Here is a 144,179-nt window from a genome sequence, read left to right on the forward strand (position 1 = left end):
TACAGCCAAAACCCAATGGCATGTTACATCCAGACCTGTTTCACATGCAAGGATACACAAAGACTCAAAACAAAGGGATGGAGAAAGATTTACCAACCAAATGGAGAGCAAAAATAAATAAATGAATAAATAAAAAGCAGGAGTTGCAATTCTCGTATCTGATAAAATAGATCTTAAAGCAACAAAGATATAGTGGTAAAAGGATCAATGCAACAAGAAGAGCTAATGAACCAAACACCCAGATACATAAGACCTAAAAAGAGATTTAGACTCAACGAGACAGAAAATTAATAAGGATATCAAGGACTCGAACTCAGATCCGGAACAAGTAAACTTAATAAATAGTTATAAAGCTCTCCACTTTAAATACACAAAATATACATTCTTGTCAATACCACATCATACCTACTCATAGGTGTAAATGAAATATTGATTGGCCATTATTAATACCCATTTTTTTTAGAATAAAGCAACATTTCCCTTCTCTCTCCCTTTTTTTCTTTCTCTTTCTTCCTCTCCTTCACTCCTTTTTTTTCTTTTCTTCTCTCAAAAAAAGAAAAAAAAAGAAATCAACTTGTAGACCTCTAGATCCAGGTCAGCATTGTCTCTCTCATTGCCAAATTTCCTTCCTTCCCTTCTCTCCTCTCTCCCTCCCTCCCTCCCTCCCTCCCTCCCTCCCTCCCTCCCTCCCTCCCTCCCTCATTGGTAGCTTGATGGGGATAGCGTTGATTCTGTAAATTACTTTGGGCAGTATGGCCATTTTCATGATATTGTTTCTTCCTAACCATGAACATGGAATGTTTCTCCATCTGTTTGTGTCCTCTCTGATTTCGTTGAGCAGTGGTTTGTAGTTCTCCTTGAAGAGGTCCCTTACGTTCTTGTGAGTTGAATTCCAAGGTATTTTATTCTTTTTGTAGCAATTGTGAATGGCAGTTCGTTCTTGATTTGGCTCTCTTTCAGTCTGTTATTGGTGTAGGAATGCTTGTAATTTTTGCACATTGATTTTGTATCCTGAGACTTTGCTGAAGTTTCTTATCAGTTTCAGGAGTTTTTGAGCTGAGGCGATGGGGTCTTCTAGGTATACTATCATGTCGTCTGCAAATAGAGACAATTTGGCTTTCTCCTTTCCTATTTGAATACCCTTTATTTCTTTTTCTTGCCTGATTGCTCTGGCTAAAACTTCCAGTACTATATTGAATAGGAGTGGTGAGAGAGGGCATCCTTGTCTAATGGCTGATTTCAAAGGGAATGCTTCCAGTTTTTTCCCATTCAGTATAATATTGGCTGTTGGTTTTTCATAAAAAGCTTTTATTATTTTGAGATACATTACATCAATACCAAGTTTATTGAGGGTTTTTAGCATAAAGGGCTGTTGAATTTTGTCAAATGCCTTCTCTGCATCAATTGAGATAATTATGTGGTTTTTGTTTTTGTTTTTGTGAATTACATAATTCACCACATAAACAGCCTTGCATCCCTGGAATGAATCCTACTTGATCATGGTGGATAAGCTTTTTGATGTCTTGTTGCAATCGGCTTGCCAGTATTTTATTGAAGATTTTTGCATCTATGTTCATCATGGATATTGGCCTGAAGTGTTCTTTTCTTGTTGAGTCTCTGCTGGGTTTTGGTATCAGGATGACGTTGGTCTCATAAAAGGATTTTGGACAGATTCCCTCTTTTTGGATTATTTAGAATAGTTTTAGAAGGAATGGTAACAGTTCCTCTTTGTGTGTCTGGTGGAATTCGGCTGTGAACCCATCTGGACCTGGGCTTTTTTTGGGTGGTAGCCTTTTAATTGCTGCCTCCACTTCAGATCTTATTATTGGTGTATTCATAGTTTCGACTTCTTCCTGGTTTAGGCTTGGGAGGACATAAGTGTCCAGGAATTTATCCATTTCTTCTAAGTTTACTAGTTTATGTGCATAGAGTTGTTTGTAATATTCTCTGATTATGGTTTGAATTTCTGTGGAATCTGTGGTGATTTCCCCTTATTGTTTTTTTATTGCATCTATTTGGTTATTCTCTCTTTTCTTTTTTATTAATCTGGCTAGTGTTCTATTTTTTGATCTTTTTAAAAAGCGAGCTCTTGGATTCATTGATATTTTGAAGGGTTTTTGTGTCTCTATCTCCTTTAGTTCTGCTCTGATCTTAGTTATTTCTTGTCTTCTGCTGGGTTTTGAGTTTTTTTGATCTTGCTCCTCTAGCTCTTTCAATTTTGATGATAGGGTGTCAATTTTGGATCTCTCCACTCTTCTCATGTGGGCACTTATTGCTATATATTTTCCTCTAGAGACTGGTTTAAATGAATTCCAGAGATTCTGGCATGTTGTGTCTTCGTTCTCATTGGTTTCGAAGAACTTCTTTATTTCTGCCTTCATTTCATTGTTTATCCAGTCAACATTCAAGAGCCAGTTCTTCAGTGTTTAGGAAGCTGTGCGGTTCTTGGTTTGTTTCTGAATTCTGAGTTCTAACTTGATTGCATTGTGGTCTGAGAGACTGTTTGTTATGATTTCAGTTCTTTAGCATTTGCTGAGGAGTGATTTACTTTCAATTATTTGGTCAGTTTTTGAGTAGGTGTGATGTGATGCTTAGAAGAATGTATATTCTGTGGATTTGGGGTGAAGAGTTCTGTAAATGTCTATCAGGTTTGCTTGTTCCAGGTCTTAATTCAAGTCCTGGATATGCTTGTTAATTTTCTGTCTGATTGATCTGTCTAATATTGACAGTGGAGTGTTAAAATCTCCCACTATAATTTTGTGGTAGTCTAAGTCTCTTTGGAAGTCATTAAGAACTTGCCTTATATATCTGGGTGCTCCTGTATTGGGCCCATATATATTTAGGATTGTTAGCTCTTTTTGTTGTATCGATCCTTTTACCATTATGTAATGTCCTTCTTTGTCTCTTTTGATCTTTGTTGCTTTAATGTCTACTTTATCAGAGATGAAAATTGCCACTCTGCTTTTTTTTTTTCTCTCCATTTGCTTGGTAAATCTTCCTCCATCTTTTTATTTTGAGCCTTGTATATTCTTGCATGTTAGAAGGGTTTCCTGGGCACAGCACACTGATGGGTTTTGGCTTTTTATCCAATTTGCCAGTCTGTGTCTTTTGATTAGTGCATTTTGCCCATTTACATTTAGGGTTAATATTGTTATGTGTGAATTTGAAACTGCCATTTTTATGCTAGCTGGCTGTTTTGCTCATTAGTTGATGCAGATTCTTCATTTTGTTGATGCTATTTAGCATTTTTTATGTTTTTGGAGTGGCTGGTACTGGTTGTTTCTTTCTATGTGTAGTGCCTCTTTCAGGAGCTCTTGCAAAGCAGGCCTGGTGGTGACAAAATCTCTGAGTACTTGCTTGTTTGCAAAGGATTTTATTTTTCCTTCACTTATGAAGCTTAATTTGGCTGGATATGAAATTCTGGGTTGAAAGTTCTTTTTTTTTAAGGATGTTGAATATTGGACCCCACTCTCTTCTGGCTTCTAGGGTTTCTGCCCAGAGATCTACTGTGAGTCTGATGGGCTTCCCTTTGTGGGTGACCTGACCTTTCTCTCTGGCTGCCCTCAGCATATTCTCCTTCATTTCAACCCTGGTGTATCTGATGATTATGTGCCTTGGGGTTGCTCTTCTTGAGAAATATTTTTGTCGTGTTCTCTGTATTTCCTGGACTTGAATATTGGCCTGCCTTGCTAGGTTTGGGAAGTTTTCCAGATTATATCCTGAAGAGTATTTCCCAGCTTGGATTCATTCTCTTTGTCACATTCAGGTACACCTATCAAACATAGGTTAGGTCTCTTCACATAGTCCCACACTTTTTAGAGACTTTGTTTATTCCTTTATGCATTTTTTTTCTCTAATCTTGCATTTTCATTTTATATCATTGAGTTGATCTTTGACCTCTGATATCCTTTCTTCTGCCTGGTCAATTTGGCTGTTGAAACTTGTGCATATTTGTGAAGTTCTTGTGTAGTGTTTTTCAGCTCCATCAATTCACTCATATTCCTCTCTACATTGTCCATTCTTGTTATCATTTCCTCAAATATTTTTTAAGGTTCTTAGTTTCTTTGCATTGAGTTAGAACGTGTTCTTTTAGCTCGCAGAAGTTTCTCATTGCCCACTTTCTGAAGCCTGATTCTGTCATTTCATCACACTCATTCTCCATCCAGCTTTGTTCCCTTGCTGGTGGGGAGTGGTGATCCCTTGTAGAAGGAGAGGTGTTCTGGTTTTGGGTGTCTTCCCCCTGTTTGTGCAGGTTTCTTCCTATCTTTGTGGTTTTATCCACCTGCCGTCTGTTTAGTTTCTGATTTTCAGATTGGGTCTCTGCATGGACATACAGATTGTTGATGAAGTTATTTCTGTTTCTTAGTTTTCCTTCTAACAGTCTGGCTCCTCTACTTTAGGACTGCTGAGGTCCATTCCAGGCCCTGCTTCCTGGGGGTCGCCTGCAGCAGCTGCAGAACAGTAAGGGTTGCTACCAATTTCTTCTTCTGCTATCTTTGTCCCAGAATGATGCCCACCAAATGTCAGTCTGATCGGTCCTGTGTGAGGTGACTCTTTGGATATACGGGGGTCAGGGAGCTGCTTGAGGAGACTGTCTGTTCTTTATAGGAGCTCAAGTGCTGAGCTGTGAGCTCCATGGTTCACTCAGAGCTGCTAGGCAGGTACATTTAAGTCTGCTGCAGCAGAACTCATAAACCCTCTGTTTTCCCCCAGGGGCTTTGTCCTGGGGAGTTAGGGCTTTATTTATGAGTATTCGTTGCGTTGCTGCCTCTTTTTCCCCCCTCAGGGCTGTCCTGCCCAGCAAGGAGGCAGCCTAGTCATGGCCTGCAGAGGCTTTGCTGAGCTGCTCTGGGTTCCACCCTGCTGCTGGCTCCGTCCTGCTGCTGGGTGTATTTCCCTGCAGTCCTGTTTATATGGGTGTGGTTACAACTGCCTCAGCAATGTTGGCCCGCTTCTGTAATGGCAGACTCTCTTTGTTATGGTGGGCTGCCTCGGCTACAGCAGGTTTTCTTGGAGATGGCAGGCTGCATGAGCAATGGAAGACTACCTCCGTAGGGGGGGAGTGTCTCAGGAATGGTGGATGCCCCACCCCCTCAGAGTTGGGCCATCCCGGTTTTAGGTGTGCTTGCCATGAAACTCTCAAATCTGAGAGTTTTCAGTTGCTGTTTTTGTTTGTTTGTTTGTTTTTGTGAGCGTGGGACCTGCTGAGCCTGATCACCTGGCTCCCTGCCTCAGAGCCCTTTTTTTTTTTTCTAAGTTGAATGGTTAACTCTCTCCCAGGTGTTCCAGTTGTCTGCTGAAGGAGTGCTGGGATCTGTGTGATTTCCCGTGCAGCAACCCACTGTGCCGGCTGAAACAGTCCCATTTAATTCATCTGATTGATGAATGGGCTAATCTGCCTTCCTGGAACTCCAATTGCCAGTTTAACAGGGCAACCAGACCAGTATATTTTGTACAGAGAGCCGCTGCACTGCACTGCTGGCTGAAACAGTCGTGCCGGCCAAAACAGCCATGCTGGCAACCCATGAGGCTCCTCCACCTGGGAATCTCCTGGTGTGTGGGCAATAAAGATCCGTCTGGTAATGCGGTGTTCACTCACCCTCTGTGCTTTCACTGGTAGCTGCAATCCTGAGCTGCTCTTACAGTGCCATCTTCTTCTGCTCCTCCCTAGTTTTCTTAAAAAATATAGAGAGTGGATGTTATGTCTTCTTGCCAAAACAATAACTACATGAGGTAATGCATTTATTAATTAGCTAGACTTTCCTATTCCATAATGTGTATATAAACCTCAAAACAGCATGTTATGCATGATAAAACATAGTGTTATCCATCAACTTAAAAATAAGTTTAGGAGTTTTTTGCAGATTTCTTAGGTATATGATCATATCATCAGCAAACAGCGACAGCTTGACTTCCTCTTTACTCATTTGGATGCTCTTTCTTTCTTTCTCTTGTGTGATTGCTCTGGCTAGGACTTCGAGTACTAAGTTGAATAGAAGTGGTGAGTGTCTTGTGGCAGTCTTGTTTTTGTCTTTGTCTTGTGGCAGTTCTCAGGAGGAATGCTTTTATCTTTTCCTCATTTGATACAATGTTGGCTGTGGGTTTGTCATAGATGGCTTTTCTTTTATTACATTAAAGGATATCCTGTCTATGCAGATTTTGCTGAGGGCTTTAATCATAAGGGGATGCTGGATTTTGTCAAATATTGTGTGTGTATCTATTGAGATGATCATTGAGTTTTGTTTATAATTTGTTTAGTGGTATATCACATTTATTGACTTGCATATGTTAAACCATCCCTGAATCTTTGGTATGAAACCCACTTGATCCTGGTGGATTACCTTTTAGATATGCTATTGGACTTCGCAAGCTCATATTTTGTTAAGGATTTTTGCATCTATATTTGTCAGGGATGTTGGTCTGTAGTTTTCTTTTTTGTTATGTTCTTTCCTGGTTTTAGTATTAGGGTGATACTGGCTTCATAGAATGATTTATTCTGCAATCTTATTGCAGAATACTGTCAATAAGATTGATACCAATTCTTCTTTGAATGTCTGATATAATAGAATTCAGTTGTGAATCTGTCTCTTCCTGGACTTTCTTTTGTGATCAGTTTTTAAATTACCATGTCAATCTTGCTGCTTGTTATTGGTCTATTTAGGGTTTCTATTTCTTCCTGGTTTAATCTAGGAGGGTTGTATATTTCCAGGAATTTATTCATCTCCTCTAGGTTTTCTAGCTTATGTGTGTAAAGGTATTCATAGTAGCCTTGACTGATCTTTTGTATTTCTATAGTATGGATTATACTTATCTCCCAATTAGTTTCTAATTGAACTTATTTGGATCTTCTCTTTTCTTTTCTTGGTTAATCTCACTAATGGGCTATCAATCTTATTTATCTTTTCAAAGAGACTGCTTTTCGTTTTATTTATGTTTTGTATTTTTCTTGATTCATTTAATTCTTCTATAATCTTTGTCATTTCTTTTCTTTTGCTGGTTTAGGTTTGGTTTGTTCTTGTTTTTCTAGTTCCTTGAGGTGTAACCTTAGATTGTCTGTTTGTGCTCTTTCAGATTTTTTGCTGTACACATTTAGGGCTACAGACTTTCTTCTTAGCACCTTCTTTGCTATATCCCAGATATTTTGATAGGTTGTGTCACTATTATCATTCAGTTTGAAGAATTTTCAGATTTCCATCTTAATTTTATTCAGCAAAATTTCAGGATACAAAATTAATGTATACAAATAAGTAGCTCAAAACTGATATATGCAAATCAGTTATTTACCAACAGTGACCAAGCTAATAATCAAATCAAGAACTCAACCCCTATTACAATAACTGCAAAAAATAAAATACTTATGAATATACCTAACCAAGGAGATGAAAGATCTCTAGAATGAAAATTACAAAACACTGCTAAAAGAAATCATAGACAACATGAACAAATAGAAACACATCCCATGCCTATGGTTGGATAGAAACAATATTGTGAAAATGACCATATTGCCAAAGCAATCTAAAAACTAAAAGCAATTCCTGTCAAAATACCATCATCATTCTTCATAGAACTAGTAAAAACAACCCTAAAATACACATGGAACTAAAAAAGAACCTGCATAGCCAAAGAAAAACTAAGCAAAAAGACCAATCTGGAGGCTGTAGTCACCAAACCAGCATGGTACTGGTATAAAAATAGGCATGAAGACCAATAGAAGAGAATGGAGAACCCAGAAAGGAAGCCAAATACTTAACAGCCAGCTAATCTTTGACAAAGCAAACAAAAATATAATTTGGGGATGGGACACCCTATTCAACAAATGATGCTAGAATAATTAACAAGCCACATGCAGAAGATTAAAACTAGATCCTCATCCCCATCCCTCACCTTATACAAAAATCGACTGAAGATGAATTAAGCACTTAAATCTAAGACCTAAATCCATAAGAATTCTAGAAGATAACATCAGAAAAACCCCTTCTAGACATTGGCTTAGGTAAGGATTTGATGACCAAGAACCCAAAAACAAATGCAACAGAAACAAAGATGAATAAATGGGGACTTAATTAAATGAAATTAACCATGGCAAATTTTTCGTGCAAAATAGCACAGCAAAAGAAACAATCTGCAGGGTATACAGACAATCCACAAAGTGGGAGGAATCTTTGCAATCTATATATCTGACAAAGGACTTATATCCAGAATCTACAAGGAACTCATTCAAATCACTGAGAAAAAAATCCTATCAAGCAAAATCTCAGGATACAAAATCAATGTGCAAAAATTACAAGCATTCCTATATACGAATAACAGACTTAAAAAGAGACACATCAAGAATGAACTGCCATTCACAATTGCTACAAAGAGAATAAAATACTTGGGAATACAACTAACAAAGGATGGAAAGGACCTCTTCAAGGAGAACTACAAACCACTGCTCAATGAAATGAGAGAGGGCACAGACAGATAGAGAAACGTTCCATGTTCATGGTTAGGAAGAATCAATATCGTGAAAATGGCCATACTGCCCAAAGTAATTTACAGATTCAACACTATCCCCATCAAGCTATCAGTGACTTTCTTCACAGAACTAGTAAAAACCACCTTAAACTTCTTATGAAACCGAAAGAGAGCCCACGTAGCCAAGTCAATTCTAAGAAAAAAGAACAAAGCAGGAGGCATCACACTACCAGACTTCAAACTATACTATAAGGCTACAGTAATCAAAATAGCATGGTACTGGTACCAAAACAGAGATATAGTCCAATGGAACAGAACCGAGGCCTCGGAAGCAACACAACACATCTACAACCATCTGATCTTTGACAAACCTGACAAAAACAAGCAATGGGGAAAGGATTCCCTCTTTAATAAATGGTGTTGGAAAAACTGGCTAGCCATGTGCAGAAAACAGAAACTGGACCCCTTCCTGACACCTTACACTAAAATTAACTCCAGATAGATTAAAGACTTAAACATAAGATCTAACATCATAAAAACAGTAGAAGAAACCCTAGGCAAAACCATTCAGGACATAGGAGTAGGCAAGGACTTCATGAACAAAACACCAAAAGCATTTGGCAACAAAAGCCAAAATAGACAAATGGGACCTAATCAAACTCCACAGCTTCTGCACAGCAAAAGGAACAGTCATTAGAGTGAATCAGCAACCAACAAAGTAGGAAAACATTTTTGCAGTTTACCCATCTGACAAAGGGCTGATATTTAGAATCTACAAAGAACTAAGACAGATTTACAAGAAAAAAACAAGCCCATTCAAAAGTGGGCAAAGGACATGAACAGGCACTTTACAAACCAAGACATATATGAGGCCAACAAACATATAAAAAAATGCTCATAATCACTGGTCATTAGAGAAATGCAAATTAAAACTACATTGAGATACCACCTCACACCAGTTAGAATGGCGATCATTAAAAAATCTGGAGACAACAGATGCTGGAGAGGATGTGGAGAAATAGGAACACTTTTACACTGTTGGTGGGAGTGTAAATTAGTTCAACCATTGTGGAAGACAGTGTGGCGATGCCTCAAGGACCTAGAAATAGAATTTCTATTTGACCCAGCAATCCCATTACTGGGTATATATCCAAAGGATTATAAATTGTTCTACTATAAGGACACATGCACACAAATGTTCACTGCAGCACTGTTTACAATAGCAAAGACCTGGAACCAACCCAAATGCCCATCGATGATAGACTGGACAAGGTAAATGTGGCACATACAAACCATGGAATACTATGCACCATCAAAAATGATGAATTTGTGTCCTTTGTAGGGACATGGATGAATCTGGAGAACATCATTCTCAGCAAACTGACACAAGAACAGAAAATGAAATACCACATCTTCTCACTCATAGGCGGGTGTTGAGTAATGAGAAGACATGGACACAGGGAGGGTAGCATCAGACACTTGGGTCTGTGGTGGGTGGGAAATAGGGGAGGGACATCGGGGGATGGGGAGTTGGGGAGAGATAGCATGGGGAGAAGTGCCAGATATAGGTGATGGGGAGGAAGGCAGCACATCACACTGCCATGCATGCACCTATGCAACAATCTTACATGTTCTTCACATGTACCCCAAAACCTAAAATGCAATTAAAAAAAGATTAGTATATCTGAAAAAAAAAAGGTACTAACAGTTGCTCTAAGGTCAGTTTGTTTACACATGGGATGTAATCAGACTGGGTTTTCTTCACATCTTTCCACCTATTCATTGTATCGGTGTTGTTTTAATTTATTTATTTTTAACTGAAAATTTTACGGAGAAAACTAAAGATTCACATGGAGTTGTAAAACAAAAAAGAAAAAAAAACACAAAAATCCTATCAAAAAGTGGGCTAAGGCCATGAATAGCCATTTCTTAAAAGAAGATATGCAAATGGCCAACAAACATATGAAAAAATGTTCAATGTCACTAATGATCAGGAACATGAGAATCAAAAGTGTAATGTGATACCACCTTATTCCTGCAATAATGGCCATAATTTTTTTAAAAAGTAGTAATAGATGTTGGTGTGGATGTGGTGAAAAGGAAACACTTTTGACCTGGCTGGGAATGCAAACTAGTACAACCACTATGGAAAACAGTGTGGAGATTCCTTAAAGAACTAAAAGTAGAACTACCATTTGATTCAAGAATCCTGCTACTGGGTCTCTACCCAGAGGAAAAGAAGTCATTATATGAAAAAGATACTCACACACACATGTTTATTCAGCAGAATTCACAATTGCAAAAATATAGAACTAACCCAAATGTCTATCAATTAGTAAGTGGATAAATAAATTGTGGTAAATGTATACATACCATAGAATGTTACTCAGACATAAAAAGGAATGAAATAATGGCATTAGCAGTAACCTGGATGGAATTAGAGATTATTATTTTAAGTGAAGTAACTCAGGAATGGAAAACCAAACATTGTATGTTCTCACTTATAAGTGGGAGCTAAACTATGAAGATGCAAAGCCATAAGAATGATATGATGGACTTTGGGGAAAGGATGTGATGGGAGTGATGGATGAAAGACTACACATTGGGTACAGTGTACACTGCTAGGGTAATTAGTGCACCAAAATCTCAGATATCACCGCTGAAGAACATATTTATGTAACCAAACACCTACTCTTTCCCAAAAACCTATTGAAATAAAATAATAAATTTAGGAAAAAAGCTGCAGTGAAAGAACTCATAGAAAACTCTCTCATACCAAGCCCATGCTCTCATGGGTCTTATGTATCAGTGAGAAAACATAATAATAAAACAATATCAAGGAAAATTCAGCAGTGCATGAGGGGGTGCAATTGATAGGGAGTGCATTTTAGAAAGGTTGGTCAGAAATGGCTTCTCTGATAAGATGATTTTTGGCAGAGATTTTAATAAAGGATAGAAGAGCATCCAAATTTGATAAATTAAATAGTTTAACATTTTTTTTAAACTACTAAGATGACTCATCCTAAATGCAAATTTATTAATTAGAGTTCATTCATTGTCACAAGTTACAGAAAGGTATTTATTAAAAGCATATTGGAGCCTGTAATCCCAGCATTTTGGGAGGCTGAGGTGGGTGGATCACTTGAGGTCAGGAGTTCAAACCAACCCTGGCCAACATGATGAAACTGTCTCTACTAAAAATATAACAATTAGCTGAGCATGGTGGCAAGTGCCTGTAATCTCAGCTACTTGGGAGGCTGAGGCAGGAGAATCACTTGAACTGGGGAGACAGAGGTTGCAGTGAGCTGAGATCATGCCACTTGACTTCAGCCTGGGTGACAAGAGCAAAACTCTCTCCCAAAAAACAAAAAAAAACATATTTGATATTTCACAGATGCTCCAAGTGGGTAGAAAACTTGGGGGCGACTCACATGGACAGGAAAAGTGTTATGATGGAAAAACGCAGCCACTATTACCCCAAATGGGAATATCCACTGCTGGAACCCCTAACAAAGCTGAGCAGGGCTTCAGTTTGCAGGGACTGGTAGAGCCACCGCTGAACATTGTTTTCATCTCTACTTCTTTGCCATCTTTTTGCTAGTGAAAATTTAGGACCACCAAGTCTGAGTAGCAGAGCCTATGTCTTGTGCCAGGCCCTAATTACAAAGAATACAGGATGGTAAATGGTTGGCATTTTCAGCTTTCATGGCTGGGGAGATCCACAAACACAGGAAAGCCTTCAGTTGCTGGAGGGTTATAAAGAATGATAAATTCTAGAATAGCAGGAATCTCTTATGACTCAAACATTCCTTAACAGTAACAACTTTTTCTTATATTGTTTCTAAATTCAAAAATAGTTAATAACACTTTAGTATTTATAAAGGTGACTTATTTATTTAAAATAGGAACCAGAGTAGCCATTATATTTGCATACAGATCAGCACTCAAAAGATCTGGGACGTTTTGAAGCAGAAAAAGAATTTCACTTCAGCTAAGGAATTTAGATGATATATAAGAGGGTATATATCATTTACTCTGGAAATGGATTATTGAATTCTTGCTGAATAAATATGAGATGATAAATTGAAATCGATGCAGTTTGCATATGTAAATAAGTTAGATGTAACTGATTTCACTACCCTGTGAGAACATATATGATACAATTAACACTAACAGCTAAATCTCAATTGCGCCAATATCCAAACCATTTTGCATGGCTTCAGTCTACCCTCAAATGTTGTCTCCCCGGGTGATGTCAGACATCTCTAGCATGATGGAATCCCATGTGCCCTGGAATAAGACTTCTCATGTGCTCGTGACTATTTCTGACTTGTTGGCTTGGCTACCTGTGATATTGGAGTCTTCTGGGTGACAGGTATTTTCTGCTGTTCTCCCCTTTTAATTTTCCACTGGACCTCAAGGTAGCACTGTATAAGCCTAGAGCTTCATAACATTTTTGATGCTAAGTGTAAGTTTTTTCTTTACCCCTTCATTTTCAGAAGTTTAAAACTGATTAATCAGTTGAAGGAAGGGGCAGCACAACATCTATCCTTCCTAGTGCCTCTATGAATACTCTTTTTTACAACCATTATTGTCTTACTTGTACCATTACCACCAACAACAAAATGTCCCCTTTCTTCTTCAACTGGAAAATTAAAACCTCCTCATATCTGTAGACACAAACAGATAGGTGCACACGACACTCCACGAAAAGCAGTCTATTTGTGGTTTAGGCTTAGTGCAGCTACCCTGATACTCTTGCACTGGTGCTTAATAGAAAACAGACTTTATGATGGTGAGCTGTACAAACCGGGCAGTATTTGGTTTATACGTTTACTGGACTGTCTTTTACTCTAGTTAATGCAGAAGCTCAGGTGTTCAAATTACCCAAGCTCTCTGTTCCAGCAGTTATTTTCAAATCCAAATTGGGAAGTAATGGGTTCCTGATTTATTTAGATAAAATTTGTTCAAATGTGCTATTATCAACAGCAATGTTCTAGCCTGGCTCAGTTAGATCAGAAACAGATGAAAATGCAGAAAACTCTGCTGTTTCCTAACTGAGCTGCTTTTCTTAGCTGTTTTGGGGCAATTAGTAGCTTGAGGAAAAAGTGAATAACAAATTTACAACCATGTGTAATTGGATTTATGTGTGCAAGTTTCTCAAAGAAATCAAATTACATTTAAAAACGTTGTTTAATTTTTCTTCATGACAACCTATTATGGGGAAAAAGGTCCATACCTTTTGCCCATACCATGCACCAGTGCAAGAGTATCAGGGTAGCTGCACTAAGCCTATTTGGACTACTGTTTTCCAGACAAGAATTTTGACTTGCTGAGAGAAGATCACAAAATAAAAGATGAATAAACGACTTCTAGGCTGTAAGTCTCTGGCCTAACACTCTTACTGTCTACGTAATAATACAGTTTAAAATATGGATCTGTGGTCACTTCCTGTCACTGATGTGTTAATAATTTGATGACACCTTTTCTGTGTACTTTCTATCTTGATTTCTTAAGTTCTTTGAGACCTGTTTTTCCTTATCTAAATTTCTTATGCATATGAAACTTGAATTTAGTATTTTGTTTAACATGAAGGCACTTTGGGTTTCACAAGAGAACAAATTTATATAGTGTGGAATTTAATATAACAGCCCTGTCTTAGATTCTAAGAGTATCTTATTTTCAAAATTTCAGTGAGAATGTTGTAAATCTCTCCTTTCACATTGTCCCGGAGCCTGCCCTGTGCCAGCTTAATGGACAATTCCCTGTGAGCGTTGAACTAGAAGCAAAATCCCTTTATGCTCTGTGTTGAGTCGTCAGTTTGTATTTCAAGCTCCATTTCTAAAATCAACCGAGTGCTGGCATGTCATAGTATTTTTGGCTAATGAATATGATTTTGTCTTTCCCAGATAATTATACAAATAATTAATTGCTTCAGAGTCCACATAGCCATATTGAACAGGTTGTAAGGACACATTTTTCTTTGAGAAATGACAGGTTTGTATTGGTATTCTTTTCCCTCAGAATCCAACACTGCAAGGAGAGTAAAAACAAAAAAACCCCATATTTTCTTCCAGTATAAATATATTGCATGTCTCAGTCGGAGGAAGGAGCTCACCGTGCTTTAAATATATCATATTTTCACGACAATATTTCTGTGACGTGAGAAAAAGGTTTTCATCTTCTTTTTATTATAATCAACAAATATTGACTGAGATGGTTATTATTCTAGGGAAGTAGGAAACAAACATGTTTAAGGTTGTATAAGCCTCAAAGCCACTCATTTGCTAGCTGGAGTAAACATTTGCTAAAAGATAATACTGCAAAATTATAACATATATGTGTGTGTGTGTGTATATATATATATATATAGAGAGAGAGAGAGAGAGAGATAGATTTATTGATTGAAACTCATGCTACAAAAGTACTTCTACTTAGGACATTTTTAAAGTTGAAAATATTGTTGATATGAGCAATGCTGTCGGCCAAAGCAAAGCATGCCAACAACAAGACGGGTTGACGGTGTTTACTATAGGTCACTTTGACCTTACAAATAGATGGGATTTCAAACAGCTTTTCACATCCTAATGATTGTAAATATCTGTAAATAACAAAGGGACTCAGAATAAGACGGAAGCAGTCGGAGAATATGGGACATAAGATACACTTTAAAGAGTTAGCTATAGGCCGGGCACGGTGGCTCAAGCCTGTAATCCCAGCACTTTGGGAGGCCGAGGCGGGTGGATCACGAGGTCAGGATATCTAGACCATCCTGGTCAACATGGTGAAACTCCGTCTCTACTAAAGATACAAAAAATTAGCTGGGCATGGTGGCGCGTGCCTGTAATCCCAGCTACTCAGGAGACTGAGGCAGGAGAATTACCTGAACCCAGGAGGCGGAGGTTGCGGTAAGCCGAGGTCGCACCATTGCACTCCAGCCTGGGTAACAAGAGGGAAACTCCTCAAAAAAAAAAAAAAAAGAGTTAGATATATTAGCGGACAGCAGGAAAAGGGAATGAAGTGGGCATGGAAAGAAAAGTGGAAATATGAATGGCCATTTGGTGAATACTAGGGAGATATGGTAGGATTAAGAGTAGCTTTTTTTTTTTTTTAAAAAGATGTGTGGTGTCACATGTCAGGAGAGTTAGAAAGTAAATTGAAAGTTAACAAGTAGAAAGTAATGTATGCAAAAACTGTGTTAATGTGTAAGAACTTTTGCTGAGAAGCAGGCTGACATCAACAAAACCAGTTGGGAGATGAGGAAGGATAGGAACTAGATTTATTGAGCATCTGTTGTTATGTGCTGGTCCTTGCGGTATGTGCTTAGCATGTGATATTTCGTTTGACTTCAGAAACTGTCAGAGTATGTATAGGCAGGATGAAAACTCATGAGCAAAGTGTTAATGGCAATAGGAAGAAAGAAACAGTTTAAAATTAGACGAGATTTGAAGTCTGACTCTATGGAGCAAAATGGGAATAGGTCAAGAATATCGTAAAACCTAAAAGTAAAAAATTAAATTCAAGAAGAATATCGCAAAGTCTTTAAACTGAATTTCAGGCAGAAACATTCATGTGTAGGAAGGAGGAAGGAAAGTAGCAGAGATAACAAAAGATAAGGAGTTTGAACTGAAGAAGGAGAAATGAGAAGCACAGAGTTAGAGAGATCCAGGGATGGCACAGTTTTAATACAAAAAAGAGAAGCTTTCACCAGATAGCCCCTCTTATAATTCAGGTCCCGCAGCTTTCACTACTGTCAACTACCTAATTACTAATCTGGCCGTTGGTGTTTCAAATAAATCTTTTCCTGCTGCCTATAAATTGAGCTCCTTGGATGGAGAAACATAGTAGGGCATGACTGTTGGTTTTGGCAGCTGATAGATTCTGATTTCTTTAACTGAGAGTAAAAATTTGATAGAAAAAAATTATTAAGACATTCCTATAAAGCAAGAAAACATTACCAGTCATCATAACATCGTCTGCTGATGTTGTATTGGAACAACTTTATTTTTCTTTTCTTTTTTTTTTGTTTTGTTTTGTTTTTTGTTTTGAGACGGAGTCTCACTTCCTCTGTTGGCCAGACTGGAGTGTAGTGGGGCAGTCTCTGCTCACTGCAGTCTTTGCCTCTGGAGTTCTAGTGAATTCTTGTGCCTCAACCTTCTGAGTAGCTGGGGTTACGGGTGTGCACCACCACTCCTGTCTAATTATTGTATGTTTAGTAGAGATGGGTTTCATCATGTTAGTCACGCTGGTGTCGAATTCCTGGCTTCATACAATCTCCCCACCTCGACCTCGGGAAGTGCTGGGATTACAAGCATGAGTCACCCTGCTGGCCCCCAGAAGATCCTCCTTCTAACTCTTTTTTTAAAAATTTGCTTTATCTCTTGCTCTCAGTTTCCAGGAAACAACCAATGAAAAGCCAAGAAGGCAGACAGAAAACAAAACAAAACAAACAAAACCCAAATCAAACCCAAACCCCAAAAACCTCGTTATGTGTATAACACGAGATAGTGGTTTGTTGGTTACTGCCTGTTATATCCCCAGTTATGCCATTAGTACTCCAAAGTCACAAACTCCAATTGGTACACATGGAGAGAAGGGTGGAAAACAGAGTCACAAAATCTGAGGAATCTGAGGGTAATGACATCAGTGAGCCTTCACTGCAAATTGTGAAAATAACTTCTTTCTTAAATAGTAAGGAAGGTGCCTTTCGTGTTGAAACCTTATTCAAAGATGGGATACTATTGGTTAATGGCTTATATTGTCAGAGTTTTATTTAAGTTGATGAAAAAGACATCTTTATCTTTTTTCTTTCATCCAGTATAAATAAAAATAGGTGTAGTTTTTTCATTAATCAAATAGATATGAGCTAAAAATAATGAAAAATTTAATTAAAAGTAGAGATAACTGCATTCCTGAGTAGTTTCAGCATTAGGCTTGCTGTTTTCAGGGAGGGAATTAATTAAATGACTCCTTCAAAACATTTATGATATGATCTATTATAGAAAGGAGACCTTTCAAAAGTGAGACAGTGGGGGAAATTAAAGCTATATATATGTCATTAATGCAGCATTACATCACGTATTAAAATTCTTTGTTTATTAGCCATTGCCTTTTATATGTGCATATAAGTGGGTGAGAGCACTGTGCAGCTTGAAATGCATATTTAGTGTTGTAATTGCATGCCTATTTTAAGTGTGGTTTTCTGAATTTTTAGCTATGAAAGCAAAGCAACAAGTTTGGGGCGGAAATTTACCTGCAGTCTATCTTACCCAAGAGCTAGAGAAAGAATTTGTGGTAGGCAAACCAACTGTACACATTGAAAGTATATAATAATATGTATTAAAATGATTATTTTATGATTTTTATTCTGTGAAAATATTTGCTGTAAGTTTAATTTCCAAATAATATTGAAGAGAGATATTTCCATATTTGTTCAAAGAACACATTAATTAAAAGATGATGAGAAGCACTGCTGGGATAATATATTTTCTAGTATTTGTGACTCAGGCTTGTTTTGAGAACAATCCCTGGCATACAGTGAGCACTTCATAAATATTTATTTAATAATTGGGCTGGAAAATGACTTAATCTTACTGAATCTTGATTTTCAGTGATTAGTTTTTGTACTCCTCCACTGTATGTATTTTACCATTGTGATAGCATTGATTATGAAACCTGGAATGAAACATTGTAGAAAAATCTGAGGAAATATTTTGGGGGAGAAAGCTGTAGTTCATAATTTTTTTTCTTTTATTTTTTATTGCATTTTAGGTTTTGGGGTACATGTGAAGAACATGCAAGATTGTTGCATAGGTACACACATGGCAGTGTGATGTGCTGCCTTCCTCCCCATCACCTAAATCTGGCATTTCTCCCCATGCTATCTCTTCCCAACTCCCCACCCCCCACTGTCCCTCCACTCTTTCCCCGACAGACCCCAGTGTGTGATGCTCCTCTCCCTGTGTCTATGTGTTCTCATTGTTCAACACCCACCTGTGAGTGAGAACGTGCGGTGTTTGCTTTTCTGTTCTTGTGTCAGTTTGCTGAGAATGATGGTTTCCAGGTTCATTTATGTCCCTACAAAGGACACAAACTCATTGTTTTTGATGGCTGCATAATATTCCATGGTGTATATGTGCCACATTATCCCTGTCCAGTCTATCATCGATGGGCATTTGGGTTGGTTCCAAGTCTTTGCTATTGTAAACAGTGCTGCAATGAACATTCGTGTGCATGTGTCCTTATAGTAGAAAGATTAATTATCCTTTGGATATATACCCAGTAATGGGATTGCTGGTCAAATGGAATTTCTATTTCTAGGTCCTTGAGGAATCGCCACACTGTCTTCCACAATGGTTGAATAATTTACACTCCCACCAACAGTGTAAAAGTGTTCCTATTTCTCCACATCCTCTCCAGCATGTGTTGTCTCCAGATTTTTTAATGATCGCCATTCTAACTGGGGTGAGATGGTATCTCAATGTGGTTTTGATTTGCATTTCTCTAATGACCAGTGATGACGAGCATTTGTTCATATGTTTGTTGGCCTCATGTATGTCTTCTTTTGTAAAGTGTCTGTTCATATCCTTTGCCCACTTTTGAATGGGCTTGTTTGTTTTTTTCCTGTAAATCTGTTTGAGTTCTTTGTAAATTCTGGATATCAGCCCTTTGTCAGATGGGTAAACTGCAAAAATTTTTCCCATTCTGTTGGTTGCCGATTCACTCTAGTGACTGTTTCTTTTGCCGTGCAGAAGCTGTGGAGTTTCATTAGGTCCCATTTGTCTATTTTGGCTTTTGTTGCCAATGCTTTTGGTGTTTTGGTCATGAAGTCCTTGCCTACTTTTATGTTCTGAATGGCTTTGCCTAGATTTTCTTCTAGGGTTTTTATGGTGTTAGGTCTTATGTTTAAGTCTTTAATCCATCTGGAGTTAATTTTGGTGTAAGGTGTCAGGAAGGGGTCCAGTTTCTGCTTTCTGCACATGGCTGGCCAGTTTTCCCAACACCATTTATTAAAGAGGGAATCCTTTCCCCATTGCTTGTTTTTGTCAGGTTTGTCAAAGATCAGATGGTTGTAGATATGTTGTGTTGCCTCCAATGCCTCTGTTCTGTTCCATTGGTCTATATCTCTGTTTGGTACCAGTACTATGCTGTTTTGATTACTGTAACCTTATAGTATAGTTTGAAGTCTGGTAGTGTGATGCCTCCTGCTTTGTTCTTTTTGCTTAGAATTGACTTGGCTATGCGGGCTCTATTTTGGTTCCATAGGAAGTTTAAGGTGTTTTTTTCTGGTTCTGTAAAGAAGGGCATTGGTAGTTTGATGGGGATAGGGTTGAATCTGTAAATTACTTTGGGCAGTATGGCCATTTTCACGATACTGATTCTTCCTAACCATGAACATGGAATGTTTCCATCTGTTTGTGTCCTCTCTTACTTCATTGAGCAGTGGTTTGTAGTAGTTCTCCTTGAAGAGGTCCTTTATGTTCTTTGTTAGTTGTATTTCTAGGTATTTTATTCTCTTTGTAGCACTTGTGAATGGCAGTTCGTTCTTGATTTGGCTCTCTTTCAGTCTGTTATTGGTGTAGACGAATGCTTGTAATTTTTGCACATTGATTTTGTATTCTGAGACTTTGCTGAAGTTGCTTATCAGTTTCAGGATATTTTGGGCTGAGGCCATGGGGTCTGCTAGATATACAATCATGTCATCTGCAAATAGAGATAATTTGACTTCCTCCTTTCTTATTTGAATACCCTTTATTTCTTTTCTTGCCTGATTGATCTGGCTAAAACTTCCAGTACCATATTGAGTAGGAGTGGTGAGAGAAGGCATCCTTGTCTAGTGCCAGATTTTAAGGGGAATGCTTCCAGTTCTTGCCCATTCAGTATGATATTGGCTGTTGGTTTGTGGTAAGTAGCTTTTATTATTTTGAGATATGTTCCATCAATACCGAGTTTATTGAGGGTTTTTAGCATAAAGTGCTGCTGAATTTTGTCCAAAGCCTTCTCTGCATCAGTTGAGATAATCATGTGGTTTTTGTCTTTGGTTCTGTTTATGTGGTGAATTATGTTTATAGACTTGCGTATGTTCAACCAGCCTTGCATCTCTGGGATGAATATACTCGATCATGGTGGATAAGCTTTTGGATGTGCTGTTGCAATCGGCTTGCCAGTATTTTATTGAAGATTTTTGCATCAATGTTCATTATGGATATTGGCCTGAAGTTTTCTTTACTTGCTGAGTCTCTGCCTGGTTTTGGTATCAGGATGATGTTGGTCTCATAAAATGATTTGGGAAGGATTCCCTATTTTTGGATTATTTGGAATCATTTCAGAAGGAATGGTACCAGCTTCTCTTTGTATGTCTGGTAGAATTTGGCTGTGAGCCCATCTGGACCTGGGCTATTTTTTGGGTGGTTGACTCTTAATTGCTGCCTCAACTTCAGACCTTGTTATTGGTCTATTAAGGGCTTCAACTTCTTCCTGGTTTAGGCTTGGGAGGATGCAAGTGTCCAGGAATTTATCCATTACTTCCAGGTTTACTGGTTTATGTGCATAGAGTTTTTTGTAATAATCTCTGATGATGGTTTGAATTTCTGTGGAATCTGTGGTGATATCCCCTTTATCGATTTCATTGCATCTATTTGATTCTTCTCTCTTTTCTTTTTTATTAATCTGGCTAGTGGTCTGTCTATTTTATTGATCATTTCGAAAAACCAGCTCCTGGATTTGTTGATTTTATGAAGGATTTTTTGTGTCTCTATCTCCTTCAGTTCAGCTCTGATCTTAGTTATTTCTTGTCTTCTGCTAGGTTTTAGGTTTTTTTGATCATGCTCCTCTAGCTTTTTCAATTTTGATGATAAGGTGTCAATTTTAGTAGGTGTGATGTGCTTCTCTCCTTGCTTCTCACATGGGCATTTATTGCTATATATTTTCCTCTAGAGACTGCTTTAAATGTGTCCCAGAGATTCTGGTATGTTGTGTCTTCATTCTCGTTGGTTTTGAAGAACATCTTTATTTCTGCCTTCATTTCATTGTTTATCCAGTCAACATTCAAGAGTCAGTTGTGCAGTTTCCATGAGGCTGTGTGGTTCTGAGTTAATTTCTGAATTCTGAGTTCTAACTTGATTGCACTGTGGTCTGAGAGACTGTTTGTTGTCAGTTGTTTTGCATTTGCTGAGGAGTGATTTACTTCCAATTATGTCGTCAATTTTGAGTAGGTGTGATGTGGTGCTGAGAAGAATGTATATTCTGTGGATTTGGGGTGGAGAGTTCTGTAAATGTCTATTAGGTTTGCTTGGTCCAGGTCTGAGTTCAAGTCCTGAATATCCTTGTTAATTTTCTGTCTCGTTGATCTAATATTGACAATGGGGTGTTAAAGTCTCCCATTTTTGTTGTGAGGGAGTCTAAGTCTCTTTGAAGGTCATTAAGAACCTGCTTTATGTATCTGGGTGCTCCTGTATTGGGTGTGTATATATTTAGGATCATTAGCTCTTCTTGTTGCATTGATCCTTTTACCATTATGTAATGTCCTTCTTTGTCTCTTTTGATCTTTGTTGCTTTAAAGTATATTTTTTCAGAGATGAGAATTGCAACTTCTGCTTTTCTTTGCTCTCCATTTGCTTGGTAAATCTTCCTCCATCCGTTTATTTTGAGCCTTTGTGTATCCTTGCATGTGAGATGGGTTTCCTGGACAAAACACACTGATGGGTTTTGGCTTTCTATCCAATTTGCCAGTCTGTGTCTTTTGATTGGAGCCTTTTGCCCATTTACATTTAGGGTTAATATTGTTATGTGTGAATTTGATACTGCCATTTTGATGCTAGCTGGCTGTTTTGCCCATTAGTTGATGTAATTTCTTCATTGTGTTGATACTCATTACCATTTTGTATGTTTTTGGAGTGGCTGGTACTGGTTGTTCCTTTTATGTTTAGTGCCTCTTTCAGGAGCTTTTGTAAAGCAGGCCTGGTTATGATGCAATCTCTGAGTATTTGCTCAGAAGGATTTTATTTTTCCTTCATTTACGAAGCTTAGTTTGGCTGGATATGAAATTCTGGGTTGAAAGTTCTTCTCTTTAAGGATGTTGATTATTGGCCCCCACTCTCTTCTGGCTTGTAGGGTTTCTGCTGAGAGATCTGCTGTGAGTCTGATGGGCTTCCCTTTGTGGGTAACCTGACTTTTCTCTCTGGCTGACCTTCGCATTTTCTCCTTCATTTCTACCCTGGTGAATCTGCTGATTATGTGCCTTGTGGTTGCTCTTCTTGTGGAAAATCTTTGTGGTGTTCTCTGTATTTCCTGCATTTGAGTGTTGGCCTGTCTTGCTAGGTGGGGGAAATTTTCCTGGATGATGTCCTGAGGAGTATTTTCCAGCTTGGATTCATTCTTTTTGTCACATTCAGGTATACCTATCAAATGTAGATTAGGTCTTTTCACATAGTCCCATGTTTCTTGGAGGCTTTGTTCATTTCTTTTTACTCTTCTTTCTCTAATCTTGCCTTCTCATTTTATTTCATTGAATTGATCTTCAGCATCTGATATCCTTTCTTCCCCTTGGTCAATTCAGCTGTTGAAACTTGTGTGTGGTTCGTGAAGTTCTGATGTTGTGTTTTTCAGCTCCATCCATTCACTTATATTCCTCTCTATGTTGTTTATTCTTGTTAGCATTTTATCAAATCTTTTTTCAAGGTCCTCAGTTTCTTTGCTTGGGTTAGAACATGTTTTTTTAACTCACAGAAGTTTCTTATTGCCCACCTTCTGAAGCCTGATTCTGTCATTTCATTACACTCATTCTCTGTCCAGCTTTGTTTCCTTGCTGGTGAGGAGTTGTGATCCCTTGTAGGAGGTGAGGTGTTCTGGTTTCAGGTGTTTTCATCCTTTTTGCACTGGTTGCTTCCCAATCTTTGTGTGTTTATCCCCCTGTTGTCTTTATAGCTGTTGATTTTCAGATTGGGTCTCTGAGTGGATGTCCAGTTTGTTGATGATGAAGTTATTTCTTTCTGTTTCTTAGTTTTCCTTCTACCAGTCTGGCCCCTCTGCTGTATGACTGCAGAGGTCCACTCCAGGCCCTGCTTGCCTGGGGATCACCTGTAGCAGCTGCAGAACAGTAAGGGTTGCTGCCAGTTTCTTCTTCTGCTATCTATGTCCCAGAAGGATACTTTCCAGATGTCAGTCTGAGCTGTCCTTTATGAGGTGACTCTTTGGATATATGGGGGTCAGGCAGCTTCTTGAGGAGGCAGTCTGACCTTTATAGGAGCTCAAGTGCTAAGCTGTGAGCTCCATTGTTCATTCAGAGCTGCTGGGGAGGTACATTTAAGTCTGCTGCAGCAGGACTGATACCCCCCTCCATTTTTTCCCCTGATGCTCTGTCCTGGGGAGTTAGGGCTTTATATGTGAGTTTTTGTTGTGCTGCTGCCTTTTTTCAGGGCTGCCCTGTCCAGTGAGGAGGCAGCCTAGTCACTGTCTGCCTGCAGTGGCTTTGCTGAGTTGCTGTGGGGTCTGCCCATCTGCCCCATCAACTTCCCTGCCGTCCTGTTTTTACAGGTATAGTTAGAGGTGCTTCGGCAATGGTGGCACACCTTTATAATTGCAGACTCTCTCTGTATTGGCAGGCTGAGTCAGCAATGGCAGGCTTCTTCAGAAATGGCAAACTACCTCCGTAGTGGTGGACTGCCTTGGTAATGGCGGACACCCCTCCCTGACAGATCTGCACTATCCCAGGTTCAGCTGTGCTTGCTGTGAAACTCTTAATCTGGAGCATTTCTAATTGCCGATTTTTGCAGAGGTGGGACCAGCCGAGACTGATCACCTGGCTCCCTGCCTCTGAGTCTTTATTTTTTTTTTGGTTGAATGGTCGACTGTCTCCCAGGTGTTCGTGTTGCCCATTAAAAATGCATCGAGATCTGTGTGATTTCCCCTGCAGTGATGTACTGTGCCAGCTGAAATAATAGATTTGTGGTGCTTTTTTGCCTGGGAATCTCCTGGCCTGGCTTCCTGTTTCAGTCCCATTTTTAATCAGATGAATGGGTGACTATGCCTTCCTGGAGCTCCAATCGCCAGCTAAAACGGTGCCCAGACCCATGTATTTTGTACAGAGAACTGCTGCGCCGGGGCACCGGCAAAACAGCTGCACCAGCGAAAACAGCCGGGCTGGCCAAAAGAGCTACACCAGCCAAACCAGCCATGCTGGCGACCTGTGGGGCTCCTCTGCCTGGGAATCTTCTGGTCTGTGGGCAATAAAAATCTGTCTGGAAATGCGGCATCCACTCACCCTCTGTGCTTTCACTGGGAGCTGCAGTCCTGAGCTGCTCCTAATCAGCCATCTTGGATCCCTCCCTCTGTAGTTTATAATTTTATTTTAGCCTTTGCATTGAATTTTGAGGAAGACTATTTATAAAAGAATGGGTAGTGGCAAGCTTGGGAGCTACAGAGCCTATGAAAGCAATATTTGCAGTTAAATTTATGCGTTAGAGCAGTAGTTTTCAGACTTGTTCAGCTGTTGTTCTTCTGTAATACAAATGAAAGCTTTGTTTCTCTGGTTGGCTTGGGGCCAAGATGGCTTGGCATTATGTTTCCTGGTCACCCAACTTCTTTTATAACAGCCATGGTGGGGCTCTAAAGTGCAAAGTTTGAAAATGACTGCATTAGAGGTAAACTATGTGGGCTACATAAGAAGACAAATATTTGTTGACTGACTTGCTCATTGAATAAATGAAAGTATGAGTGGGTGAATAGACTCATCTATATGAGTAGATGAAGAAGCAGGAGCAGCAGCAGCTAGTGGAGGAGTGTGGGAAGGAGAAAGAGGGTGTGGTGGTAAAACACTGAGTGCTTTCTATGTGCTAGATATGGTTCTAAGCTATTATTTACTCCATGCTCACAATAAATCAAAATAAGGAAAGTACTGTTATCATTTTCATTTTACATATGTGAAAACTAATCATAGAGCGGTTAAGCAAATTACTCAAAAATCACATAGTGAATAAGTGGTCCTACTTCTGAATAAATCTTACTGATTACTATCAATATAATTAAAAATACATTAATTAAAATGATAAATGGAATTAAATAAGTGCTTGTCTTATTTATATACATATATTTATATATCTGTATCTACATCTGTATTTCTACCATGTGCCTGATAATATGTAAAGCATGTAGGAGAAATCAAATGAGGAACAAAATGATTTTCTTCCTTTGAAACACATGTAGTTTGTTAGAGAGAGGCATTTACATATAATATTTACCTATAACATTACATTAGATGCATTTACATGTTTATGTGTAGGTGGTTTGCTTAATTCAGAAAGTAAAGGAAGTGAGAAGTCAGGGCTTGCTGAGATCATTGTACCCTGAATGGTTATCAAAAGCTTTATTTAGAAGGTGAGACATATAAAAAATATAGGGTAGGTAAGGAGGATAAGATAATTTTCTAGATTGGTGGGAAGATGAGGACAAATATGATTATAAATACCGGACATGCAGATGCCGATATAGAGATAGATCTAATAATATGGTTTGTGTTGGGCAGCTGGAATGTTGGAATATTAGACAGTTTGTAGAGGTCATGAATACAGAGGATAAAGTTTGTGTTCTCTGTTGACGTCGATTGGGGATATTTTTGAGAAAACATCGTAGCACGTGGTAAGTAGTCTGACGGCAGCACTCAGTGCTATAATGGGATCAGCTGGCTGGTGGATACAAAACAAATTATGGCAGGGATTGTGTAGACTCTGAACTAACGAAATGTGTTAAAAAGATATTGCAGTAACTCAGGACTGGGTATTAAGGAGCACCCAAACTGGATCATGTTACTGGCAATACAGATGAAGACAGAGAAAATCGGAAATAATTTTCTTTTGGTGGAATTGAGTCACTTGCATTCTGCTATAAGTTACAAAACTCAGTGAAATTCTACCGACTGTTTTCTGAGTGCAAAACAACTTTGTTATTTGGTCATGAAATACGGTAGCTGCTTGCTTCAGATTGGTCATCTTGTCGCAGCTGTAAATTGTGATATAAAAACCTCACAACAGGAAATTTCCTGGGAGTCAGACACAGAGTATAAAATGAGCCAGAAGAGATCTGGTACTCTCAAAAAATAAATGTGAACCACTTAAGAGTAAGAAAATTTGACACAAAATTATTCAATGAAAATCAAACCATTCACCTGCATGGATCATCTACGCACATCTAATTACACTGCTACAAATTAACATCCACTTTGAAAAATGGAGCATAACATTTTGCATGAATCAGGGATAGATATCTCTTCAGTTTTATGGATTTTATACATGAAATCATTTTAAACGTTAGTGCAAATCTCTGTAATTAGAAAACTATGTTCCAATAAATTTTCACTAGGAAAAAAAAGGGTTATTGGTAATTTTGAGGTGCTATAATCATTCTGTTTTACCTGATATGATTATCGTAGGACCGCAGAAGGTGGCAAACTTTTCCAGGGGAAATATATCCTTATCCTGAAATGCATTGATGTTAAGTGTGCGCTACACATTTTTTTTTTTACTATAATATTGATCCAATGCCTTTACTGCCATCAGTACAGCACATTTTTCTTTTCTTTCTTTTTTTTTTTTTTTCTGCCGAGGCAGGGTCTTGCTCTGTCATCCAGGCTGGAGTTCAATAGCGTGATTTCAGCTCACTGCAACCTCCGCCTTTCGGATTCAAGTGATTCTCATGCCTCAGCCGGCTGAGTAGCTGGGATTGCAGGCAAGCATGCACCATCATGTCCAGCTAGTCTGAGTATTTTTAGTAGAGCTCGGGTTGCGCCATGTTAGCCAGTCTAGTCTCCAACTCGAGCTCAAGTGATCCGCCTGCCTTGGCCTCTCAAAATGCTGGGATTACAGGCATGAGTCACCGCACCCAGCTGACAGCACATTTTTCAACTCGACTAGTTTGGAATCCAAAGCAATGTAACTTCCGAATAGTTTATGCTGAAAATTAGGAATGACATTTGTTCCATAGGATAAGCTAATAGGAAAGAGGGTACTGATGTGTAATAAATCTGTGGAGCTGTGCGTCATTCAGCATCACATAATTTTTATCTCCATGCTTCTTGAACAGCTCTGGAGGACCACAAAGCCAACTGGTGAGGAATAAAAAGCAAGAGAGAGCTTCTCTATGATCTGTCCTAAAGAAAGATGAAAGGGTCAACAGATAAAGGGCTGCTTTTTATGCCCCAGTTAGAACTTTCTCTCAACCCTAGCATTCTGGAGTTTCAATACAGCTGGTTCCCAAGCTCTTCTCTCATTCTCTACCTTGCTTTATGCCTCCACACTCTTCAGAGTTGGAGGATGAGACCAAGGATCATTCTTTACTCTCTCTGTAGGAAGACAGCTAAGAGGAAAGAAAGAGGCAGGCCAACTCACAGCTGGATTGGGAAGGACACCAAGCCTGGCTTTGGCATTTTCTCACCAGTGGCTGTTTTTCTCTCGCTCCCTGTGTGTCTTCTTTCCAATTGTGATGAGCTTAATTGCATTCCCTCCAGATTCATATGTTGAAGCCTTAACCCCTAGTGACTCAGAATGTGACTGTTTTTGGAGATAAGGCACTAAAAAGGTGATTAAGTTAAAATGGGGCCTTTGGGGTAGATTCTAATCCAATTTGACTGATGTCTGACAATCCCACTCTGGGTATATATCCAAGAGAAAATAAATCCATATATCAAAGAGATATCTGCACTCACATATTTTTCGCAGCACTCTTTCTAATAGCCAAGATATGGAATCAACCTAAATGCCCATCATCATTAGGATGAATGGATAGTGAAAATGTGGTGTGTATACACAGTGGGATATTATTCAGCCATAATGAAGAATGAAATCCTGACATTTGCAGCAGCGTAGATGGAAATGGAGATATTAAGTGAAATAAGCCAAGCACAGAAAGACAAATATCATGTGTTCTCACTCCTATGTGGGAGCCTAAAAGAGTGAATCTCATGGAGGTGGAGGATAGAATGGTGATTACCAGAGGCTGGGAGAAGGAGGATGAGGAGGATGAAGAGAAGTTGGTTAAGGGGTACAAAAGACAGTTAATGAAAGGAATAGTTGAGGTTTTCAGTGGTGCAGTAGGAAAATTATAATTAACAATAATATATTGTATATTTCAAAATAGCCAGAAGAGAAAAATTGTCATGTCCTAACACAAACGAAACTGTTTGAGGTGATGGATATCCTCACCAACCTGACTAGATTATTATACATTGTGTAAGTCATAAAAATATCACACGTACCCCACAAATATGTACCACTATTATACATCAGTAAAAATATTAGAAAATGGGGGAAAAAAGAAACACCAGGAAGGTGTTTGTGTGTGAAGAGCAGCAAGAGAGAAGCCATCTGCATGCCCAGAGGAGAGAAGTCTTAGAGAAAGCCAACCCTGATAACACCTTGATCTTAGACTCTTAGCCTCTAGACTTGTGAAAAAATAAATTTCTGCTGTTTAAGCCACCCAGTATGTATTATTTTCTTATGCACTCTCTAGCAAACGAATATACAAATGTTTCTTGACTTATAATGAAGTTATGTCTTAATAAGCACTTAATACATCTAACCTACTGAATATCGTAACTTGACCTAGCCTACCCCAAATGTGCTTAGAATGCTTACTAGCCTACAGTCGAACAAAATCATCTAACACAAAGCCTACTTTAAAATAAAGTGCTGAATATCTCATGTAATTTATTGAATATTGTACTAAAAGTGAGCACAGAATGTTTATATGGGTACTAGAAGTATGGTTTCTACTGAATGTGTATCGCTTTTGTACCACTGCAGATCTTATTAAGCTAAGTGTGTCTGTGTTGGGCAAGCATTAGGAAATTTCCTAGAGATTCTGTATTCAAAGGGAAAAGTATTTTTCAGGACTTAATCCTAAACCCTGACTGATCCTCTGGTGCTTTGGTTTGTTTTGATAATGTATAAAAAAAAGTCATTTTTAAGCAGAAAGCATCATGAAATTCTTATTATTTTCTTGTATTATAGTTTAGGCTGAACTTTGAAACCCATTCTCTTTTATTTTATTTATTTTTTATTTTTTTAATTTTTTATTGGATTTTAGGTTTTGGGGTACATGAGCAGAGCATGCAAGACAGTTGCGTAGGAACACACATGGCAGTGTGCTTTTCTTTCCTTCTCCCCTTCACCCACATTTGGCATTTCTCCCCAGGCTATCCCTCCCCACCTCCCCCTCCCACTGGCCCTCCCCTTTTCCCCCCAATAGACCCCACTGTTTAGTACTCCCCTTTCTGTGTCCATGTGTTCTCATTTTTCATCACCCACCTATGAGTGAGAATATGCGATGTTTCATTTTCTGTTCTTGTGTCAGTTTGCTGAGGATGATGTTCTCCAGATTCATCCATGTCCCTACAAACGACACAAACTCATCATTTCTGATTGCTGCATAATATTCCATGGTGTATATGTGCCACATTTTTCCAATCCAGTCTATTATCAATGGGCACTTTGGTTGATTCCAGGTCTTTGCTATTGTAAACAGTGCTGCAATGAACATTCGTGTACATGTGTCCTTATAGTAGAACGATTTATAGTCTTTTGGATATATACCCAGTAATGGGATTGCTGGGTCAAATGGAATTTCTATTTCTAAGGCCTTGAGGAATAGCCACACCGTCTTCCACAATGGTTGAACTAATTTACACTCCCACCAACAGCGTAAAAGTGTTCCTTTTTCTCCACATCCTCTCCAGCATCTGTTGTCTCCACATTTTTTAATGATCACCATTCTAACTGGCGTGAGATGGTATCTCAATGTGGTTTTGATTTGCATCTCTCTGATGACCAGTGACGATGAGCATTTTTTCATATGATTGTTGGCCTCATATATGTCTTCTTTCGTAAAGTGTCTGTTCATATCCTTTGCCCACTTTTGAATGGGCTTGTTTGTTTTTTTTCCTGTAAATCTGTTTGAGTTCTTTGTAAATTCTGGATATCAGCCCTTTGTCAGATGGGCAAACTGCAAAAATTTTTTCCCATTCTGTTGGTTGCTGATTCACTCTAGTGACTGTTTCTTTTGCCGTGCAGAAGCTGTGGAGTTTGATTAGGTCCCATTTGTCTATTTTGGCTTTTGTTGCCAATGCTTTTGGTGTTTTGGTCATGAAGTCCTTGCCTACTCCTATGTCCTGGATAGTTTTGCCTAGATTTCCTTCTAGGGTTTTTATCGTACCAGGTCTTATGTTTAAGTCTTTAATCCATCTGGAGTTAATTTTAGTGTAAGGTGTCAGGAAGGGGTCCAGTTTCTGCTTTCTGCACATGGCAAGCCAGTTTTCCCAACAACATTTGTTAAACAGGGAATCCTTTCCCCATTGCTTGTTTTTGTCAGGTTTATCAAAGATTGTATAGTTGTAGATATGTTGTGTTGCCTCTGGTGCCTCTGTTTTGTTCCATTGGTCTATATCTCTGTTTTGGTACCAGTACCATGCTGATTTGATTACTGTAGCCTTGTAGTATAGTTTGAAATCCGGTAGTGTGATGCCCCCCGCTGTGTTCTTTTTGCTTAGAATTGACTTGGCTATGCGGGCTCTCTTTTGGTTCCATATGAAGTTCATGGTGGTTTTTTCCAGTTCTGTGAAGAAAGTCAATGGTAGCTTGATGGAGATAGCATTGATTCTGTAAATTACTTTAGGCAGTATAGCCATTTTCACGATGTTAATTCTTCCTAACCATGAACATGGAATGTTTCTCCATCTGTTTGTGTCCTCTCTGATTTCGTTGAGCAGTGGTTTGTAGTTCTCCTTGAAGAGGTCCCTTACGTTCCTTGTGAGTTGTATTCCAAGGTATTTTATTCTTTTTGTAGCAATTGTGAATGGCAGTTCGTTCTTGATTTGGCTTTCTTTAAGTCTGTTATTGGTGTAGACGAATGCTTTTGATTTTTGCACATTGATTTTGTATCCTGAGACTTTGCTGAAGTTGCTTATCAGTTTCAGGAGATTTTGGGCTGAGGCGATGGGGTCTTCTAGGTATACTATCATGTCGTCTGCAAACAGAGACAATTTGGCTTCCACCTTTCCTATTTGAATACCCTTTATTTCTTTTTCTTGCCTGATTGCTCTGGCTAGAACTTCCAGAACTATATTGAATAGGAGTGGTGAAAGAGGGCATCCTTGTCTAGTGCCAGATATCAAAGGGAATGCTTCCAGTTTTTGCCCATTCAGTATGATATTGGCTGTTGGTTTGTCATAAATAGCTTTTATTACTTTGAGATACGTTCCATCGATACCGAGTTTATTGAGGGTTTTTAGCATAAAGGGCTGTTGAATTTTGTCAAATGCCTTCTCTGCGTCAATTGAGATAATCATGTGGTTTTTGTTTTTGGTTCTGTTTATGTGGTGAATTACGTTGATAGACTTGCGTATGTTGAACCAGCCTTGCATCCCCGGGATGAATCCTACTTGATCATGGTGAATAAGTTTTTTGATTTGCTGTTGCATTCGGCTTGCCAATATTTATTGAAGATTTTTGCATCTATGTTCATCATGGATATTGGCCTGAAGTTTTCTTTTCTTGTTGGGTCTCTGCCGGGTTTTGGTATCAGGATGATGTTGGTCTCGTAAAATGATTTGGGAAGGATTCCCTCTTTTTGGATTGTTTGAAATAGTTTTAGAAGGAATGGTACCAGCTCCTCTTTGTGTGTCTGGTAGAATTCGGCTGTGAACCCATCTGGACCTGGGCTTTTTTTGTGTGGTAGGCTCTTAATTGCTGCCTCGACTTCTGACCTTGTTACTGGTCTATTCATAGTTTTGGCTTCCTCCTGGTTTAGGCTTGGGAGGACGCAGGAATCCAGGAATTTATCCATTTCTTCCAGGTTTACTAGTTTATGTGCATAGAGTTGTTTGTAATATTCTCTGATGATGGTTTGAATTTCTGTGGAATCTGTGGTGATTTCCCCTTTATCATTTTTTATTGCATCTATTTGGTTGTTCTCTCTTTTCTTTTAAATCAATCTGGCTAGTGGTCTGTCTATTTTGTTGATCTTTTCAAAAAACCAGCTCTTGGATTTATTGATTTTTTTGAAGGGTTTTTCGTGTCTCGATCTCCTTCAGTTCAGCTCTGATCTTAGTTATTTCTTGTCTTCTGCTGGGTTTTGAGTTTTTTTGATCTTGCTCCTCTAGCTCTTTCCATTTTGACGATAGGGTGTCAATTTTGGATCTCTCCATTCTCCTCATATGGACACTTATTGCTATATACTTTCCTCTAGAGACTGCTTTAAATGTGTCCCAGAGGTTCTGGCATGTTGTGTCTTCGTTCTCATTGGTTTCGAAGAACTTCTTTATTTCTGCCTTCATTTCGTTGTTTACCCAATCAACATTCAAGAGCCAGTTGTTCAGTTTCCATGAGGCTGTGCGGTTCTGGGTTGGTTTCTGTATTCTGAGTTCTAACTTGATTGCACTATGGTCTGAGAGGCTGTTTGTTATGATTTCAGTTGTTTTGCATTTGTTGAGCAGTGCTTTACTTCCAATTATGTGGTCATTTTTTGAGTAGGTGTGATGTGGTGCTGAGAAGAATGTATATTCTGTGGATTTGGGGTGGAGAGTTCTGTAAATGTCTATCAGGTTTGCTTGCTCCAGGTCTGAGTTCAAGCCCTGGATATCCTTGTTGATTTTCTGTCTGGTTGATCTGTCTAATATTGACAGTGGAGTGTTAAAGTCTCCCACTATTATTGTGTGGGAGTCTAAGTCTCTTTGTAAGTCTTTAAGAACTTGCCTTATGTATCTGGGTGCTCCTGCATTGGGTCCATATTTGTTTAGGATCGTTAGCTGTTCTTGTTGTATCGATCCTTTTACCATTATGTAATGGCCTTCTTTGTCTCTTTTGATCTTTGTTGCTTTAAAGTCTATTTTATCAGAGATGAGAATTGCAACTCCTGCTTTTTTTTGCTCTCCATTTGCTTGGTAAATCTTCCTCCATCCCTTTATTTTGAGCCTTTGTGTATCCTTGCATGTGAGATGTGTTTCCTGGATACAGCACACTGATGGGTTTTGGATTTTTATCCAATTTGCCAGTCTGTGTCTTTTGATTGGTGCATTTAGTCCATTTACATTTAGGGTTAATATTGTTATGTGTGAATTTGATACTGCCATTTTGATGCTGAGTGGCTGTTTTTCCTGTTAGTTGTTGTAGATTCTTCATTATGTTGATGCTCTTTAGCATTCAGTGTGATTTTGGAATGGCTGGTACTGGTTGTTCCTTTCTGTGTGTAGTGCCTCTTTTAGGAGCTCTTGTAAAGCAGGCCTGGTGGTGACAAAATCTCTGAGTACTTGCTTGTTCGCAAAGGATTTTATTTTTCCTTCACTTCTGAAGCTCAGTTTGGCTGGATATGAAATTCTGGCTGAAAGTTCTTTTCTTTAAGAATGTTGAATATTGGCCCCCACTCTCTTCTGGCTTGTAGTGTTTCTGCCGAGAGATCTGCTGTGAGTCTGATGGGCTTCCCTTTGTGGGTAACTCGACCTTTCTCTCTGGCTGCCCTTAGTATTTTCTCCTTTATTTCAACCTTGTTGAATCTGACGATTATGTGCCTTGGGGTTGCTCTTCTTGCAGAATATCTTTGTGGTGTTCTCTGTATTTCCTGCATTTGAGTGTTGGCCTGTCTTGCTAGGTGGGGGAAGTTTTCCTGGATGATGTCCTGAAGAGTATTTTCCAGCTTGGATTCATTCTCTTCGTCCCCTTCTGGTACACCTATCAAACATAGGTTAGGTCTTTTCACATAGTCCCACATTTCTTGGAGACTTTGTTCATTCCTTTTTGCGCTTTTTTCTCTAATCTTGATTTCTTGTTTAATTTCATTGAGTTGGTCTTCGACTTCAGATATTCTTTCTTCTACTTGGTCAATTCGGCTATTGAAACTTGTGCATGCTTCGCGAAGTTCTCGTATTGTGTTTTTCAGCTCCTTTAATTCATTCATATTCCTCTCTAAGTTATCTATTCTTGTTATCATTTCCTCATATCTTTTTTTAAGTTCCTTAGTTTCTTTGCATTGATTTAATACATGTTCTTTTAGCTCACAAAAGTTTCTCATTATCCACCTTCTGAAGTCTAATTCCGTCATTTCGTCACGGTCATTCTCCGTTCAGCTTTGTTCCCTTGCTGGTGAGGAGTTTTGGTCCTTTCTAGGAGGCGAGGTGTTCTGGTTTCGGGTGTTTTCCTCCTTTTTTCTCTGGTTTCTTCCCATCTTTGTGGGTTTATCCGCTTGTCGTCTGCGTAGTTGCTGACTTTTCGATTGGGTCTCTGAGTGGACACCCAGATTGTTGATGATGAAGTATTTCTGTTACTTGGTTTTTCTTCTACCAGCCTAGCCCCTTCACTGTATGACTGCTGAGGTCCACTCCAGGCCCTGCTTGTCTGGGGTGCACCTCTAGCAGCTGTGGCACAGTGAGGGATGGTACCCATTTCTTTTACTGCTATCTTTGTCCCAGAATGATGCCTGCCAAATGTCAGTTTTTTGGATATAGAGGGGTCAGGGAGCTGCTTGAGGAGACAGTCTGTTCTTTTTAGGAGCTCAATTTCTGAGCTGTGAGCTCTGTTGTTCATTCAGGGCTGTTAGGCTGCTATGTTTGATTCTGCTGCAACAGTGCTCATTAAAAAAACCCTTTTTTTCTCAAATGCTCTGTGTTGGTGGGTTTGGGCTTTATTTTTCGATGTTCGTTGAGGTGTCCTGCCCAGCTAGGAGGCAGACTAGCCACTGTTTACCTGCCGAGTCTCCGCCCTGCTGTTGTGTGATTTGCCCTGTTCCTTCAGGCTCTGCTGTGGTCTCCGCCACGCCCTGCGGAGGAGTCTCTTCGTTGTAGCGTGTTGCCTCGGCAACGGCAGGCTGCGTCAGCAGTGGGCGTGTATCTCAGTAGGGACGGGTTGCCTCGGCAATGGCAGGCTGCGTCAGCAGTGGGCGTGTATCTCAGTTGGGGTGGGTTTCCTCGGCAACGGCTGGCTGCGTCAGCCGTGGGCGTGTATCTCAGTAGGGACGGGTTGCCTCGGCAACGGCTAGCTGTGTCAGCAGTGGGCGTGTATCTCAGTTGGGGTGGGTTTCCTCGGCAACGGCTGGCTGCGTCAGCAGTGGGCATGTATCTCAGTTGGGGCAGGTTGCCTCGGTAGTGGTGGACGCCCCTCCCCCACAGAGCGTCTCAGACCATCTGCTCGGGATAGTTTGAAATCGCGGTTTTGTTCGTCCCACCGGGTACCCCGAACGCTCTGTCCCTGCAATCCCCTGGGCTGGCCTACTGTCCAAGTCTCGTTCAGTCTCAAGTCCAGCCCTCTCAAGTCTCAGGTTACCAGTTCAACAGGGCACCCGGACAAGCGCACTCTGTGGGGATTGCTGGGTAGGGCCGGCTGCCGGCTTCGCCAGGCAGACTTACTTCCTGGCGTCCCATGTCGTTTTTATACTTGGGAGTTTCCCCGTTCTGTAGACAACAAAGATCAGTCTGGAAATGCAACTCCGACTCACCTCTTTGCAGATTCAACGAGAGCTCCAATCCTGGGTTGTTCTCACAGCGCCATCTTGAGTCCTCCACCCATTCTCTTTTAATCACATCACTTAAAAAAGCTAAATTTGACAAAGGGATGGAAAAAGTATTTTATTTAGGGTTACGGCTTAATGCTTTTTCTAAAAGTCCATTTTGAAGATACTGTGATGGTCCAGGCTTCTGTTTCATAGTTTTAGATTTTATATTTGGATTATAATCTATTCTGCAATTAGTTTTTGTATGTGAGCATTCAAGGCTGAGCTTGTTGTATATATATGTACACATATATAAGTATACACGTGTGCCTATATATGTGTATATAACTCATAGTTGATGCTTAAACAGCATGGGTTTGAATTGCATGGGTCCACGTATACATGAATTTTATCCAACCAAGCATGAATGAAAAATACAGTCTTTCAGGATGCAAAACCCAATATGGAGGGCCATCTTTTCACATATACCTATACTTGAGTTCCAGGAGGGCTGACTGTGGGACTTGGTTATGCATGGATTTTGATATACATGAGCAGTCCTGGTACCAATCCAACACATATACCAGGGAACGACTGTATTTGGTATATGAGCATCCCAATTTAGTGGGAGAAAGTTACTTTGTAAAATGAATGAACTAGTTCACAGTGTTTGGGAGGACCAGGATGATAAGTTCTAGTTACAAGGCACACAAAAGAACAAACAATGTAGTACAAAGCATATGTCAGAGCACTGCGCTAGAATTATACTCCTGCATAGAAGTGTATCTCTCAGATAATATAAATTATATTTGTTTTCTTTAATGTGCCTGTTTGCTGTTTGATTCAAGTATGGCTTCATTATATGATGTTGTGGATAAACCTAACCCCTCTGTACATTAGTTTCCCCATCAATAAAGTGAAGATCAAAATAGCATCTGCCTCAAATAGTTCTTACAGGGATTAAAAAGATAATGCACATAAAATATTGAAGTATTAGCCATTGTTATGAACACCTGTTTCTTCCAAGTGCTATCTTCTAAGCAGCTAGCTCGCTTAAACGGGGAAAGAGTCTTTATAGGACCATTCAGTATTATTCTCTGCTTACCTCATCTGTTCCCTGAGAGCAATTAGAATTTAAGCATAAATATCCAGTTACTTTTCTTTGATTAACAATTCTGGAGGGGTTCCTCTAACTCAATAGTTTACAAAGACATCAGAATGATTAATCGAAAATGACTGAACTCACATCATGAAATTAATTATATAGAGATTACTAAGCAGTTCGGTTATGTATAAACATCATCAGAAATGATATCCAGATAAATTTATGTCCCCCTGATATTTATTACCAATTCATTTTTCTAGAGAGTTTTGGGGAAAAAAACACTCTGCCAGTACTGCTAAGGGTATTGTCCTTCTAATTTTCATCCATGTCTGTTTTCTCACTTTCCTTGTTCACCGTTGTCCATTGATCCAGTTCTGTCTTCCATGCTGGGCCAATACCTGCTGATCTAATCTGCTTCATGTCAGCCTTGTCGCTCCCGTGATTTAAGACAGAGATGCTGACTGCAAGGACTTGTAAGTCTCTGTCCACATTTCTGTAAATCTAACAATTCTCTATTTATGATTATAGATACTCAAGCAACTTCCTCCATTTTTGCAAATATGGTGACTGTGGTTGCCTATTACAAAATATCTCCTTTACATATTGCTGTGCAGTGAGAGGTTTTACAGAACCTCCTGATCATGACTAAGCTACATGATTTGTAGGACTAAGTGTAAAAATGAAGATGTGGTGGTTTTTTTTTTTGTTGTTGTTGTTGTTCAAAAATTATTAAAACTTTCAGGACATTGAGAGCAGGGCATTAAACCAAGAACAGGGCCTTTCTATACATGGGCCCTGTGTGTCTACACAAGTTGTACATCATAAAGCTGACCCTGATGCTGGATGCTGGTGGAAGGGAAAGAATGCCCAGAGTGAATGTACCATGTAAATGTGTCACCTATTGCTCAGAATACATTTTATGTATACAGCTGGATCATTACTTTCTCTGCTGTATTATTTTCTATCCCATCGTCTGCCATCTTCCTACCTTCAATGGCAGCATTATAGTTGAATATCCACTTCTTACCTTAGTGGTTTTTGTGATTTAATCTTATTATGCTCACCTGTATGTTTTCTCATTTCCGATAGAGACAAGATAAGCCATGTGCTGCTTCTGCTAAATATTTATTGGGCACAAAATAATTTGTACTTAGTCTTGTGCTTAGCACTATATAAACAAAGCTAAAGGGGCACAGTTTCGATACTGCTGTGGCTACTTTTGAGGGCCAGGCTGTATCTGCTACGTGACCTGAATTACTTATTTTCTCCATACTATTCCTCAATTTCTTTATCAGTAAAGATGAAGATACTAAGGTAGGGTTGTTGTTACAGTGAAAATAAAATATATTTAGCACATTTGGAACAGTGCTTGACACTGAGTAAGTACTCAGAAATATTAGCTATTTTCCTTGGTTTTCATATCTGGACCAGGATAATAAAACAATGTTCCTACCCTTGCATTTTCATGTGAAACATTTGGATCAATATAGAATATTTTTTCCTAATACAAGCTGACTTTTTGCTTGCTGTATTAGTCTGTTTTCATGCTGCTGATAAAGACATACCTGAGACTGGGTAATTTATTTAAAAAAAAGAGGTTTAATGGACTCTCAGTTCCACATAGCTGGGGAGGCCTCACCATCATGGTGAAAGGTGAAAGGCACGTCTTACATGGCAGCGGGCAAGAAAGAATAAGAACCAAGTGAAAGGGGAAACTCCTTAAAAAGCCATCATCTGATGAAGAGAAAGTCTCTTGAGAGACTTACTCACTATGATGAGAAGAGTATGGGAAAACCATACCATGATTCAATGATCTCCCATCGGGTTTCTCCCTCCCATAACATGTGGGAATTATGGGTGCTACAATTCAAGATGAGATTTGGGTAGGGACACAGCCCAACCATATTACTTGCCAAACATAATACAATAAACATCAGCCCTGGCTATTCCTTACAATTAGAATCTATAAAAATATATATCTACTGATTTATAGTCTCTTGGTGAGGTGCCAGTTGTAAATGTATGTGCATGTGTGTGTTGGAGACGATCAAAAGATACTAAACTAACTTCCTTCCTCCCTCCCTCCCTCCTTTCCTCTCTCCCTTCCTCCCTCCCTCCCTCCCTCCCTTCCTCTCTCCCTTTCTCCCTCCCTCCCTCCGTTCCTTCCTCTCTTTCTTCCTCCCTATACCATATTGCTTCTTTGTGTAGTATACAAGGTAAGCATGAAAGAAGGAAAGCCATATGTAGTTCTTAGGTAATGGGAAGTGGTGACCAGTACAAACTGATCACATGTAAAAGAATATTGGAGCTTTATTAAACAACAACTAAGAAACCACCTGCCTATTTGTTTGACTCTTATTTCCTCTATAGTCATTGATGGGAAACTTGGAGCTGCTGTCCAGCAAGTGCTTTCATGGCAAGCTCCCTGTTAAACTAGGTGGGATGCTAAGCAAGAATATTGTGTTAGCACTGCCACAACCCCTACAGAACTGGCTAAGTGGTGCCACCCCCATGGCCCCGTCAGCTCAAGATCCTAGGAAGAACATGATTGGTTATTTGTGAAAATTCAACGCTTTGTTCCCTCTGCACTGTTTGTGTGTGGAAAATGAGGAAGCAGTGAGGCAGTAATTAGAGTGTCTGATATCGGGGTGTAGTGTACCCTGATTGCTAAGAACAATACAGATTGTAGTAGATGACTGTGGGAGAGGCGGGGGTGTTTGATGGGTGCGAGAAATACAAAGAATGAATAAGACCTACTATTTGATAGCACGACAGGGGAACTATAGTCAATAATAACTTAATTATATATTTTAAAATGAAGAGTATAATTGGATTGTTTGTAACTTGAAGGAAAAGTGCTTGAGGGGATAGATACCCAATTTCCCATGATATGCTTATTTCACATTACATGCCTGTATCAAAATATCCCACACACTCCATAAATATATATACCTATTATGTAGTACAATTTTTAAAAAATAACAATACAAAGATCTTCTCAATTCCTTCTGGGCAAATGGCAGGTTATTCGCACTCATTAAGACCCAGAGAGCACAGGATACTATAAATGCCACCTATGGACATTTGATATTTTAGACAAAGACTAATCTTTAGCCTATTTATGTATGTATTTATTGCATCTGGAAATACATGCCACTCCATGACCTTGAGGACTCTGTGCCATGAGCTAGTCTTAATACAGGTCAGAATTAGAGGCCACACTGACATAGACCCCCCAAGAATTTGGACATGAAGAAGATAAATTATACATTGAAAAGTTAAATATAAGATTTTCCCAGGAAGGGGCTGAGCAGACAAATTGAAATTAACTTGGAGGAGACAGGACTATTCCCAGGCCCACCAATCTCTCATTAACAAAAAGGAATATATGAAAATATCTATAAAAGATATTTGTAAAAAATCAGAATGGGGTTGGTCATCCTTAAGGCATATAAAGAATGGAGAGTTGTTGAGAAAATTCTGGACATAGCTATATGTACAATAAAGGAAAAGTGGAATCTCAACTATAGGATCACAAGTATCTCTCAGCCAATGGCGAGGCCATTCTTGGTTTGGAAATAGATGCAGGAAATAGATTAAGTGAACTTATGGTATTTCTGATCCTCATTGGTAATGCTATCTCTAGTGGAAATGCTACTTGGGACTTAATTAGACTAGTGACATTGAACAATCTTTACTCCTCTTGTTCTGATTCTGTCATAGGTAAGCAAACACCTGGTTATGATCTGACTTTCTGTGTGACTCTGCATAGAAAATGCTGTGAACTAAGGACTCAGAGTCCAAATTCAGGCCATAAAATTTTTCTTACATAATTAAATGTTCTTCAGTAGTCATAAATATATACAAATTTTGAAAGTAATTTGTAATTGATCTTGCTTCCTCTCCAAAAATAGAAAGTTTTGTAAGATTAGATTCAAATTTCTAGATTTCTAGATAGTAGCAACTGGCTGGAGATAAATAGCAGCTGACCCTTTTATATGTTTATTTATTTTCCAACCTTATCGAGGTATATGTAAGGAATAAAAATTATATATATTTGAAATGTACAGTGTGATGTTTTGATATATGTATACATTGTGAAATGATTACCACAGTAAAGATAATTAACATACGAATCACATCACAGTTATCATTTTTTTTGTGATAAGAACACTCAAGATCAGATCTTAGCAAATTTCAAGAATATAGTTAGCCTTCCATATCCATGGATTCTGCAACTATGGTGTCAACCAACCACGGGTAAAAAATACTCAGAAAAAAAAATTGCATCTGTAGTGAACACGTACAGACTTTTTTTCTTGTTATTCCCTAAAAGATAGCATGTATAAACTATTTACATAGTGATATGGTTTGCTGTGTCCCCACCCAAATCTCACCTTCAATTGTAATAATCTCCATATGTCAAGTCAGGCCAGGTGGAGATAATTGAATCACAGGGTGGTTTCCCTCATACTGTTCTTGTGATAGTGAATAAGTCTCATAAGATCTGATGGCTTTATAAATGGTAGTTCCCCTGCACAAGCTCTCTTGCCTGCCACCGTGTAAGATGTAACTTTGCTCCTCATTCACCTTCTGCCATGATTGTGAGGCTTTCCCAGCCGTGTGGAACTGTGAGTTCATTAAACCTCTTTCCTTTATAAACTACTCAGTGTCAGGTATCTTTATTAGCAGCATGAGAACAGACTAATACTCATAGTATTTACATTGTAGCAAGTATTATAAGGAACATAGGGATTGGTTAAGTATATGTGAGGATGTGCGTGTGTTTTATGCAAATATGATGCCGTTGTGTATCAGGGACATAAACATTCTTGATCTTGGTATCCACAGGAGGAGGTCCTGGAGTGAATTTCCCATGGATATGGAGGGGCAAGTGTACAATGCAGTATTATTGACTATGGTTGTGGTGCTATACATTAGATCTCCAGAACTGATTCATCAAGTGTACAATGCAGTATTATTGACTATGGTTGTGGTGCTATACATTAGATCTCCAGAACTGATTCATCCTGTGTAACTGAACCTTTGTACCCTTTGAGCAACATCTCTCTATCTTCCCCATTCCCATCCCTGCCAGCCACCATTCTACTCTGCTTTTATGAGTTTAACTGTTTCATATTCTCACAATATAAGTGAGATCATGTAGTATTTGCTTCTGTGTCTGGCTTATTTCACTTATGATGTCCTCCAGGTTCATCCATGTTGTCACAAAAGACAGAATCTACTTCTTTTTAAGGCTGAATAGTAAAAGCAGCTGCTTCTTTTAAACAGCATGTTTGTATTCCACTTACCAAAATATTTCTATTCCCTGTGGTATTTCACCCAGCTGTTTCCCCAACCTAACCTCTAGCTCCTGTAGGCTTTTGAGTTTTTATCCTCTGGGCCTAGGAGGGAAATTCTCTGATTACATAAGAACACATTCTTGATATCTGATAGATTCTCATGGTGAATGAATAGTGTTGTATATCTAGCTTTCTATGTAGCTTGAGTGTAGTATCAATGCCGACTGAATCTTATGTTCTCCAGAATTTTCTACTTATTGTTAAATTAGAAATTGTCATTCTCATGACTACCTCAGTGTTAGATACCTTTGATTTAGTGAGATTCTCCTTCTAAAAAATTGTTCCTGGGCATAAAAAGAGAAAGGCTGAACTGTCTAGGCAGAGCATCAGCTCCTAGAACATGGAGAATAAGGCACTCATGGATAAGGCATTCTGTCTTCTTCTATATAACAAAGTACCAGTTCTGATTTTTTTTTCAGGAAAGGAACACTGAAACACTAGAAATTTAGTTCTGTGTATGTCTGTCATTGAATTGGCCGTGTGATTATGGAAAAAAATACGTTAGCATACCTTGGCATTGACTTCACCATAAATGAAATGAAAGGGTTGAATTAAAGTCTTACTGAATTTCTATTTTGCTCTTGTTTTATGTAACTCAACTGTACACACTTCAACCTTCTGGAGTTTATATGTACATTTGCTGTATGATTTATGCATATTGAGGTCCTGTGTGTGATGGATTTAGTAAAGCACAAATATCTGTGTTACCGCCATATTATCTTCTATATTTATATTCAAACACAGAAGGTTAGATTTTGGATGTATTTCAGCAACATTTGGATATCTGATGACTTTTTAAGCTGCTTTTAATCATTCAGTATAACAGAATTCAAACAAAAACAACAAAATAGGCACATCAAAACATGTTTGACTTGAACAAAAATAGCAAGCAGCTGGGAACACAGGCACACTATGCAAAATAGCCTTGTGCACATCACATTTTGCATATTTATAGCTGTGTAGCTCCTCTGTATGGACAGTTAATGGAGTGTCAATGGGAGAGAAGCTGCCTCAAAGGCTTATTTTTATTGGACAAAGGGAAAAAGAGCCTGGAAGCCTGGTTTTCTTTTTGCCAAATCAAGTTATCTAGGAGAATAAATCATCCATTTGCCTTGGACATGCTACTTATGTTCCTGTTTTTCCAAGAGCTAACTCAGTAATACCAGGATAGAGTCATCTTCATTTATGCCAAGTCCAGTCTAGAAAACAGAAACAATGTTTTCCGTATAATTACTTTAGAGATTATGGAGGAAGGTGATGCATTTGACTAGCAAATTGATATAAACAAACAAACAGAAAAACTGAAACCAGAAAAACTAAAGATTTACCATCAATACAGAATATGTAGTAATTTTACTAGGTATTTTTTACTAGATAGCCAACAGAACTGAAAGGAGTAGAATCAAGAATATAGAAAAATAAGAGTATAATTCTTTTCTTTGCAGTAGAGTTAAGAAAGACAAGGCATAATCTACTTAAGTCTTATTGCATAATGTAAATGTAATAGGAAAATGAAGAGAAAAATGTGAAAGTGTTAACTTTGTGTGACATAAGATTGGTGATAAAAAACCTTATTGTCAGGACTGGAGAAGTAGTGAGTAGGGCTTAGGTTTAGTGTATGGTACATGGAGCGAAATTATGGGGCATTGCTGATGTCACGGGCAGGAAGTTCACTAAGAGACACTGAAAGCAAAGCTAGAGATAAATTTGGAGGCATGATTATTGGGAGTATCCAAAGATTGCTTGTCAGAGAACAAAGTGAGATGATTAAAGACAAAGCGTTCTAGGGTGATCCACTTTGGAATCCGTATTGCACCATCATGGCCCAAAGCTCTATATAAGATATGTGTCTAGCTATGTGTGTCTTGTTATCTTAGTTCTCTATTAGCATTAGCTATGTATTGCTACATAGTAAATTACTCTCCAAAACTTCGCAGCTTAAAATAACAGGTGTTTATTATCTCACAGCTTTTGTAGATCAGAAATTTGGGAGCAGCTTAGCTGGGTGTTTCTGGCCCAAGATCTCTCATGAAGTTGAGTCAAGATGTCGACTAGGTCTGCAGTCATCCGAAGGCTTGACTGGGCTTGGAAGCTCTGCTCCACTCATTCACGTGGCTATTGGCAAGGGGCCCCAAGTTCTTGCTGTGTGAGCCTCTAACTAAACCTGCTTCAGTGTCAGCTAGCAACTGGCTTTCCTAGAGTGAGTGTTTCAAGAGGCAGAGCAAGGAGGAAGTCATGATGCCTTCTGTGTTTTGATAGAGAAGTCACACACTGAGATTTCTGCCACTTCCTAAAGCACAGAACAGAGGAGAGGGGAATTAGCTTCTTCCTTACTCTTTGAAGAAAGAAGCATCAAATAATTTGTGGACATACTTTAAAGACACTGCTGTGTGATGAATGGGTACTGTATCACCTGAAAGGGAACTGGAGTTACTAGGTGAGGCTTCTTGGAAGCCACGCGAATGACTGGAACAGAGCTTCCAAGCGCAGTCAAGCCTTCAGATGACTGCAGACCTACTTGACATCTTGACTGTATTAATAAGGGTCCTAACAGGAAACAGATAATTTCAATAAGATTTAATAAAGAAACTACAAAAATGTATCCAGGGTATATGCAAACCATAAGAGATACTTCATTCCATGAGGCTAATAGTGACAAGGCCACTGCCATCTGAAGGGATTAAGAAATGGAGTAATTCTTAGAATCTGGAAGGAAGGACTCTTGTGGAGAGACCTTCTTTTTATTGAGGAATAAAATTCAGGTCCCGATCCCTTATAAGAATAGATTAGAGGAATACATACCACAACCTCACCCTCTTCTCTTCTCCTTTCCCATCCTCTGCCTGGGCTTCCATTTGGCCAAACATAATTTACAACTATAGGTCAAAGAGATCTGTCAATGTACTCCATGAGCCTCTGGTAGAGGTCAAGGTCAAAGGATGGAGAGCAGGGCTGGAGGGGTAAATAGAGGATCTCTTTCACAAGGTGAGAATTGAACTTGGTCTTGAAGGATGAGTAAGAAGGAGGGCCATTGAGAGCTGTATGCACAGTAAGTGTAAAAGATAAGAATAAACAAATGTATGTCTACCAAAACTGATGTTGAAACAGGTTGGATATGGCTAGAGCCATGTTATGGAGGCTCTTGAAGAAGGCAGGAGTTTGGACTTCCTATTAGAGGCAGCGCTTACTCTTCTTACACAGAGGTGTGTTAAGATAATAAGGAAGGGAGAGGGAGGGGAAAATGTAAGACACTTACATCTGGTTAGATATAAGGAATAAATGAAACAATGTAAACAAAATTCAGTTTTGAATAACCTTTTAAGTAAGCAAAATACTAAGTACTATTAATAACTGGTCAAATGAATAAAAATGCGAATTTGTTGGAGTGAGGTATCCTCATTTATAGACTCATAGTTTCTACAACTTGCCAGAACTGCAAGCAGACCTATAAACATTCTAACCTAAAAATTATATTGAACTAATTTACACTCGGTCTATTGGGGGGAAAAGGGGAGGGCCAGTGGGAGGGGGAGGTGGGGAGGGATAGCCTGGGGAGAAATGCCAAATGTGGGTGAAGGGGAGAAGAAAAGCAAAGCACACTGCCATGTGTGTACCTACGCAACTGTCTTGCATGCTCTGCTCATGTACCCTAAAACCTAAAATCCAATAAAAAATTAAAAAAAAAATTATATTGAAGTATGAGTATAGGAATGAAAAAAAAGTTATAAAAGCAACAATCATAACCAATTAGTCAGAAGCCTTCCTAAGGAGATTTGCTCTTTGAATAGTATTGGGAGGCATAGGCTTAAGGTTTGGACACAAGTATTTACTCAAATATTCATCGATGGTTTGGGTAATCAGTAGGTGGTAATCTCATAGGGAAGTCCTGTGAGATGCAAGTAGTTCTTCCTCCTCATTTGATTTGAAGCACACAGAAATTATTATCTTTTATATGTGCATGAGAGATTTTAATGATAATAAACATAAGAAATATAGATGTTTATACCATAGTTTTGAAGAGAATAAAAGTATGATAGAACTTTAACTAAATCTGGCTTGAATCACATCTGTTCCTTTAGTACATCCAACCTGCTATCAATAGCAAATCAGAGGGAAAAAGCAGCAATAAATACTTGGAAATTGCTAATACAGAGGAGAACGTGTGAGAGGTAGATGAGAGATTATGCTCAGTGACACTAAGATAACATTTTATTGTAAACCCTGGCTTACATGGCACGATGTTAAGCATAAATTCCTTAGCTGCACTTCCACACATTTAGAATGTAGAGATAATTGATGTTAACAGTGATGGTCCTTGAATGCCTGCTGAGTTTAATGTAACAAAAAAAAAAAAAAAAAAAGAAATTACATTCTGAATGTGTGTACTTTGTGTTGTAAGTTCTTTCTTGCTACTTTGAAAATTACCAGTGCAGTTAAGGGCATTGTAACAATTAATCAGGATAAGGAATCAAATGTAATTCTTGTTCAAACCTTACCTAGCAAACACCACAGGGCAATTTCAAGCCTCAATACTTCTGCAGGACCTTTTAGAAACCATATGCCTCAGGGGCATGAACACTTAAAAAATTCTGCAAAATAGGCTGGGTGTGGTGACTCACGCCTGTAACCCCAGCACTTTGGGAGGCCGAGGTGGGTGGATCACAAGGTCAAGAGATCGAGACATCCTGGTCAACATGGTGAAACCCCATCTCTCCTAAAAATACAAAAAAAAAAAAAAAAAATTAGCTGGGCATGGCGGCGCGTGCCTGTAATCCCATCTACTCGGGAGGCTGAGGCAGGAGAATTGCCTGAACCCAGGAGGCGGAGGTTGCGGTGAGCCGAGATCGTGCCATTGCACTCCAGCCTGGGTAACAAGAGCGAAACTCCATCTCAAAAAAAAAAAAATTCTGCAAATTATTACTCAGTGTAAAGTTACTTACATTAATTCACTCAATTTCATTTTATTTTTATTAAAAATGTCATTTTATTTACAATTTCAACTTTTATTTTAGATGTGGAGATACATATGCAGGTTTGTTACATGGGTATATTGTACGTTGCTGAGGTTTGGGGCACAACTGATCCTGTCACCCAGTACTGAGTGTAGTGTCCAATGGTTTTCAACCCTTGCCCTGCTTCCCTTGCCCCCAGTAGTCCTCAGTGTCTATTATTACCAGTTTTATGTCCATGAGTAGTCGGTGTTTAGCTCCCACTTATAAGTGAGAACATGTGGTATTTGGGTTTCTGTTCCTGCATTAATTTGCTTAGGATAATGGCCTCCAGCTGCATCCATATCCCTCCAAAAGACATGATTTTATGATTCTGTAGTATTCTGTGGTGTACATGTACCACATTTTCTTTACCCAGTTTATTACTGATGGGCACCTAGGCTGAGTCCTTGTCTTTGCTATTGAAATTCACTTAATTTTCTAAGTGTCTAGCAATTCCAACTCATGGTACAGTGGTGAAAAATAGCACTATGTTCCTAGCACTGATGGAGATTGCAAATTAGCAGGTGTCGCTCAAAAAGAAACCACAAATGATTAATTTACGACCATACTAAGTGTTACAAGGATCTGAATGGATGCTAAGACATCCTGGCCCAGTCTGGTGGACTGGAGAATGTTAAGTTCTGTTAGCATTAGCTTCACAACTGATGTCTCTCTAATAGAAAATTGCCATCCAAAACAAGAAATATAGCACTAACTAAAGAACAAGTAAATAAGCATTAACCAAGATCTCTTCCCTAGTTAAACTTTCTCCCTCCCAAATTAAAGGGTTAGAGTTTATTTCATAGACCATTGTGTGACCATGGAAATCTATGAATAACTGGGAAGCTTTGGTATAAGCAGACCCTAAATGTTTTCACAGTGACCCATAAGAAATAGTGATCCCACATAGTCTCTTTATTAAGAATCAGTGTTGGCTTTTACACTGTTGGTGGGAGTGTAAATTAGCTCAACCATTGTGGAAGACAGTGTGGCGATTCCTTAAGGACCTAGAAATAGAAATTCCATCTGACCCAGCAATCCCATTACTGGGTATATATCCAAAGGACTATAAATCGTTCTACTATAAGGACACATGCACATGAATGTTCACTGCAGCACTGTTTACAATAGCAAAGACCTGGAACCAACCCAAATGCCCATCGACGATAGACTGGACTGGGAAAATGTGGCACATATATACCATGAAATACTATGCAGCCATCAAAAACGATGAGTTCGTGTCCTTTGTAGGGACATGGATGAACCTGGAAACCATCATTCTCAGCAAACTGACACAAGAACAGAAAAACACCACATGTTCTCACTCATAGGTGGGTGTTGAACAATGAGAACACATGGACACAGGGAGGGAAGCATCACAGACTGGGGTCTGTGTGGGGGAACCAGGGGAGGGACAGCGTGGGGTGGGGACTTAGGGAGGGATAACATGGGGAGAAATGCCAGATATAGGTGATGGAAAGGAAGGCAGCAAACCACACTGCTATGTATATACCTATGCAACAATCTTGCATGTTCTTCACGTGTACCCCAGAATCTAAAATGTAAGTAAAAGCAGTCAATTAGTGTTGGGAAAGAATGGTTATGAATTGTCCTATTCCGTGATTATTAGTGATAAACTCTTTACCTTAGTGATCGAGTCCAAGTGTCCTGTTCTGTTGTTGTTGGCAAAGGAAAGTAAACACACAGGTGGTAGAGTGGGTGTGGGGGGAAGCCGTGTACTCAAGTTAGCTTTGTCAAGCCCACGATGGGAAGTGCACAAGATTCATGGTGAAAAAGATGCCAAGTATCATTGCCAAAGGTGAAAGAAGCCAAAATGAAAAACTTGGGACTCATTAGCACAGTGTCAGAATATTATCTTTCTCGTAACACTCATTTTAAAAACTTGTGATTGGGTTATGTGAAAGCTTGGAAATTTAGTAATGTTATGTTGTATGTATGTGTGTATATGTTTATGTGTAATGCACACACATATAATTTGAAATTATTCAAAAAAGAAAATGATTGAAATAAAAAAGAGAAAAATAAGTCAAACAGGAAACATCCAAATACGTGAAGGAAAGGAAATGGTTTTATATAAGCTATTATATTATCCACTGGCAGCTGGATAATAAAACAGCTCAGGTCAGAAAGAGGTCACCCAAGATGCTCTCTCTAACTGGCCCAAGACTCTCTCCTCCCTTAGGCCTCATCTCATTCTGGGCTTCGATTTTCCTGTAAATCATGGTAATTGGAAATCAGTTCACACAGCTGTGAACCACTGCTCACAGATACAGAGGAAACGGATTTGAAGTTGAGCATCTCTGCTGGAAAGAGAAGGGAAGTGACTTGTTTACGTACCATTTCATCACTCTTCCGAAGAGGCACTGCCCCTGGGTTTATGTTCTGTGAAACGTGCAGTGACACTATGGTTTTGAAGCAAGTGGAAGATTGGCCTCTTATTAGAATTAGGGGAGTTCAATTCAATTCTAAGTTAAAATCATGAAATGTTAGTGCTGCCAGGAAACTAGGTATAATCTAATCCAATTTTCTCCTTTTCAGGTGAGGGACCTTTGAACCACAGATGTTAAATGATTTTCCAAGTTAGTTAATGATAGTGTCTGACCAAAATCACCAGTAGCCAGTATTACTGCTCCTATAACATGGTTCTTCCTCTGGGCTCATGTCAATCTACTGTAGCAATTTTCTTTCTTCCATGTCCTTATCATTTACTATGTTTAAAGTTTTCCAACGTCATTGAGAACTCCATCACAAGGATTATCATTTTTGTTTTGCCATTCTTTTTCTTGTTTTCATTCAGGTGCTCTTGATATTTATATAGATCATTATTTAGATGTGCTAAATTCAGATATTCTTTTCATCTTCTACGCTATTTACCTTCATTTTCTTTCAACAGCAAAATCCCACGATGCTGTCTTGAACCATATGTACTCCAGAACCATGTCATATCTGAAGTCACAAAATCTAATAGCCTACTCTCTGATTGCAACTTTTTTTCCAGTCACACATTACTTGACTCACATTAGTTAGAGGGTAAGCTGTTGAAACAAACAGACCCCAAATCCAAGGGCTCTTCCTCATGTTATAGTGTAGAAGTGAGTGGTGTAGGGTGGCAGATGGCTCTGTTTTATAAGGTCATCAAGGAACCAGAGTTTTTTATATCATAGTTTTGTTACCCTCTGGGGACTGTCTTTCTTCACACACACACACACACACACACACACACACACACACACACATATATGTACACACACATATATATATATAATTTTTTCCCTCTGAGACGGAGTCTCACTCTGTTGCCCAGGCTGGAGTGCAGTGGGGTGATCTCAGCTCACTACAACCTCTACCTCCTGGGTTCAAGCTATTCTTTGCCTCAGCCTCCTGAGTAGCTTGGACTACAAGTGTCCACCACCATGCCTTGCTAATTTTTATATTTTTAGTAGAGGTGGGGTTTCACCATCTTGGCCAGGCTGTTCTTGAACTCCTGCCCTTGTGATTCACCCACCTCAGCCCTGCAAAGTGCTGGGATTACAGGCATGAGCCACCACGCCCAGCTTTTCTTCACATACTTAAAGCTAGTTTGTTACTACTGTTTATGCTTTCCAGCCTTAGAGAGAATGAAGGGTAAGGAGTTTTCTTATTAAAGGATGTGACCTAAAATTTGCACATATTTCTTACACCCGTATGCTATTGACTAACGCTTGGTCCCATGCTCTGAACTTCCTAAAAGAGACACTGGGAAATACAGTCCCTAGCTGAGCAATCTTGTGTGCAGCCAAAAATTGGGATGTTTTCTTTTTACTCCAAAGAAAGAAGACAGAGGGAGTTGTTTGGGGACACAACTAGCTGTTTCTGCCACGACTCTAACTGTGCTTCTCTTCATTGACCTCGTGGGAATCCATAGTTTCTTGATCCAGCATTCATAGCCAGTTTCATCAGGGCTTTTCTGGTCTCACTTCCTTCTCTCCACAATAAAAATCCAACAGTACGTTGCTTTTCAAAAAGCTATGTTTTTTGAGATATTATTTTAGTTTGTATAGTTTTTAGAAACCATATCTCACCAATTCTTTCTCTTTTGTTTTAGATTTAGGAGGTAGACATGCAGGTTTTCTTAACCTGGGTATATTGTGTGATGCTGAGGTTTGGGGTACAAATGATCCCATCACTTAGATACTGAGCATAATACCCCACAGTTATTTTTCAACACTTCCCTCTGCCCATCTGCTCTGCTTTAGTAGTCCCAAGTGTCTACTGTTGCCATCTTTATGTCCATGAGTACACAATGTTTCAGCTCCTACTAATAAGTGAGAACATGTCTTACTTGGTTTTCTGCTCCTGTGTTAATTTGCTTATAATAATGGCCTCCATTGGCATCCATGTTGGTGCAAAGGACATTATTTCATTATTTTTTATGGCTGCATAGTATTTCACTCACCAATTAATTCAGAAACTTATTCCAGTTACCCTTCTCCAGTATCTACCTTCATTTATTTATCTACCTTCATCTACATGCTCAAGTGTGTTCCTACTTGAGAGTAGGTGAGTGATTCTGGAGAAGCTCACATAACTGTTCTGATTGATATTGATGTGCTTTGGTATTTCTAATTCAGTAGGGGCCATCCTACTTAAATTGCAATGGAATCCACTAAACTATAAGGTCCTCTAGGACAAGAGTTATCTTTTCTTATGTCCATTGTCTAGCACATTGTCTAGCTCTTGATGAATTTTAAAGAGTTTTGCTGATTGAAAATATGAATACTAATGTCTCTCCAATTTGGAATATTCATTAACATTTGAAATCAGCCTTTCATCTTTTCTATTTACAGGTAACATTGTCCTTCTTGTTTAAGGCTAATATTATCATTACACTATTACTTTTTCTCATGTTACATATTCTCAGTAACAAATGTCTGTGGATTCTACGTATGAATCTCTTTCAACTTGTTCTCTTTATTCACAATCATACATTATAGGCATATATTATAGCTCCACACCCTACCTCCAGGTAATTGCAATAGCTTAACTTTTATGTCTTCTTCTAGTCTTATTACCCACAAATCTATCCTTCATGTTACTGTAAAGAAATGGTCTACATGCTTATCTTCTTTTACTACCAAGAACGTATTTAGTGATAATGAGAACACCAATTGATGAAAGAGTTCAACAAAACATTGGAAAGTGGGAAACAGGTGGATTATTTTAAAAATTATTTAACAGTATGCAGGGGGCCATAATTTAATCTGCATGCAGCAGAGGAGACTAAGAAAAAGAAATGTGTTCATCCTTCGAAGCCATAGGTTTAAAAGCATGAGTTCCCATGGATGGTGAGGAAGAAAAGTGGGGTAAGAAATCAGGAATGTATGTAAGAAAGACATATACAAAGCATTGGCATTTAGAAAATTCCTCCTGGAGTAGAGTGGAGAGATTTATTATACTGAAAAGTCAGTCTGAGTGGGCTGAGACTTAGGGTCTAATCAGAATTAATTTAGAGTCTCTAAACAGTGGGAGGATCATTTCCCTTTTCTCCCACCACATTTACAGAACAGAAGCAGTTTGGCATCTACACCACAAACAAAAGCCTGAAATTTTTCTCAGAAAGCCCTGAAAACCCCCGTGACAAAAAGTCTCCAAAATTTAAATAACTCAATAAAGTGGCCAACTCCATGACTACCCACAGAAATAAAGCCTTCCAGTAAAAATTTCTTCCCTGATGTCAGAACAAGTAAGCTTCTCTTTAAGTGTCTCTTTGACGTATCAACAAAAATTATTGAATAATTGTGAAAACACTATCACCTCATAAGAGAAAAGAGTAAAAATGAATAAATAAGTCAGAGATGTTGATAATTCAGGGAACAAAAAATGTGTAAAAATCAATTTTCAATATACTGAGAGCTATAAAAATGTACACATTTATATAACAGGAATAGCAGTCTACAAAAACAGGAAAAATCAGGATAGGTAAAGGAGGAAGTAAAAGTCATAGCAAAATTTATTTAAAAATCAATGGAATAACTGGATGAAAAATTCAGATAAATCTCTCAGAAAATATAACCAACGTAAGAAAAGGTGCTGAAAAGGAATAAAGTAATAAACAACTTAGACAATGAATGCAGAAGTTCCATCATCCAAAAAGGCGAAAACAGAGAACTCGAGAGTAGGGAGTTATCAAAGGAATGATATAAGAGTATTTTTGAGAAGTGAAAACAGTCTTCAAATTGAAAATGTTTATCAGGTACCAAGAGTAATGAGAACAAACCCACATCAAGGCACAGTGCTGTATTTCTGAGAGAATATAAGCTAGATTACATACAGAATAATGGAAACTAGAATGGCATTGAATGTCTCAAAACCATTCTAGATACTAGGATGCAATACACATTATTTTCAAAATCCTGATGGAAAATTTTTGAGCTATAACATTATATTACATTGTAGTGTTCTAAAGCATGAATCAAATCTCAGGAAGGAATTAAGATATCAGAGTTTTGAGGACTCAAATGAGATTTGCCTTTCAAGCAATCATTTTCTCAGGAGAAGTAAGGAATATGCTTCAAGGAAACAAAGGAGCACGCTAAGAATGAGGAAGAATTGAAATTTTGAAAGCAGTAGATCTGTACAAACAGCAAAACCAAGAGAACAGTAAGTCAAGAATCAAATGAAAGAACAAGTGTGGGACATCTAGGAGAAAGCTCCCCAGGAAAAATGAAATAAATTTGATGAAGTGGATATAATGACTGAGCATCTAGAAAGAATTAAGCATGTTAGAAAAATTGGTCACGCTTTGGGAGGCCCCAGGTGGAAGGGTCACTTGACTGCAGGAGTTCAAGACCATCCCAGGCAACATAGTGAGATCTCATCTCTACAAAAAAACAGAAAGTCAGCTGGGCATGGTGGTACTTGCCTGCGGTTTCAGCTACTCAGGAGGCTGAGGCAGGAGGATCCCTTGAGCCCAGGAGTTTGAGGCTTCAGTGAGTTGTGATTGTGCCATTGCACTCCAGCTTGGGTGACAAAGTCAAACTCTGTCTCAAAAAAAAAAAAAAAAAACCCAAAAAAAAACAAAAACCAAAAAACAGAGGTTACACAAGAAGAATACAAACCTAAATATTTGTACTATTGATTCTAAATTAAACAACATGTGATTATAATGAGGACTTAGTGGTAGCAAGCATGAACTATAGCTAAATTACTAGGATTGACTTTAGAATACAACTCATGTTAAACAAGCTAGCTACTTAGTTTCTCTGTGACTCAATTTCCTTGTTTAAAAAAGAATATGTCTCAAAGAACCAAATGAGAATAAAATGTTTTAAAACATATAAAGCACATGGACGCATGCCTGACAGACAATAAACATTCAGGAAATGTTTGATAATAATTCATTATTATATGACATTATTTATTTTCAAATGATATAACTCATATACTTATTTTATATAATATAAATATATAATTTAATATATTTTATTCTATAATTAAATATACATTTATATTTATATTTAAAATAAATATATAATTTAATATATATTATAATGATATTATAATTTAAACTTAAAGTACATGGTTGCGTTGGATAGGAGAGAGAGAGATAAGGTGGTGGATAAGAGATTTAAAGGTGGGGTGACTGCGTAGTATATGGTTTATCTTCCAAAGTGGGACACATTGAGAGTAAAAAGAAATGCTGTTGATAGAATGCTAGAAAGCAATTAACTGAGATTATTCCAGGCAAAATTGGACATGAAGGTCATATACAGACTTACCTATATAATTAGAAAGGATATGATGTTTAAAATTTATACATCAAGAAGATTCACGTGTATTTGGGAATTCTGTCTCCCTGGCATGAAGCCTCTCCGTGGTTCCGCTCAGACGTTTGGGTTAAATCTATTCAATGTCCTATCTGATGGCCAGTGAGGCTTGGTCAGCAGTAACATGCCCCTGTGTTCTTTAAACACACGAGAGTTTGCCATTCTTTTACCACTGCCTAGAATGCTACTTCCTACCTGGCTCACAAACTGTGTAGCTTAAACAGCATAAGTTTAATGTCTCACAGTTTTAGAGCCTAGAAATCCAAAATCAAGGTGAAATCTGGGTTGGTTTTTCTGCAGGCTTTGAGGAAGGATCTGTTCCTGGCTCCTCTCCTTGACTTTTAGACGGCCATTACCTTCTTGAGTCTGCACCACTGTCTTCTCTTTATGCATCTATCTGTATCTATATTTATTTTCCTTTCCTTTTTTTTTTCTAAATAAACAGGGTCTCACTCCGTCACACAGGTTGAAGATAAGGCGTGATCATGGTTCACTGTAACCTCAAACTCCTAGACTCATGTGATCCTCTGATCTCAGCCTCCCAAGTAGCTGGCACTACAGGCGAGGCACCATGCCTGGCTAATTTTTTGATAAATTTTTGTAGAGTTGGGGTCTCACTATGTTGCTCAGGCTGCTCTTAAACTTCTGGCCTCAAGTGATCACCCCACCTTAGCCTTCCAAAGTGCTAGAACTACAGGCATGAGCTATCCCACACGGCCCATAGTATCCCTCACGTAAGTGATACCAGTTACGTTGGATTAGGGCCCACCCTAAAGAGCTCATTTTTACTTAATTGCCTCTGTAAAGCTTGTATCTCCAAATAGGGTCTTGTCCTGAGGTACTGAGGGTTAAGACTTCAATATATTATAGGTCTAACAATTCAGCTCATAATATTTATGTAGTGAAATTCAAGTTACTCTATAAAACCCAACTGAAATATAACCTGTGTTGAGGCTCCATTTTGTTCCTCCCACCCAGCTTCATCGTTATTTCTAAAAACTGTAAGAATCACTGCAGGCCGGGCACAGTGGCTCACGCCTATAATCCCAGTACTTTGGGAGGCCGAGGCGGGTGGATCACGAGGTCAAGAGATCGAGACTATCATGGTCAACAAGGTGAAACCCCGTCTCTATTAAAAATACAAAAATTAGCTGGGCATGGTGGCGCGTGCCTGTAATCCCAGCTACTCAGGAGGCTGAGGCAGGAGAATTGCCTGAACCCAGGATTGTACCATTGCACTCCAGTTTGGGTAACAACAGTGAAACTTCGTCTCAAAAAAAAAAAAAAAGAATCACTGCAACTTGCGTATTTCTATACTTGCTTTTAGCTTAGATTGTAACTGATTATTCAAAAACTAATATTTGTCTCTCCTATTAGACCATGCACAATCTGAGACTAGAAAGTATTATATTTATCTCAGTATTCCCAGAATAAAGTAAGATTGCGATTATAATAATCATTATTACCATGAACACCAAAAAACTTTATGAAACTTTATATTACTTTGCTTATTAAATACGTAACATAGTATAAGCTTTCCACCTTTTTGTTTTTTAACTCGTATTTTAGGTTCAGGGTACACGTGCAGTTTCGTTACACAGGTAAACTGCATGTCATGGGAGTCGGGTGTCTAGATTATTTTGTCACACAGCTATTTTAAAATGAGCACAATACTTGGTAAGTAGTTTTTGGCTCCTCCCCCTCCTCCCACTCTCACCCTCGAGTAGGCCCCAGGGTCTGTTGTTCCCTTTTTTGTGTCCATGGGGTCTTTGTTTTTCTGTTTGTGTTAGTTTGCTAAAGACAATGGCCTCCAGCTCCATCCATGTTGCAAAGGACGTCATCTTGTTCTTTTTTATGGCTGTTTAATATTTCATGATGTATGTGTACCACATATTCTTCATCTAGTTTATTGTTACTGGGCATCTAGGTTGATTCCATGTCTTTTTTTTTATTGTAAACAGTGTTGCAATGAATATACACATGCATGTGTCTTTATGATAGAATGATTTATATTCCCTTAGATTTATACCCAATAATAGGATTGCCAGATTGGGTAATCTGAATGGTAATTCTGTTTTAAGTTCTTTGAGGAATCACCACTCTGCTTTCCACAAGGCTGAACTATTTTACAGTCCCACCAGCAGTATATAAGTGTTCCCTTTTCTCTATAACCTCAACAGCAGCTGTAATTTCCTGACTTTTAATAATAATCATTCTGGTATGAGATGGTATATCATCGTGGTTTGGATTTGCAGTTCTCTAATGCTCAATGGTATTGAGCTTTTTTTTTCATTTGCTTGTTGGCTGCATGTGTCTTTCTTTGAAAAATGTCCATTCATGTCCTTTGCCCACTTTTTAATAGAGTTGTGTGTTTTTCTCTTGTAAATTCAAGTTCCTCATAGATGCTGGATACTAGACCTTTGTCAGATACGTAGTTTACAGTTTACAAATATTTTCTCTCATCCTATAGGATGTCGGCTTACTCTATTGATAGTTTATTTTGCTGTGCAGCTCTTTGGTTTAAATAGACCCCATTTGTCAATTTTTGTTTTTGTTGCAATTGCTTTCTATATCTTCATCATGAAATCTTTGCCAGATCCTATGTCTAGAATGGTATTTCCTAGGTTATTTCCCAGGGTTTTTATAGTTTTGAGTTTAAGTCTTTCATCTGTTTTGAGTTGATTTTTGTATATAGTGTAAGGAAGGGGTCCAGTTTCAATTTTCTGCATATGGCTTGCCAGTCACCCTGGCACCATTCATTGAATAGGGAGTCCTTTCCCCATTGGTTGCTTCTGTCAGCTTTGTCCAAGATTGGATGGTCATAGGTGTCTGACCTTATTTCTGGGCTCTCTATTCTGATCCATTGATCTGTGTCTGGTTTTATACCAGTACCATGCTGTTTTGGTTATTATAGCCTTGTACTACAGTTTGAAGTCTGGTTTTATACCAGTACCATGCTGTTTTGATTACTATAGCCTTGTACTACAGTTTGAAGTCTGGTTTTATACCAGTACCATGCTGTTTTGGTTACTATAGCCCTTGTAGTACAGTTTGAAGTCAGGTAATGTGATGCCTCCAGCTTTGTCCTTTTGCTTAAGATTGCCTTGGCTATTTGGGCTCTGTTTTGGTTCCATATGACTTTTAAAAGTTTTTTAAATTCTATAAAGAATGTCCTTGGCAGTTCGGTAGGAATAGCATTGAATCTATAAATTGCTTTGGATGGTATGGCCATTTAAATATATTGATTCTTCCTATCCGTGGGCATGAAATTTTTTTCCAGTTGTTTGTGTAATTTCTCATTTATTTGAGCAGTGTTTTGTAATTGCTGTAGAGATGTTTCACCTCCCTGGTTAGCTGTATTTCTAGGTATTTTATTCTTTTTGTGGATGGGATTGCATTCCTGATTTGACTCTTGGCTTGGATGTTGTTGGTCCATAGGAATGCTATTGATTTTTGTACATTGATTTTGCTGAAGTTATTTATCAGATCAAGGAGCTTTTGGGCAGAGACTATGGGATTTTCTAAATATACAATCATGTCATCCACAAACAGGAATAGTTTGAATTTCTATCTTCCTATTTGGATGCTTTTTATTTTTTCCTCAACCTTGCTTAAAATAACTTGTATCACAAGACTAATGCAAGAAGACATTTTTAACACTTTTTTTAACTGTATTTTCTCAATTTCCTTAGAAATCAGCTGAAACTTCAGTTAGCTGTTGATGACTTACCAAATTGAAGGCCTTTTAAAATTTCAGTCAAATATACCAAAAGAATAAAAAATATCTCTATCTCTCTGCAGATATAAATATATACATGTATATATATGTATATATCACCTGGTAAACTAAAATGTGGACACAGTCTCAGTGGGAGAAAAGTGTGAATTCACAATTCTTTTCCAATTGAAGGATGAGTTTTTATATCGTGTGTATTTAGTACAAACAACATGGTTGACAACAAAGTATTAAAACACAGAAAAAGCTGAATTATGTAGATTTCTTCTATTTTTCTACATTCCATTTAATTTCTATTCACATACCTATAAAATTTACACACTAGTGATAATCGTATAGATGTTAAGTTTTGTCATTCTCTAAAACTTAAGATTTTATCCAGAGCACTTTTCTTTTGTTGCAGGAAGGAAGAAGTCTAAAAAGCATAGCCTGTTAGCCCGTTATTAAAACCAAAAAAGTTTCTAGTTCTCTATTATGTTTCCCCAATCCCAGCATGATGGTATCTGTTGCCTGTGGCCATTTAGGCCAGTTGGTTACATCATTGTGTCCCTGGGTACAGGCTGATGGGAAGAAGTTCTAGCTTTGTCAGGAAGTATTAGCCTCACAGAGTTCTGGGGTCAGCTCTCTCTCTGTGATCATTCATAAAGTTCCCAAGAGGATCAATTGAGAGAGGGTAAGTGGGTGTTTCCAATGTGAGAATAAGCACTATGAACACCCTCTTTGGGAAAATAATATGAAATCACACCTCTGAATCTACCTGTAAAGAAGAGATGCAGCATTAATCATGGGAAAATTATAATCCAACTGATTGCTTATCTAGAGCAGTACAGGGACTTGACTCTCAGTGATTACAATACCCGAAATAGGATGACTCGGGTTAACAGGAAGGTCCCGTCAAAGCACAGATTACTACCCTGCCTTTCTCGTGACGCTTTGTGTACTACTGTTTTGTTTGTTCATACCAAAGTTCCAAGGAGAGTAGAGCTTTCTCAGATATGTTCAGAATCTTTTTCTTTTTATAAAAAAATATAAATTCCAACCCTGTGTTTGTATGCATTTCAGATTTATAAAGCAGTTTAAAAATGACATAAAGTCACAGACAAAATATTTAGAAGATACCAATTAACTCGTAAGTTTTATCTGTTGTTAATCAGTTTTGTTGTAAACGTTCAATAAGCTCAGTGATCTTTTTTTTTTTCTTTCACTTTATTTGGAGGGTATTTTATATCAAATTCTATGAAAAGTCAGCATAAGTTCTAATATTTGGAAAAGCACCTTGGTCTGTCTCTCCTATGCAGCAGTTCTAAAAATTCTTGTGATAATTTCTAAACCTAAACATAAATTGGAACTTTGTTTATCTTTGTACTGTCTGTATAAGAAATAGCACAACCTACCCTTCAAAAGACAGATAATATAATAAAATAGAGTGTCAAAACAGAGGACCATCATCAGTCCCAAGGTGCTTGGTATTATTGCTTGAAAAAATATGACGTTATTGATGGCTGAGTTAATGCGATATTATTGTCTTGTTTTATTATAAATAATCTGGGTGAGAGCCTCTTATTTTTTTAATTCTGAACTTATTTCTTTCAGGTCTTGTCCTTGGGAACCTATTCTAGTTTGTGTAGTTGCTTTAAAATTAAAAAACAAACTAACATAAGCACTATATTCTGCATATAAAACATACAAATAATAATATATAATTTAAATAAGACTTCATAGGGAAAATGTTATTTTATTAGAAGTGGAAATAGCTCTGTTATTTAGATTTAAGGCTTTAGTTTTTCAAATGTCTCCTGTGTGCTAGAACGAGGTAACCAGATGTCCATATTTCCAAAGAGTTTCAAAAGATGAGGCCCCAAGACATTCAAATTGAAATTCAATAGTACACAGTATAAAACTACCTTAGAAAAATAATGCAAAAAATAAGAAATATCTCCAAATTGTCCTTGGTCTTTCAGGGAAATGTGGTAAGATTCCTTTGAGTGACAAAATGAGAGAAAACATTTGATACAGTTTCTTGCAATACTCTAAATGTGAGTCAAATTGACCTGGAAAGTAACAGAACTTCATGAACTAAAAACTAGCTCAAAAACTAAAAACTAGCTCAAAATGTCAGTAAAAATAGAAACATAATATAAATGGACCTAGAGAGGCTCCCAATCAGGAAAGATGAGAGTGCAGAGAAAAAGCATCCAGGATGATTAAGAGAAGGAAGGCAGAGATTGATAATGTGATCAGGGAGTCAGTATGAATAATGCTACTAAGTAACCTGGAATGAGTTAGGATAGAAATAAATTAAGTCTAAGCAAAGCGGTCTCAAAAAGGCCTCTGGGTACCGCTAACAAACAGTTATTTAGCACACCCAGGAAAAAGGCGAATTACCAGCCTGGGCAACATGGCAAAACCTCATCTCTAATAAAAATACAAAAATTAGCCAGGCATGGTGGCCCACACCTGTAGTTCCTGCTACTTGGGGAACTGAGGTGAGAGAATAATGAGTCTGGGTGGTTGAGCTGCAGTGAGCTGAGATTGTGCCACTGCACTCCAGCCTGCGTGACAAAGTGAGACCCTGTCTCAAACAAACAAACCAAACAAACAAGCAAAGTACAGTTAGGAAAGGGAACATAAAGAAATGGAATAAAAAAGAGAGAAAAAGAAGCTTCTTTGTTGACACAGCTTAAAAATGATTCAAATAGGGCCGGGTGCGGTGGCTCACGCCTGTAATCCCAGCACTTTGGGAGGCCGAGGCGGGTGGATCACGAGGTCAAGAGATCGAGACCATCCTGGTCAACATGGTGAAACCCCGTCTCTACTAAAAATATAAAAAAAATTAGCTGGGCATGGTGGTGCGTGCCTGTGATCCCAGCTACTTGGGAGGCTGAGGCAGGAGAATTGCTTGAACCCAGGAGGCAGAGGTTGTGGTGAGCCGAGATCACGCCATTGCGCTCCAGCCTGGGTAACAAGAGTGAAACTCCGTCTCAAAAAATAAGAAAAAAAAAAAAAATTCAAATAGTCCAAGGTTTGTTACCATTCTCTTCTTTACTTCCTCACCATATGCCACACACAAATGCTCTCCTCATTCCTTTCATTGTCATTTGAAAAAACCCCAATGCCATTGCTTTCAAAAGCTTTTAAAGATTTATCATATTAGGGGAGAGATGGAAGAGAAGTGAAGTGAAATATAGATGATGGTAGGTCCCAGACAGAAAGACTGCTTTTGGCTTACCGGCCAAACCCTCAGGAAGTGGAGAGAGGAAACTACATGGTGTTTTCTGGGATTTTTCAATAGCCATAGAGCAATTTCTAAGCCCCAACATGGCATGAAAGGAGCAAAGAAATGCAAATGAGGCATGGAGGTAGCAGAATCTCCTGCCATAAGGCCAGTTGACATGGTTAAGGAAATGTTCGTGGACAATCACTCTGAGTGATGACTGAGGACCCAATAAGATGTCTCAGCAGGCAGGCACCTGTGTGAACAGATGGCATCAAGTACCAGATGCCTCAACCCTATGTCTTAGGATGGTGCAAAGTCTCTATAAATTGAATGCTATTCCTAGGAAAGCCCACACTGCAGAGATCAAATTTCTGTCATCTTGGCTGGAAGGGGACTATTTAAAAAATCAGATTGTTAGAGAAAACGAAATGCAATTATGAGTTTCACACCTGATTTGTGAACTGATTTATCCTTTTGCGCTGATTCATCAGTGTGCACTAAGAATGCATGAAACCTCAAATCCCAAATTTATACGTGTAGAAGTATCCTTTTAAAAAATTAAAAAATTAAATTAAGTTGCAATATTTTCCCAACTGAATTTAGCAGTATATACATGCTTTCTCTTTTGTTTAAACTTTTAGTTAAAAAGCATTATAACTATAATTAATAAGCTTAAGTTATAGAAAAAATTGATCAGAAAGACACTGGCATTTTTCATGCATTGTTTCATTTAGTCTTTAGGAAAACTTTTAGGTGACAGGTTCTATTATTATCTCCACTTCACAGATGAGACAATGGAGGAACAGAGAAGTTAAATATATTGTTGCAGTTTGGATACATGGGAAGTGGTAGATCTAGGATTTTGAACTTGATCTCTGACTGCAGAGCCTGTGGTCTTAGTCACTGATGACTATTGATGACTACTCTGATATGAGCCATCACCACCAAAGGTTGTGGCAGGAGCTCTGCGGCTCTGTTCTCCTGCTTCTCCAGAGTTGAACCAGTACTCATCTTCCAGGTGATGCTTGGGGCTATGATTAGAATTAGACAAGCCCATCTTTGTAGCTTAATAATATAATTGTGGTATAGAGCAAATAACAGAAAACTAGTTTGAAAATAGTAGGTAAGGTAGCAAAACTTAGGATAAATAGGAGTCTAGTGGGGTGGCAGCAAGGAAGAAATGACCACTTACATTATCTCAGATAATTCTTGAGATACCTTTGGGACATAAATGCTATGATTTCAGTTTTTCACCAGAGGAAACTGAAGATCATTGATTTTAACTGATTTGCTTAACTGGGAAGTGGCAGAACTAGGATTCCAACCTTGTTCTGACTCCAAAGAGTTCACTTTGTTATGTTCCATTACCCCTCAGATTTAGACACACTATACATTAAACAAGTTATTTGTAGTTTAGGTTGAGAACACATGCAGTATTTTTAATAATCTTTCTGTGGGAAAGACAAGTATAAAGCCAATTTAAAGATTAAATTCTGGAACACAGCTCATTTGACATGAGAAATACCTACTTTGACACTAGAAAGAGAGAGGAAAAAAACCATGCTTGAATTGTGATGATACTTTTACATCTAGATTTTTAAGGCTGTGAAATATATTCTACACAACATGAAAAATGTTTATCGAGTCAGCGATATTAGCAGTATCAGTAGGTTGGAGAAAGCTGAAATATGAAGTGAACATGCATTCTTGTGATTTGCTTTTTTAAAATTATCTTATGCTGATGAATTCATTTTTTTTAATGAGTTGTGTTTCAAAGAGTGAGAAATGAGAAAAGATATTTGAAATGGGAAAATGATAAGAACATTTATTGAAAGAACTTGATATTTAAAGAAATTGAAAATCTTTATATCTGCCACTGAAGCAAAAGAAAAACGTTGTTTACTATTAAGTGGGAATCGAAGGCTGCTGTCTTGAAAAGTCTGCTTTTCATATTATGGCTGCAATATCCAAGGCCTGGCTACACTCTTCAGGAGTCTGCCTTTCACTAGAGAACACAGGATACTGACATATTTAGGATGTGTCTTCAGTACAGCTTCTTTAGCTTTTGCCCTGTGTTTTGATCTTTCTAGCTACTCTGGCTTATGATTTATAGAATATAAAAACTGCAAGGGATCTAAGTCACCTGCTAGCCCAGTTCCCCATATTTTACCAATAAGGGGAATTAATATATTTATATATTTTTTCGCTAATATATAAATATATAATATATTTAAATATATTTATAATTTATTATATTTAATATATTTTAAATAATTTTAAATATATTTTATATATTATATTATATAAATATATAAATATAAATATATAAATTTATATATTATATATAATATATATATTTTATATTTATATATTTATATATATAATATATAAATATATAATATATTAAATATATAAAAATATATATTTATATATTTTTTAGCTAATATATAAATATATAATATAATTATATATTTTTTCGCTCATTACAATTCTTAACAACTTCTTTAAAAACTTTTAAAACGTAGACATCATTTCTTATCAGTGCATAAAAATTGCTTCATTGCTTGATTCATGCAATGGTTGCAATCACGTCCTTTCGTGGTGCTTTAAAACATGTTCACAAATTCTTGTACATTACTCCCATGAAAAAGTATGATAATCTTATTCCCCTCATCTTGAATATAAGCCGGACTTAGTGAATTGCTTCTAAGGTATAGAATGTGAGAGAAATTGAAGTTGTCTTCTTTTATTTCATTTCTGCAAACATCTTTGGATACAGCTATCCATATCTGCGCATATATTATTTTCTAGAAGTCGTGTGCTGATCAAAAAGCATCCACATTTAAAAATTTGAAAAATGTCATTTCTAATGACACTGGGGCCTGGCGGTGTGCTAGAGGAAGGATAGCTTTAGGAGAAATACCGGATGTAGATGATGGATCGATGGGCGCCACAAACCCCCATGCACGTGTATGCCTGTGTACCAAACCTGCAGGCTCTGCACGTGGATCCCAGAACTTAAAGTATAATAAAAAACCCTTTTTTGCCATTTTTCTTTTATAGTTATTTAATCATGCACTCATTATTCATTTACTTTTTACCCTATAAATTACAGTGTACATCTTTCACTTGGTTAATGTTTTAACTATTTGCTGAAGGAAAGAAACCTAGAACAGTTGAAATCTTTTTTTTTTAACTTTCCTTGCTTTCTGTGCTAAGATTGCGATATAATTTGTTATACTTGATTTTTAACTATGCAAGACGTAGTGATTATTGCCATTTTCAAGTGTATTTATATTTATATTTCTGGTGTTTATAATTTATTTATGTATATATGTATTTATAATTTCTGGTGCTTTCCATTCTCATTTCGTGCTTCCATTTGGGATCATTTTCCTTCTGCCTGAAGAACTTCTTTTAGTGTGTGTTTTTTTTTTTTGCAAATCTGCTTCTGATGAATTTTCTCATATTTTATTTGAAAACATCTTTAATTTTTGAAGCATATGTAGTTGGGCATAGAATTCTAAGTTGGTGAGCGCTTTAAGGATATCACTTAGTTTTAACTGAAAATTCTTCAGTCAGATTATTTATCCCCCGGCTTTGCACACAGTGATACAGACAGGAGACAGGGAAATACTGGGTAGAGAAGGGTAGTCCCTGGAACCGTGGCCCGAAGTGAGAACTTTCTATTCCAGTTTTCCTGCTCGAAAGTTGGCCTTTTCCAAAACCACCCTGGCCACCCTGCTCCCCATCCTACACCCATGTAAAGCCCAGGCTCCGCTGGCAGAGGAGTGGCAAAGAGAGAAGCAGCAGCAGATACTGAGAAGAAGCAGCGTAGGAGGCATGGCTTGGTGGCGGGGAAGTCAGAGAAGAGCCCCATGGGGTTGGTCAGACCCCAGGAGAAGACCATATTCCCACTCCATACTCTTTCTAGCTTCCTTTCCCACTGAAAGCCACTTTCCTCAGCAGTAAATCCTCCGTATTCACCACCCTCCAATTGGTTTGTGCTACCTGAATCTCCATGGATGCTGAACAAGAGCTGGGGAGCCATGAGTGCAAATCCTTGAACCGGTTAACAGTTAAGCCATCTGTGTACCGCAAAGCTAAAAGAGCACTGTGACACACGCTCTCTGGGGCTCCAGGGGTCATGGGTATGTATACCCCTAGATGCTGCCTTGGGGCCACACGGGCTTCTGCTCCTGCCAGTGCCCAGAAGCACACATCCTGGCTCCTGTACCCACTCACCTGTGTGCTCCCCGCCCCGCGAGGGGTTAAGAGCTGCAGGCCGAGAAAGCGAGGCACTCTGTCACCCGTGAAGGGATCAGGGAAAATATCTTGTTTCAATAGCGTGTTTTCTTTCTCTGAAGCTGTTCTCTTTCCATTTGATTGCTGGCTGGCCATAATGCACGTGGGGTTGTAGAGATTCTTGAGAAATGCACTTAGATGTTCCTTGCCAGTGTTGAAGAGCTCTAATATTTTTCTCTTTTATTATTTCTCTCCTCTACCTCTGGGTCTCCAAATTATATCTAATTAGAGGTTTTCACCATGTCTGTTTTGTTCTTTTTTTCCTGTTTTTTCAGCTTTCCTCATCTTTCTGCACTTGTATCGATAATCCTGTTTTCCAGTTACTACTCCTCTGTTCTGTGTGCACTCTGCTACTAAATAAATATTTTCAATTCTTTCTTTTAGTTATAGTATTTTTGGATTCTAAGATTTTTATTTTAATTAAAAAATTCAAATCTATGTTAAAATATTTTATTTTTTCCTCTATTTTGTTGAGTGTATTAATCACAGATTTTTTTAAGTTCTTATCTCATAACTTTAGTATCTAAATCACCTCTATTATTTTTATTTTTTTTTTGGCATTTGGCCATTTCATTCTTTTTTAATAGATCTTTGAAATTTATATTGGATCCTGGATAATGTCTGTGAAAAAATTATAGAGGTTCTGGGTAATGTTACATCTCTCAAATGAGGGTTAGATTTTATTCTGGCAGATCACATCGATCCTGTGAAAGGTCAATCTTCAGCTCGGTAGGGCTGATCTACTGCAGTTTTGCTGTTACTTCTAGGACAGAGGTCAACAAACCTTTTCTGTAAAGGGCCAAATAATAAATACTTCAGACTTTGTAAGCCATATGTTTTGTGCCATAACTATTAAGCTTTGCTGTTATAGCAGAAGAGCCGTGATGGACAATATGTAATTAAATGAGCTTGGCTACGTTCCAAGAAAACTTTATTGACACTAACATTTAAATTTCATATAAATTTCAAATGTCATGTAATAGTCCTTTTACTTTATTTTTCTTTTTTTATTTTTTTTTTTAATTTTTTATTGGATTTTAGGTTTTGGGGTACATGAGCAGAGGATGCAAGACAGTTGCGTAGGAACACACATGGCAGTGTGCTTTTCTTTCCTTCTCCCCTTCACCCACATTTGGCATTTCTCCCCAGGCTATCCCTCCACACCTCCCCCTCCCACTGGCCCTCCCCTTTTCCCCCCAATAGACCCCAGTGTTTAGTACTCCCCTTTCTGTGTCCATGTGTTCTCATTTTTCATCACCCACCTATGAGTGAGAATATGCGGTGTTTCATTTTCTGTTCTTGTGTCAGTTTGCTGAGGATGACGTTCTCCAGATTCATCCATGTCCCTACAAACGACACGAACTCATCATTTCTGATTGCTGCATAATATTCCATGGTGTATATGTGCCACATTTTTCCAATCCAGTCCATTATCAATGGGCATTTTGGTTGATTCCAGGTCTTTGCTATTGTAAACAGTGCTGCAATGAACATTCGTGTACATGTGTCCTTATAGTAGAACGATTTATAGCCTTTTGGATATATACCCAGTAATGGGATTGCTGGGTCAAATGGAATTTCTATTTCTAAGGCCTTGAGGAATCGGCACACTGTCTTCCACAATGGTTGAACTAATTTACACTCCCACCAACAGTGTAAAAGTGTTTCTTTTTCTCCACATCCTCTCCAGCATCTGTTGTCTCCAGATTTTTTAATGATCGCCATTCTAAGTGGCGTGAGATGGTATCTCAATGTGGTTTTGATTTGCATCTCTCTGATGACCAGTGACGATGAGCATTTTTTCATATGATTGTTGGCCTCATTTATGTCTTCTTTCGTAAAGTGTCTGTTCATATCCTTTGCCCACTTTTGAATGGGCTTGTTTGTTTTTTTCCTGTAAATCCGTTTGAGTTCTTTGTAAATTCTGGATATCAGCCCTTTGTGAGATGGGTAAACTGCAAAGATTTTTTCCCATTCTGTTGGTTGCCGATCCACTCTAGTGACTGTTTCTTTTGCCGTGCAGAAGCTGTGGAGTTTGATTAGGTCCCATTTGTCTATTTTGGCTTTTGTTGCCAATGCTTTTGGTGTTTTGTTCATGAAGTCCTTGCCTACTCCTATGTCCTGGATAGTTTTGCCTAGATTTCCTTCTAGGGTTTTTATGGTGCCAGGTCTTATGTTTAAGTCTTTAATCCATCTGGAGTTAATTTTAGTGTAAGGTGTCAGGAAGGGGTCCAGTTTCTGCTTTCTGCACATGGCTAGCCAGTTTTCCCAACACCATTTGTTAAACAGGGAATCCTTTCCCCCTTGCTTGTTTTTGTCAGGTTTATCAAAGATTGTATAGTTGTAGATATGTTGTGTTGCCTCCGGTGCCTCTGTTTTGTTCCATTGGTCTATATCTCTGTTTTGGTACCAGGACCATGCTGTTTTGATTACTGTAGCCTTGTAGTATAGTTTGAAATCCGGTAGTGTGATGCCCCCCGCTGTGTTCTTTTTGCTTAGAATTGACTTGGCTATGCGGGCTCTCTTTCGGTTCCATATGAAGTTCATGGTGGTTTTTTCCAGTTCTGTGAAGAAAGTCAATGTCTCACGACGGTCTTTTACTTTAAAATGTTTAAACCATTTAAAAAAATGAAAACTATTCTTAGCTCTAGGGACATACAAAAACAAATGACAGGCCAGATTTGGCCTGCAAGCTGTAGTTTGCTGACAAATGCACTCACCTATGTCCCTTACTTGTAAGTTTGGTCCTTTTTGGTTCTTACCTGGAAAAACAGGCTTTGAACTCCAGTCTCATTCTCCATGGCTGCTGACATCTCTGCTCAGCTTTTAGTTTTCCAAATCCTGTTTTCCAGTGGGTTTTTTTTTACTTGATTTACATATTTTGTTACATAATTCTATAATTGAATGCAATAATTTTGTCAGTACAAAATAAAACATCAATAATTTATTTTCAAAAATTTGACTAAGCTCCAGTCTTTCTCCAGAGTGTTATGCATTTCCCACTACACACTAGAATGAGGCTTTCCTGTGGGTTTTGAGGGTGTTATCCTGTGCATATGCTGCTTAAGAATCAGCCAACGTTTGGAAGGAAATTTGTAGTGGGATTTTGGACTGATTGTCTTCAGATGCTATCTTAGGGCTTCACTCCTCAGGTCCCATTCTCCAGTATGCACCTCCTCAGCCCAGATTGACTGCTGCTTTCCAATAAGGCTCTCTTTCCCACCCTTTCAGAGACAGCAAATCAGAAACTGTTTAAAGAGAAAAAGTTTGAATATGAATATTATTTTGTGTGTTTCCCTTCTTTCTCTCTCTCTCTCTTTTTTTTTTTTTTGAGATGATGTCTAGCTCTGTAACCCAGGCTGGAGTGCAGTGGAGCAATCTTGGCTCACTGCAACCTCCACCTACCGGTTCAAGCAATTCTCCTGCTTCAGCCTCCTGAGTAGTTGGAATTACAGGCAAGTGCCACCATGCCTAGCTGATTTTTGTATTTTTAGTAGAGACAGGATTTCACCATGTTGGCCAGGCTGGTCTTGAACTCTTGACCTTGAGTGATCTCCCTGCCTCGGTCTCCCAAAGTGCTGGGATTACAGGCATGAGTTGCTGCACCCAGCCGTATTTCGCTTTTTCAAAGACTGTAATACTTTAAATGTTGCCTGAAATTAAAAAATTCTTATTGTCTTCAGATAATTGCTTTATATATTGTCTCAAGCTTTTATTTTTATTTTCGACAAGAGACTTAATCTGCTTGCTGAGAACAGAAATCTGTATAGGCATTTTAAATTGATATGTAGTCAAAATTGCCCATATAGATTTCTTGATAGCTTCTAGGTTTTATGATAAGCTTAGGAAGACTGTTGCCTTATTATATTATAAGGATCGCCTTCCATATTTTCTTTCTGAATTTTTTTTCATTTTAAGCTTTGAATTTAAATTAATTTTTACATTTAAGTCATTGATCAATCTGAAATTCAGTTTGATAAAAGATGTGAAGTAGGCTTTCAGCTTTTTCTCAAATAAACAGCAAAGTTATCAATTTTTGATTATTGATTTGAAATGCTATACTTGTGATACATTAAATTCCCAAAATGTAAAGGACAATATGTTAGAACTTTCTACTATGATTCACTGATGTGCCTGCCTGTCTATTTCTGAGCCAAGATGATGCTATTTGAGAATACAATTTTTAGCTTTACAAAGACAGGTTAGTTAAAAAAAATAGAATACATTTTATTATCAGGGAAGACTATTTCCTCACTACTCTTCATTTTCGGAAATGTCCTAGTTATTCTTTAATGTGCATTTTTTTCAGGTAGAATTTAGACTTGGTTAATGAAAAAAATGTGGCACAGGCAATGAAAGAAAAAAATAGAAAAGTTGGATTCATAAAAATTAAAAGCTTGTTTGCATCAAAGGACATAATTGACAAAGTTAAAGGCAAACTTTTAAGTGGGAGAAAATATTTCCAAATAATGTATTTGTTAACAATTGATATCCAGAATACATACAAATACCTGTAACTCAACATTAAAGAAACTCAAATAAAAAAGGAGCAAAAGACTTGAATAGATATTTATCAAAAGGATAATAAACAGAAGAAAAGATACTCAACATTACTGGTCATTAGAGAAATACAAACAGAAACCACAGTGAGATGCTGCTTCATAGACATTAGGATGGCTAGCATGAAAAAGCAGAAAATGAGAAGCATTAGCATGGACGTGGAGTGATTGGAATGCTTTTGCATTGCTTTTGGGAATGTAAAATGATGCAGCCACTGTGAAAAACAATATGGTGATTTCTCAAAAAATTAAACATGTTGCCGTATGATTCAGCAACTCCACTTCTGGGTATATACACAAAGGGGTTGAAGACATATTTGTAAACCCAAGTGAATAGCGGCATAATTCATTATAGCCAAAAGGCAGAAGTAATATAAGTGATTAATCAATATAGAAATGGTGAGATATACCCACACAATGGAATAGTGTTCAGCCTTAAAAGGGGAGGAATTTCTGGCATGCAACAACATGAAGGAAAGTTGAAGACATTTTTGCTAAGTGAAATAAGGCAGTCACAAAGGGCAAATATTGCATAATCTTCCTTATGTGAGATATCTATAGTAGTTAAATTTGTAGACAGAAAGTAGAATCTTAATTCCCAGGGACCAGGGGTTGAGAGGCAGAGAGAATTAGTGCTTAATGGACACATAGTTTTTGTTTGGCAAGATGAAAATATTCTGGAGATGGACAGTGGTGATGGTTGTACAGCAATGTGAATGTCCTTGACACCGCTGAACTGCATACTTAAAAATGCTTAACATGGTCAGCTTATTTTGCATGCGTTTTGTCACAGTAATAAATGTTTCTTAGAAAGATAAAAATAATGGGTATCTATTTGTAGTTTTTATGGTGATTGATGACATTGACAACTTTATAATACTGTGTCTTACCAAGAATAAGATGTGTCCTTCTATTATTCATTTTTTATGTTTCTCAGTAGAGTCTTGAGTATTTCTTCAAAAAGGTTCTGATTATATCTTGTTTCTTCTAGATTTTCATATATATATAAATTGCATTTTAGGCTATATATATATATATATATATATACACACACACATATATAGCCTAATATATATATAGCCTTTATATATATAAATTGCAATTTATATATGTATAATTGCAATGTATATATATAATTTATTATAATTTATATATAAATTATATCTATATATACACACACATATATAATTGCATTTTAGGTTATATATATATATACATACACACACACATATATAGCCTAATATATATATAGTCTTTATATATATAAATTGCAATTTATATATGTATAATTGCAATGTATATATATAATTTATTATAATTTATATATGAACTATATCTATATATACACACACATATATAATTGCATTTTAGGCTATATATATATATATACATACACACACACATATATAGCCTAATATATATATAGCCTTTATATATATAAATTGCAATTTATATATGTATAATTGCAATGTATATATATAATTTATTATAATTTATATATAAATTATATATATATATATATACACACACACATATATAGCCTAATATATATATAGCCTTTATATATATAAATTGCAATTTATATATGTATAATTGCAATGTATATATATAATTTATTATAATTTATATATGAATTATATCTATATACACACACACATATATAATTGCATTTTAGGCTATATATATATATATATACACACACACACATATATAGCCTAATATATATATAGCCTTTATATATATAAATTGCAATTTATATATGTATAATTGCAATGTATATATATAATTTATTATAATTTATATATGAATTATATCTATATACACACACACATATATAATTGCATTTTAGGCTATATATATATATATATACACACACACACACATATATAGCCTGATATATATATAGCCTTTATATATATAAATTGCAATGTATATATGTATAATTGCAATGTATATATATAATTTATTATAATTTATCTATGAATTATATCTATATACACACACACATATATAATTGCATTTTAGGCTATATATATATATACACACACACACATATATAGCCTAATATATATATAGCCTTTATATATATAAATTGCAATTTATATATGTATAATTGCAATGTATATATATAATTTATTATAATTTATATATGAATTATATCTATACACACACACATATATATTTGCATTTTACGTTCTGGGATACATGTAACGAACACGCAGGATTGTTGCATAGGTACATATATGGCAATGTGGTTTGCTGTCTCCATCCCCATCACCAATATCTGGCAGTTCTCCTCATGTTATCCCTCCCCAGCTCCCTATCCCTCACTGTCCCACCCCTAGTCCCCTACAACAGACCTCAGTGTGTGATGCTACCCTCCTTGTGTCCATGTGTTCTCATTCTTCAACACCCACCTATGAGTGAGAACATGAGGTGTTTCTCTGTTCTTTCATCAGTTTCTTGAGAATGATGGTTTCTAGGTTCATCCATGTCCCTACAAAGGACAAAAACTCATCGTTTTTTATGGCTGCATAGTATTCCATGGTGTATATATGTCACATTTTTCCCTGTCCAGTCTACCATCGATGGGCATTTCGTTTGGTTCCAAGTCTTTGCTATTGTAGACAGTGCTGCAATGAATATTAGTGTGCATGTGTCCTTATAAGAGAACAATTTATAATCCTTTGGATAAATACCCAGTAATGGGATTGCTGGGTCAAATGGAATTTCTATGTCTAGGTCCTTGAGGAATCATCACACTGTCTTCCACAATGGTTGAACTAATTTACACTCCCACCAGCAGTGTAAAAGTGTTCCTATTTCTCCACATCCTCTCCAGCATCTGTTGTCTCCAGATTTTTTAATGATTGCCATTCTAACTTGCATGAGATGGTATCTCAATGTAGTTTTGATTTGCATTTCTCTTATGACCAGTGACGATGAGCATTTGTTCATATGTTTGTTGGCCTCATATCTGTCTTCTTTTGAAAAGTGTCTGTTCATATCCTTTGCCAACTTTTGAATGGATTTGTTTATTTTTCTTGTAAATCTGTTTTAGTTCTTTGTATATTTTGGATATAAGTCCTTTGTCAGATGGGTAGATTGCAAATTATTTTTTTCCCATTCTGTTGGTTGCTGGTTCACTCTAATGATTATTTCTTTTGCTGTGCGGAAGCTCTGGAGTTTCATTAGATCCCATTTATCTATTTTAGCTTTTGTTGCCAATGCTCTTGGTGTATTAGTCATTAAGTCCTTGCCTATGCCTATGTCCTGGATGGTTTTGCCTTGGTTTTCTTCTAGGGTTTTTATGGTGTTAGGTCTTATGTTTAAATCTTTAATCCACCTGGAGTTAATTTTAGTGTAAGGCATCAGGAAGGGGTCCAGTTTCTGCTTTTTGCACATGGCTAGCCAATTTTCCCAACACCATTTGTTAAATAGGGAATCCTTTCCCATTGCTTGTTTTTATCAGGTGTGTCAGAGATCAGATGGTTGTAGATGTGTGGCGTGGCCTTTGAGGCCTCTGTTCTGTTCCATTGATCAATATCTCTGTTTTGCTACCAGTAGCAGGCTGTTTTGATTACTACAGTAATCAAACTGTAGCCTTGTAGTATAGTTTAAAGTCAAGTAGCGTGATGCCTCTGGCTTTGTTCTTTTTGCTTAGAATTGACTTGGCTATGCGGGCTCTCTTTGGGTTCCATAGGAAGTTTAAAGTGGTTTTTTCCAGTTCTGTGAAGAAGGTCATTGGTGGCTTGATGGGGATTGCATTGAATCTGTAAATTACTTTGGGCAGTATGGCCATTTTCACGATATTGATTCTTCCTAACCATGAGCATGGAATGTTTCTCCATCTGTTTGTGTCCTCTCTGATTTCGTTGAGCAGTGGTTTGTAGTTCTCCTTGAAGAGGTCCTTTACATTCTTTGTTAGATGTATTCCTAGGTATTTGATTATCTTTGTAGCAATTGTGAATGGCAGTTGGTTCTTGATTTGGCTTTCTTTAAATCTGTTGTTGGTGTACAGGAATGCTTGTGATTTTTGCACATTCATTTTGTATCCTGAGACTTTGCTGAAGTTGCTTATCAGTTTCAGGAGATTTTGGCCTTAGATGATAGGGCCTTCTAAATATACAATCATGTCATGTTCAAATAGAGACAATTTGACTTCCTCCTTTCCTATTTGAATACCCCTTATTTCTTTTTCTTGCCTGATTGCTCTGGTTAGAACTTCCAATACTATTATGAATAGGAGTGGTGAGAGATGGCATCCTTGTCTAGTGCCAGATTTTAAAGGTAATGCTTCCAGTTTTTGCCCATTCAGTGTGATATTGGCTGTGGGTTTGTTGTAAACAGCTTTTATTATTTTGAGATACGCTCCTTCAATACCTAGTTTATTGAGAGTTTTTTAGCATAAAGCACTGTTGTATTTTGTCAAAGGCCTTCTCTGCATCTTTTGAGATAATCATGTGGATTTTCCCTTTGGTTCTGTTTATGTGGTGAATTATGTTTATAGACTTATGTGTGTTGAACCAGCCTTGCATCCCTGGGATGAAGCCTACTTGATTGTGATGGATAAGCTTTTTGATTTTGCTGTTTCAATTGGTTTGCCAGTATTTTATTGAAGATTTTTACATCTGTGTTCATAATGGATATTGGCCTGAAATTTTCTTTTCTTGTTGAGTCTCTGCTGGTTTTTGGTATCAGGATGATGTTGGTCTCATAAAATGATTTGTGAAGGATTCCCTCTTTTTGGATTATTTGGGATAGTTTCAGTAGGAATCACATCAGCTACTCTTTGTATGTCCGGTAGAATTCAGCTGTGAACCCATCTGGACCTGGGTTTTTTTTTTGTTGGTAGGCTATTAATGGCTGCCTCAACTTCAGCCCTTATTATAGGTCTATTGATGGTTTCTACTTCTTTCTGGTTTAGGCTCTGGAGGGTGCAAGTGTCCAGGAATTTATCAATTTCTTCTAGATTTACTAGTCTATGTGCATAGAGTTGTTTGTAGTAGTCTCTGATGGTGGTTTGTATTTCTGTGGAATCTGTGGTGATATCCCCTTGATCATTTTTTATTGCATTTATTTGATTATTTTCTCTTTTCTTTTTATTAATCTGACTAGTAGTCTATTATGTTGATCTTTTCAAAAAACCAGCTCTTGGATTTATTGATTTTTGAAGGTTTTTTTTTTTTTGTGTCTCTATCTCCTTCAGTTCTGCTCTGATCTAGTTATTTCTTGTCTTCTGCTACCTTTCGAGTTTTTTTTAGTGTTGTTCCTCTAGCACTTTCAATTTTGAGGATAGAGTGTCGATTTTATATCCTTCCTTGCTTCTCATGTGAGCATTTATTGCTGTATATTTTCCTCTAGACACTACTTTAAATGTGTCCTAGAAATTCTGGTACATTGGATCTTGGTTCTCATTGGTTTCAAAGAATGTCTTTATTTCTGCCTTCATTTAATTGTTTTTCTAGTCAACATTCAAGAGCCAGTTGTTCAGTTTCCATGAAGCTGTGTGAGTCTGAGTTAGTTTCTGAATTCTGAGTTCTAATTTGAATGCACTGTGGTCTGAGAGACTGTTTGTTATGATTTCTGTTCTTTTGCATTTGCTGAGGAGTGATTTACTTCCAATTGTGTGGCCAATTTTAGAGTAGGTGCGAGGTGGTGGTGAGAAGATTGTATATTCTGTGGATTTGGGGTGGAGAGTTCCTTAAATGTCTATCAGGTTTGCTTGGCCCAGCTCTGAGTTCAAGTCCTGGATATCCTTGTTAATTTTCTGTCTGGTTGATCTGTCTAATATTGACAGTGGAGTGTTGAAGTTTCCCACTATTATTGTGTGGGAGTCTAAGTCTCTTTGAAGGTCATTAAGAACTTGCTTTATGTATCTGGGTGCTCCTGTATTGGGCACATATATATTTAGGATCATTAGCTCTTCTTGTTGCCTTTATCCTTTTACCATTTGTAATGCCCTTCTTTGTCTCTTTTGATCTTTGTTGGTTTAAAGTCTGTTATATCAGAGACTAGAATTGCAACTCCTGCTTTTTTTTTTTTGTTCTCCATTTGCTTGGTAGATCTTCCTACATCCCTGTATTTTGAGCCTATGTGTGTCCTTGCATGTGAGATGGATTTTCTAGATACAGCACACTGGTGGGTTTTGAGTTTTTATCCAGTTTGCCAGTCAGTGTCTTTTGATTGGAGCATTTAGCTCATTTACATTTAAGGTTAATATTGTTATGTGTGAAATTGATCCTGCCATTTCAATGCTAGCTGGCTGTTTTGCCTATTAGTTGATGCAGTTTCTTCATTGTATTGATCCTCTTTATCATTTGGTACATTTTTGGAGTGGCTGGTACTGGTTGTTCCTTTCTATGTGTAGTGCCTCTTTCAGGAGCTCTTGTAAATCAGGCCTGGTGTTGACAAAATCTCTGAGTACTTGCTTGTTTGCAAAGGATTTTATTTCTCCTTTGCTTATGAAGCTTAGTTTGGCTGGATATGAAATTCTGGGTTGAAAGTTCTTTTCTTTAAGGATGTTGAATATTGGCCCCCACTCTCTTCTGGCTTGTAGGGTTTCTGCTGAGAGAACTGCTGCAAGTCTGATGGGCTTCTCTTTGTGGGGAACCTGAACTTTATCTCTGGATGCCCTTAGCATTTTTTCCTTTATTTCAACCCTGGTGAATCTGATGATTATGTGCCTTGGGGTTGCTCTTCTTGAGGAATACCTTTATGGTGTTCTCTGTATTTCCTGGACTTTAATGTTGGCCTGCCTTGCTAAGTTGGGGAAATTCTCTTGGAAAATATCCTGAATAGTGTTTTCTAGCTTGGATTCATTCTCTCCATCACATTCGGGTACACCTATCAAATGTAGATTAGATCTTTTCACATAATCCCATATTTCTTGGAGGCTTTGTTTATTTCTTTTTACTCTTTTTTCTCTAATCTTGACTTCTTGTTTTATTTCATTGAGTAGATCTTTAATCTCTGATATCCTTTCTTCTGCTTGGTCAATTTGGCTATTGAATCTTGTGTATGCGTTGTGTGTTGTGTTTTTCAGCTCCATCAATTCATTTATATTCCTCTCTAAGCTGTTTATTCTCGTTAGCATTTCATCACACCTTTTTATCTGGTTCTTAGTTTTTTTGCACTGGGGTAGAACATGATCTTTTAGGTCAGAGAAGTTTGTTATTACCCACCTTCTGAAGCCTGTTTCTGTCACTTCATCAGACTCATTTTCTATCCAGCCTTGTTCCCTTGCTGGTGAGGACTTGTGATCCCTTGGAGGAGGAGAAGTATTCTAGTTTTGGTTATTTTCATCCTTTTTGCTCTGGTTTCTTCCCATCTGTGTAGATTTATCTACAGGTGGACTTTGTGGTTGGTGACTTTCAGATGGGGTCTCTAAGTAGATGTCCTTTTTGTTGCTGATGAAGTTATTTCTTTATATTTCTTGTTTTTTTTTTTTTCTAACAGTCAGGTCTCCCTGCTGTAGGACTATTGGAGGTCCACTCCAGGCCCTGCTTGTCTGGGGATCACCTGTAAGGACTGCAGAACAGTAAGGGTTGCTGCCAGTTTTTCTTCTGTTATTGGCGTCCCAGAAGGATACCCGCCAGATGTCAGCCTGAGCTCTCCTTTATGAGGTGACTCCTTGGATATACAGGGGTCAGGGAGCTGCTTGAGGAGACAGTCTGTCCCTTATAGGAGCTCAAGTGCTGAGCTGTGAGCTCCGTTGTTCCCTTCAGAGCTGCTGGGCAGTTACATTTAAGTCTGCTACAGCACCTTTTTTTCCCAGGTGCTCTGTTCTGGAAAGGTCGGGCTTTATTTATAAGTTCGTATCATTCTGCTGCCTTTTTTCAGAGATGCCCTGCTAAGCAAGGAGATAGCCTAGTCACAGTCTGCCAGCAGAGACATTGCTGAGCTGCCATAGGCTCTGCCTAGCTGCATGTGAACTTCCTTGCAGTTTTGTTTATAGGGGTATAGTTAGAACTGCCTTGGTAATGGTGGTCTGCCTCAGTAATGGCAGACTGTCTCTGCAATGGTGGGAATGCCTCGGTAATGGTGGACTGCCTTCGTAACAGTGGATGCCCTTCTCCCACAGAGCTGGACAGTCCTGGATCCAGCTGTGCTTGCTGTGAAACTCTCACTCCAGAGCGTTTCAGATTGCTGGTCTTTGTGTGGGTAGGACGAGCTGAGACAGATCACCTGGCTTCCTGCTTCAGCCCACTTTTTTTCAGTTGAACGGGTGACTCTGTCTCCCAGGTGTTCCAGTTGCCAGTTGAAATGGCACCTGGAAATGTGTGAGTTTTTCTGCAGAAACCTGCTGTGTTAGCTGATACAGCTGTGCTGGAGACTTGTAGTGCTTTTCCACTCAGGAATCTCCTGGTCTGTGAGCAGTAAAAATTTGTTTGGAAATGTGGTGATCACTCACCCTCTGCATTTTCACTGGGAACTGCAATCTAGATCTGTTCCTATTTGGCCATCTTGGATCTCTCTTCTGGATTTTCATTTGTTTTTCCTGTTATACATTGAAGTGATTTTTTCTTTCATTTTCTAATTGGTTCTTGTTTGAATAGAAAACAGTGTTTGATTATTTTGTTATTTTTTAACCAAGCATTTTTTCTATCATATTTTCTCTAATACTCTGCTAATTCTCTCAAAGAAGTATTAATTGAGAATAATTTGAGTATAGAGAAACATTAGAATACTCTTGCCCTCAAGAATGTAGTCTACCCGAGAAAGAAAAAAAAAACATAAATAAAATAACATAAATCTCTTAAAAAAACAAACAAAAAAAACAACACAAAACCTAGAAGACAGCCTATCTTCCAGACATTTGTTTTCTGAGGAAAATAAACCTATGAAAACCAAGTCATGTTTTCACCCCATTAAATTAATACAAAGTCTAAAATGATAACCTTATGAGATACTTTCTGTTTCATATTGTATTTTATTGTAATTGTAGCAGAAAAAAATTAATGCAGGAAGTTGTTTACTTAAGATAGGGTCATCCGAGGCTCCTGAGGATGACCTTTGTGTTAGCAGCCTATGATGCAGGCAATACCACATAGGCTGTGGCTGCTGATTCCTGTCCATCACTGTCCTTGAGTACTTCAAGTGTTGGTCTGTGACAGTGAATCCGAGTGCAGCCTTCATACTCCCACTTCATTCTCATACGTAGTGAATATCTGACAGTCTTTAAAACAGTTTTAATGTTGGGGCTGGAGTATGTGAAAATGGTCTGCATCTGAATGTTAAATAGCAAGAGCATTTGGACAGAAAGAATTTCAGTACCATCATTGTGCATTCTGCAACTCAGCTCTGTATGAACAAGGAGGTTAAGCATATCGCCTCCTGTCATACAGCTTCCATATGTGAAGACTGCCACTTTTCACAACTCCTCAGCTACCCTATTGGAAACTATGCTTTTCTGAAGGATCACTGGGCAAGATTAGCCTTTTAGTGTTTTAGAGAAATCTGAAATGGACACATGAAAAGTGGCACAGTTACCAACTCTAATAAGGGCCCATTATTACTCCACCTCCCTTCCTAGGACAGTGACTAGGGCCACTGGACTTCTACATATTCTGCATAAATGCCTTCTTCTTAGGAGAGTCAGCAATCAGTAGTTTCTGTGTACCCCAGGTTAAAAAGATCTGGGGCTTGGGATGCTCTTTTTTTAAGTTTTTCAATACACATCCTGCATTTGTCAAGGGCAGTACTAAGAAATGGCCCAAGTACTTGGCCTCGGAGCAAGGTTTCTCAAACTTGGCAGTACTGACATTTTGAACCAGATGATTCTTTGTTGTGGAAGACTGCTGTGTGCATTGCAGAATGTTCAGTGGCATCTCTGACCTCTACCCACTAGAGTTCAGAAACACTCCCCAACCCGTCCTCCCATGTGACAACCAAAAATGTGACCAGACATTGTTAAATGGCTCTGAGGCTTAAAGTTGCCCTGGTTGAGACCATTACCTCAGAGAAAGTGAAATTTAAGCAATGAAATTCCCATGATTATATCTTTTGAAAAAAGATATACTCTTATATTAAAGTACATATTTTATATATGTACATTTTTCAAAAGATATACATATCTTATAAAATATGTACTTTAATACACATTTTAAGTATACATATGTGTTTAAAATCTTTGATATGTTTTCAAGACTATTAAACTTAAGAGAATTAACTAGAGTTTGCTCTTGGTCTGAGAGTTAATATAAAAAGACAGTTATGAACTTTTCAAAAGTTTAAACACGTGCTCCATGCAAATAAGCTGCCATCTGAGTTTATTAGAGCCGAAGGCCCAGCCTGCACCACGGGTATTTTAATGTTAAGCACCTATTCAGCCATATTTTTATTAAACCAGGAATTTCAGACTATGAATTAATCTTTGTGGGAAAATAAAGTAAGCCATTTCTCTAAGCAAAAACTGTTTTTAAAAAATGTATCTAATTTTTAAAGCTTTCATTTAGTATTTGTTTGATGTCATGCCCACACAGTATCTGTATGTTCAATAAATATCTGGTAAACAGTAAGATTGTGTGTGTGGGGACTTCTGTTTGGTTCCTAAAGTATGTTCTCTCTAGCATTGAAACTCAGAGTGTGGTCAGCAGACCTGCAGTACTGTTTACACTGTGCAGATTGTTAGAAATGCAGAATCTTAGTTCTTATCTTTGACCTACTAGGTCAGATTATGATTGCGGTAATATCCCCAGATAACTTTTTTGTAGATTAAACTTGTTAAGCACTGTCTCAGAACACAATTTCCAGAGATTATTAAAAGATAAATTCTAAGAAAGGATTCTGTAAGAAATAAATTCAGCAAACAATATATATTGTTTAAGTATAGCTGAGTATGTTCTTAATACAGCAGGATCACTCTGATCACATCCATGTATAAATTCTGATTCTCCAAGTTGGAATGTGGTAGGAGTGGTTAGGCAGTGTTTTCCAAACTTGTTAATGATGAGAATTTTTTTTTATTTTGTTTTGAGACAGTGTCTCACTTTGTTGCCCAGGCTGGAGTGCAGTGGTGGGATACAGCTCATTGCAGGCTTGACCTCCTACAATCAAGTGATTCTCCCAGGCCCAAGTGATCTTCCTGCCTTAGTCCCCCCCAAGTATATGGGACCACAGATGTGCTCCACCACACCTGGCTAATTTTTGTATTTTCCAGAGATGGGGTTTTGCCATGCTGCCCAGGCTGTTCTTGAACTCCTGAGCCTCAAGCTGTTGGCCTGTCTTAGCCTCTCAAAGTGCTGAGATTACAGGCATGAGCCACTGTGCCCAGCCTGAGACCTTTTTTTCATAGATGTCACTTGGAAAATGTTGCTGTTATGTGATACAGGCATTTATTTCATAAATGGCAACTGGATTTTAAATACGTTAATTAGCTAGCTAATGCTGGTTAATGGTTACTAATCATATAATGAGTGGAAGGACAAAACAGAATTTCCAGAGAAGAAAAAACTAATAATAGTAATAATAACCCAAAAGAAAAAACCAAAAAATTAAACAATCCCTTGGAGTACTAACTACTTGAGTTAAAAACTATTGACAAAATAGCAACAAATGTAAAAAATAGTAGTTGGCTCATTGGATTTGATGTATAAGCAAGATTTTCGGAATGAAATTTTCTGAATTCAGTTTCAACATATTTTTGTGTAAATGTAGTTCTTACTCTTATTGATATTTTGAGTATTAGGAAGTTTAGACAAAATTAATAATTAAAAAGTATCTGTATGCTGAACAAAAATATCACATTTATCATTATAAGTATGTGTAATATATAATATAGTATACTTTATTATAGTATAAAAAGGAAACTATATGATCTTACTATTCAAAAAGAAGCACTGCTGCCATTTTATTTCCTTCTTAGCCCCCTGTTTTGTACGTTTATACATACAAAATGTTAGAAAATAATAATCTATTTTGTATCTTACTTTTTAATTTATTATATCATGAACATTTCCTAAGATATTAAAAAGTGTTTGAAAACATAATTTTTAAAGAATAAATTTTATTATATGGATCTGCCCTTATTTAAAATTCTTCCTTTAGTGGCAGATATGTAGCCTGTTTATATAATTTTATTCTTATAAATAATGCTGTGATAAAAACCCTTGCTTGGGTAAAATTCTAATTATTTTCTTAAAATACATTTCTAAAAATTGAATTGTTGCTTCAAAGAGAATAAACACTTTAAAGGACAATGTAAAATATAAGGCATTTTAAAGATTTATCATATTCATCATTTGTGTTTGCACTTCAAAAACATATCTTCAATTTTATTATTTAGAGCGAAAATATAGTTTGACCTATAAGCATTCACTTTATGCTTACTAGAAGTGCAATTTTATGATGGAATTATTTTGTGCTTTACATCAATATTCTTTACTCTTCTCAAAGAACCCTGATGATTTGTTTCCCAGCAGAAGTACTTGGACTTAGGGTTCACTTCAGCATGTTAACTGACTGATCAAATGACATCTCATAATTCACTTTCAGTTGATAGATAATAATTTAAGAAGAAGGGGAAAAGGGTGGTTCAGAATCCATCAAAGCGATACCTTCAGTGAAACCTTCGAAATTTCCCAGGAGTCTCTTAATTTCATATTATGTCTCTGGATTATCTCTAGTATAACTGATGTAAGTTTTCTTACCATTCTTCAATCACACCAGCCATTTTTGTATAAAAAGAGATTTAGATGGAGAAAAATTCTTTGATTTAATATTCTGAATGAATGAAGTTAAAGGTCTGAACCTATCTGTATACACAAGACTTGCTTATATACATTCATAAACAGAAATACCAGATGTAAGTAATGAGTTCTGTCATAATTGTTCGTGCTTTTTTTAACTTGACTATATAAATGTGTCTAAGAAAGTTACATGTTTGGGTGTAGGGTTCTTGCCTCCACAGAATAAATTTCATTTGCTCCTAACAGGCTGTTTGCTTTCAATTGCAAGGTATAAGAGTAGATGATTAGGGTCACGATGTTTCAGGTCTACTCACTCTTTTGGAGTATTATTTTTGATAGCTTAGGTTAGAACAGCAAGTGAAGAACAAATTTGTCAAAAATCATTTTTAGAAACTGTTTTGTTATACACCTTTAAGAGGCAAAGAGCCCATAGAGTACCTTACATAGAAGTTAGCATATAGTCAGTATTTGGACATTTGATTTTGATTTTTCCTTCTGTGGCTAAGTACTAGAAACAAAAAGACACAGGCAGTTGATGGATTTCTTTTGCATTGGGATAGTGTGCCAATGTTAATTTCAAAGGCTAGATTGGTGTAAATCTGTGAGGTTCAGAAGGTATGAATTTGCAGTTCTTGCCCTTGGCTTTGTTGCAGTTTCATTAAATTCTTAACCTGCGTAGTGGGTTTTCTTTTCTCTTCTTTTTCTTTTTGAGGCTACAGTTCTGTGTCAATTGTTAGAAATGGCTGTTTCAGAATATACGGACATTTAATTCTAAGAAATCCCAAATGCAATGAAATCTAATTTGCCCAAACTCATAAAGAAAAACATCTAAGGCTATCATAAATTATCTACAGTTTAATTTTTAAAACTGATGAAATGATGTTAATAGAAAATTTAGTCAAATTTGTATCCACTCTCCTCAGTTCTGTTGCCTTTGCACAAAATCTTGCCTTAGTAATTTGAGGTATTCTAGAAATAAAAGGGATGGCTAACCTCAGCATGGTCGTACACTTTGTATCACACCTGTGTAACATATTCTGTTGTATTTTTTGTACAAGCACATGGCAAAGATGTACGTACCTTTTGATCAAGGAATAGATTATACATGACAATCTTGAAAAACCTTCAATTTTCTTAGAAGGTGATAGATTACCTAGCTAACTCAAAAGTAGAATAATTTTTTTTATTGTTTTCTTTTTGCAACAGGGTCTCACAGATTTGAGGTAGGGTCTCGCTCTGGTGCCCAAGCTGGAGTACAGTGGCACAGTCCTGGCTCACTGCAGTCTGCCTCCTAGGCTCAAGCAATCCTCCCATCTCAGCCTCCTGAGTAGCTAGGACTGCAGGTGTTCGTTACCACGCCCAGCTAACTTTTCTGATTTTTTTTTTTTCTAGAGATGAGATCTCACTATGTGGTTCAAGCTAGTCTCAAACTTCTGGCTTCAAGGTATCTTCCTGTCTGGGCCTACCAAAGCTCTGGGATTACAGGTGTGAGCTATTGCATCTGGCCAAAATAGAATAATTTCTAATAAAATTATTTAAAATACCTAAAGATGATATATTTCAACATAGAATGTATGTTTTAGGCTGCTGATAACAGATACCTTGGAAATCTTTTTTTTTTTTTTTTTCCAAGACGGAGTTTCGCTCTTGTTACCCAGGCTGGAGTGCAATGGCGCGATCTCGGCTCACCGCAACCTCCGCCTCCTGGGTCCAGGCAATTCTCCTGCTTCAGCCTCCTGAGTAGCTAGGACTACAGGCACGCACCACCATGCCCAGCTAATTTTTTGTATTTTTAGTAGAGACAGGGTTTCACCTTGATGATAGGATGGTCTCGATCTCTTGACCTTGTGATCCACCCGCCTTGGCCTCCCAGAGTGCTGGGGTTACAGGTGTGAGCCACCGTGCCCGGCCATCTTTTTGATTTTTTGATTAACATCTTTGTCTACACAGTCCCATTAACTGACACCCGTCATTGACAATGAAATGACCTACATAAACATTTGAGTGTGATATTTAGGTAATGAATTAGCAGTGTTCACATGACTCGTCTTAACTGACTTTGCTTTTGTTTATGTACTTCCTAGTGGAGGTGGTGGTGCCATTTTATTAATCAAATGTATTCTTTTTTTCATTATAAAACACCTTTTAATCCCACCAGAGAATTCTAATATACAGATTTCTATAGAAGTAGGGGAACTAAGGGCCAGAAACTAAAACAAACTATTACTATTATTTAAAATAATAGAATATGGCTTTTTTTCTGTAAATTTGGTTTTGTAATGAAGACTACCTGAACTCAGAAGGGCTGAAGAAAAGTTTGTGTCGGTGTTCCTATTTCCCTATGAAGATGAATGATGAGACACCCAAAAAGTAATATTCTCAGGCAAACCAAGCCTAGCAAAGTGCTTAGAATTGAGAAAGGCGAGGACGCCAAGCCAAGTGTAATGGTTTCTGGGGGATCAGGGAAAACTGTCCCGACAGTCTGTGAGACAAGCAGCAAAGGTGAACCATAGCAAGCATATATATCTAAACTTGCATTTTAGGCTCTGGGGTACATGTAAAGAACATGCAGGATTTTTGTATAGGTACATACATGGCAATGTGGTTTGCTGTCTCCATCCCCGTCACCTGTATCTGGCATTTCTCCTCATGTTATACCTCCCCAAGTCCCTACCCTGCACTGTCCCTCCCCGAATCCCCCCCACATCAGGTATTTTTTATAAGGGCATATGTTCTTCTCCTCTCCTTTCCATGCCTCTCTACACTTCTCCTGCTGATGACATTTATATCTAGAACACTCCTGAGTATAATGGTCATGGCTTTCCCTTAGAACTGGTTTGGTTTTGCAGATTTCAATTTCTTATACCCTTTAATAATATTCATTCAACATGTTAACTTTATCAGAGACTTTATTTTTGCTTTTTAAGTATTTATTTTATTATTATTTATTATTATACTTTAAGTTCTGGGATACATGTGCAGAACATGCAGGTTTGTTACATAGTTATACATGTGCCATGGTGGTTTGCTGCATCCATCAACCGGTCATCTACATTAGGTGTTTCTCCTAATGCTGTCCTTCTCCTATCCCCCATTCCCTGCTATTCCTCCCATAGCCCCCCAACCCCTAACAAACTCTGGTGCGTGTTGTTCCCCTCCCTGTGTCCGTGTGTTCTCATTGTTCAACACACACTTATGAGTGAGAACATGTGGTGTTCGGTTTTCTCTTCTTATGTCAGTTTGCTGAGAATGATGGTTTCCAACTTTATCCATGTCCCTGCAAAGGACATGAACCCATCCGTTTTTATGGCTGCATACGACTCAATGAAATAAAGCAAGAAGGCAGCAATTCGTCAGAGGCTTTCTAAGAAAATGTTTCCAACGATGTAGCCGTGGTTGGGTGGGGGAAATTTATGTCTGTTTCTGTTGTAATCCTTGGGGACTTGCTTTCACTCGTGGATCTTTGATTCCTGGCACATAGAGCTCACTACATTGTGTGCTCGATACATTTGGTATTCCTGCTACTTCTTAAACATGGAAGCACATTTCCAGCTGAGGGCCTATGGTCTTAAAATTCTCTCTTCTTAAAATGTTTCATTCTTAAGTATTCTCATGGCTCATTTCCTCACTTTATTCAGGTTTCTGATAAAATGTTACCTCCCCAGAGGGGCCTGTTGTAAATGACTAAACCTTACAATCTTCAATAGGATGCACTCACACATAACTCACACAATCTCCCTTGCTTTTTTTTTTTTTTTCTCTGTAGGATTTACCCCAATATCTTAAATTTATTTGTTCGTTTATAGTCTCCTTCATTAGAATGTAAACCATCACAGGGACAGAAATTTGTATATTGTCAGTATGTAGAACAGACCTGGCGTCTTGTAGCCCTTTGGTAATATTAGTTCGATGAATGAGTAAATTATTTGATTAATCTCTGCTCTCTTCCAACACACATACATGCATATATTCAACTATATATTTAATGAAAGTTAAGGACATCATCTTTCTTATTTATCATTGCATTCTAACAGCGGTGCTTAAAAATACTTGTTGAATGTCTACGTGAGAAAGTGCTACGCGTGTGACTGTCAGCTGCTCTACAGGCATGTTTTATGCAGTCTGTCATTGACAGCCTATCTGATAGTTTCTTTCAGTCATTACTATGTTAAAAGAAAATAATTCCTTTTCTTGGTATTTATTTTTGTGTTTATATTTGACATAAAATTTCAGAGAGTAGGAACTTTACAGAATAGTCACACTTGATTCTCTGGGAGAATTTAATTAGTGATTTAGCTGACATTTTCTTCCTTTGCTTTATTAGAACCTGCAAATGATAATGAGATTTAATTTCAAGTTATAGTTTATGTACAGCCCTCAAATCTCAGCACGAATCTCTCCACCCAACCTTAATCCCCTCTCCCAGTCTGATGCAAATTTGGATGCTTACAAAACATTATTTGCCAGAGACAAATAGCCCAGTTTTCTGCTCCTTGGACCCTTCTCCAGCGTATCTATTTCCAATATTGGCTGCTGGAGAGTGAGTAATTCTCCATCATAATTCAAAGAACAGGAAGCCCTGAAGAAATCCAGGTGGCTAAAAAGGCACATGAAAATAAGACAATACAATAGGATAAAGGAGAGGGAAGTCCATGGATTTTTTTACTTACTGTGCTGTTTTTCTTATTCTCAATTCTCTACTTAGCGTCCTACAAGTGCATTTGAAATAATATTTAGGTTTTAGGTGACTGACTACAAACTAAAATTGTAAACTTTTCCAAACTGACATTTTCTACGGTATTCTTGACTATTATTATTCAAATTTAAAATGTTCAGGTTGATAGGTACAGCAAACCACCATGGCACACATTTACCTATGTAACAAACCTGCACATCCTGCACCTGTACCCTAAAACTTAAAAATAAATTAATTAGGTCAGAAAAAAATCAAACAATTTTCAGCTGTGTATACTTGCACACTTGCAATCTTAGGTGCAATATTGCCCCCGCAAACCTTTCCTATATAAGGGTCTGTGGGGACAACACGTTGAAGAGGTGGAAGAGCATAGCAAGCACATCTAATTGGTCTGAAATAGTAACTATCATTCTGAAAAAATGAACAATATATTCCTTATTAGCTGAATTAGACATGTTCAGTTAGTGACTCATCATGTATGCCAATTTGAAGATGATGTTCTAATCTTCTATAAGATTTTTTCAAAGTTAAGGACTAAAAAATATGGACCTCATAAAAATAGCCATATTTAATTTAGAATATAGCTAATATATTGAAAATCAACATAAAGGTTCTTCTTATGTTTATGTTATGTCAGGTAATTTAAAAAACCTGACTAGTTTGTTAATGACAATTTTAAAATGAGATATTTACAACGAAGACATGGCTTTTATAGAGCAAGTACTAGATTAATGCTGAGACACATCTACCCTACTTAGTGTGTGAAATATAAATACCTGTAGAAATACACCCAGAATATGTTAATGTTAATGTCTTTCTCCACAACTAAAAACTAATCTGAGTTACTGAGAGTTACATAGAATTTTCTTGAGAATTTTGAGACTTTTCTTACTAATGTATTCTTTGATTTTTCTTAGAAAAAGCCATTTTTTGAATCCCTCAAACAGAATGGCTTGGCCTCTAATAACTAGGTGTGTGAAATACACTCTGCAAGACATACACGTGTGCTGTGTTTGTTGTATATGTACATATACATGCAATTCTTTTAAAACTGTTCTAGTTAAAATTTTTTATAATTCTACTTACAGTTCTTTGTGCCTGGATATGATGTCTATTTTTAGTCTTCCATTTATGAAGGGTGGAAGACAATTAATCTTGGTCAATTGAAGAATGTTCTCTACTCCTTCTTAGCTGAGTGGATTTCTTTTCTTTTCTTTTTTTTTTTTTTTTTTGAGACAGAGTTTTGCTCTTGTTACCCAGGCTGGAGTGCAATGGCATGATCTCGGCTCACCGCAACCTCCGCCTCCTGGGTTCAGGCAATTCTCCTGCCTCAGCCTCCCGAGTAGCTGGGATTACAGGCACGCGCCACCATGCCCAGCTAATTTTTTTTTTTTTTTTTTTTTTGTATTTTTAGTAGAGACGAGGTTTCACCATGTTGACCAGGATGGTCTCGATCTCTTGACCTCGTGATCCACCCGCCTCAGCCTCCCAAAGTGCTGGGATTACAGGCTTGAGCCACCGCGCCCAGCGCTGAGTGGATTCTTAATGTCATTTGTCCTCGCACATATCTGCTTCGGCATCCGTCTTGTCTATTTCTCATTTCACACATGTCAGCCCTGGCACATCCTCATTTCTGTCTGTGTGGCTCCATGAGTGGTCGGTGTGGTCACAGGATCCCATGCTGGGTGGAGGCACTGAAGCCACCATGATGCTGACACCCAACTGCCTAGATTCTCTACTCATGTTTTTTGTCTGCACTCTTGGTGACACACCCCCAGGGCTTTGCCTAGATAAAGGACACAGGGCCCATAAATGGGAGCCCCACATCACTCTTCCACACCCCTTTAGCCCTCCTCTCTGATACCTACACCCTTACCATGTCTCCTCCATCTTTTGTTCCCTTCCTTAGTGGGGGACTCTTTCTCTCTAGGGACTCAAGGTACCACTCTCTTTTATTGTTTCCCTCATTTCTAGGTTAGGAGTAGTCTCAGTTCACCAGGCCATTTTAGGACTTTAGGCTTTTGGAAAGCAAAGCTAGGAAGAGACCTTATTTCCTCCCATTGGACTCTGTATAGCACTCACAAAATATAGCTATTCTCCTTAGTAAGTGTGGAAGAAGACAGGGGACCAGAGCTAGCGTGGGATGGTGAGGTAAAACGGAAAAAAATACATAACGCTGTTTTAAACATAATATTCCACGTGTTACCCTACTGAAATGTATTAGTGATGTGAAGTTCCTGGATTTGACACTGACTTAACCCAGTAGGCATCACACCATGTAAAAAGTCTGGCAGCTGGGTGCGGTGGCTGATGCCTGTAATCCCAGCACTTTGGGAGGCCAAGGCGGGTGGATCACGAGGTCAAGAGATCGAGACCATTCTGGTCAACATGGTGAAACCCCGTCTCTACTAAAAATACAAAAAATTAGCTGGGCATGGTGGCGCGTGCCTGTAATCCCAGCTACTCAGGAGGCTGAGGCAGGAGAATTGCCTGAACCTAGGAGGCTGACATTGCGGTGAGCCGAGATCGCGCCATTGCACTCCAGCCTGGGTAACAAGAGCAAAACTCTCTGTCTCAAAAACAAAACAAACAAAAAGTCTGGGAGTACAGGATTCAACAATATACTGCAAGCAATTATTTTACAGATGAAGATCAATAAAATGAGCACGACTCAGGGAAGAAATGGGGGATATTATAGAATAAATCAATACAGATTTCAGATAACAGAGTAAATTTTCTGCTAAACTGTCCTGCAAACTTTGATCTTTATTTATTCTGGGCCTCTCATTTGGCCATGCATTTTATAAAAAATTATGAAAGTAAGTTTATTTTTATTTTTTATTTTTTTAAATTATTATTATTTTTTCTAGGTCCACTTGGTCGGTAATGCAGATTAAGTTCCATATTTCTTTGTTTATTTTCTGTCTGCAGGATATGAAATTGAGGTGTTGACATCTCCAGCTAACATTATATTGGGGTCTATTTCTCTCTCCAGCTCTAATAACACTTGCTTTATATATCTGGGTATTCCTATGGTTGGTGGATATATATTTAAAATTGTTATATCCTCTTGCTGAATTGAACCCTTTATAATCTTTTTTTTTTTTAATGGATTGGAGGTTTTTAATGGATTGGGATGGGAGAATCACAAGGAATCAGGTGTTCAGAGGAATGTATCGAGTAGAGCTGAGGAACTAGGATGTTGAAAAGTAAAAAAAGGGAGAGGACTCAAGATGGCGCTGTGAGAACAAACCAGGATTGGAGCTCTTGTTGAATCCGCAAAGAGGTGAGTCGGAGTTGCATTTCCAGACTGATCTTTGTTGCCCACAGAACGGGGAAACTCCCAAGTATAAAAAAGACACGGGACGCCAGGCAGTAAGTCTGCCTGGCAAAGCCGGCAGCCGGGGCGGCGGCGGCCAGCCCTACCCAGCAATCCCCACAGGGCGCGCTTGTCTAGGTGCCCTGTTGAACCGGCAACCTGAGACTTGAGAGGGCTGGACTTGAGACTGAACGAGACTTGGACAGTAGGCCAGCCCAGGGGATTGCAGGGACAGAGCGTTCGGGGTACCCAGTGGGATGAACAAAACCACGATTTCAAACTATCCCGAGCAGACGGTCCGAGATGCTCTGTGGGGGAGGGGCGTCCACCACTACCGAGGCAACCTGCCCCAACTGAGATACATGCCCACTGCTGATGCAGCCAGCCGTTGCCGAGGCAACCCGTCCCTACTGAGATACACGCCCACTGCTGACGCAGCCTGCCGTTGCCGAGGCAACACGCTACAACGAAGAGACTCCGCTGCAGGGTGTGGCGGAGACCACAGCAGAGCCTGCAGGAACAGGGCAAATCACACAACAGCAGGGCGGAGCCTCGGCAGCCAAACAGTGGCTAGTCTGCCTTCTAGCTGGGCAGGACACCTCAACGGACATCGAAAAATAAAGCCCAAACCCCCCAACACAGAGCATTTGAGAAAAAAATGTTTTTTTTAAATGAGCTCTGTTGCAGCAGAATCAAACATAGTAGCCTAACAGCACTGAATGAACAACAGAGCTCACAGCTCAGAAATTGAGCTCCTAAAAAGAACAGACTGTCTCCTCAAGCAGCTCCCTGACCCCTCTATATCCAAAAGACTGACATTTGGCAGGCATCATCCTGGGACAAAGATAGCAGAAAAAGAAACGGGTAGCATCCCTCACTGTGCCACAGCTGCTAGAGGTGCACCCCAGGCAAGCAGGGCCTAGAGTGGACCTCAGCAGTCATACAGCGAAGGGGCTAGGCTGGTAGAAGGAAAACCAAGTAACAGAAATACTTCATCAACAACAATCTGGGTGTCCACTCAGAGACCCAATCGAAAAGTCAGCAACTACGCAGACGACAAGTGGATAAACCCACAAAGATGGGAAGAAACCAGCGAAAAAAGGAGGAAAACACCCGAAACCAGAACACCTTGCCTCCTAGAAAGGACCAAAACTCCTCACCAGCAAGGGAACAAAGCTGGACGGAGAATGACTGTGACGAAATGACGGAATTAGACTTCAGAAGGTGGATAATGAGAAACTTTTGTGAGCTAAAAGAACATGTATTAAATCAATGCAAAGAAACTAAGGAACTGAAAAAAAGATATAAGGAAATGATAACAAGAATGGATAACTTAGAGAGGAATATGAATGAATTAAAGGAGCTGAAAAACACAATACGAGAACTTCACGAAGCATGCACAAGTTTCAGTAGCCGAATTGACCAAGCAGAAGAAAGAATATCTGAAGTCGAAGACCAACTCAATGAAATTAAATGAGAAACCAAGATAAGAGAAAAAAGTGCAAAAAGGAATGAACAAAGTCTCCAAGAAATGTGGGACTATGTGAAAAGACCTAACTTACATTTGAGAGGTGTACCAGAAGGGGACGAAGAGAATGAATCCCAGCTGGAAAATACTCTTCAGGACATCATCCAGGAAAACTTCACCCACCTAGCAAGACGGGCCAACACTCAAATGCAGGAAATACAGAGAACACCACAAAGATATTCCGCAAGAAGAGCAACCCCAAGGCACATAATCATCAGATTCAACAAGGTTGAAATAAAGGAGAAAATGCTAAGGGCAGCCAGAGAGAAAGGTCGAGTTACCCACAAAGGGAAGCCCATCAGACTCACAGCAGATCTCTCGGCAGAAACACTACAAGCCAGAAGAGAGTGGGGGCCAATATTCAACATTCTTAAAGAAAAGAACTTTCAACCCAGAATTTCATATCCAGCCAAACTGAGCTTCAGAAGTGAAGGAAAAATAAAATCCTTTGCGAACAAGCAAGTACTCAAAGATTTTGTCACCACCAGGCCTGCTTTACAAGAGCTCCTAAAAGAGGCACTATACATACAAAGGAAAACCAGTACCAGCCATTCCAAAATCACACTAAATGCTAAAGAGCATCAACATAATGAAGAATCTACAACAACTAACAGGCAAAACAGCCATTCAGCATCAAAATGGCAGTATCAAATTCACACATAACAATATTAACCCTAAATGTAAATGTACTAAATGCACCAATCAAAAGACACAGACTGGCAAATTGGATAAAAAGCCAAAACCCATCAGTGTGCTGTATCCAGGAAACCCATCTCACATGCAAGGATACACAAAGGCTCAAAATAAATGGATGGAGGAAGATTTACAAAGCGAATGGAAAGCAAAAAAAAGCAGGAGTTGAAATTCTCATCTCTGATAAAATAGACTTTAAAGCAACAAAGATCAAAAGAGACAAAGAAGGCCATTACATAATGGTAAAAGGATCGATACAACAAGAAGAGCTAACGATCCTAAACATATATGGACGCAATGCAGGAGCACCCAGATACATAAGGGAAGTTCTTAAGGACTTACAAAAGGACTTAGACTCCCACACAATAATAGTGGGAGACTTTAACACTCCACTGTCAATATTACACAGATCAACCAGACAGAAAATCAACAAGGATATCCAGGGCTTGAACTCAGACCTGGAGCAAGCAAACCTGATAGACATTTACAGAACTCTCCACCCCAAATCCACAGAATATCCATTCTACTCAGCACCACATCACACCTACTCTAAAATTGACCACATAATTGGAAGTAAAGCACTGATCAACAAATGCAAAACAACTGAAATCATAACAAACAGCCTCTCAGACCATAGTGCAATCAAGTTAGAACTCAGAATACAGAAACCGACCCAGAACCGCACAGCTTCATGGAAACTGAACAACTGGCTCTTGAATGTTGACTGGGTAAACAATGAAATGAAGTCAGAAATAAAGAAGTTCTTTGAAACCAATAAGAAGGAAGACACAACATGCCAGAACCTCTGGGACACATTTAAAGCAGTCTCTAGAGGAAAGTATATAGCAATAAGTGCCCATATGAGGAGAATGGAGAGATCCAAAATTGACACCCTATCGTCAAAATTGAAAGAGCTAGAGGAGCAAGATCAAAAAAACTCAAAACTCAATGCCAAATGTCGGTGAAGGGGAGAAGAAAAGCAAAGCACACTGCCATGTGTGTACCTAAGCAAATGTCTTGCATGCTCTGCTCATGTACCCCAAAACCTATAATCCAATAAAAAATTAAAAAAAAAACAAAAAAAAAACAAAAAAACTCAAAACTCAGCAGAAGACAAGAAATAACTAAGATCAGAGCTGAACTGAAGGAGATTGAGACACGAAAAACCCTTCAAAAAATCAATAAATCCAAGAGCTGGTTTTTTGAAAAGATCAACAAAATAGACAGACCACTAGCCAGATTGATTAAAAAGAAAAGAGAGAACAACCAAATATATGCAATAAAAAATGATAAAGGGGAAATCACCACAGATTCCACAGAAATTCAAGCCATCATCAGAGAATATTACAAACAACTCTATGCACATAAACTAGTAAACCTGGAAGAAATGGATAAATTCCTGGACTCCTGTGTCCTCCCAAGCCTAAACCAGGAGGAAGCTGAAACTATGAATAGACCAATAACAAGGTCAGAAGTCGAGGCAGCAATTAAGAGCCTACCACACAAAAAAAGCCCAGGTCCAGACGGGTTCACAGCCGAATTCTACCAGACACACAAAGAGGAGCTGGTACCATTCCTTCTACAATTATTTCAAACAGTGCAAAAAGAGGGAATCCTTCCCAAATCATTTTACGAGACCAACATCATTCTGATAACAAAACCCGGCAGAGACCCAACAAGAAAAGAAAACTTCAGGCCAATATCCATGATGAACATAGATGCAAAAATCTTCAATAAAATATTGGCAAGCCGAATGCAACAGCAAATCAAAAAACTTATTCACCATGATCAAGTAGGATTCATCCCGGGGATGCAAGGCTGGTTCAACATATGCAAGTCTATAAACATAATTCACCACATAAACAGAACCAAAAACAAAAGCCACATGATTATCTCAATTGACGCAGAGAAGGCATTTGACAAAATTCAACAGCCCTTTATGCTAAAAACCCTCAATAAACTCGGTATCGATGGAACGTATCTCAAAGTAATAAAAGCTATTTATGACAAACCAACAGCCAATATCATACTGAATGGGCAAAAACTGGAAGCATTCCCTTTGAAATCTGGCGCTAGACAAGGATGCCCTTTTTCACCACTCCTATTCAATATAGTTCTGGAAGTTCTAGCCAGAGCAATCAGGCAAGAAAAAGAAATAAAGGGTATTCAAATAGGAAAGGAGGAAGCCAAATTGTCTCTATTTGCAGACGACATGATAGTATACCTAGAAGACCCCATGGCCTCAGCCCAAAAACTCCTGAAACTGATAAGCAACTTCAGCAAAGTCTCAGGATATAAAATCAATGTGAAAAATCACATGCATTCTTATAAACCAATAACAGACTTAAAGAAAGCCAAATCAAGAACGAACTGCCATTCACAATTGCTACAAAAAGAATAAAATACCTTGGAATACAACTCACAAGGAACGTAAGGGACCTCTTCAAGGAGAACTACAAACCACTGCTCAACGAAATCAGAGAGGACACAAACAGATGGAGAAACATTCCATGTTCATGGTTAGGAAGAATTAACATCGTGAAAATGGCTATACTGCCCAAAGTAATTTACAGAATCAACGCTATCCCCATCAAGCTACCATCGACTTTCTTCACAGAACTGGAAAAAACCACCATGAACTTCATATGGAACCAAAAGAGAGCCCGCATAGCCAAGTCAATTCTAAGCAAAAAGAACACAGCGGGGGGCATCACACTACCGGATTTCAAACTATACTACAAGGCTACAGTAATCAAAACAGCATGGTCCTGGTACCAAAACAGAGATATAGACCAATGGAACAAAACAGAGGCACCGGAGGCAACACAACATATCTACAACTATACAATCTTTGATAAACCTGATAAAAACAAGCAAGGGGGAAAGGATTCTCTGTTTAACAAATGGTGTTGGGAAAACTGGCTAGCCATGTGCAGAAAGCAGAAACTGGACCCCTTCCTGACACCTCACACTAAAATTAACTCCAGATGGATTAAAGACTTAAACATAAGACCTGGCACCATAAAAACCCTAGAAGGAAATCTAGGCAAAACTATCCAGGACATAGGAGTAGGCAAGGACTTCATGAACAAAACACCTAAAGCATTGGTAACAAAAGCCAAAATAGACAAATGGGACCTAATCAAACTCCACAGCTTCTGCATGCCAAAAGAAACAGTCACTAGAGTGTATCGGCAACCAACAGAATGGGAAAACATTTTTGCAGTTTACCCATCTGACAAAGGGCTGATATCCAGAATTTGCAAAGAACTTAAACAGATTTACAGGAAAAAAACAAACAAGCCCATTCAAAAGTGGGCAAAGGATATGAACAGATACTTTACGAAAGAAGACAGATATGAGGCCAACAATCATATGAAAAAATGCCCATCGTCACTGGTCATCAGAGAGATGCAAATCAAAACCACATTGGGATACCACTCACGCCAGTTAGAATGGCGATCATTAAAAAATCTGGAGACAACAGATGCTGGAGAGGATGTGGAGAAAAAGGAACACTTTTACACTGTTGGTGGGAGTGTAAATTAGTCCAACCATTGTGGAAGACAGTGTGGCGATTTCTCAAGGCCTTAGAAATAGAAATTTTATTTGACCCAGCAATCCCATTACTGGGTATATATCCAAAAGACTATAAATCGTTCTACTATAAGGACACATGTACACGAATGTTCATTGCAGCACTGTTTACAATAGCAAAGACCTGGAATCAACCAAAATGCCCATTGATAATAGACTGGATTGGAAAAATGTGGCACATATACACCATGGAATATTATGCAGCAATCAGAAATGATGAGCTTGTGTTGTTTGTAGGGACATGGATGAATCTGGAGAACGTCATCCTCAGCAAACTGACACAAGAACAGAAAATGAAACACCGCATATTCTCACTCATAGGCGGGTGATGAAAAATGAGAACACATGGACACAGAAAGGGGAGTACTAAACACTGGGGTCTATTGGGGGAAAAAGGGGAGGGCCAGTGGGAGGGGGAGGTGAGGAGGGATAGCCTGGGGAGAAATGCCAAATGTGGGTGAAGGGGAGAAGGAAAGAAAAGCACACTGCCATGTGTGTACCTACGCAACTGTCTTGCATGCTCTGCTCATGTACCCCGAAACCTAAAATCCAATAAAAAATTAAAAAAAAAAAAAAGAAAAGTAAAAAAAGGAGAGAAGGAGAGGAAGAAAGAGGAAGAAAAAGAGGGAGAGAGAACAGGAATATTGCTTCATTCTAAAAGTGGGTATTAATAATGGCCGATCAATATTTTGTGTATTTAAAATGGAGAACTCTATAAATATTTCTTGAGTTTACTTGTTCCGGATGTGACTTGAAGTCCGGGATATCCTTATTAATTTTCTGTCTCGTTGAGTCCAAATCTCATTGTGGGTCTTATGTATCTGGGTATTAAACTCTCTTATTGTTGCACTGATCCTTTTACCACTGTATCTTTGTTGCTTTGAAATCTCTTTTATCAAATGTGAGAATTGCAACTCCTGCTTTTTGTTTGTTTATTTATTTTTGCTCTCCATTTGGTTGGTAAATTTTTCTCCAACCCTTTGTTTTGAGTCTTTGTGTATCTTTGGATATACCATTAGGTTTTGGCTGTATCTTTTGATAGGGGGATTTAGTTGGTTTAAATTTAGGGTTACTGCCATTTGATGTTAACTGGCTGTTTTATCCATTTGTTGGTGTAAATTCTTCTTTATGTTGATGCTCTTTACTTTTTGGTATATTTTTAGAAAGGCTCATACTGGTTGTTCCTTTCTATGTATAATGCTTCTTTCAGAAGTTCTTGTAAAGCAGGCCTGGTGGTAATAAAATCTCTGAGTATTTGCTTGTTCATAAAAGATTTTATTTTTCCTTCACTTGTGAAGCTTAGTTTGGCAGGATATGAGATTCTAGGCTGAAAGTTCTGTTCTTTAAGTATGTTGAAAATTGGCCCCCACCCTCTTCTGGCTTGTAGGGTTTCCACTGAGAGATCTGCTGTAAGTCTAATAGGCTTCCCTTTATGGGTAACCTGGCCTTTCTCTCTGGCTGCCCTTAGCATTTTCTCCTTCGTTTCAACCCTGGTGAATCTAATGATTATGTGCCTTGGGGTTGCTCTTCTTGAGGAATATCTTTGTGGTGTTCTCTGTATTACCTGGGGTTGAATAGTGTCCTGCTTTGCTAGATTGGGAAAATTTTCCTGGATAATATCCTGAAAAGTATTTTCCAGCTTGAATTCATTCTCTCCATCCATTCAGGTACACCAATCAAACGTAGATTGGGTCTTTTTACATAGTTCCATATTTCTTGGAGATTTTGCTCATTCCTTTTCATCCTTTTTTCTCTATTCTTGTCTTGTTGTTTGATTTCATTAAGTTGGTCTTCGACCTCTGATATTCTTTCTTCTGCTTGATTCATTCTGCTATTTAAACTTGTGCATATTTCACTAAGTTCTCATGTTGTATTTTTCAACTCTGTTAGTTCATTTATATTCCTCCCTATATTGTCTATTCTTTTCAGCATTTCATCAAACCTTTTTTCAAAGTTCTTAGTTTCTTTGCATTGGGTTAGAACAAGTTCTTTTAATTCCCAGAAGTTTCTTATCATCCACCTTCTGAAGCCTACTTTTCCATCAGGGCTTGTTCCGAAGCTGATGAGGAACTGCAATCCCCTGTAGAGGGAGAGGGGTTCTGATTTGGGGTATGGTCGGCCTTCTTAGGCTGTTTTTTTCCTTTTATTATAAATTTATACATCTATCATCTTTACAATTACTGCCTTTCTAATTAGGTTTCTGAGTCGATGTCCAATTTATTGATTCCCAGTTCTGGGATTCAAGCAACCCACTGTGCCAGCCAAGATAAGACTGATGGTGCTCTTCTGCCTGGGAATCTCTTGTCTGGCTTCCTTCTTGAGTCCGCAACAAGTGGCTCTGCCTTCCCAGAGCTCCAAGCATCAGTCAGTAAGGGAACCAGTCCTGTTTACTCTGCATGAAGAGCTGCTGCGCCACGGTGCTGCTAAACCGCTGCGCTGGCCACAAGAGTCACGCTGGCGACCCGTGGGGCTCCTCCACTAGAAATCTGCTGGTCCATGAGCGACAAAAATTCATCTGAAAGTTCGGCGTCCTGTCATTCTCTGAGCTTTCACTGAGAGCTACAATCCTGAGCTGTTAGTGATCAGCCATCTTGGATCTCTCTCCAAGTAAGTTTATTTTTAAAATCATAATCACGTATCCTATTTCTCTTCTTTCCAGGTGGTATTGGAATAGCAGCAGGCATTGTTAAGGTCTAACCAAGGGGAAGTTGAGTTGGGGATACACTGGGCATTTTGGGTTAGAGGGGCAGGGCCAGAAGTCTTAGGACAACTGGAGTGTGTTCACAGGGCCTGGCCTAGGAATTATGAGGGCAATGGGGAAGAAACAAGGTTTGAAGCATAAAATGCCAGAAGTGACTCCATGGAAAACTGTTTTTTCCACTAGACATAAAAAATTATTAGTGGAAGATCTAGTTCTCATTGATGCCTAATCAAAAGCAAAATGTTGTGGTATTAGGAATATATTTTATAATGCAATACATAACATATAATGAGAAAAACCCTTTTGATGGGAATCCTATAATATAATATATCATGTTCTCTGTGTTTTAGCACAAAATTTATAATATACTACAAAAATTTGTATGACATTACCAATAAGGAGTGGTGAAGCTGAAAGCAAAATCTTTCTAAATCATCAACATCATCATCAGTAATACAAATAATAACAAAAATTTGATCAACCATTACAGAAGGAAACCTGAATTAGCATTTTTCTGTGTAGAAATTATTGCAGAATATTATAATTTTCATAGTCATCAGAATATGCTGCCAAAAATGTAGCAAAAAGTGACTAAATGGTGTGGCCGAGAATTAATTAAAACATTACGGTATTTTCCTAAATTTTCTTTTTTTTAAAATTATTTGTCAGCTGTATTAGTCAAGTTTCTTCAGAGAAGCACAACCCGTAGGATACATACGGCTATATAAAAGATTTCTGGCCTCTGGCTATATAAAAGGTTTCTGGCCTCCACAAGCATAAAAGACTATGAGAATTGGTTCATATGCTTGTGGAGGCCAGAAAGTCCCATATATCATCTGCAAACTGGAGGACCGGGGAAGCTGGTGGTGCAATTCAATCTGAGTCTAAAAGCCTGAGAACTTGAGGAGCTGATGTTAGAATTCTGAGTCTAAGGTCAAAGGCCTGAGATCTGGGGTCACTGATAAGTCCTGGAGTCCAAAGGCCTGAGAATCTAGAATTCTCATGTCCAAGGGCAGGAAAAGATGGATGCTCCAGCCTCGGAAAAGGGAAAGTAGATTTTTTCTTTCTCTGCCTTTGTCTTCCATCTGGGCCCTCAAGGGATTGAATGACATCTACCCACATTGATGAAGATAGATCTTTTTTTGCTCAAACTAGCTATTTGAATGCTAATCTCTTCCAAAACACCTTTATAGATACATCCAAAAAGAGCGTTTTACCAACTCTCGGGCATCCCTTAGCCTAGTCAAATTGGAACAAAAATTAATCATCACATCAGGTTTGTAAAATTTATAATTTATTTTCCCATTCAATATAAGTATTAGTTCATATATCTAATTCAGTCTAATTCATTTGTAGGTATTCATTGATTTTATGATTTATTTTTCTTTAAATCAAGACTATTAAAGTTGTGTAAATTTCAGGCCCTAAGTTATTGAATCTGCTCTGATTAACTGACATTTTATATATTAAATTGTTCATTTAAAAATCTTCTGTCACCTCCCACATAACAAGCTCTATGTGTGTAGAAAGTGTTTTGTCCTCCACCATATCTCCAGCGCATGGAACCGTGATAGTGCATAGAAGACACTTGATTAATATTTATTAAATGAACGAGTAAACAGTATTACTGACCTTGAGGACGGGTTATCATTGTTTTTTCCATTATTTTGATAATTCTTATTGATGGCTTATGCTGTGAATTTAAAATGACTTGCTGAATAAATGCTCTATCAAACAGAGCATTTTGTGCTATTTTCAGAAATTAGCATTCGGCATGTACTTCTTAACAGATCTAAATGAGAGAAACCACAATGCTGCCATTAACTCAACCATTTCTTCCCATTAAATCATTTTATGCAGACAAAACAATGTTCTCATCAAGCTCTTTAGTACCCAAATCAATCAAAATCAAATTGGATAGAAATTAGCCAAGGCCACCTATTTCTTTAGGTATTTATTGTGTAACTGTTATATATCCAGCATAGAGCCAGGCATTTGGGGAGACAGGAAATAAGTATGTAGGACTTTATTTCTTCTTAAAGGACAGCAAAAATTTTCTCTACTTCCTACACACTACATGCTTAGTGCGATAGCTTTTCGATTTGCCAGTTTGACTGGGCTGAACTATCATCCCCGGATTCTCTATACGTGTCTGACTAGGGCAGGTTACAAAGGTTATTCTCTCATGAGAAAGTAGAGAGGCAGCGGTCATTTTGTAGCATACATACAACTTCTTCCATTTATTAAAATATTAATCTAGGTACTGCTGTGAAGAGATTTTAGAGATATAATTAAAGTTCCTAATCAGTTGACTCTAAGTTAATGAAGAAGAAGTTTATTCTGGGTGAATCTGAATGACTTGGAAAGCTTTTAGAAGAGGGCTTAGGCTTTTCCTAAGGCAAGACTCCAGGCAGCTGCTGGGTCTATAGTTGTTCTCCCTTCCCTGTGAATCTTTCTTTCTGACCATTACCTGTGAATAGGAAGCTTCAGTTCATGCCTGTGTGATTCCATCCGGCTTATCCTCTGCCTATGGACTTTGAACTTACTTGCCCAGTCCCTACAATTATACTAGCCAGTTCCTTGTAATAAATATGTCTCCTGCTAGTTTTGTTACTAGTTCTGTTTCTTTGGTTGGACCTGATTAATACACCCAGCAAATATTTTTGACAAGGGGTATTCTCTCTCTCAAGAGGTTCACAATCTCATAGGTAGTATGAGATCAGATGAAAAGCACAGATAATGGCTCAAGATTGTCTTTGTTATAAGCCCAAATGTATGACACAGAAAGCAGGCATTGTAGCATGGCAGAAGAATGAAAGCTCAGTATGGCCTAGAATTAGTGGAAAAGCTTTTAAATAAATAGAATTTTAAATTTGTTCATAAGGGAAGAATAAAATTAAAAACATCAGAGAAAACAGGGAAAGCCATTCTCTTTGGTGAACAGAATTAGCATAGTTGTTGAGATATAAATTAGTATCCTGGGTCCAGAGTGTAGCAAAGTAATTTAACTGTTGACCAGCACTTCACTTAACCCTTCACCTTTCTTGTCCTTCAACAAGCAACTAGAGAATCTAATAATGTGAATCAGCACCAAGAAAATGCCAAGTATTCAATCCTAATGATCTTTAAAGATCAATAATAGCAATGTTACTCGTTGTTGTATGTATTCAAACTAAAGTCAAGAATCCTGAGTCAAGTGGGGTATTCTTTAAAAGGAAAAGAAATAAAGAATTGAGCATAGCAATGAAAAATCACATCCTCTGACCCTGAAAAATAGTCTTTAGCTTCAAACTCAGTCTTCAACTCCCCACCATCGAACCACTGATGAGTGAGTTAATATTTCGCCCATCAGGGAGCCTCCAAGACTCAGCTCTAAACTATTCTAGATTCTCTTCCGATTGGCTGGTGCCCAGGTCATCCTGGTTGTTAAATATTTTAAAGGACGTTTCCCCAGTTACTAATTTTACATTTATTATCTATCTTTCAAAACTGCTGAAATCTGTCATCGTGAATGTTTTTTTTTCATTCCTTTTGTTTTGGGGGTTTATGCCTTAGTGATCACAATACTGTGATTTCAGTGAAGTGCCAGGAGAAAGAAGAGATAAATACATTTAGTCAGTACATTTCATTTAACTGTAGATTTGTTTAGTAACCTTGAAGCACACTAAAAGCATCCTCTAGAATAGGGTTTATATAAAAGTGTACTGTGGAATGTTGTTAACAAGCGATGCAGAACATACATAAGTGTTTCTTCATCCAGAAAGTGTGAAAATATTGGATTAAATAAATTCACGTTTTCTTTTGTTTTTCATCAGCTTTTTGGTACATTTTCTATGCTATTGTTCATTATTACTTTCCAAGCCAGGGTTAAAATATCACACTTTTCTTTTTTCTTGAAGAATCCTTCCAACTTTTAAATGGAACACAAGTGTCCTTTTAAGATAATAATACCTTATCATGAGCACTATTTTAGAAATTGATGCACAGATTGGGAGCACTTCTGCTGGACCACCTGATGTCCGTTGTGCACCCAACAGTCTTTTAGATGGGAGCCAAAGTCTCCTGTACGTTTCAGCAAAGAAACTGTGAACTGTATATCCCAGAATCCCCTTCCCTGCGTAATCCCAGGTTTGAGTTTGGCAATGAAAGAAACTTGGAAGAAAATAATTCTTCTCTGGAAATGGTTGCAGCCAGATGTGTGGTCAGAGGTAAGCACTTGAGAACCACCAGTTTAGTGGTTTCATTCTGAGTTTCTTCATAAGACTTTTCTAGAGACACCGGAGAATTGCAGCAGCTTCCAGAAAAGACCTTCAACCAACCACTTCAGTGCTTTAGGCTATGGTGACTTCTTTTTTTATTTTTATTTTTTTAATTGCATTTTAGGTTTTGGGGTACATGTGCAGAACAACCTTCAGAGGCAAGACTCCTAAATTTTGGTAAAAGCTTCTCTATCTCTATTCTCCTATTTTCTGATGGAAGTATAAATCCCTCTTTTTTTTTCTTTGAGACAGAGTCTTGCTCTTGTCACCCAGGCTGGAGTACAATGGCACTATCTCAGCTCATTGCAACCTCCGCCTCCCAGGTTCAAGTGATTCTCCTGCCTCAGCCTCCTGAGTAGCTGGGATTACAGGTGCTGCCACCATGCCTGGCTCATTTTTGTATTTTTAGTAGAGACAGGTTTTAACCATGTTGGCCAGGCTGGTCTTGAACTCCTGACCACAAGTTATCCTCCCGCTTTGGCCTCCCAAAGTGCTGGGATTACAGGCGTGAGCCACCCTAACACCCTAATTCTTTATTACATGCATCTTTAAGATCCATGATGCACCGGGTGGCTTCTGTTTTCCTGAGGGACCAGAATTGACTCAATACTAATGGTGTCAGTGAGACAGTCAGAAATATTTATGTAGTTACCTATTGAAATACTGGAATAACTACTTATAATTCATGAAATGTGCTCAATTTCAGGAAGCCAATGTTTAGAGGATTTTTTCTATATCCTTTTCCAATTTATCAGCATTACTGAAGTCACAAAGACTTTGGCTAGTGTATGTAAATTGAACTTTGAAAAAAATTAGCTAATATAATATGCTACAGATGGTATACTAAACTCAGATAAACTAATAATATTGAATTAGCAAGCTTTCTTTCTGGAAATATACCTCTTGAACATTGGTAGAACATAAAGACTAAGTTGAAATTAAAGGACAAAAACCAAAAGAAGCAAAATGATATTTTTTTAAAAAAAAGGCAGCAGCTGGGCATGGTGGCCCATGCCTATGATCCCAGCACTTTGGGAAGCCATGGCCAGAGGATGACTTGAGCACAGGAGTTCGAGACTAGCCTGGGAAACATAGTGGGATCCTATATATACAAAAAAAAAATTAGGCAGGGATTGTGGCACACGTCTGTAGTCCCAGCTACTCCGAAGGCTGAAGTAGGAGGACTGCTTGAGTCTAGGACGTTGAGGTTGTAGTGAGCAGTTACTGTGTCACTGCACTCCATGAGACCCTGTCTCAAAAGAAAAAAAAATAAAAGAGAAAACAACTCAACAGCTTCCTGCTTTCTAGATCAGGGTATATAAACAAATACTCTCATATCTCTGTCTCTATTCACTCCAAATATGCATTCATTCAGCTTCAACCTGAAGGGATATTTATCTTTGAACACTGTATACCTCAGTCTCTTCTTTTCTGTGGGGAAATGGTCCAAAACCTCCAGTGAATTCTTAAAACTGTGGATAGTAGCTAACCCTATATATGCGATGTCTTTTTCTAGACATACGTTAACTGTGATTAAGGTTAATTTACAAATAGGCATGTTAAGACATTAACAAAAATAATAAAATAGAACAATTATAATAATATACTGTAATAAAAGTTATGTGAATGTGATTTGTCTCTCCCTCTCAAAATACCTTATTGTACTGTACTCACCTATTTCCAGACTCTGGTTGACCTTGGGTAATTGAAACCACAAAAAACAAAACCCTGGGTGTCAGGGAGAACTACTATTGTATTACAATCACCTCGTTCTTCAGTAGATAGATTTATGCTGGAGGCCAGAACGCTATGCATTATGAGTGCCTACAGGGCCAGAAGTTGGCCTAGTTTGTTTTCTTTGTACAGAAACTTGAACAATACAAAGTTAAGTACTGAAAATGCTTCCCTGAATTGATTTTGGAGGTCAGCTATTGACTTTTCTGCTCTGTGCATATCTGGCTTCTAGTCCATTTGTGACATGGAAGGTCAAGTAGACACAACTGAAGACCAGTTAAATCTAAGTTAAATATCCTCTCACCTAGGCCAAAGAGAGTTGGACAGAGCAATAGAGCTGCTCATTCAGGGACTGATCTTTTAGATCTTTTTTGAATAAGTAACAAATTTTCAGAGCTTCCCAATCCGTAAAAGTTTGTTAAGAATCACGCAGTTCATTTACATGTAGATCAGTCAGTGAGAAAGTATTAGGCACTTCCTATGTACCTAGCATTGTAAAGGTTGTCTATTATATTTCACTGTCAATACATAATACTATTTTTGGCCCTTATATGAAATAAAATATATTCTTTTTCTAGAAGACAGTCAAAATTTATAATTTTGTACTTAGTGAAATTTTAATAAATATCAGGTCCTCATGAATTCTTGAATAGGTTTGGCTTAACACGAGCAAGAACAAGTTCAATATCACACATCCATTCCTTTTTATTAAAATACGTGATCTTATTTTCAGGGATGTCCTGGGAGATAGCACAGTCTGAAAAGGCAGATGACACGCTGTAGCCAAAATGCCACCAACCCGAAAACAGAAGAGTCCTTTGCGAGGCCAGAATTCAGTTGTTTGTTCAATTTTTCGAGCAAAAAAAATCATTTAGTTCTGAAAAGCAACCAGGGAGAAATTTCTTGAAAAGTAGTCTGGAAAGAGACTGCAATTTCCCCAAGTTCTTGGTCAGCATAGGGGGCCAGTTACCAAGATCTTCAGACTCCTAAACCTCTGGAAATCAATGTTTTCTAATAAAACCTGGGATTCATAAGCCTCATGTTAACAAATTGCATCTGACTTAAGCTGGGTGGGCCTGACTTTAAATGATTTTATTACTCGATCTCTTTGTTCTTCCAGTGACTCACTACCGAAGACTTAGTGAGGAAAGACAAAACAAAAGGCCAGATGTGGTGGCTCCTGCCTGAAATCCCAGCACATGTGGAGGCTGAGGTGGGTGGATTGCATGAGCTCACGAGTTGGAGTCCATCCTGGACAACATGGTGAGATCCTGCGTCTACAAATAATACAAGACTAGGCCAGTTGTGGTGGCGTTTTCCTTTAGTCCCAGCTATTGGGGAGGCTCAGGTGGGAGGATAGCTCGAGCCTGGGAGGTCAAGATTTCAGTGAGCCACAATCACACCACTGCACTCCAGCCTGGGTGACAGAGGGAGACCTAATCTCTAAAAAAAAAAGGAAAAAGAAAAAGAAAAAACAGAAGTTATCAGAACTTGTGTTTTTCTCTGCTTGACCTGTGGTGTAGTTTTAAGCAAATTGAAAAAGAGGGAGAAACTTATAAAAGAAACAGGATATTTTATTAAAGGAATATTTTAAGAAGCATTATTATTGAGGTGGCTTTAGCTAATGAATTACTTAAGTGTTTTGCTGATTTGAATGGAGAAATTAGGAAAAATAAATCTTGAAAATGGAATTTGAGTAGCCTTCCATTTATAAAAATTCAATTTTGCCCCACTTAAAATAATCTATATGTTGCATAAGGCTATGTTGTTGCTGGCTGATATGATTACTAGTGGACATATATTGCATATGGAATTGCATCTCTGCACCGGGTGTGTTGATAAATACATGTCGCTGATAACACAGCAGCTAAATCTCAGAACACAGGCAAGTCTGAGCATATCTGTTACTGAAACTGAATAAAAATTCAAAATTCATGTTCTTTCAGAACATATCGTCTTGAAAACATAAAGGTCACTGCATGTCCAGGAGGAATACGTTTAAGAAGAGTACCAGGATGGTGGCATTTTTAGATGTATTGCTGTGATGGTTCACTGTAGTATTTTATGATGTGGCAGATTAGTCAGTGTGCTCATGGTCAAATGATTCAGAGCAGATTTAAAACCAAATTTTAATATCGACTTTTAGCACACATATAATAAAGTGAATAAAGTACACTATTCTTAAGTGTCAGCGCAACGAAATTTTTACGTATTTATCCAAATAACTACTACTTAGATTGAGATGTGATACATTTTCAGCAGCTGGAAATATCCTTCATGCCCCTCTTCAGTCAAGACCCAGACACTTCAAGGAAACTGAGTCTGGATTCTGTTATAATCAATTAGTTTTGCCTGTTTTTGAACTTCATTTAAGTGGAATTATGCAGTATGTGTTCTTTATCACCTGGCTGCTTTCACCAAACATAAAGTCTAAAAGTTGGAGCCATATGATTGCAGCCAGTATTCATTTGTTCTTTTTTCCTCTCATTTTCTTTTCTTTTTCTCTATTTTTTTAATTACACTTTAAGTTCTGGGGTGCATGTGCAGCATGTGCAGGTTTGTGACATAGGTATACAGGTGCCTTGGTGATTTGCTGTATCCATCAGCTGTCATCTACATTAGGTATTTCTCCTAATGCTATACCTTCCCTATCCTCCCACCCACCAGCAGGCCCTGGTGGGTGATGTTCCCCTCGTTGTGTCCATGTGTTCTCATTGTTCAACACCCACTTATGAGTGAGAACATGTGGTGTTTGGTTTTCTGTTCTTGTGTCAGTTTGCTGAGAATGATGGTTTCCAGCTTTATCCCTGTCCCTGCAAAGGACATTAACTCATCCTTTTTTATGGCTGCATAGTATCCCATGGTGTATATGTGCCATATTTTCTTTATCCAGCCTATCATTGATGGGCATTTGGGTTGGCTCCAAGTCTTTGCTATTGTGAACAGTGCTGCAGTAAACATATGAGTGCATGTGTCTTTATAACAGAATTATTTATAATCCTTTGGGTATATAATCAGTAATGAGATTGCTGGGTCTAATGGTATTTCTATTTCTAGATCCTTGAGGAATTGCCACACTGTTTTCCACAATGGTTAAACTAACTTACATTCACACAAACAGTGTAAAAGTGTTCCTATTTCTCCACATCCTCTCCAGCATCTGTTGTCTCCAGATTTTTTAATGATCGCCATTCTAACTGGCATGAGATGGTATCTCAATGTGGTTTTGATTTGCATCTCTCTGATGACCAGTGATGATGAGCATTTTTTTCATGTTTGTTGGCTGCATAAATGTCTTCTTTTGAAAAGTATCTGTTCATATCCTTCACCCACTTTTTGGTGGGATTTTTTTCTTATAAATATGTTTAAGTTCTTTGTAGATTCTGGATATCAGCCCTTTGTCAGATGGGTAGATTGCAAAAATTTTTTCCCATACTATTGGTTGCCGATTCACTCTAATGGTGGTTTCTTTTGCTGTGCCAAAGCTCTGGAGTTTCATTAGATACCATATATCAATTTTGGCTTTTGTTGCCATTGCTTTTGGTATTTCAGTCATGAAGTCCTTGCCCATGCCTATGTCCTGAGTGATATTGCCTAGGTTTTCTTCTAGAGTTTTTATGGTGTTAGTTCTTATGTTTAAATCTTTAATCCATCTGGAGTTAACTTTTGTAAAAGGTGTAAGGAAGGATTCCAGTTTCTGCTTTCTGCATATGGCTAAGCAGTTTTCTCAACATTATTTATGAATTAGGGCATCCTTTCCCCTCAGTTCTTTTTTTCCTGCTGTATAGTACAGATGCTCCTCAACTTATAATGGGGTGTATCTTGATAAACCTGTTATAAGTTGATAATATAGTTAGTCAAATGTATTTAATACACCTAACATACTGAACATCATAGCTTAGCCTCACCTACCTTACACATATTCAGAGAACCTAAATTAGCCTATACTTGAGCTAAAAAATCTAACACTACTTGATAATAAACTGTTGAATATTTTGCGTAATTTAGTGGACACTGTACTGAAAGTGAAAAACAGCATGGTTGTATGGGTACTTGAAGTATGGTCTCCATACCATCTTAAAGTTAAAAAATCATAAGTCATTCAAACCATTGTTGAGTCAGGAACCAGCGAGCGGGACCAGCCGTGAAAATCTCTAGAAGATGATGGTGTTCTTTAAAACACTTCGAAATAATGGGAAGAAAACCACCGCTGGGCTTTGCCTGCTGACCTGGGGAGGCCATTGGCTGTATGGAAAACACTGACAGAGGCCCGCTCTGTTGCCCGGGTTGGAGTAAAGTGATGTGATCTTGGCTTACTGCAACCTCTGCCTCCTGGGTTCAAGTGATTCTTCTGCTTCAGCCTCCTGAGCAGCTGGGACTATGGGTGTTTGGCAATCAACTCATTCCTCCCAATGCACAAATGAAGAAGGCAACTGTTTTTCTCAATCCTGCAGCTTGCAAAGGCAAAGCCAGGACTCTATTTGAAAGAAATGCTGCCCCAATTTTACATTTATCCGGCATGGATGTGACTACTGTTAGGAAAGATTACGAGGGACGAGCCTGGACCTGATGGAAAACACAGACGTGAGCATTGTTGCAGGAGGACACGGGACAGGCAGGAGGTCGTAACTGGACTTCTTCGACGACAGATGAGGCTACCTTCAGTAAGATTCCCATTGGATTTATCCCACTGGGAAAGACCAGCAGTTTGAGTCATATCCTCTTTGCCAAAAGTGGAAACAAAGTCCAACATATTACTGATGCCACGCTTGCCGTTGTGAGAGGAGAGACAGTTACACTTGAAGTCCTGCGGATCAAGGGGGAAAAGGAACAGCCTGTGTTTGCAGTGACCGGCCTTCGATGGGGATCCTTCGATGGGGATCGTACTGGTGTCTTGGGCCTCTAAAAACTAAAGCAGCCCACGTTTTCAGCACTCTTAAGGAGTGGCCTCAGACTCATCAAGCCTCTGTCTCGTACACGGGACCTACAGAGAGACCTCCCAGCGAACCAGAAGAGACACCTGTACAACGGCCTTCTTTGTACAGGAGAATATTACGAAGGTTTGCATCCTTCTGGGCACAACCACAGGATGCCCTTTCCCAAGAGGTGAGCCCAGAGGTCTGGAAAGATGGGCAGCTGTCCACCATTGAACTGTCCATCACAACACGGAACAACCATCTTGACCCAACTAGCAAGGAAGATTTTATGAACATCTGCATTGAACCTGACTCCATCAGCAAAGGAGACTTTATGACTATAGGAAGTCGAAAGGTGAGGAACCCCAAGCGGCATGCTGAGGGCATGGAGTATCTCCAAGCCAGCCAGTGCACTTTGCTTGTCCCCGAGGGGGCCGGGGGCTCTTTTAGCATCGACAGTGAGGAGTATGAAGCAATGCCTGTGGAGGTGAAACTGCTCCCCAGAAAGCTGCAGTTCTTCTGTGATCCTAGGAAGAGAGAGATGCTGGCAAGCCCCACTCAGTGAGCAGGCAGAAGATAAGTGCTCTGTGACCACACTTTAGGCCACCGGTGGGACCAAAAGGAAACAGGAGCCTCAACCATCCCAACAGTGTTGTCAGAGGGTCCCAAGGGCATTTTCAGGCAAGTACCCCTCTGCCCTCTCCAGCAGTGCTTCCCAGTGTGCTCTGTCACCTGCTTTGCAATCAGCTTTGTTCGTGCATGTTTTATTTTGGTGTGACGGTCGACCCTCCTAAACACGAACTTTCCTCAGGCTGGTTCAAGATGGAAAAAGACTTCCTTCTGATTTCTTCCGTAATGCAACCACAGTGGAGAGCCCACAGTGGGCTTAGCCTGCCTAAGCCCTTCCATTCTTGTTCTGTTCCTTGACCATGCTGGTAATTCCGGGGAAAGTGCCTTACTTCCCTGGTGACCCTTTCCTACTTCTAGGCTCCTCCATGGGTGCTGCTATTTTGTGAGCTCCGACTTCTGTTTAGCTTTTATTTCAGTTCTCTATTCTCAGTCCAGAAATGTATGTGAGGTTGTTTCCACCTCCAGCCATGGCTACAATACTGTAAAATGCTAGTTTTTATTTTCTTAAGTAGTGCTTCCTAAACGGTTTGCATGAGAGCCACCTGGGATGCATGTTGAAAATTTGTTTGGGGTCCACCCCAAACCCAATAACCCAATTTGGGGAAGGGGCCCAGGAGTGTGCATTTTTTTACAAGTCGGCCACCCTTCCCAGGTGATTCTGTAAGTTGTCCCTCAACCATACTTGGAGAAATAATAGTGTTTTAGAAAACAGTGGTCCACAAAGTGTTCTGCTCATGTGCCCCCAAAAGTGTTTGAAAAATCATGTATCCCCTCACCCATCTAAGTTGCCATCTAAAATTTTTTCATGGGAAGTTAGTTGACAAAGTACGTATTTGCTGGTGTTGTGTAAATACTGGTATTTTAAAACAAAAACTGTTATATCACTAAAAAAAAAAGTCAGGAACCATGTGTATCCTATTGCATGAATTTTCACTTTATGTATCCATTGTCCTAATGATGGGTATTTCAGTTGTTTCCAGTTGGGATAGTGATATGATTTGATTCTGTGTCCTCACCCAAATCTTATCTCAAGTTGTAATTCCCAAGTGTCACTATAGTGCCCATGTGTTGAGGGAGGGAGGTGACTGGATCGTGGAGGCAGTTTGTTCCCCCCATGCTGTTCTCATAATAGTGAGTTATTTCTCGTGAGATTGGATGGTTTTTTAAGTGTTTGGAAGTTCTTCCTTCATCCATCTCTCTTGCCTGCCACCATGTAAGATGTACCTACTTCTCCTGAAAGGAGTTAGTTAGCTTGCCTTAGGCAGATAACAAGGGAAGGGTCCCAGAGAGCCCCTGGCCTGTGGATCACTGCCTCAGTCCCCACATAACATAAAAAGCAGCCTGGGATAAAATTCAAGCTGCAGGGAACCAGCACAGGGTGCTGGGCCTGGAGATATGCCCACGGCTGCAGATAGAAAAAAACCTCTGGCCCATTTAGATAAAAACTTGAACAAACCTCCAGCTCACTCAGATAAGGGAATAAGTCCTGGCATAGAAAGGCCTTTGTCCTGTATATGGTCAGTGGACTTCCAGGAACAGTTCCTTCTCCCTTTGTGGGCATAGGTGTGGTGGGCTCTGGTGGATTCCAGTGGATACTCAACTTTCCTTTATTAGGGTTGTAAGTCCAGCTGTGTGAATCATTACTTCAGCCTCTGATAATAGGTCCTTGGCCAAGCTGAGCAGCCTCTACGAATCATCACTTCCGCTCCTGGTTGATCCTTGGCCAAGGTGAGTCACACATTCACCAAAACAGCTCTCAGACTAAGCACCTTTCCCAGTCCATGAAAACCCTGGACCCCAGTCCTGTCTGGGACCCCTTCTCTTCCAGCAGAGAGCTTTCTTTTCTCAATTATGAACTTTTGCTCTAACTTCATCTTCCTGTCCGTGCTCCTTAAACATCTTGGAGGTAGGACAAAGAACTCCGGGCATTATCTCAGACAAGGAAAGATGGTTACACTTCTGCCATAATTGTAAGTTTCCTGAGGCCTCCACAAACATGCAGAACTGTGGGTCAATGAGACTTCTTTTCTTTCTAAATCACCCAGTCTCAGGGAAGTTCTTTATAGTAGTGTGAGAATGGACTAATACAGAGATACTGGTAGTAAAGCTGCTATGAACATTCCTGTACACATCATTTGGTGAAATCAGAGAAGACTTTCAGTAATGCTTACTTAGGCATGATGTTTATAATTATTCCTCTTTCATAAGTAATCCAAGGGGACCTGGTAGATTGTGAGCCATGTGGCATCCTTCAGACCAGGGTTCTTCTAGTCCTACAGCTGTACTTAGATTATCAAGAAGATCACGTGTCCAATTCCAGAAAGAATAATTCACGTTGTATTCTGGGATCCAGTGGGAACATGGAATAGCACAATGACACCAGTGGATGGCGGACTCCTGGTCATGATTATGGAACAGCACAGTGACACCAGTGGATGGTGGACTCCTGGTCATGATTATGGAACAGCACAGTGACACCAGTGGATGGCGGAGTCCTGGTCATGATTATGGAACAGCACAATGACACCAGTGGATGGCGGACTCCTGGTCATGATTATGGAACAGCACAATGACACCAGTGGATGGCGGAGTCCTGGTCATGATTATGGAACAGCACAATGACACCAGTGGATGGCGGACTCCTGGTCATGATTATGGAACAGCACAGTGACACCAGTGGATGGCGGACTCCTGGTCATGATTATGGAACAGCACAGTGACACCAGTGGATGGCGGACTCCTGGTCATGATTATGGAACAGCACAGTGACACCAGTGGATGGCGGACTCCTGGTCATGATTATGGAACAGCACAATGACACCAGTGGATGGTGGACTCCTGGTCATGATTATGGAACAGCACAGTGACACCAGTGGATGGCGGACTCCTGGTCATGATTATGGAACAGCACAGTGACACCAGTGGATGGCGGACTCCTGGTCATGATTATGGAACAGCACAGTGACACCAGTGGATGGCGGACTCCTGGTCATGATTATGGAACAGCACAATGACACCAGTGGATGGCGGACTCCTGGTCATGATTATGGAACAACACAATGACACTAGTGGATGGCGGACTCCTGGTCATGATTATGGAATAGCACAATGACACCAGTGGATGGCGGACTCCTGGTCATGATTTGTTCAGTACCTCAAAGTGATGGAGAGACGCAGACGCTGATGACCTCACTTGAGCTTCATGCCGTGACTGAAGCTACGCTTCAAGCCAAATGTCCTCCTGGACTTTGCAGTTTTCTAAGCCAATACATTTAAATGATTATCATTGATGTAACAATTGTTATGTATACCATCACTCTTGGATAGAGGAACTGGTAGCAGCTCCCAGGTTTGTGATTTATTCATGGTAACTTCGGGCAATTTGCTCAGCCTATACTGTGCACAATTGTAATTTATAAGCATAAGATGATAATAATCATGTACTTTGTGTATTGTGCACTGCTATGTGTTGCTTAATGTTTTTAGCATCACACTGTTTTATTTTTCATCTTCCTTTTCTTAAAGATTGACATTTCAAATAGAAACCTTAAGTAACATTGATAACTATTTTCAACATATCTTCTACCAGATATTTTCTTTATTAATGTAGTTGGTTTATATATTTAGATAACCAAGATTTTAAAAATCTCTCAAGGCTTGTTATAAACTATAAATAAAGTAGGAAAGGGACTCACCTACTAGTTCATTGCAAAAAGGTGCTAGGTCTTCTGTATAACTTATTGCTCTTAGTGTTCTTGCTTGTCTGCTTGGCTTTGCAAACAAATGAGAGGTCCTCTATTAATTATGCTCTAAATGTTAAATATTATTTTGAGAACTGGACAAATGTTCTCTGGGAAATGGTTAAAAACCAATGTCCTTATAGAGGTACAAGGTAATGCTGACCCAGTTTGGTAAATGATGATAATGACTGATTTTTTTCATAATTAAACCAGGGATTAAAAGATTAAGCCCAATAACTTTGGAAGACATCAATTCTAAATTATTTTATAGCAATTTATAGTTTATTTACATTTAAAAATAAATTTAGAGATCTTTGGCTGGACAGGTGGCTCACACCTGTAATCTCAGCACTTTAGGAGGCCGAGGCAGGCAGATCACCTGAGGTTGGGAGTTTGAGACCAGCCTGAACAACATGGAGAAACCCTATCTCTACTAAAAATACAAAATTAGCCCGGCATGGTTGTATATGCCTGTAATCCCAGCTACTTGGGAGGCTGAGGCAGGAGAATCACTTGAACCAGGAGACAGAGGTTGTGGTGATCCGAGATTGTGCCATTGCACTCCAAGTTTTGCTCTTGGGCGACAAGAGCAAAACTTCATCTCAAAAACAAGAGTAAAAAAAACCCCAAAACATTAATGCTCTTTGTATATTGTCAGTAAAGATTTTTTAGCTGTAAGTGATGTAAATATATTTAACATACCTAATGTATAATAATAGTCATCTCAATAATCAAGGTTGAACAAAAAGGGGAAATATCCTGGCTTCTCCTCCCTCTAGCTTCCCACCTTCTGTAATTCTTCTAACTAGCCAAGCCACAATCCGGATGATGTGGGAGCCTGTTGTAGTCAATCCCCCATCCATATAAAGCAGAAGGTAACAACAAGGAATGCATTGGAAAGCAGGGCTCAGGAATGGCGTTTTAGCCAGAATGAAAACACTATCAGCCTGAGACTAAATGCCTTAAATCAAAGCTGAAGCCAAAGAAAAGTAGTTCAGAGGCTGAAATAGATATTCTCTTCCTTCTTAACTAGTACTCACCCTGGGGTTATTTGTTCAAGTCTGTGACACGATATGGCTCTTTCCACTTTCCACAAGATTTGTAACCTAGAAAATCAGCTAAGCATTGGTGATCTGGATTTCTTATACTCACAGGAGTTGGGGAACATAAGTACTGAAATAGTTTGGAAGTGCAGTATAGTAAAAGCAGAATATATAGCTGATGCACTGTAACTCTTTCTAGTATGTGGTTTATTGAAGAATACCGCTATTTATCTGGAAATAAACACTAGAGCTTAAACTTAATTGTTTCTTAGAAACCACGTGTATTTTAATCTATGAATGTGTAACACACCACATAGAGATAAAGCTTACTAAAGCTTCATTCTGTAAAAAGAATAACTGGCCATTCTTTGCCCATCTAATAACTGGGAGCTAAAAGCCAAATAAGATCTACTGGATCTTTGTATACCTATAAAGCAGTAGTCAGGGCGGCCCTTCAGTTTGGCCATTATGAATAAGAATTACTAAAATTCATGCTCTATATTAAAATTATATATTGTTTTCATTTTATATTTACATATAATTAGTTGGTCTTGATCTCAGTTTCCAGTTTCTGTTCTCTAAGAAACTTACAATCTCCAAATCATGGGAACTACTTCTATTGGACTTTCTTTAAAGTATTCCCCATTATTCAGCTTGATGATAAAATTTTCTTTTCTTACAACAAGGTGTTTATTACTACTATTGACTTAATTACTCTGGTTTCACTGAATATTTTTTAAATATAGTAGTTTACATCTTTTTTCAACTTTTTTTTTTTTTAGATTCAGGGGATCCATATGCAGGTTTGTTACTGGGTATGTTGTGTGATGCTGAGATACAAATGATTCCATCACCCAGGTACTGAGCATAGTACCCAACAGTTAGTTTTTCAGCCCTTGCTCCTGTTCTTCCTTCCTTCTCTAGTAGTCCTCATTGTCTATTGATGATATCTTTATATCTGTGAGTACCTAATGTTTAGCTCCACATATAAGTGAGATTATAGGGTCTATCCCTATAATCCCTTCATTAATTTGCTTAAGATAATGACCTCCAGCTGCATCCACGTTGCTGCAAAGGGCATGATTTCATTCTTTTATGGCTATGTAGTATTCCATGGTATATACATACCTCATTTTTAAAATCCAACTCACCATTGATGGCACCTGTGTTGATTTCATGTCTTTGCTATTCTGAATAGTGGTCCAGTGAACATACAGTTGCATATGTCTTTTTGGTGGAATGATTTGCTTTCTTTTTCAGATGGGGCTTACTGGGTCAAATGGTAGTTCTTGTTTAAGTTCTCTGAGAAACCTCCAAACTGCTTTTTACAGTGACTGAACTAACTTCCATTCCCACCAAGAGTGTCTAAGCATTCCCCTTTCTCCACACCTCATTAGCATCTGTTGTTTTCTGGCTTTTTGATTCTAGACAGTATGACTAGTGCGATATGGTATATTTTTGTGTTTTTCAGTTGCAATTCTCTGATGATTAGTGATGTGGAGAAGTTTTTGATATGTTCCTTGGCTGCTTAGATGCTGTCTTTTGAGAAGTATCTGTTCATGTCTTTTGCACATTTTTTCTTTTCTTTTCTTTTTTTTTTTAGATGAAGTTTCACTCTTGTTGCCCAGGCTGGAGTGCAATGGCATGATCTTGGCTCAAGGCAGTCTCTGCCTCTCAAGTTCAAGCTTTTCTCCTGCCTCAGCCTCCTGAGTAGGTGAGATTACATGCATACACCACCATACCTGGCTAATTTTGTATTTTTAGTAGAGATGGGGTTTCTTCATGTTGATCAGGCTGGTCTGGAACTCCTGACCTCAGGAGATCCACCCACCTTGGCTTCCCAAAGTGCTGGGATTATGGAGTGAGCCACCATGCCTGGCCTTGCACATTTTTTAATGGAATTATTTGTTTATTTTTTGTTGAATGAAGTTCCTTACAGATTTCAAATGTGAGACCTTTGTTGGATGTATAGTTTGTGAACATTTTCTCCCATTCTGTTGGTTGTTTACTCTGTTGATAGTTACTTTTGCTGTGCAGAAGTGCTTTAGTTTAATTGGGTCCCATTTGACAATTTTTGTTTTTGTTGCAATTGCTTTTATAGACTTAGTCATAAATTCTTTCTCAAGGCTGATGTCCAGAATAGTATTTTCTAGGTTTTCTTCTAGTATTCCTGTAGTTTGAGATCTTACATTTAAATTTCTAATCCATCTTCAGTTATTTTTTGTATATGGTAAGAGTAGGGGTCCAGTTTCATTCTTTTGCATACGGCTGTCTAGCTATCCCAGCACCATTTATTGAATAGGGAATTCTTTCCCTGCTGCTATTTTTGATGACTTTGTTGAAGATCAGATGGCTGCAGATGTGCAGCTTTATTTTTGAGTTCCCTATTCTCTTCCACTGGTCTATGTGTCTATTTTTGTATGAGTATCATGCTGTTTCGGTTACTGTAGCCTTATAGTATGAAGTCAGATAACATGATACCTCTGGCTTTGTTCTTTTTGTTTACAATTGCTTTGACTCTTCAGGTTCCTTTTTGGTTTAATATAAATTTTAGAATAGTTTTTCCAGTTTTGTGAAAAATGATGTTGGTATTTTGATAGGAATAACATTGAATATATAAATTGCTTCGGGTGGTATGACCATTTTAACAATATTGATTCCTCCAATTCATACGCATGGAATGTTTTTCCATTTGTTTGTGTCATTTATAATTTCTTTTAGCAATGTTTTGTAGTTCTTCTTGTAGAGATCTTTCATCTCCTTGGTTCAATACATTCCTAGATTTTTATTTTTGTTTTCTCAAGTGTGTGTGTGACTGCATTTGTCGGGGGCTGTTGTACATGGGACTGTGTTCTTGATCTGGCTCTCAGCATGAACATTGTCAATGTAAAGAAATGTGACTGATTTTTGTACATTGATTTTGTATTCTGAAACTTTACTAAAGTTATTAGTTCCAGAAGCCTTTTGGCAGAGTCTTCAATGTTTTCTAGGTGTAGAATCATTTTGTCTATAAAGAGAAATATGTTGACTTCTTCTTTTCCAATTAGGATGTCTTTTCTTTCTTTCTTTTGCCCGATTGCCCTGGCTGGCACTTCCAGTACTATGTAGAATAGGAGTGGTGATAGTGGACATCATTTTCTTGCTTCATTTCTCAAGGGGAGTGCTTAGAGATTTGCCCGTTCAGTGTCATATTGGCTGTGGGTTTGTCAGAGATCGTTCTTATTATTTTGAAGTATGTTCTTTTGATGCGTAATTTCTTAAGGGTGTTTTTTTTCATGAAGGGATGTTGGATTTTACTGAAAGTTTTCTTGCATCTATTGTGGTGATCATACGGTTTTTGTTTTTAATTCTGCTTATGCAGCAAATCCCATTTATAAATTTGTGTATGTAAAGCCAACCTTGCATCCCAGAAATAAAGCCTACTCGATCATGGTGAACTTACTTTTTGATGTGGTGATTCGGTTTGCTAGTATTTTGCTGAGGATTTTTGCATCTATGTTCATCACAGATACTGGCCTGCAGACTCCTTTTTTCATTGTGTCTGCCAGGTTTTGGTATTAGGGTGAAGCAGACTTTATAGAATGAGTAAGGAAGAAGTCCCTCCTCCTCAATTTCTTTTCTTTTTTTTTTTGAATAGTTTCAGTAGAATTGATACCAGCTCTTCTTTGTACATCTACGAGAATTTGGTTCTGAATCCATCTGGTCCAGGGCTTTTTGGGCTGGAAGGTTTTTAATTACCGTTTCCATTTTGTAACTTGATATTGTTCGGTTTAATGTTTCGATTTCTTCCATTTTTCTATTTCCTTTAGATTTTCTAGTTTGTGGGTGTAGAGGTGTTCACAATAGTTTCTGGGGATAGTTTTGTATTTCTGTGGATTTATTTTAATGTTACCTTTGTCATTTCTTATTGTGCTTATTTGGATCTTTTTTTTTTTTTTTTTTTGAGACGGAGTTTAGCTCTTGTTACCCAGGCTGGAGTGCAATGGCGCGATCTCGGCTCACTGCAACCTCCACCTCCTGGGTTCAGGCAATTCTCCTGCCTCAGCCTCCTGAGTAGCTGGGATTACAGGCATGCACCACCGTGCCCAGCTAATTTTTTGTATTTTTAGTAGAGACGGGGTTTCACCATGTTGACCAGGATGGTCTCGATCTGTTGACCTCGTGATCCACCTGCCTCGGCCTCCCAAAGTGCTGGGATTACAGGCTTGAGCCACCGCGCCTGGCCTGGATCTTCTCTTTTTCTTATTGTTAATCTAGCTAGTGGTCTGTCAACTATTTGTATCCTGCCAACCATCCAGCGTGTGCTTTTATTGATTCTTCATGGATTTTTGGGTCTCAATTTTATTTAGTTTTACTTACATTTTAGTTATTTCTTTTCTTCTTCTCACTTTGAGTTTACTTTGTTTTTGTTTTTGTAGTTCTTCTAGGTAATATGCTAGATTGTTAATTTGAGATCTTTCCAACTTTTTGAGGTAGGCATGCAGTTATATGAACTTTTCTCTTAAAACTGTTTTTTCTGCATCCCAGAGATTTTGGTATTTTGTGTCTCTGTTTTCATTTATTTCAAGGAATTTTTAAATTTTCAGCCCTGATTTCATTGTTTACCAAAAAGTCATTCAGTAACAAGTCTTTAATTTCCATATAATTGTGTGGTTTTGAGAGATCTTCTTGGTATCGATTTTTATTTTTATTTTACTGTGATCCAATAGTATTGTTGTTATGATTTTGATTTTCTTGCATTTATTGAGATTTGCTTTATGGTTTATCATGTGGTTAATCTTGGAATATGTTCCATGTGTGGATCAGAAGAATGTATATTCTGTGATTGATGGGTGGAGTGTTCTGTAGGTGTCTATTAGGTTCGGTTAGTTAAGTGTTGAGTTTGCATACAGAATTACTTTGTTAGTTTTCTGCCCCAGTGATGTGTCTAATGCTGTCAGTGGGCTGTTGAAGTCTCCCACTATCACTGTGTGGTTGTCTAAGTCTTTCGGTAGGTCTAGAAGTACTTGTTTTATGAATCTGGATGCTCCAATTTTGGGTGTATATGTATTTAGGATAGTTAAGTCTTCTTGTTGAATTGAGCCCTTTATCATTTTGTAATGCCCTTCTGTGTCCTTTTTTATTGTTGTTGGTTTAATGTCTGTTTTATCTGATATTAGAATAGAGACTCCTGCTCTTTCTAGTTTTCTATTTGCATGGGACATCGTTCTCCAGTTCTCTACCTTGAGCCTATGGGTGTCATTACATGTGAGATGCTCTTGAAAATGGCAGGTGGATGAGTCTCCAACTTGTGACTCTGTGCCTTTAAACTGAGGCATCAAAGTCATTTACATTCAAAGTTAATATTGATATGTGAGGTTTTGATCCTATTGTGAGTTGTTAACTGTTTGCTTTCTAGTGTCTGATGTGCAGTTGCTTTAATAGGGTCTATGGGCTATTTACTTAACTGTGTTTTTGAAACAGGTGTGCTCTTTTGTTTCCATGTTTAGAATGTCCTTAAGACTGGCCTAGTGGTAAGAAATTCCATTAGTTCTTGCTTGTCTGGAAAAGATTTTATTTCTCCTTTGTTTATAAAGTTTAATTTGTCAATATGAAATTCTTGGTTGGAATTTATTTTCTATTTTTTTGCAAAAAAATAGGCCCCTAATATCTCCTGGCTTGTAAGGTTTCTGCTGAAGAAGTCTGCTGTTAGTCAGAAAGGTTTCCCATTATACATGATCTGACTGTTTTCTCTAGCTGCCTTTAAGAGTTTTTTTTGGCCGGGCATGGTGGCTCAAGCCTGTAATCCCAGCACTTTGGGAGGCCGAGGCAGGTGGATCCCGAGGTCAAGAGATCGAGACCATCCTAGTCAACATGGTGAAACCCCATCTCTACTAAAAATACAAAAAGTAGCTGGGCATGGTGGTGCACACCTGTAGTCCCAGCTACTCAGGAGGCTGAGGCAGGAGAATTGGCGGAACCCAGGAGGTGGAGCTTGCGGTGAGCCGAGATTGTGCCATTGCACTCCAGCCTGGGTAACAAGAGCGAAACTCTGTCTCAAAGAAAAAGAGCTTTTTTTTTTTTTAGCTTCAACCTTGGACAGTTTGGTGACTATATTCCTTGCTGATGTTTATTTTGCATAGTATCTCATAGGTGTTTTCTGGATTTCTTGTTTCTGGATGTCTACCTTTAGCAAGATTAGTAGAGTTTTCTTGAATTATTTCCCCAGATATGTTTTCTAGGTTGCTTACTTTTTCTCCTTCTCTCAGGAATGCCAATAATTCATAGGTCTGGTTTCTTTGCATAATCCCGTATTTCTCAAAGACTTGTTCATATTTTTAAAGTTTTTTTTTTTCTTTTGTCTGACTGGGTTCGTTAAAATGGTTAGTCTTCAATCTCTGAAATTCTTTTTTTGCTTGGTCCAGTCTATTGATAAGGTTTTCAATTGTATTTGGAAATTCCGCAAGTGAGTTTTTTTATTTCCAGAACTTCTGATTTCTTTCTTTTTAATATGTTTATCTCTTCCTTCATTTCCTGGATTTCTTTAGAAGTTGCTTTGTGTTGACTTTTAGTCTTTTCTTGGATTCCATTGAGCCTATTTGCAATCCATGCTTTGAATCTGTCATTTTTGTTTCTATTTTGATTAGGGACCATTGCTGGAGTGCCAGGATATTTGCCTGGTGGTTTCACTGCACTGTTTTTTTGTGGTGCTAGAAATCTTGCACTGAGTCCTTCTCATCTGGAAATGCTGGCACTTTAAATTTTTGTAATTATTTTTGTGTGGGTAAGATTTTATTTTTTGCTTTGTTTCCCTATTATATTATTATTATAATTGCCCTAGACACTTTTAATTTCCCTTTCCTTCCTCCTTAGGGAGTGTGACTTTGGAGAATTCTGGGGCGAGTCTTTTTGCTTTGCTTCTGTGGCCCTAGACACTTCTGTCAGCAGGTTTTATGTTCTGCACAGCAGTTGTGCAGTTTGACCTACAGGCCTGTAGATGGGATTTGTAGGTAAGAGTCAGCTGCAGCCAGTGTAGCTGAGTAAATACTTGATTCTTATTTACCAGCAAAAAGTTTTCGTTGTCATAGGCGATGGGTTGACTCATGGAATGCGCAGTAGTCTGAGGTCCCTGCTCAGCCCCAGGGGGGCAGGAATCCCAAAGGGTTGGGGCAGGGACCACAAAGAGTGGGGTCAGATCAGAGAGGTCCATCTGTAGGTCCCCTGATGGCAGGCACAGACACTAGCACTTAGGGAGAATCCAGTAGGCAGCCACCAAGTGCCCGGAGTGTGACTAGACATGCAGCTCCTCGGCTCGAAGCTCTCTTCACAGAGATTCAGGGGTGGCCTAAATTCCTAATCCAGGGGAATGGGTACTCCAGATTCCTGGAGATCTACCTAAGTATGGAGTAGAGACAGCCTTGCTGCATCGTAATCTCAGGGGAGCCCAATTGATATAAGCTCCAGTTCATTTCACCCACTGAAGTAGAACTCAAATGAGTTCCAGTTCATCAGGCTGGCTCTAGCTGCAAGTCTTGCTGTCTAGGAGAATCTGCAGCTGTAGCAGCTCTCCTCTGACCCCAGGCTTGGAACTGGGAGAGCACAATTCTAGCACCTACTTCTGAGGCACTTTCCACAGTTCTGGTTGTGGAGGTACTTACCCACTCCAGAGCAGGTTCTCCAATCTCTGGCCTGAGACTGAAATGCTTGCATGGCAATGCTGCTGAATGGCCATGGAAGAGCTGACTTCACATGCACTTGGATTAAAAATGACATTATGCTGTAAGTACTGGGTCTGCAAAAATGTCTGCAGCTTTTCCCTGTATCTTTTCCTCACAGCATCTCCAGGCCTCTTCCCAAGTTAGCTCCAGAGATTGGGAGAAACAAAGTGCTCTCTTCTGGCCTGGGTTGCTTGGATCCTCACTGTAAAGGTAGTCATGAGGGAGGCTCTCTGCCTCTCTCATGTAGTGGGGCTTCACTCACTGCTATCAGATGGACAGAGTTAAGGGGGCTGTTTGCCAGCATTCTCCTCTTCCAGATCTGGGATGTTCTTCACAATTTTGATGAATTCCCATTTTCCTTCTTGAATTAAAGCCCACAGAGTTGATCTGTATGTACCATCTTGCTATTTCCAAGTGGCTGAGGAATGTGGAAAACCTGTAATCTGCCATGTTGGTAAAAGCAGACAAACCAAAAACCAAAAACCTACATTGATTTTTGACTGTTGAACTAACCTTGCATTCCTGAGATAAATTCTACTTGGTCAGAAAATACCTATCATTTTATATATTTCTGGATTTGAGGATTCAAAGGTCTATGTTAATAAAAGATTTTGGTGTATAATTGTTCTGTAAAGTCTGTAACAGACTGCCATACTCTACTTGAGTTCTTCCTTTCAATGCCAAGGTTAGGAAGTTGTTCTGTCTGGGGCACAAGTGAAACTCACCTTGTGATTTGTCCTTCCTTTGGAGATTTGAGTATTTCATCGTCTTTTGTTCATCACCTGGAAATGGTTGCCACATTTATTTCTTCCAGTTTTATAGTTGTTGGCAATAGGAGGGTTAATCTGGAACATGATAGTCACGGTACGCAGTGGACGTAGCCTCATAAAATAGTCTGATATATGGTAGACTGCTTTTCCTTTTTAAAAATATATTGGCTCTTGTTACACACTTATATTTAGTGTTTGAATTGTACTCATTTATTTATTCAATTAATATATTTATAAGTCAAGGACCTATTATGTGCTATCAATAATACCAAGTATTGAATAGAAGATGAACAGTGAAAGTGGTTTGTTATTTAACTTTAAATGATATAGGTATACCTTAGAACTAGCTTGTGACAAAAGCAAACTTCATATTTTACTGGATTTAATTAAATTTATGAATTAATTCAGGGGAAGATTAATGTCTTTGCAATATTTTTCTTCCATTCCACAGAGATAATTTAAAATCACTTTTCCTTGAAAAATACATTTTATAAATCCTCTCTCTTTTCTTAAATAAAATTTGCATATTTCATATTCAGTTAATCCTAGGTATATTATGGGTTTTGTTGCTATTGTTAATGTGCTATTTTTTCCCATTATACTCTAGTGGTTATTGCTGGTATAATGGACAGATACTGCCTTTTGTACCAACCATTTACTGATCTCTTTAAATCTTAATAGTTGTTTCTTTGGGATATGCCAGGTAGAGCTTACTGGATCTTTGTTTTCATGAAATATGCCTACAAAATACTGGTTATCACTATGGATTAATGTAGTGTCTGTGTTTATCTAGTGTGAGCAGGCTGTATATGCTTTGCCTCTGTGGGGATTAGTATCCAGTGTAGTGTGGCCGTGGAAAACTTAAACCTCTCTAGGAAAAACTAATTACTTCCTGTTTAGTGTCAGGATTGAAATTAGTATTTCCATATATGCAGCATTATGCCAGACTCTGTGAAACACCAATAAATATCTTCCTGACAAAAGTCCATTGGGACAGTTCTGTTTGACCATGTAGACCTCCACAGTGGTTAGGTGACATCATTTTCATTTGGCTATGACACTAGGGGAGGAAGCCATACTTTATCATAAAATATGTATTTTCCGTATGTCAACCTGCAAACTCAAGCCAATCTTTAATAACATGTATTTTATTATTAAATTTTTCTTATATTTCTCAACATAGGCTCCATCCAGTTTAAGATACTTGTAAGTGATGATACTAGCCATTTAGTTCATCCTTACAGAAGTGAGAGTCCTCAGAATTTAACCATGTCAATGCAGTCTCTTTTACTTTATTAACTAAAGAAAAATGGATACACTTCAAAATTTTTTAAGATTAAGAAACAAAAAGAAGTCGGAAGGAGCCAAATCAGGACTGTAAGGTAGATATCTGATGATTTTCTATAGAAACTCTTACAAAATTGCCCTTATTTGATGAGAGGAATAAGGTGGAGAAGGACTCTCTGGTAAAGCTTCCCTTGGTGTTTCCTGCTAAAGCTGTGGCTAACTTCTTCAAAACATGCTTGTAATAAGCAGATGTTATAATTCTTTTGCCATCCAGAAAGGCTACAAATGAAATGCATGAGCATCCCAAAAGTCTCTTTCCATGACCTTTGTTCTTGGCCTATGCACTTGTGCTGTGACTGGACCACCTCCGCCTCTTGGTGGCCATTGCATTGACTAAACCACCTCCGCCTCTTGGTGGCCATTGCATTGACTGGACCACCTCCGCCTCTTGGTGGCCATTGCATTGACTGGACCACCTCCGCCTCTTGGTGGCCATTGCATTGACTGGACCACCTCTGCCTCTTGGTGGTCATTGCATTGACTGGACCACCTCCTCCTCTTGGTGGCCATTGCATTGACTGGACCAACTCTGCCTCTTGGTGGCCATTGCATTGACTGGACCACCTCTGCCTCTTGGTGGCCATTGCATTGACTGGACCACCTCCTCCTCTTGGTGGCCATTGCATTGACTGGACCACCTCCTCCTCTTGGCGGCCATTGCATTGACTGGACCACCTCTGCCTCTTGGTGGCCATTGCATTGACTGGACCACCTCCGCCTCTTGGTGGCCATTGCATTGACTGGACCACCTCCGCCTCTTGGTGGCCATTGCATTGACTGGACCAACTCTGCCTCTTGATGGCCATTGCATTGACTGGACCACCTCCGCCTCTTGGTGGCCATTGCATTGACTGGACCACCTCCGCCTCTTGGTGGCCATTGCATTGACTGGACCAACTCTGCCTCTTGATGGCCATTGCATTGACTGGACCACCTCCGCCTCTTGGCGGCCAATGCATTGACTGGACCACCTCCGCCTCTTGGCGGCCATTGCATTGACTGGACCACCTCCGCCTCTTGGTGGCCATTGCATTGACTGGACCACCTCCGCCTCTTGGTGGCCATTGCATTGACTGGACCAACTCTGCCTCTTGATGGCCATTGCATTGACTGGACCAACTCTGCCTCTTGGTGGCCATTGCTTCCATTGTGCTTTGTCTTCAGGATCATACTTGTAAAGCCATGTTTTATCTCCCGTTACAATTCTTTGAAGAAATGCTTCAGGATCTTGATCCCACATGTTTAAATTTCCATTGAAAGCTCTGCTCTTGTCTGCAGCTGATATGGGTCCAACAGTTTTGGTACATGACAGGCAGAAAGTTTGCTCAATTTTGGCTTTTCAGTCAGAATTGTATAAGCTGAACCAATTGAGATGTCTATGGTGTTGGCTTTTGTTTCTGCTATTAATCATCTGTCTTCTTCAATTAGCATGCAAACAAGATTAATTTTTTCCTTGCAAATTGGTGTGAAGGGTCTGCTGCTATGGGCTTCATCTTCAACATGCTCTCATCTCTACTTAAAATGAGTTATCCATTTGTGAACTGCTGATTTCTTTGGTGAATTGTCCAAACTTTTCATAAAGCGTCTGTGATTTCACCGTGCTTTCACCGGAGAATTATCATAAATTTGACATTTGTTCTGGCTTCAATTTTAGCAGAATTCACGTTGCTTTAATAGGGGCTGTTTTCAAGCTGACATCTTATCCTTCTTAGTGTCTCAAAGTGCATCCTGTTCAGACATGTTATTACTATGAGTTTATTTTAAAGCAAAAAAAAAAAAAAAAATCGAAGTACATGTATAGTGCATGTACGTAAAGAGATTTATAGTAAAAATTGGTTCATGTGATTATGGAGGCTGACTAGTCCCAAGATTTGAGGGGTTAATTGGCAGGCTGGACACCAGATGGAAGGAGTGCTGACAGTATAGTACATCCAAAGGCCACAGGCTCAAGATCCAGAAACAAGTCAATGTCCTAGTTGAAAGGTAGTCAGGTAGGAGAATTACCTTACTTGGGGGATGGTCACCCTTTTCAGTTTTTCAGTTAATTGGATGAGATCCACCCATATTAGTGAGGACAATCTGCTTTTTTCAGTCTACCCATTCAAATGTTAATCTCATGCATAAATGCCCTCATAGACACACCCAGGATAATATTTGACCAAATATTTAGCACCTTGTGTCCCAGTCACGTTGACACATAGAATTAACTATGATAGAAGGAGGGGAATCAAGATGGCGCTGTGAGAACAACCCAGGATTGGAGCCCGCGTTGAATTCGCAAACGGTGAGTCAGTGCTGCATTTCCAGACTGATCTTTGTTGCCCACAGAATGGGGAAACTCCCAAGTATAAAAAGACACGGGATGCCAGGCAGTAGGTCTGCCTGGCGAAGCCGGCAGCCGGGGCGGCGGCGGCCGGCCCTACCCAGCAATCCCCACAGGGCGCGCTTGTCCGGGTGCCTTGTTGAACTGGCAACCTGAGACTTGAGAGGGCTGGACTTGAGACTGAAGGAGACTTGCACAGTAGCCCAGCCCAGGGGATTGCAGGGACAGATCGTTTGGGATACCCAGTGGGACGAACAAAACCGCGATTTCAAACTATCCCAGGCAGACGGTCCGAGACGCTCTGTGGGGGAGGGGCGTCCACCACTACGGAGGCAACCTGCCCCAACTGATATACATGCCCACTGCTGAGGCAGCCAGCCGTTGCCGAGGCAACCCGTCCCTACTGAGATACACGCCCACTGCTGACGCAGCCAGCCGTTGCCGAGGCAACACGCTACAACGAAGAGACTCCGCCGCAGGGCGTGGCGGAGACCACAGCAGAGCCGGCAGGAACAGCGCGAATCACACAACAGCTGGGCAGAGCCTCGGCAGCCAAACAGTGGCTAGTCTGCCTTTGAGCTGGGCAGGACACCTGATCGGACATCCAAAAATAAAGCCCAAACCCCTCAACACAGAGCATTTGAGAAAAAAAAAAGGGTTGTTTAATGAGCTGTGTTGCAGCAGAATCAAACATAGCAGCCTAACAGCCCTGAATGAACAACAGAGTGCACAGCTCAGCAATTAAACCCCTATAAAGTACAAACTGTCTCCTCAAGCAGCTCCCTGACCCCTCTATATCCAAAAGACTGACATTAGGCAGGCATCATCCTGGGACAAAGAGAGCAGAAAAAGAAACTGGTAGCATCCCTCGCTATGCCACGGCTACTAGAGGTGCACCCCAGACAAGCAGGGTCTGGAGCGGACCTCAGCAGTCATACAGCGAAAGGGCTAGACTGGTAGAAGGAAAACCAAGCAACAGAAATACTTCATCATCAACATTCTGGGTGTCCACTCAGAGACCCAATCGAAAAGTCAGCAACTACGCAGACGACCAGCGAACAAATCCACAAAGATGGGAAGAAACGAGCGCAAAAAGGAGGAAAACACCCGAAACCAGAACACATCGCCTCCTAGAAAGGACCAAGACTCCTCACCAGCAAGGGAACAAAGCTGGACGGAGAATGACTGTGACGAAATGACGGAATTAGACTTCAGAAGATGGATAATGAGAAACTTTTGTGAGCTAAAAGATCATGTATTAAATCAATGCAAAGAAACTAAGAACCTTGAAAAAAGATTTGAAAAAAGATTCGAGGAAATGATAACAAGAATGGATACCTTAGAGAGGAATATGAATGAATTAAAGGAGCTGAAAAACACAATACGAGAACTTCGCGAAGCAAACGCAAGTTTCAATAGCCGAATTGACCAAGCAGAAGAAAGAATATCTGAAGTTGAAGACCAACTCAAAGTAATAAAAGCTATTTATGACAAACCAACAGCCAATATAATACTGAATGGGCAAAAACTGGAAGCATTCCCTTTGAAATCTGGTACCAGACAAGGATGCCCTCTCTCACCACTCCTATTCAATATAGTACTGGAAGTTCTAGCCAGAGCAATCAGGCAAGAAAAAGAAATAAAGGGTATTCAAATAGGAAAGGTGGAAGCCAAATTGTCTCTATTTGCAGATGACATGATAGTATACCTAGAAGACCCCATCGCCTCAGCCCAAAAACTCCTGAAACTGATAAACAACTTCAGCAAAGTCTCAGGATATAAAATCAATGTGCAAAAATCACAAGCATTCGTCTACACCAATAACAGACTTAAAGAAAGCCAAATCAAGAGCGAACTGCCATTCGCAATTGCTACAAAAAGAATAAAATACCTTGGAATACAACTCACAAGGAGCGTAAGGGACCTCTTCAAGGAGAACTACAAACCACTGCTCAACGAAATCAGAGAGGACACAAACAGATGGAGAAACATTCCATGTTCATGGTTAGGAAGAATTAATATCGTGAAAATGGCTATACTGCCCAAAGTAATTTACAGAATCAACGCTATCCCCATCAAGCTACCATTGACTTTCTTCACAGAACTGGAAAAAACCACCATGAACTTCATATGGAACCAAAAGAGAGCCCGCATAGCCAAGTCAATTCTAAGCAAAAAGAACACAGCGGGGGGCATCACACTACCGGATTTCAAACTATACTACAAGGCTACAGTAATCAAAACAGCATGGTACTGGTACCAAAACAGAGATATAGACCAATGGAACAAAACAGAGGCACCGGAGGCAACACAACATACATACAACTATACAATCTTTGATAAACCTGACAAAAACAAGCAATGGGGAAAGGATTCCATGTTTAACAAATGGTGTTGGGAAAACTGGCTAGCCATGTGCAGAAAGCAGAAACTGGACCCCTTCCTGACACCTTACACTAAAATTAACTCCAGATGGATTAAAGACTTAAACATAAGACCTGGCACCATAAAAACCCTAGAAGGAAATCTAGGCAAAACTATCCAGGACATAGGAGTAGGCAAGGACTTCATGAACAAAACACCAAGAGCATTGGCAACAAAAGCCAAAATAGACAAATGGGACCTAATGAAACTCCACAGCTTCTGCACGGCAAAAGAAACAGTCACTAGAGTGGATCGGCAACCAACAGAATGGGAAAAAATTTTCTCAGTCTACCCATCTGACAAAGGGCTGATATCCAGAATTTACAAACAACTCAAGCAGATTTACAGGAAAAAAACAAACAAGCCCATTCAAAAGTGGGCAAAGGATATGAACAGATACTTTACGAAAGAAGACATATATGAGGCCAACAATCATATGAAAAAATGCTCATCGTCACTGGTCATCAGAGAGATGCAAATCAAAACCACATTGAGATACCATCTCATGCCAGTTAGAATGGCGATCATTAAAAAATCTGGAGACAACAGATGCTGGAGAGGATGTGGAGAAAAAGGAACACTTTTACACTGTTGGTGGGAGTGTAAATTAGTTCAACCATTGTGGAAGACAGTGTGGCGATTCCTCAAGGCCTTAGAAATAGAAATTCCATTTGACCCAGCAATCCCATTACTGGGTATATATCCAAAAGACTATAAATCGTTCTACTATAAGGACACATGTACACGAATGTTCATTGCAGCATTGTTTACAATAGCAAAGACCTGGAATCAACCAAAATGCCCATTGATAATAGACTGGATTGGAAAAAGGTGGCACATATACACCATGGAATATTATGCAGCAATCAGAAATTATGAGTTCGTGTCATTTGTAGGGACATGGATGAATCTGGAAAACATCATCCTCAGCAAACTGACACAAGAACAGAAAATGAAACACCGCATATTCTCACTCATAGGTGGGTGATGAAAAATGAGAACACATGGACACAGAAAGGGGAGTACTAAACACTGGGGTCTATTGGGGGGAAAAGGGGAGGGCCAGTGGGAGGGGGAGGTGGGGAGGGATAGCCTGGGGAGAAATGCCAAATGTGGGTGAAGGGGAGAAGAAAAGCAAAGCACACTGCCATGTGTGTACCTACGCAACTGTCTTGCATGCTCTGCTCATGTACCCCAAAACCTATAATCCAATAAAAAATTAAAAAAAAAAAAAAAGAATTAACTATGATATATCCTCAATAGTTATAGACTGGGGTGTGCTAATTAGGGAGGGAGGCTTATTTGTGGACCACTTCTGAGGTCATGGACCAAACCTGTTCTTTCAAAAAAGAAAATTGTGCCTACTTGAATTATGTCGTTGGACTATTTTCAGTTGAATGAATGACTTGAGGTTTTTTGGATCACCCCATACTGTAGCTATACTTATAAGCAACAACTGATTTGTGACAATAGCCTGGAAGGCATATATATTTTTTCTTCTGCTTTGCTCTTTACCAAGGCAAAATTCCTGGTAGTTCTAGAGTTCTATGGGATTCAAAGTGATAGGCACGTTTACTTTTACTTCATTTTTACACCGAGGATACAGCACTGTGGTTTTCTGGCTTTACAGCAAAGATTCTGCTACTAAACTGCCTACCTTGGGTTTTGGATTTCCTTTCCTATAATCCATAAGGCTGAGAAAACTTAAGTTCATTAGGTTGGGAAAGTTGCCTTGAGACTAAAATATGTTCATTTCTGCTTACTTCTCTGCATTTCTATCTATACCAATTTTTTGGACTGAAAAATTTGTGAACTATCTTTCCAGTGCTCTGCATATGAAATAAGCTTAAAATAATCTGATATTTATATATTATTAAATATTTACTCATGTTGCATATTTATTATACTATAACTTTAAGTTCTGAACTGTATAGCATAAATTCCATGTCCAAACACTATATTTCTCCAAACAAACATTAGTAATAATATGGTTAAATTAATCAGTAATTGGATGAAAAAGCATTATTGTATAGCATTCCATCACTTCAAGATGCTGTATTTCTTATTTTAGAAGATATTTTTATATACTGCATTCCTTATTTAAAGTCATTAATAGTACATTTATCAATATTCAACTTTATTAATTTATTAATATCATTTTAATAAATTTTATTTTTGATGTCTCCTGAAAATCTTTGTCAACCAGATTTTTCTAAAATCTATTGAATTTCTCGAGAATTTCCTATTTTCTAGAACTATCTGAATACTTTTAAGGTATTTACTGGAAAAAACAGCTCTACTTATTGCCTCAGTTATTTTAGGAGACGAGAGAGAAATGAATGTTGATGAGCTACTGGCTATGGTTTAAAAACATCCTCTAAAAAACTGATAAATGACAAGTCTTTTTCTCAAGAAAACCACACGTACACACAGAATTTTACATTCAACTAGATTTTACATTCAATGTAATTTTACATTACACTGGATTTTACATTCAATCTAATCATTTTGCACGTAGTGGATTCAGGGAAGAAATATACCGCATAATTAATTAGACATAAATTCTGGCTTAGAATGATTTCTGACTTCCTAGTTTAATGTTTCCATGATGCTATAGAATAGCTAAACATGAAAGTGGTATGGGGCATTATTAGAAATGAAATGGATAGGCGTGAGAAAGATGCAAAGAAAGCATTTAACAAACAAAATGACAAAAAGAGGAAATAATATAGGAAATATTTTGTGGGAAATAAAATAGGTGAAAACATGACCAATCAAACTTTTTTTCTATTTGAGAATAAGACCTCATTTGTGCTAATGTTACAAACAAGAGGAATTTTTAAAATCAGTAATATAGTTAAAATAAATAGATTATGAATGTATGTATACATAAAATTGTCAGAAATAAAATGTACAAGAGCAAAATTGTCTTGTGCTTTTAGTACTTGCAAGCTAGTTTATGTGGATTCAACCACAGAACGATTTGATTTTCTTATAAATTCCAGAGAAAAAATAATCATGCTAAAAACCATAATAAATCCAATAAATATTCATCATCTCTGTTACATACAATGTTAAGTTTTCTTCTTTAAATATTGTAAGAATATAAAACGTCAGGATTTTTTTTTTTTTTTTTGGCCTTGAAAATTCTGCTTTCTGAAGACCTAAGACAAATGGATCCGTCCTTCTTGAAGCATGTGGAAACATGAAGTCGTCTGTGTCCATGCAAAACATCACTTGTCTCTCAAACGTGCATTAGTTAGGAGCATCTCAATTTTATTTGCCCTATTAAAATGTCCTGGCATTGTGATAAACAGTGAACATGCACTTCCTAACAGCTGCTTTACTTCTCTAAACTGACATATAATAGACAGTTTATTGATTTTTTTCCTAGAAAATTTTCCTTTTCTTAGACCACCCCATTCTTGGAAATATGTTCTTTAAACTCCAGATTTTGCCTTGGGTGGAGCCTGAAGTTATTCTTTCTGACTTTCATTAAATTTGTTACAGAACTAACAATCATGTATTCACAAAAGCTTTCCCGCATAGCTCATCATCTGTTTTGCAAACAATTGGAGGACAAATTCTCTTTGAAAGATAAGATCCAAACATCTAAGAAACAGGTTGATATAGCAACAGTTTGAAGAAAAAAGGAGACAACATCTGATAAGGCAAATTTTTTATCCACTTATCAAAAAATGGCAAATCCGTATTCAACATATCACTCAACAGTGTTTGAGGTTTGCAGGCTAAGGTCAGTACGGAAGTCTGATATTCAGCCCTAGCCTCGGATAAAGTTCATAAATAGGTGTTTCTCTTGTGTTTATTCTTTCCTTTGGCAGCTTTACTTTCACATTGCTAGTTCTACGTTCAACTTTTGGGAACACATCAGCTGGTCTTAACGAAGCTTCATTCACAATGTTTTCAACAATAAGAGTTTTTTTTTTTTTTTTTAAACGCCAATTCAGGTGTTAATTACAAGGAGATTTCAGTTCTGAGAAGAGTTCTTGCTCGAGGCTTTGGTCATTTGCCCCCAACATAATTCTCATCATTCTGCTGAGGGCAAGTACATGGCCTGGAACTTGGGGAAGTCTAGGATTGCCAGATTCAGTCAGAGAACAGTGTGAGTGGACAGTGGTTGTGGTAGGGGAATAAAAATGGCATGTAACAGCCCATGCTACTCCCATGAGGGCTTTCTTAGTACATCAAATAATACCACCTGAAAACGAAACAAAGAAGCTTTCCTGAAGTTGCCATCTGTTAGTCAGAGAAATGCAACAGAGTATAGCTTCTCTTGATTAATTTCACCTTTTTCATTTACTGTCCAAAGGGACAAAATGATGTATCCCTGGCTACTCAGAAAGAGTTGAGCTATGCTTTCAATGGCTTTAAGGTCTTCAGTGGACTATGTAGTGACCCTATAAGATGTTTAGAAGTAAAATCCAATGTTTTATAAATAATATAGTCAATTCATTTTTATTCCATACCTTTTTTGTTTCAGAACTCCTGTTAGTAAAGAAAGATAAGAAAGGTTATTTGCCACGCTATTTGGAAATGTAAAAAAAAAGGTTAATCCAGGAAACAAACATCAAGAGCTTATTGACTAGTTAGAAATAATTTATTCATATTCATTCGTTTTCTCATTCATTTAAGTAACAAAACACACTTTTCTGATGTGTCAAGAATCATACTATGTATTCAAGATGTAAGTTTAATAAATATGTCACATAAATTGTTTATGAAAATGTGCACAGTCGGAAAATAAATTTATGAAAGACAGGCAGCATCATTATAGGGAATAGCCATAATCCCAATATATTTGTATCTGGCATTTTTTTCTCCTCAAATCCTTGCTCCAGATGAATCTCCATAAAGGAGCAACATACAGAACTAAGTTAACAAATATGCAAGAGCCTTTAATCCAATCTGTTTCTGCCAGAAAAGATATGTATCATGTATAATGGATGTGCTATGCTGTGCAGAATTTGGTTGACTTAGCAAAAGGATAGAAACAGCAATTGTCACATCTCCACTCCCCCCTCTACTTTTTCCCTTTCTTGAATAAATGAAGCTATTTGTTTATGGTCACCTGCTAGCATTTAACAACTAAGAATGTTCTGGGACATCAGCAAATTTTCCCTAGCAAACAGCCAGGTCACTCTGCGAGTGATTCTGCTGACAAACGTGTGTTGTTCTACCTGTAGCACAGCTTGCATTTGTCACAGGTGAATGGGCTCAATTAGCGAGAGAGAGCAAGTGTTTCAATTATTTTTAAAAAGCAAGCAAAGAAGAAAACATTTTCTCCTTTATAAGTCTAAATGAGAGGTGACATTGTAGGGTATAATTTTTTTCCTGGAGTTTCACAAAGAAGGTAACTAAAGCAAAAAACAGCGCATTGTTCGGTATCAACAAAGTGATTTAAAACAAAATTGTATGCAGAATTCTCAAAAGGCATTAATAGGGAGTACAATTTTTCAAGGGTATTCGTGTGTTCTTATACCTCCTAAACATATACTTCCCTGTTCTGCTTCTTAAGATCTCAGGTAAAAAGTTGGGCATTTGCTTTGCTTTACATAACAAAGCAGATAACCCCAATTATGTCTTAAGTTAAGCAATTTTGAAGAGATGTTACATTTTTCAGATTATTAGGTAGCATATAGCACTATGAAACAAAGAAAACTCTTTTTTTTTTTTTTTTTTTTTTGAGACAGAGTTTTGCTCTTGCTACCCAGGCTGGAGTACAATGGCGTGATCTTGGCTCACCGCAACCTCTGCCTCCTGGGTTCAGGCAATTCTCCTGCCTCAGCCTCCTGAGTAGCTGGGATTAAAGGCACGTGCCACCATGCCCAGCTTTTTTTATTTTTTTGTATTTTTAGTAGAGTCGGGGTTTCACCATGTTGACCAGGATGGTCTCGAGCTCTTGACCTCGTGATCCAAAAGTGCTGGGCCTCGGCCTCCCAAAGTGCTGGGATTACAGGTGTGAGCCACCGCACCCGGCCACAAAGAAAACTCTTAGTACATGATAGGCTGAAACACAATCTTAGCTACTAACTAGTTAAGTGAGCTACATAGGCTTCAATGTAGTGTGGACGAGAAATTCTTAAAATGTTGTAAACCAAATGTGATAGAACTGGAAGCAGTATGTAAGAAAACTTGATAATAGAAATGAGGAAGAATTTGGCATTTAAAATAAAAATCTGACTGTATAGTTTTCAAGAGGAGTTGAGTATTAACGTTAGAATTAAGTTACAAAGAGCAAGAAAATAACGGCGTTCCGGAGAGTAATTTAGAGACAGGTGAAAATAAAAGATCTGAAAAGAAAAACTAGAATGGAGATTGTGTGGATTTGGCTCTCTTTAAGTCTGTTATTGGTGTATAGGAATGCTTGTGATTCTTGCATATTGATTTTGTGTCCTGAGACTTTGCTGAAGTTGCTTATCAGTTTCAGGAGATTTTGGGCTGAGACGATCGGGTCTTGTAAATATACAATCATGTCATCTGCAAATGGAGACAATTTGACTTCCTCCTTTCCTATTTGAATACTCTTTATTTCTTTTTCTTGCCTGATTGCTCTGGCTAGAACTTCTAGTACTATATTGAATAGGAATGGTGAGAGAAGGCATCCTTGTCTAGTGCCAGATTTCAAAGGGAATGCTTCCAGTTTTTGCCCATTCAGTATGATACTGGCTGTTGGCTTGTCATAATTAGCTTTTATTATTTTGAGATATGTTCCATCAATACCTAGTTTATTGAGAGTTTTTAGCATAAAGGGCTGTTGAATTTTGTCAAAGGCCTTCTTTTCATCTATTGGGATGGTCACGTGGTTTTTGTCTTTGGTTCTGTTTATGTGGAGATTTACATATGTAGACTTGCATATGTGGAACCAGCCTTGCATCCCCATAATGACACCTACTTGGATCGTCATGGGTAAGCTTTTTTTTTTTTTTTTTTTTTTTGAGATGGAATTTCGCTCTTGTTACCCAGGCTGGAGTGCAATGGCGTGATCTCTGCTCACTGCAACCTCCGCCTCCTGGGTTCAGGCAATTCTCCTGCCTCAGCCTCCCAAGTAGCTGGGATTACAGGCATGGGCCACCAGGCCCAGCTAATTTTTTGTATTTTTAGTAGAGACGGGGTTTCACCATGTTGACCAGGATGGCCTCGATCTCTTGACCTCGTGATCCACCTTCCTCAGCCTCCCAAAGTGCTGGGATTACAGGTTTAAGCCACCATGCTTAGCAGGATAAGCTTTTTCATGTGCTGTTGCAATCAGTTTGCCAGTATTTTGTTGAAGATTTTTGCGTTGATGTTCATCATGGATATTGGCCTGAAGTTTTGTTTCCTTGTTGAGTCTCTGCTAAGTTTTGGTGTCAGGATGATGTTGGTTTCATAAAATGATTTGGGAAGGATTCTTTCTATTTGGTTTGTTTGGAATAGTTTCAGAAGGAGTGGTAACAGCTCCTCTTTGTATGTCTGTTAGAATTTGGCTGTGAACCTATCTGGACCTGGGCTTTTTTTGACTGGTAAACTATTAATTGCTGCCTCAACTTAAGCCCTTGTTATAGGTCTATTTAGGGTTTCAGCTTTTTTCTGGTTTAGGCTTGGGAGGGTGCAAGCATCTAGGATTTTTATTTATTTCTTACAGGTTTAGTGGTTTATGTGCATAGAGTTGTTTGTAGTAATCTCTGATGGTGGTTTGTATTGCTGTGGAATCTGTGGTGATATCCCCTTTAACATTTTTTATTGCATCTATTTGATTTTCTCACTTTTCTTTTTTTATTAATCTGGCTAGTGGTCTGTCTATTTTGTTGATCTTTAAAAAAACCCCAACTCCTGGATTTATTGATTTTTTTGAAGGTTTTTTTACATCTGTCTCCTTCAGGTCTGCTCTGATCTTAGTTATTTCTTGTCTTTTGCTAGCTTTTGAGATTTTTTTTAAAAATCTTGCTCCTCTAGCTCTTTCAATTTTGATGATACAGTGTTGATTATAGATCTTTCCTTGCTTCTCATGTGAGCATTTATTGCTATAAATTTTCCTGTAGACACTGCTTTAAATGTGTCCCAGAGATTCTGGTACATTGTGTCTTCATTCTTGTTGATTTCAAAAAACATCTTTATATCTGCCTTAGTTTCTTTTTCTTTCTTTTTTTTTTTTGCATTTTAGGCTTGGGGGTACATGTGCAGAACATGCAAGATAGTTGCATAGGTACACACGTGGCAGTGTGATTTGTTGCCTTCCTCCCCTTCACCCACATCTGGCATTTCTCCACATGCTATCCTTCCCCAGCTCCCCGTCCCCCACTGTCCCTCCCCTATCCCCCCCAATAGACCCCAGTGTGTAGTGCTCCCCTCCCTGTGTCCATGTGTTCTCATTGTTCATCACCCACCTATGAGTGAGAACATGCGGTATTTTATTTTCTGTTCTTGTGTCAGTTTGCTGAGAATGATGTTCTCCAGATTCATCCACGTCCCTACAAAGGACATGAACTCATCGATTTTGATGGCTGCATAATATTCCATGGTGTATATGTACCACATTTTTCCAGTCCAGTCTATCATTGATGGGCATTTGGGTTGGTTCCAGGTCTTTGCTATTGTAAACAGTGCCACAATGAACATTCGTGTGCATGTGTCCTTATAGTAGAACAATTATAGTCGTTTGGATATATACCCAGTAATGGGACTGCTGGGTCAAATGGAATTTTTATTTCTAGGTCTTTGAGGAATTGCCACACTGTATTCCACAATGGTTGAACTAATTTACACTCTCACCAGCAGTGTAATAGTGTTCTTATTTCTCCACATTCTCTCCAGCATCTGTTGTCTCCAGATTTTTTAATGATCGCCATTCTAACTGGCGTGAGATGGTATCTCAATGTAGTTTTGATTTGCATTTCTCTGATGACCAGTGTTGATGAGCATTTTTTCATATGATTGTTGGCCTCATGTATGTCTTCTTTTGTATAGTGTCTGTTCATATCCTTTGCCCATTTTTGAATGGGCTTGTTTGTTTTTTTCTTGTAAATCTGTTTGTGTTCTTTGTGAATTCTGGATATCAGCCCTTTGTCAGATGGGTAAACTGCAAAAATTTTTTCCCATTCTGTTGGTTGCCACTTCACTCTAGTGACTGTTTCTTTTGCCGTGCAGAAGCTATGGAGTTTGATTAGGTCCCATTTGTCTATTTTGGCTTTTGTTGCCAATAATTTTGGTGTTTTGGTCATGAAATCCTTGCCTACTCCTATGTCCTGAATGGTTCTGCCTAGATTTTCTTCTAGGGTTTTTATGGTGCCAGGTCTTATGTTTAAGTCTTTAATCCATCTGGAGTTAATTTTAGTGTAAGGTGTCAAGAAGGGGTCCAGCTTTTGCTTTCTGCACGTGGCTAGCCAGTTTTCCCAACACCATTTATTGAACAGGGAATTGTTTCCCCATTGCTTGTTTTTGTCAGGTTTATCAAAGATTCTATGGTTGTAGATATGTTGTGTTGCCTCCGATGCCTCTGTTCTGTTCCATTGATCTATATCTCTGTTTTGGTAGCAGTACCATGCTGTTTTGGTTACTATAGCCTTGTAGTATAGTTTAATGTCCAGTAGTGTGATGCCCCCCACTGTGTTCTTTTTGCTTAGAATTGACTTGGCTATGCGGGCTCTCTTTTGGTTCCATATGAAGTTCAAGGAGGTTTTTTCCAGTTCTGTGAAGAAGGTCATTGGTAGCTTGATGGGGATAGCATTGATTCTGTAAATTACTTTGGGCAATATAGCCATTTTCATGATATTGATTATTCTTAACCATGAACATGGAATGTTTCTCCTTGAAATAACAAATATGTTATTTCAACAACAAATAACAAATGTTTCTCCTTGAAATAACAAAATAGACAAATGGGACCTAATCAATGTTTGTGTCCTCTCTGATTTCGTTGAGCAGTGGTTTGTAGTTCTCCTTGAAGAGGTCCCTTATGTTCCTTGTAAGTTGTATTCCTAGGTATTTTATTCTTTTTGTAGCAATTGTGAATGGCAGTTTGTTCTTGTTTTGGCTCTCTTTAAGTCTGTTATTGGTATAGAGGAATGCTTGTGATTTTTGCACATTGATTTTATATCCTGAGACTTTGCTGAAGTTGCTTATCAGTGTCAGGAGTTTTTGAGCTGAGGCAATGGGGTTTTCTAGGTATACTATCATGTCGTCTGCAAATAGAGACAATTTGGCTTCCACCTTTCCTATTTGAATACCCTTTATTTCTTTTTCTTGCCTGATTGCTCTGGCTAGAACTTCCAGTACTATATTGAATAGGAGTGGTGAGAGAGGGCATCCTTGTCTAGTGCCGGATTTCAAAGGGAATGCTTCCAGTTTTTGCCCATTCAGTATGATATTGGCTGTTGGTTTGTCATAAATAGCTTTTATTACTTTGAGATACATTCCATCGATACCGAGTTTATTGAGGGTTTTTAGCGTAAAGAGCTGTTGTATTTTGTCAAAGCCTTCTCTGCGTCAATTGAGATAATCATGTGGTTTTTGTTTTTGGTTCTGTTTATGTGGTGAATTACGTTTATAGACTTGCGTATGTTGAACCAGCCTTGCATCCCTGGGATGAATCCTACTTGATCATGATGGATAAGTTTTTTGATTTGCTGTTGCAATTGGTTTGTCAGTATTTTATTGAAGATTTTTGCATCTATATTCATCATGGATATTGGCCTGAAGTTTTCTTTTCTTGTTGAGTCTCTGCCGGGTTTTGGTATCACGTTGATGTTGGTCTCATAAAATGATTTGGGAAGGATTCCCTCTTTTTGGATTATTTGGAATAGTTTCAGAAGGAATGGTACCAGCTACTCTTTGTGTGTCTGGTGGAATTCGGCTGTGAACCCATCTAGACCTGAGCTTTTTTTGTGTGGTAGGCTCTTAATTGCTGCCTCGACTTCAGACCTTGTGATTGGTCCATTCATAGTTTTGGCTTCCTCCTGGTTTAGGATTGGGAGGACACAGGTGTCCAGGAATTTATCCATTTCCTCCAGGTTTACTAGTTTATGTGCATAAAGTTGTTTGTAGTATTCTCTGATGATGGTTTGAATTTCTGTGGAATCTGTGGTGATTTCCCCTTTATCACTTTTTATTGCATCTATTTGGTTGTTCTCTCTTTTCTTTTTAATCAATCTGGCTAGTGGTCTATTTTGTTGATCTTTTCAAAAAACCAGCTCTTGGATTTATTAAATTTTTGAAGAGTTTTTTGTGTCTCTATCTCCTTCAGTTCAGCTCTGATCTTAGTTATTTCTTGTCTTCTGCTAGGTTTTGAGTTTTTTTGATCTTGCTCCTCTAGCTCTTTCAATTTTGATGATAGGGTGTCAATTTTGGATCTCTCCATTCTCCTCCTGTGGGCACTTATTGCTATATACTTTCCTCTAGAGACTGCTTTAAATGTGTCCCAGACATTCTGGCATGTTGTGTCTTCATTCTCATTGTTTTCGAAGAACATTTTTATTTCTGCCTTCATTTCATTGTTTATCCAGTCAACATTCAAGAGCCAGTTGTTCAGTTTCCATGAAGCTGTGCGGTTCTGGGTTTGTTTCTGAATTCTGAGTTCTATCTTGATTGCACTATCGTCTGAGAGACTGTTTGTTATGATTTCAGTTGTTTTGCATTTGCTGAGGAGTGCTGAGGAAGCTTAGTTTGGCTGGATATGAAAATCTGGGTTGAAAGTTCTTTTCTTTAAGGATGTTGAATATTGGCCCCCACTCTCTTCTGGCTTGTAGTGTTTCTGCTGAGAGATCTGCTGTGAGTCTGATGGGCTTCCCTTTGTGGGTGACCCGACCTTTCTTTCTGGCTGCCCTTAGTATTTGCTCCTTCATTTCAACCCTTTTGTATCTGACGATTATGTGCCTTGGCGTTGCTCTTCTTGCAGAATATCTTTGCGGTGTTCTCTGTATTTCCTGGACTTGAATATTGGCCTCTCTCTTTCTAGGTTGGGGAAATTTTCCTGAATAATATCCTGAAGAGAATTTTCCAGTTTGGACTCATTCTCTTCGTCACATTCTGGTACACCTATAAACCGTAGGTTAGGTCTCTTCACATAGTCCCCCATTTCTTGGAGAGTTTGTTCATTCCTTTTTGCACTATTTTTTCTCTAATCTTGGTTTCTCGTTTTATTTCATTGAGTTGATCTTCAACTTCTGATATCCTTTCTTCTGCTTGGTCAATTCGGCTATTGAAACTTGTGTATGCTTCACGAAGTTCTCGTGTTGTGTTTTTCAGCTCCTTTAATTCATTCTTATTCCTCTCTAATGTTGTCCATTCTTGTTATCATTTCCTGAAATCTTTTTTCAAGGTTCTTAGTTTCTTTGCATTGATTTAGAACATGTTCTTTTAGCTCATGGAAGTTTCTCATTACCCACCTTCTGAAGTCTGATTCTGTCATTTCATCACACTCATTCTCTGTCCAGCTTTGTTTCCTTGCTGGTGAGGAGTTGTGGTCCCTTGTAGGAGGTGAGGTGTTCTGGTTTCAGGTGTTTTCCTTTTTTTTGCACTGGTTTGTTTCCATCTTTATGGATTTATCCTTCTGTCCTCTGAATAGTTGCTGATTTTTTGATTGGGTCTCTGAGTGGACGTCCAGATTGTTGATGATGAAGTATTTCTGTTTCTTAGTTTTTCTTCTAACAGTCTGGCCCCTTTGCTGTAGGACTGCTGAGGTCTACTCCAGGCCCTGCTTGCCTGGGGTACACCTGTAGCAGCTGAGGAATCATGAGGGTTGCTACCCGTTTCTTCTTCTGCTATCTTTGTCCCTGAATGATGCCTGCCAAATGTCAGTCTGATCAGTCCTTTGTGAGGTGACTCTTTAAATATGCAGGGGTCAGGGAGCTGCTTGAGGAGACTGGCTCTACTTTATACTTGAGGAGACAGTCTGTACTTTATAGGAGCTCAAGTGCTGAGCTGCGAGCTCTGTTGTTCATTCAGGGCTGCTAGGCAGGTACATTTAAGTCTGCTGCAGCAGAACTCATAAAGCTCCTTGTTTTTCCTCAGGTGCTCTGTCTTGGGGAGTTAGGGCTTTATTTATGAATATTCGTTGT

The 144,179-nt window shown here is 38.6% G+C and overlaps 1 pseudogene; it reads left to right on the forward strand.

Annotated features, from left to right (window-relative positions):
- Nucleotides 1-110,367: 110,367 nt before the first annotated feature.
- On the forward strand, nucleotides 110,368-111,871 carry LOC100415666 (acylglycerol kinase, mitochondrial-like; annotated as a pseudogene).
- The last annotated feature ends 32,308 nt before the right edge of the window (nucleotides 111,872-144,179 follow it).

The sequence above is a fragment of the Callithrix jacchus genome, chromosome 15 (assembly GCF_049354715.1).
Source record: "Callithrix jacchus isolate 240 chromosome 15, calJac240_pri, whole genome shotgun sequence".
In the NCBI taxonomy this organism is placed as follows: Eukaryota; Metazoa; Chordata; class Mammalia; order Primates; family Cebidae; genus Callithrix; species Callithrix jacchus.